The sequence below is a fragment of the Pelobates fuscus genome, chromosome 1 (genome assembly GCF_036172605.1).
Source record: "Pelobates fuscus isolate aPelFus1 chromosome 1, aPelFus1.pri, whole genome shotgun sequence".
NCBI classification, from domain to species: Eukaryota; Metazoa; Chordata; class Amphibia; order Anura; family Pelobatidae; genus Pelobates; species Pelobates fuscus.
The window spans coordinates 455,029,736-455,173,914 of NC_086317.1; the positions used below are offsets into that span (position 1 = coordinate 455,029,736).

General features: G+C 42.1%; 3 protein-coding genes across 3 annotated transcripts; 2 read left to right on the plus strand and 1 right to left on the minus strand.

The window, feature by feature from the left end:
- The first annotated feature begins 926 nt into the window (after window positions 1-926).
- Window positions 927-39,668, plus strand: MTMR2 (myotubularin related protein 2). The gene is made up of 14 exons (XM_063430546.1): window positions 927-1,000; window positions 9,967-10,031; window positions 14,753-14,847; window positions 19,277-19,387; window positions 20,947-21,048; window positions 23,002-23,085; window positions 26,170-26,319; window positions 28,313-28,501; window positions 30,543-30,728; window positions 32,550-32,756; window positions 34,161-34,253; window positions 35,000-35,113; window positions 36,381-36,557; window positions 37,349-39,668. Exons 2-14 carry the CDS (start codon window positions 9,986-9,988, stop codon window positions 37,505-37,507), a joined length of 1,713 nt encoding a protein of 570 aa, XP_063286616.1. The 5' UTR covers window positions 927-1,000; window positions 9,967-9,985; the 3' UTR covers window positions 37,508-39,668.
- Window positions 39,669-42,953: 3,285 nt separating this feature from the next.
- Window positions 42,954-73,220, minus strand: CEP57 (centrosomal protein 57). The gene is made up of 11 exons (XM_063430560.1): window positions 72,909-73,220; window positions 70,239-70,398; window positions 67,082-67,258; window positions 66,165-66,286; window positions 60,214-60,330; window positions 58,863-58,940; window positions 57,821-57,922; window positions 52,680-52,760; window positions 47,412-47,623; window positions 45,668-45,791; window positions 42,954-44,693 (listed from the first exon to the last, which is right to left on the minus strand). Exons 1-11 carry the CDS (start codon window positions 72,933-72,935, stop codon window positions 44,469-44,471), a joined length of 1,425 nt encoding a protein of 474 aa, XP_063286630.1. The 5' UTR covers window positions 72,936-73,220; the 3' UTR covers window positions 42,954-44,468.
- Window positions 73,221-73,578: 358 nt separating this feature from the next.
- FAM76B (family with sequence similarity 76 member B) lies at window positions 73,579-88,465 on the plus strand. Its single transcript, XM_063430572.1, has 10 exons — window positions 73,579-73,997; window positions 77,306-77,370; window positions 79,407-79,461; window positions 80,163-80,318; window positions 82,057-82,259; window positions 83,224-83,271; window positions 84,198-84,278; window positions 84,652-84,787; window positions 85,158-85,259; window positions 87,493-88,465. The coding sequence occupies exons 1-10, from the start codon at window positions 73,914-73,916 to the stop codon at window positions 87,580-87,582; spliced, it is 1,020 nt and encodes a 339-aa protein (XP_063286642.1). The 5' UTR covers window positions 73,579-73,913; the 3' UTR covers window positions 87,583-88,465.
- Window positions 88,466-144,179: the final 55,714 nt, after the last annotated feature.

The window sequence follows — 144,179 nt, forward strand, 5'->3', positions numbered from 1 at the left end:
CAGCCACTAGAGGCTGGATTAACCCATTTGTAAACATAGCAGTATCTCTGAAACTGCTATGTTTACAGCAGAAAGGGTTAATCCTAGATGGATCTGGCACCCAGACCACTTCATTAAGCTGAAGCAAATCAGGGGAGACGAGTTGCCTACATCTGGACTGCGAAGGTTGTCTACCCCCTGCTATAGTAAGCCGTGAAAGTATCATTATTTAATGACCGGAAGTAGAAATGTAATTCTATGTTTGTTTCAAATTATAACCAAAATCGTCAAAGTGAAAAGCAAAGCTCGTTTCAAGATATTTCTTCAATTTGTCTATTTTGGCCTGTAATGTAAAATGTACACTCCATTCGCTATTGATAACCGAAAATTCACACTTAACTTAGTGAGCCTGTGTGCATACCGAACAGTACTTCAAATGGTCAAAAAAAGGACAGTTTTTGTTTAACTGTGGTAGAACATTTTAGGTGACTTTATGACCTACTGATGTCCACTTAAGTACAGGAAAATGCCATTTAGAACAAGACAAAAGACAGATTTCTAAATGGATTTATTGTACTTTAAAGGCAGGGTTATATTTAGTTTTACTGCTGACAGTTAGTCATTCTCTGACACCAAAACTAGAGAGCTACTAGAAATAAAAGTTATTAGAGGAAGAGGGACAGCAGTGTTTGTGTCCAGAATAGGGACTGTCCCTCCTAAACAGGGTCACTTGGCTGGACTGCCATAACTACTGCCAGACTCTGAACTACACTCCCAGCATGCAACAGGCTGTCTAGGTGAGTCAGGTGTCCCACAGACACTGAGCAACCACTAGGCGGCGCGCTGCTCTTACCCGACCTCTCCATGCCCTGCCCACCTCCCCTCCACCTAGCTAGCTGTGCCCGCGCGTCACCCTGGTCAGCCTCCCGCGTGCGCGCGCCCCGTGCCCGCCGTCTCGCGAGGATTGGCGTAGAGGAACTCGGAGAGAAGCCGGTGGCCGCGTCCTCCTTGACCGAGCCGGGTGAGGTGGGGGTGGGTACTGCCAGGGGCTGGCTGTCAGTCTGTCGGTAGGGTCAGGGGAGCGGGGAGCAGAGCATCATGGGAGAAGTGTGCCACCCCTGCTGGAGTGCCATGGACATCACCCACTACAACAGCCAGCTGTATGGAGTTATCAGCAGTGTCCACCCCAGTGTGAGACAGGGGACACTGCACAAATTAATATAGGATTTATTATTATTATACACTGCTACCACACTGTATTATTATTATTATTATTATTATTATACACTGCTACCACACTGTATTATTATTATTATACACTGCTACCACACTGTATTATTATTATTATTATACACTGCTACCACACTGTATTATTATTATTATTATACACTGCTACCACACTGTATTATTATTATTATTATAATACACTGCCAGCACACTTTATTATTATTATTATACACTGCTACCACACTGTATTATTATTATTATTATACACTGCTACCACACTGTATTATTATTATTATTATTATTCACTGCCAGCACACTTTATTATTATTATTATTATTATTATTATTATTATACACTGCTACCACACTGTATTATTATTATTATTATACACTGCTACCACACTTTATTATTATTATTATTATTATTATACACTGCTACCACACTGTATTATTATTATTATTATACACTGCCAGCACACTTTATTATTATTATTATTATTATACACTGCTACCACACGGTATTATTATTATTATTATTATACACTGCTACCACACTGTATTATTACACTGCTACCACACTGTATTATTATTATTATTATTATACACTGCTAGCACACTTTATTATTGTTATTATTATTATACACTGCTAGCATACTTTATTATTATTATTATACACTGCCAGCACACTTTATTATTATTATTATTATTATTATTATACACTGCTAGCACACTTTATTATTGTTATTATTATTATTCTATACACTGCTAGCATACTTTATTATTATACACTGATGGCATACTGTATTATTATTATACACTGATAGCATACTGTATTATTATTATTATACACTGCCTGCATACTTAATCATCATCATTATTATTAATTCACTGCCAACATACTTTATCATCATCATCATCATCATCATTATCATCATTTATACACTGCCCGCAAACTTTAATGTTATTATGTAAGTATTTATACCTTTGGTCCCCTTGCATCGCTTTGAAAAGGTAATATTACTCACTTTTTCTCCCACGCCGTGCCCCTCTCACGGCGGCTGACTCCGCCTCCTTGGCTGAGAGTATCATACTTAATGATCTCAGCCTATCCAATGCTTTACCATAGAAAAGCATTGGGAGGCTATTGCACATGTGCGACAAAACACAGTGGTGCGCCAATCAGCATCTCCTCATAGAGAGGCATTGAATCCATGCATTTATATGCAGAGCGTGGAGATGCTGCACGTTGTGCAGCACTGACGCCAGAAGCACCTTTAGCGCCTGTCTGAGTGACTGTCACTAGAGGCGTTTCTATACAGTGTTACATTAAAAAGCATGCAGGGACAGGCTATATATACCAGAACCACCACATTAAGCTATAGTGGTTCTGGTAACTAAAGTGTCTCTGTAAATTACTGAAATAACATGTAGCCTCAACTCCCTGTTGAGAAAATGCATCATGTGGGAAATGTGAATATTTTTTTTTTCTAATATTTACTTTGTATGTGTTTGTATCCACCTGTCACTGGTGTGTTATTGACTTATTTGTATAGTAGTAGTTGTGGAATTTTCAGTTATGCTTGCCTATATTGTCTCTGTTCTGGGAAATTGCATTTACATTAATGAACTTAAAGCTGTGTTTTTTTGTTTTTTTTTAATAAGTTTTACAATTAGTAACTGCTTGAAAATATAAAGCTTTTTTTCTTAGGTACAGTAGACACTTAAAGGACCACTATAGTGCCAGGAAAACATACTTGTGCCCCCACCCTCAGGGACCCCCTCCCGCCGGGTTCTGGGGAGAGTAAAGGGTTAAAACTTACCTTTATTCCAGCGCCAGGCAGGGAGCTCTCCTTCTCCTCTCCGCCTCCGATCCTCCCTTTCGGCTGAATGCGCATGCGCGGCAAGAGCTGCGCGCGCATTCAGCCGGTCTTATAGGAAAGCATTTACAATGCTTTCCTATGGACGCTTGCGTGCTCTCACTGTGATTTTCACAGTGAGAATCACGCAAGCGCCTCTAGCGGCTGTCAGTGAGACAGCCACTAGAGGATTTGGAGGCTGGATTAACCCTATTATAAACATAGCAGTTTCTCTGAAACTGCTATGTTTATAAGAAAAAGGGTTAATCCTAGAGGGACCTGGCACCCAGACCACTTCATTAAGCTGAAGTGGTCTGGGTGCCTAGAGTGGTCCTTTTAAATTGCATCACAAATCATGAAACTTTCATTAACAGCATACCATGATTTCAGCTGTCAAGTCATCCATACAACCTCATCAGGGGAATCAGACTATAGCCAACCCAATATTAAAGGGACACTCCAGGCACCCAGACCACTTCTGCCCATTGGAGTGGTCTGGGTGCCAACTCCCACTACCCTTAACCCTGCAAGTGTAATTATTGCAGTTTTTATAAACTGCAATCATTATCTTGCAGGGTTAACTCCTCCTCTAGTGGCTGTCTACTAGACAACCACTAGAGGGCACTTCCTGGTCTATAGCACAGGTTTTCTGTGCTATAGCGTCGCTGGGCGTCCTCACGCTATGTGAGGACCTCCAGCGTCGCTAAAATCCCCATTGTAAAGCATGTTCAATGCTTTCCTATGGGGAAGTCTAATGGGTGTGCGCGGCATTGCCGCGAATAAGCATTAGGTCTCCCCCGCTGGCTGACGTCGTCGGGGGAGGAGCGTGGGCGGACCCTAAACCACCGCAGAGGGACATTAGGTAAGTCAGGCACTGGAGTGTCCCTTTAATATATATTTAGTTAAATTAAAACCTGTATCACACCTTTAACTTGATTCAGTTCTGGCCACAGGGCAGCAACACAGAAGATCAATGTGGACATTTTCTGTGTCAGTAGAGTGTTGATGGTCAGGGATTCAAAATGAATATAAATGTTTACGTCAATGTAACTGAACGAAAAGCATACCTGAATTTTATCAGTTCCATTATATTTGCCTAAAAATCACTTCAAGGTTATTCACTCTTTAGGTGATAATGTTGTTAGTGTTTCATACTTTGTGTTGATTTGTAACTCCACTTCTGTCATCAGCGTAACCAGATTATTATAATATAAGTGTGGTAGGGAAATGATTTATTATTTATTATTAAAAATTATTGTTTACTATGAGGTTATAGTGCAAGCATATTAAAGTCTAGCACGGGCCACATAAATAAGGTTTAGGTTTATGTGGCCCGCAAAAAAAACAACCTTAAATTTTCATAGAAACGTAGGTTTATTTTGAAAATTATAGTATATAAAAAAAAAAAAAACAGCATGCCCCTCTACTAAACCACATCACCCCCTCTACTAAATCCTAGTCCTCCTTCCCCATATACTAAATCCCAGTACTCCCCCATATAATAAATCCCAGTCCTCTCCACCCCCCTTACTAAATCCCAGCACCTTCCTCTAGCCAACAGGCAGACTCCACTCACATTGCTGCTGCCAGTATGTGACTCCGGAGTCCTGCTTCTGGTATACTCCAAATGGCGCCGTCTGCACTCTGTGCCAAATCCGATCCTCCCGCTTCTTCTTGAAACCCTGTGAAGGTGGAGAACGTTGATGTCACGTCGGAATGTGACAAGGCGCTGCGTGCCTCCATGCACCTCCAGGTACTCCACTGTCCAGTCGCAACCAATGCAACATTGACCGACACACATACACCCACTGACACACACTCACTCACAGACAGACACACACACTCACTGACACTCACTGACAGACACACACATACTCACTGACAGACACACTTACACATACTTTTCTTTATTGCTCCCTACCTTTGGGAGCCGATGTGGGGTCCAGTGGGGATCATCTATCTGCTCCCTCGCGTGGTTTAGTGATGCTGGTTGCCGGAATATGATGTCATATTCCGACTTCACTACAGACGGCGCGTGCGAGGGAGCAGTGTAGGCACCTGCAATGTGGGGAAAGCAGGTGCCTACTCTGCTTTAACAGTAAGCATGCACTCGTGGCTCGCCGGGCCGCAAAGATGTCCCTTGAGGGCCACGAGTTTAGCATGCTTGTTGTAGTGTATGTATGTTCACTACTGGTCCATTTGAGTAAACTCATTTACTGTATAATTTGTTATGCTGCACTGTTTTAAATAGCAAGAATTTATGTATTTATTTATTTTTTTCCAGAAGCATAAATGACAAGTGTGAGAAGTTTCCACAGATACACTCCGGAACATTTTGCCAGTTCCAGTAGTAAATAATTGTTACCTTCTTGGGTGTCTTCAGAAGAAAATGAAAGAATAGAAACCTTTAGGGCAATCACGTCCTCCCTGAATGGTCACAGTTTATTACATTTTCAAATAGCTTATAAACAAAAGTACATCACGTTCTGTAGGCTGACACGTACAATGCCCAAAGTTGGTATGCTAATACAGAAGTGTAAACCTCTCTATAAAGGAAAACATTGGTGTTAAGAATACAAAGATGTATTCCTAACACTAACATGTTTCTCAGCCCCCGTGGACCCCCTCCCCGCATTGTAAAGGGTTAAATAACCTCTATTCACGTATCCGATTCCAGCACCGAGATTGCTTGTCGCTGGATCGTGCTCCACTACTTCCGACGTTAATTGATGGGGGGACCTAATGCACATGCACAGTGAGTGCCCTAGGCCTTCCCCATAGGAAAGCATTGCCTCAATACTTTCCAATAGGGTTTTCTGTGACGCTGTTCGACGTCCTCATGCAGAGCTAGAGGAAGTCCAACATTATTTCACGGAGTCATACTTCAAGAAGTGTCTCTAGTGGCTGTCTGGTAGACAACCACTAGAGGCATTCTTGGTACTGCAATGCAGACATTACAGTTTCCCTAACGGGGACAGATACAATGAGCTGAAGTGGTCTGGCTGGCAATAGTGTCCCTCTAAGCGTATCAGTGCATATTGGAAGGACTGCAGTCACCAAACAGATTAATATAAATCCTATTGGTTTTAATGCTTTAACTATAGGACAGCCTTAGGACCCCTGGCTTCATTATCACTTCTCAGGCTGTAATTATGTTGCTTAGAGTATGCGTTATACCTTTAGACACATTCTCTGTTCCACTTCTGTTCCATTTCAAGTCATTTTCTCTCATTGTCGATGAGAAGATGTGTTAGTTACTAGGAGTCCAAAGGCCTTATCCCCTAGACTTGAGACATCTTATGCGTGTGCTTGCTTCCCCTTTTATGCATCCAAATGTTTATGTTGGTAAGTGTGATTTGGCAGTCCCAGATGTTGTTAATCCTTTTTTGTGTTGTAAGTTTGGGTGCTTGAGAAGTCTCTGTTTTATCAAAAGGAAAATCGTGTATTGAAAACAAAAAACGGAAACATTGATTTAATAGATCCTTTGCACCACAAACACTAAATAATCTTTGGTGATTACTGCGATCGGAGCATCTGTTGTAATATTTGTTTCGAACTATAATTTCACAATCTGAGATGGCAGAAACAATTACCAATTACAGTGGGAGGTTTCAAGTAAGGATGCACAAAACCAAAATCACTGAAAATAGTCAGACAAGATGGACCAGTTTTCCTTTATTTGTCATCCAATTATATGTTTTAATAGTTGGGGTTGAAGCAAATTGAGTTTTGTTTTTTCTTGCCAGCTGTATCTTTATTCCAAGCACCAGTCAACAGTTGCTTACTATGCTCAGTCAGGTAAAATTGACGTCAGTAACCATGTATAGTAAAACGTGATACACAATTTATTGTAGCTCAGATATTTTTCTTTTAAAAACAAAAACAATAGTTAACAGAAAATAAGAAGTGTGTTTTTAATTACTGAACATCACAGGACAGCTTTTTAAAAATAAATGTAGAAAATCCACACCGTACTTAGTGCGCTTAGAACTGTATGGCTCCATCTTGGTGCCCTGTAAATCATCATTAGAAATGTTTTCTTTTCTGCCATTGAACATATTGGAAGAGATGAAACAGAAACAGTTTCTGTTCTCATCTTGATTAGCATCTTGTGCCCTGGCTGTGCCTGGTCGGAATTGGATGATGTCGCTTGCAATGTATTTAATATTTAAATGAAAAGTGGAATCATATGAATTGAAGTTTAACATAAGTTACAAGTGATTGTGGATGCTTTATTCAGTGGTGTAGTTTCCACAGTAGCGACTGTTTCCCTTTAACCGTATCCTAAGAATGCATTAAATCAGGGCTTGACGAATTTGTTTGAAATCTAAGAGCCAGCTAAAAAAGTTAGGTGCCAGTGTTTTTTAAGGGACCCTATAGTCATCAGAACCACTGCAGAATAATGTAGTTGTTCTGGTGCCTATAGCCTGTCCCTGTAGCCTTTTCAATGTAAACGCTGCCATTTCAGAGAAATGGCAGTGTTTACATTGTCACTCAGACGGCCACTAGAGTACTGTGTCAGTGCTCTACATTGAGGCGCTGAATGTTACCCATAGAGAACATGCGTAATATCCTCCCAGATCTAAGCTATGAAGGCGGGACAAGCAACAGCGAAACCAGCATGGCGTAGGGAAAAAAGGTAAGTAAAAACACCAATCATGTGATTGGAGGGGGACAGGTACTTGAAACAGACACACACACAGCCATATATATATATACACACAGACATACACACACACACTGAGAGATATACAGACATACACACTCATTGACAGAGTCTTCCTGCAACTCCTCTCTGCTCCCTTGCACTCTCTGCAGTGATGCCGGGGCTGGAATGATGTCATATTTCGGCTCCCGGCATCATTGCACACCGTAAGGGAGCAGAGAGGAGCTGCAGGAAGACTACTCCCTTGCGCGCTGCCCCAGTTTGCCGCCTTAATTCTCCCAAGGGGGCGGCCAGCGGGCGGCCTACACTGCTTCCTGAGCTGGCCGCCTCCATATTGCCACTTGCAATGTCAAGTGGAGGTATTTGCAAATTATAACAATGTCGCTTTAAGGGAAGTGTAGCTCACTTCGTCTTGCCCCCAAGGTCACCACATACTGAGTAGGGATGTCCCCTTCTGGGACATTTGCAAAGCTTGCAGTGATCCCCAAAGGTGACAGTCAGTTTAAAGGGATACTGTATTGCCAGAAATACAAAGCTGTATTCCTGGCACTACCGAACCCAGTGCCTCCCCCCTCCATCGCAATTAGATGAAGTGGTCTGGGTGCCTACAGTGTCCCTTTAAGGTTTAAAATCTGGAAAGAAGAAGCTGAGTTTAAAAAAAATAAAATAATTTTTTTGTCTAAAATTTCCAGTGTCCTTGTAGATTGTCCACAATTCCTGGTCTAGTGAGCGATCTCGTGTATGTTGTATTAACAATATCGACAGCAAACATAAAGATTCAAACTTCTACTTATCTCAGCTTGGATCAGGGCCTGGTTATAAATTGAGCACTGATAATTGTTGTCTGCTATTTATTGCCATGCTTTGTATTGTGGCTTCTAGAGGCACATGAAGAGGTTTGGGAGACATTGTGCATCTCACATTGTACTGCTCATCCTTCCAACATCTGTTGTGTGAATAATAGTCAGTACTAAGAAGTATTTAAGAATGATTTCCCACCGATGGTACCAGTTGCAGAAGTATCTTCATATTTCCGTGCACAGCTTGATTTAGTTCAACATTGTGCTGTATAAAATGGCTCTCTGTCACTATATAATAGAGGTTGTTGGTACAGAATTTTAATTACTCTGGCATCACAGTAGGAATTACTATTATTGAAAAGAAAGCATGTAATATAGTCTCTATGCATATATTTTTTGCAATACCGATAAAGTTAAAGCCTATCTCAGATCGGCTTATCCGTGTTTTATAGGGGTGGCCATTTCTCAGTCCTCGTAGATCTGAAGTACAGTTTATCCTGCTGAGAACCATATGCATTTTGAGGTGTTTAGTTCTTGTCCATGTGTAATAAAGTGCTGTAGGCATCAATTATGGTTCCTGTTCCAGTCAAATGTGTTTCTTTTGCCAAAAATAAGCAGTTAGTCTCTAGTTTGTCATAAATATATATATATATATATATATATATATATATATATATATACACACAAAACATACATTTCAAAGAAATTCAAATGCTTTAACCCCTTAATGACACAACTTCTGGAATAAAAGGGAATCATGACGGAATATATCCGTCGTCTGTCCTTAAGGGGTTAAAAAGTTTCTTGACGATTCTATCTCTTTGATAAGCCACGATTTGCATTCAAAAGAGGTTTTTAACAGTGTACGCATTACAAAATAGTACACACAGATGGTATATTATAAGTACCGGTATGTTATCTTGTCTTTTTTTCCCAGTAATAATAATAATAATAATAGTAATAAAAATTAAAAAAAGTTTTCCTTTGAATGGATATTATCACATGCCTGTGTCCCTTTTAACTACTACGGATGCCATTGGCAACCAACAGAACAAAGCAGACAGCCTGGCTTTATTTTTCCTCTAACATCTAAAACGTAATTCTCTAGTATTTGTGGCACTTAGTCACTTTCCCAGAAGTTACAAATGCTTGCCAGTAAAAGAGGCTGAGTAACTTCGTCCTCTGGAGACCCCGTCACATATTAAGCCATATTTCTTTATCTTTCTGTGTTTGTTATTACCGGTAAGGGGATATTTGTAATGCAGTCACTTGTGGCTCGTGGAGATGAAATTTGTCATTGTAATTCTTTTATCTGGCTGTTCTTTCTTATTTGTACCGGATTAGTATTTCACAGGTTATTGATTTTAAGTGAAATGTGAACGGTCTTGCAAAGCAATCATGCATTGTACTTACACTGTAATATGGTTTATTTTTAATAGAATAAACTGATCCGCCAAGATGGAGGAATTGCTACTGCTACCGGGAGAAATTGTTAAAGACATGGGTACGCATATACTTCATATACAAAATGAATCATGGGACATTACAACCAATGCCAAAACCCAGGATTGAACCAGGGACCTTTAGATCTTCACTCTAACCCTCTCCCAACTGAGCTATTTTAGCTTGCGTCTTTCTTAAATGAATATGGAATGCAGAACACTTATAGACTATCTGTTTTACCTTAAAATAATAGTAGACAAACTAGCAATTAAATTATGTAAAATGGATAAATCTTTGTGAAATAATACATTGTTTCTCACTTTGTGTTAGAAGAGCTGTGTGGGTTCCTTTATCGCTATATCTCTCTGTTGTGGTTATGGTGCCTTGGTGCCATCTAACAGTAAGCAGTTGGCACAGTAAGTGCCTCTGGTCCCATCTGCTCTTCTTAAATAGATAATTTCATATCCACATGTGTTTGGACAGAATTTATTGGTTGAGAGCATAATCTCACGATCTGAGCCAATGAATTTTACCCAAATAAGGATAAAATTGAAATAACTACTACGGAAGAGGAATTTTTGCTATAGTTATATTGGAAATGGAAATAGCACTGGAGTTTCTTGGGAGACCCAGGTAAGTGTCAATCTGTTTGAAAACAGTTCAACTAATAACTGGGGGACCATCCTAGCACCATAAGCACTACAGAGGGCTGCCGTGGTTATGCTGTCTAGAGTGCCCTTTTAACATGGCATCCCTGGGTGGGATTTACCATAACATTTTTTTAAATCGTAAGAGAGTTAAATTGTATTATTCATTTTTAATCAATTCTTTTTTTATCTTACACATATTAATGTGTAAAAACTACTCAACTGTGAATGCCCCTGTATTGTAGAAAATTGCCAGAGCCCTAGCCTCTATCCATTGTAACACACACATCCATCATATTGAAGGGTTACTCCAAACATCAGAAGCGCTATAGCCCGCTGTAATGATTGTGAAGCCACAACTAATCTGGTGCTGTTCCTGGTAAGAAGGCAAACTGTTTTGCAATAGTTTGCCTAATACCTGGCAAAGAGCCTCCTGGAATGTCATCTGGCTTCTACAGAGTTGCAGAAAGGGAATACATATCCTGCTGTTCATAAATCATCTATCAGCCATGAATGAACCAAAGTGCAAGAGTTATGCACAGAATGAACACTGAATTCTCTTTCTGGGTGGCTCTCTTTCTGGGGTGGTAAGTTTTACCTCGGTCAGCATCATAAAATATTTAAGTATGTGCAGCATTTTATACTGAAACACTTCACATGCAGGGTTCTTGCGCTGCCACCACTTCGTCACTGAAGTGGTCATGGTGTTTGGGCCAACACTTTACTCAGTTGGCTGACATCTGTAAGGCAACCTTGGTTCTCTGTAAGCATTTTATGGCAGCACTGTATGTTGAGCCTTTGGAAACTTAGAGGAAAGCGTGATTACAGTGCTTGCTACAAAGTGATCCCATAGAACAGTGATGGCGAACCTATGGCACGCGTGCCACAGGTGGCACGCCGAGCCCTCTCTGTGGGCACGCGGCCACAGGTCCGCCATCACTGCAGAATAGGCGCCTGCCTGCCCGAAACGGCAGGCGCCTATTCTGCTTCCGGGTCGGGAGGCAGGGGGAGGGATCTGTGTAGCAGCTCCCCTGTCCTCCCGCGCGATGCTGTGTGGAGCGTTGCCGAGCGTTACCATGGCAACGCTCCACACAGCATCGCGCGGGAGGACAGGGGAGCTGCTACACAGATCCCTCCCCCTGCAGTACTTACCACCACCGGACCACCAGGGATGGCTGTGTCCCCCCCCCCCCCCCACACTTCATTGAAGGTAAGAAGGAGGGGGGTGGGATACTAACACACCACCCCTACCCCCCAGAAGTACCCTTACCCCCCCAGCACCTCCCCTACCCACCACAGCACCACCCCAGCACCACCCCTACCCACCACAGCACCCTACCCACCACAGCACCACCCCAGCACCACCCCTACCCACCACAGCACCCTACCCACCACAGCACCACCCCACCCCCCCAGCAGCACCCTACCCCCCACAGCACCACCCCTACCCTCCACAGCACCACCCCTACCCCCCACAGCACCACCCCTACCCGCCACAGCACCACCCCTACCCGCCACAGCACCACCCCTACCCGCCACAGCACCACCCCTACCCGCCACAGCACCACCCCTACCCGCCACAGCACCACCCCTACCCCCCACAGCACCACCCCTACCCACCACAGCACCCTACCCCCCCAGCACCACCCCTACCCACGACAGTACCCTACCCACCACAGCACCACCCCACCCCCCAGCAGCACCCCTACCCCCCAGAAGCACCCCTACCCCCCCAGAAGTACCCCTACCCCCCAGAAGTAACCCTACTCCCCCACACACAGTACCCCTACCCCCCAGAAGTAACCCTACTCCCCCACACACAGTACCCCTACCCACACACAGCACCCCTACCCCCCACACACAGCACCCCTACCCCCCACACACAGCACCCCTACCCCCCACACACAGCACCCCTACCCCCCACACACAGCACCCCTACCACCAAACACAGCACCCCTACCCCCACACACAGTACCCCTACCCCCCCACAGCACCCCTACCCCCACACACAGTATCCCTACCCCCCACACAGTACCCCTTACCCCCCACAGCACAGCACCCCTCTCACACACATACAGCACCCCTCTCACACACACAGCACCCCTACCCCACACACAGCACAACACCCGTCCCACACACACACACAGCACCCCCCCAAACACACACTGCACCCCCCCAAACACACACTGCACCCCCCCAAACACACACTGCACCCCCCCAAACACACACTGCACCCCCCCAAACACACACTGCACCCCCCCCAAACACACACAGCACCCCCCCAAACACACAGCACCCCCCAAACACACAGCACCCCCCCACACACACAGCACCCCCCCACACACAGCACCCCCCCACACACAGCACCCCCCCACACACAGCACCCCCCCACACACAGCACCCCCCCACACAGCACCCCCCCACACACACCCAGCACCCCCCCACACACACCCAGCACCCCCCCACACACCCAGCACCCCCCCACACACCCAGCACCCCCCCACACACCCAGCACCCCCCCACACACACCCAGCACCCCCCCACACACACCCAGCACCCCCCCACACACACCCAGCACCCCCCCCCACACACACCCAGCACCCCCCCACACACACCCAGCACCCCCCCACACACACCCAGCACCCCCCCACACACACCCAGCACCCCCCCACACACACCCAGCACCCCCCCCACACACAGCACCCCCCCCCACACACACACACACAGCACCCCCACACACACACACACAGCACCCCCCCACACACACACAGCACCCTCCCCCACACACACACAGCACCCTCCCCCACACACACGCACCCCCCCCCCACACACACACGCACCCCCCACACACACGCACACCCCCCCCATACACACGCAATTGCATGGCACTTTAAGGAAAAAAAAGTTGGCATGTATTGCGGTTTGGGCACTCGGGCTCAAAAAGGTTCGCCATCACTGCCATAGAATGTTCTGTGCTAAGTGCAATATGACTACCAAGTTACTGTTAAAAGGACACTATAGTCACCAAAACAACTACAGCTTAATGTATTTGTTCTGGTGAGTATAATCAGTCCCTTCAGGCTTTGTGCAGAAAAAATTGCCTTTTCAGAGAAAATGCAGTATTTACATTACAGCCTAGGCCACTGGCCACTCTTCAGATGGCTGCTAGAGGTGCTTCCTGGGGCAGTGCTGCACAGTGTGACTGCCATTCAGTGTCTCCACCCTCTGCATGCAGACACTGAACTTTCCTCATAGAGATGCATTGATTCAATGCATCTCTATGAGGAGATGCTGATTGGCCAGGGCTGTGTTTGGCTTGTGCTGGCTCTGCCCCTGATCTGCCTCCTGGGCATTCTCAGCCAATCCAACGGTTTCCTATGGGAAATCATTTTGATTGGCTGAGATCACAACTTCTGATGATGTTAGCCAAGGAAGCAGATCAGGGGTAGAGCAAACAGCAGCAGACTGCAATACAGATAAGATTTTACTATATTTAGGGAGGCCAGGGGGGCTAGATGGTGTTTTTAACACTACAGGGTCAGGAATACATGTTTGTGTTCCTGACCCTATAGTGTTCCTTTAAAATACTGAGAATATGAAAAATTGAGTAAATTAAATAAATCTTCATTAGTTTGCTCCTCAGTCATCATTTTTTAACAGGCAATTCACTGTATTTATTGGTGGTACATAATTATGGGGATGTAAAAAAGTAGCTATCAGAATACGCAGAGAAAAGGGCAATGATTTTCAGACTACTTTTAAAACACTTTTTAATAAATTGGAACATATTTTGACCAACTTTCAAATCGACATTTAGAGAACACTTCACTTTCACTACAATAGCACCATCAGATTTCTGTTTATGTTTTACTCCTAATATGTTACAATATAAGATATCCAAGGTTTGGTTTATTTTTAGGTTGCGAGTTGTCACATTTTAAGGCCCAATATTGGCTTTAATTAATTTTTTTTTTTACTGTTTTGTGGTGGTGTTTTTTTTTTTTTTTATTTATTTTTTTTTATTTTATTTTGGAATCCTCTGTGTTTGTGATCTATCCTTTTGTGCATTCATTTACGTTTAAATAGCGTGTACTTTTTATTTGCTGCATGCTAATATTGTATTTCTAACTTGTAGCCAAAGATGTTGCTTACATCTGTCCATTCACTGGAGCTATTCGGGGAAGTTTCACTGTCACAAACTACAGGCTATATTTCAAAAGCTTGGAAAGGGTAAGAAATAAATCTACTTTTTTCTTTGTCTACTAAACCTTTAATGGTTGTCATTGAAGCCATTATGCCTTACTTGATTTTAGTTATCTGTGTATCTTAACTGAGGCTTTCAAAAAGAAAAAGGGCATTTCTCTTCTTGTGACAAATGTATTTCTCCCACAATTGTGACAGCTCCTTGTTCTTAGGAACCTTTATCTCAGCAACTGAAATGCTACCAATGAAATGAATTGGTCACAAGCAGATGTGTTTTATTAGACACCTCCTGCAGACACGATCTTTCCTGATTCAGTTGGTGTCATTGTTGGAGCCGGACTATATTTTATCGTGTTTTAAAATGATACTATCAGTATTTATTTCCTCCAAGGTAACCAGCAAATTTACCAGTCATGCTAGAAATTCTCTTCTAATTTATAAACCGAAGTAGAATTGTTTATAAAAATGTTAAACGAAAAGCGGAAATACGCTGTCCTATGCTAGAGATAAATCATAAAACTTAACTTTTAATAGTGGTTAATAATAAAAGACACACACATACACTAAACCACGTGGACAAAAAAAATTTAGGGAACGTGAGTAAAATAATAAAGTCAGTAATCACTTATGGAACCTATATATTTAGGATACACTTGCAATGAGTATAGGCGGATAAGCTATTGAAGGATCCCAGGCTAAATTAACTCTGTGAAAAGGATATTGTTGCAATTGCATGTCTAAATTGTTATTACAAATAAAGAGTAAAATAGAGTCAGTATCCCAAACAGAGAAAAAAATAGCAACAATCAGAGATTTGTAACCATATGAGATAAAAGGGAATATCACCTAAACAGCTGTTTGTAGAACGCTACTAACTGCTGCAGCTATATATACACAAAATCTAGGTTGTAGTGAGTCTACTAGTGCTACCTAAATAGAAGGTGATGGAAAGAAATACTGAACTTAAATAATTAACGAAAAAACCTAAACGTAAACCATTCTAGGCAGTTAGACTAGCTATTTAATGTGACAGGTGCCCTTGAACGCGCAGATTTATCTTTCTTTCTTTATACACTGTGTGCAGAATTATTAGGCAAATGAGTATTTTGACCACATCATCCTCTTTATGCATGTTGTCTTACTCCAAGCTGTATAGGCTCGAAAGCCTACTACCAATTAAGCATATTAGGTGATGTGCATCTCTGTAATGAGAAGGGGTGTGGTCTAATGACATCAACACCCTATATCAGGTGTGCATAATTATTAGGCAACTTCCTTTCCTTTGGCAAAATGGGTCAAAAGAAGGACTTGACAGGCTCAGAAAAGTCAAAAATAGTGAGATATCTTGCAGAGGGATGCAGCACTCTTAAAATGGCAAAGCTTCTGAAGCGTGATCATCGAACAATCAAGCGTTTCATTCAAAATAGTCAACAGGGTCGCAAGAAGCGTGTGGAGAAACCAAGGCGCAAAATAACTGCCCATGAACTGAGAAAAGTCGAGCGTGCAGCTGCCAAGATGCCACTTGCCACCAGTTTGGCCATATTTCAGAGCTGCAACATCACTGGAATGCCCGAAAGCACAAGGTGTGCAATACTCAGAGACATGGCCAAGGTAAGAAAGGCTGAAAGACGACCACCACTGAACAAGACACACAAGCTGAACGTCAAGACTGGGCCAAGAAATATCTCAAGACTGATTTTTCTAAGGTTTTATGGACTGATGAAATGAGAGGGAGTCTTGATGGGCCAGATGGATGGATTGGTAAAGGGCAGAGAGCTCCAGTCCGACTCAGACGCCAGCAAGGTGGAGGTGGAGTACTGGTTTGGGCTGGTATCATCAAAGATGAGCTTGTGGGGCCTTTTCGGGTTGAGGATGGAGTCAAGCTCAACTCCCAGTTTCTGGAAGACACCGTCTTCAAGCAGTGGTACAGGAAGAAGTCTGCATCCTTCAAGAAAAACATGATTTTCATGCAGGACAATGCTCCATCACACGCGTCCAAGTACTCCACAGCGTGGCTGGCAAGAAAGGGTATAAAAGAAGAAAATCTAATGACATGGCTTCCTTGTTCACCTGATCTGAACCCCATTGAGATCCTGTGGTCCATCATCAAATGTGAGATTTACAAGGAGGGAAAACAGTACACCTCTCTGAACAGTGTCTGGGAGGCTGTGGTTGCTGCTGCTCGCAATGTTGATGGTGAACAGATCAAAACACTGACAGAATCCATGGATGGCAGGCTTTTGAGTGTCCTTGCAAAGAAAGGTGGCTATATTGGTCACTGATTTGTTTTTGTTATGTTTTTGAATGTCAGAAATTTATATTTGTGAATGCTCAGATGTTATATTGGTTTCACTGGTAAAAATAAATAATTGAAATGGGTATATATTTGTTTTTTGTTAAGTTGCCTAATAATTATGCACAGTAATAGTCACCTGCACACACAGATATCCCCCTAAAATAGCTATAACTAAAAACAAACTAAAAACTACTTCCAAAAATATTCAGCTTTGATATTAATGAGTTTTTTGGGTTCATTGAGAACATGGTTGTTGTTCAATAATAAAATTAATCCTCAAAAATACAACTTGCCTAATAATTCTGCACTCCCTGTACTAGTCTTTCTGTTAGCTGCAAGGTAGTTAGACTATTCATTTAATTTGATAGGTGCCCTCGAAGGCACAGAGTTTATCTTTCTACTCCTGACTAGTTTCTGCTTGCTCTTACGGTTTTACTCTTCATTTGTAATAACAATTTAGACATGCAATTGCAACAATATCCTTTTCACAGAGTTAATTTAACCTGGGATCCTTCAATGGCTTATTAGCCTATACACTACTCATTGCAAGTGTATCCTAAATTTATAGGTTCCATAAGTGATTACTGACTTTATTATTTTACTCGCGTTCCCTCACTTTATTTTTTTTGTCCATGTCGTTTAGTGTATGTGTGTCTTTTCTTATTAACTACTATTAAAAAAAATATGTTTTATGATTTATTTCTAGCATAGGACAGCGTATTTCCGCTTTCCGTTTACATTTCTAAATTAGGGTTAGCCCCATCACTGCCCTACGATTCCCTTTCAAAACAATTAGCTTCCAACGTAACTACTGTCCACTGATTTCCTATGGTTAGACTTCCTTTGTAATAACTTGTCTTTGGAAATATTGTAACTACAGCCAAAATATAAAATGTAATTCTTAGTTATGATGAAATGGCTAATGATGAATCTAGGGCATTAAGGAGGCACTCTGGGCATCAATACAACATTAATGCATTTGATAGATTTTGGCCTCATTAATATGCAGTATTCATTTGCATGCGTAAATCTTTATAGTTTTTGCACATAAAATATAAATGTTTTACAGAATGTTGCGCAATAAGCCTGCCTTCTTAACCATGCCCCCCATGCCATAAAGACTTTCTTATTAAAGGTATGAAAACTGTCTCAGCCCCAACGGAACTGAGTGAGCTGTTTTTAATTCACACCCTAGCTGCAGAGAGTCAGATAAACTGCAATCAGGGCGTGATATCCTTACTATATGTATCCCTGGGTGTCCTCTCCTTCTAACGCAGTTTGTTTTGTAGTTCAGATCATTAAGCACTTTCAGAGGTTGAGCTGTGTGCGTACGTTTGATAAGGAAGTATTTTTCTGGAGTGAGGGGGTGTGGCTAAAAAAGGCAGGCTTATAGTGGAGCACTCTCCAAGACATGTATTTATTTTATGCAAAAACTCTAAAGATTTGAGCATGCCAAAAAAATACATCATATTCCTAAAACCAAAACCAATCAAATGCATTAAAGTAGCATTGGTTCTGGAGTCTCCCTTTTAAGCTTTACTGGGAAGGACAAACATTTTGAATCAGTCCTAGACAAACTGATACAAACTGTTCTTGTTTCAGCCTCCTCTCTCTTTCCATATTACCATGATGTTATATATTTCATAAGAAACATTAGATACAGTTTAGATACTAATAGACAGAGATACAAACCAGGCGCTTCTAATCCCTTTGTTCAAGAAACCAAAAAAAAAGGTATTGTAAGATAGAAAATTACTTAAAATCAAATAATATTAAAGGGGCACTTGAGTCACCATAACAGGTTCATCTAAATTCATTTGTTATGGTGACAGGAGGCTCCCAGGTGCACTCTTACCTTAAGGGATTAAAGCATTCTCAAAAAGTTTAACCCCAAAATGCCCCAAGCGGCATCCTGCTTCTGAATCTTAGTTACCAGGAAGCGTGCACTGCTGATTGGCCGAAAGCAGTCAGCTTACACTCTCAGCCAATCAGTGACTCCCCATTCTTAAAACTGACTTGAAAAGAAACATACTTTTTCATTTAGATGAAGTTGTTATTGCGCCCCCTTTATTTACGTACTGGTTATCCTTCATATATAGTGTTCTTTCTTTGAGCTTATTACTGATCTTTGTGACTCACTATTTATTACTTTTTTCTAAGGATCATCGTTTAGTTTTAGATGCCCCTCTTGGAGTTATCAGCAGAATAGAAAAAATTGGTGGAGCCTCCAGTCGTGGAGAGAATTCCCATGGTGTCGAAATTGTGTGTAAGGTAAATCATATGGCAGCATTGCTATAGAGATGCCTCAAAATCAATATAATATAAGTTAAAGAGGATCTCTGAGCATCATAATCCTTACAGCTTCAAGCCTAGAGCTCCTTTTCCTTTTATAAATGTCAAACAGCGCAAATGTTGGCTGCCCTGATAACGCAGAATTAACACTTACGTATTATCGGAATTCATTTCATCCAACATTGGTGTAGACTGCTGATTGCAGACTAGCCCAGTACTCTCAGCCGTCAATGTGATCTAAGTTGGACAACAGTGACACTGATAATGCAGGTGTTTTAATTCTGCTGTTGGTACTTTACATCCTGCAGTGTTTCCTGACTTGCTACAAGAATGCTGTACATAACTTCGTGACTGAGGTCTGGGAGCTGTAGCTCAACTAATGGATTTGTTTCATAGAATGCTGACAAAAGACGTACAGCCCACAGAAACTTTTGCGGTGCCTATAGTATTGCTTATGAGGAAAATCAACAATTCTTTTAAAAGTATAGTAAGATATAGCTATTTCCTGTTTTCCAAAAGAATGCAGGAATTTCAAATGTGAGAATCTTTTTATTTTATTTTTTATTTTATGTTTTTACATATATCTTTAATGCACTTTCTATGTAATGCATTAAAATGTATCTCTAATCACTATAACCACTTCAGTTTGGTTGCAGACTGTATCAATGTTACACAAATTTTAGCATACAGCGTCTCCATGCTGCACGCACAACTAGATACAGGTGCCTCCTGGGGCAGTGCTGCATACTGTGACTGCCATTCAGTGTCTTCGCCCTCTGCATGGAGACACTGAACTTACCTCATTGTATAGATTCAATTCATCTCTATGAGGAGATGCTGGCTGGCCAGGGCTGTGTTTGGCTTGTGCTGGCTCTGGCACTGATCTGCCTCCTTGATGAACTCAGACAATCTAATGCTTTGCTATGGAAAAGCATTGTGATTGGCTCAGAGAATCACTTCTGATGTCAGCCAAGCAGGCAGATGATGGGCAGAGCCACAAGCTCTATAGGGTCAGGAATACATGTTTGTGTTCCTGACCCTATAGTGTTCGTTTCACATAGACCAGTTATTAAAACATTGAACTGGGCTAGATGCAAACTGATAGCAGCTGTTGTATGTTTGATGAATGGAAATACTGCTGTAGATCAACAATGTATCTGCTTTGTAAGCATTTAAGGGATACGAGTTTCTTCCTGTGTTCTGCCTGCAAATGCCGCTTAACAGTTCACTTAGGGAAATTTTAGAGTTGAGCAACTTTTAATGATTTTCCTCATTTTCATTATATGTGATTTTCTTTTAACGAACTGTGTGGCGAAACCAACTTCGCCACTGTGAACTGGAGAAGCCTGGTTGCTAGCCTCCTGCCCGCTGACTATGGCCCCTGGACATATTGCACTTTAAAAACTATATTTGGGCATGTAATAATTTATATTGCTGCTACTGGCCCTTTAAAATCAGCGATGGACATATTGGGACTTTTGGGACTAATGTCCCTTTAAGACTTTGTAACAAACTGTCTTTGTTTTTTCATTTTCTAGGATATGCGAAACATACGTTTTGCTTTCAAACCAGATGGACGTGTTCGCAAATCTGTCTTTGAGTCCCTCGTGAAATATGCCTTTCCATTAAATCATAGTTTGGTAAGAGATTAATTTACATTTGTCTAGTTACTGTGCACTGAATTCCAAGTACATACTTTATCAAGCTGTTTAATAAAGCATGATAGGATGACCATTCCTGAGCCTAAATATCAAGTTTGTGTTTTACCTAAAGCACTGATATGTTAAGATGTCATACCTTTGTTAAGATGTCTATGTTAAGATGTCATACCTTTTTCTATGTTAAGATGTCATACCTTTTTGGTACGGTTTGGCAACTTCCCTGGGTGCCTGCCACACATTCGATCTTCTCCAGCAGGAGAAGACATGGTGCTCTATTGAGCAAAGCAGGACAGTACAAGACTCCACTCACAGGTGGAACATACTCAGGTGACTCTCTCAGCCATTTGATTGCAGTCCTGCTTTACTTTATACAGAATGCTTGGATGTATAGGGAGAGGTATTAGCAGTAGAAAGAGGGAAGTGCTCATGCCATTGTACAGAACACTGGTGAGACCTCACTTGGAGTATTGTACGCAGTACTGGAGACCATATCTTCAGAAGGATATTGATACTTTGAAAAGGGTTCAGAGAAGGGCTCCAAAACTAGTTCATGGGTTGCAGAATAAAATTTACAAGAAAGGTTAACATGTTTAGCTTGGAGGAAAGATGAGACAGGGGAGATATGGCAGAAATCAACAAAAAAAGAAGTGTACTATATTTAAAATAAGAAAAACATCATGGGTACTGACCCTCTCCCCACAAGAGGAGCTGCATCCTTGGCTCAAACGTGACTGTGCATTACTCATGGAAGATATAGGATGAGTTGCACCATCTTACAGCAGTCACACAGAAGCCCTTCTATTATGCTTGTCTCTATTAGTTATACCTTTCTTGCTCATTTATTCTAGGCGCGCTGACAGCTCCTGGACTGCCACTAAACTTGAGGAGGGGCCCCCAGGTGGGCACAAGTATGACCAGGCTACCAGGCTACTCTGTTTTTATATATATATATATATATATATATATATATATATAATAATATGTGTGTGTGTGTTTTATGCTTGGGCATTCTTTTTACACTGTCCATGGCATTTAATAATTTTCTAAAAGTCTGATGTCTCTTACTCATCATGCCATCGGGCAAGTTATCTACCTTGTTTAATCTGCATGTCCACACAAAAATAGTGTGTTACCAGCAGGACATAGTTGAATAATCATTGTTACTCCCATTTTCTCTTGATATGTCTATTCCTATATTACTCTGTTTGTTCACCTTTTGCACTACAAAAATAAAGAATAAAAAAGGAAAAACTACCACAGCAAGAGGACATAGTCTTAAATTAGAGGGACAAAGGTTTAAAAATAATATCAGCAAGTCTAACTTTACTGCTGTGACATTCGATGTTTCTATACAGTGACATCTTAGTTCTCCTGCTACAAAGACCAGACGCAGTGTAGGCAACCCTGTACATTATCCAACTACTTATGCAACTATCATGACACACTCTGCACCATAACCAATACAGCTGGTGCTTGAAGTGTTCCTTTAAAAATGATCAAAATGATTTGATCTGCATTTTAGGTGCAAGAGAAATGTTCAAGGAAACTTGTTTAACCCATAAGTACTTTTGGAAGTTTTATCTTCAGAACTTATAGCAATCATTCCTTTTTTTTATCCGCATATTTTCATTATTTATACGAGTTGAAAGATATGTGTATATTCTGATGCATAGACAGCCCCTGCACCTTATATGTCTGTAAATATTTTGTTGTCTGTCATTTAATTGTAGTTATGTATCTCCGCTGTAAAGAACCGCAGAATATACTGTCGCTATAAAATTATAATATAATGGAAATATGACCAATATTGACAAAATATAAAAAACACTTTTTTCTGACATGTTGCAAAGTATGACATGTATTTATTTATGCAATGTTGCTAAAACAAACTTCCATAGTACAACTTTTGTGAAACTTTGATTTCTTCTACAGCCTCTCTTTGCTTTTGATTACAAAGAAGTATTCCCTGAGAATGGTTGGAAGGTTTATGATCCCATCATGGAATACAGACGGCAGGTACATCATCTTTGTATGTTTGTTTTTGTTACTTGCTGTTTCATAAATGGGTCAATAATTCAAAAAAGAAGTAAGGTGCATTTAATAGTATTTAAAGGAGCACTATATGGTCAGGAACACAAACATGTATTCCTGACCCTATAGAGTTAAAACCACAATCTAGCCACCCTGGTCCCCTTATGCCTCCTAAATCTTACTTGTATTTAAGTCTGCAGCTGCATGCTTTGCCACTGTTTCCTTTTGACCTGCCCACTGCTTGCTGACCTCATCAGAAGTGGTAGCCTGATCCAATCACAATGCTTCCCCCTAGGACTGGCTGAGACTGACAAAGAGGCAGATCAGGGGCAGAGCCAGCATGATTCAAACACAGTCCTGGCCAATCAGCATCTCCTCATAGAGATGAATTGAATCAATGAATCTCTATGAGGAAAGTTCAGTGTCTGGATGCAGAGGGAGGAGATACTGAATGTTTGGATGCATTTTAGGCAGCCAAGACCCAGGAAGGATCTCTAACAGCCATCTAAGGAGTGGCCAGCGAAGTTATCACTAGGCTGTAATGTAAACACTGCATTTTCACTGAAAAGACAGGGCTTACAGCAAAAAAGCCTGAAGGTAATGATTCTACTCACCAGAACAAATTCAATAAGCTGTAGTTCTGGTGACTATAGTGTCCCTTTAATAATGTTGTGTATAAAAATTCTTGTCTATTCATGCATGATATTTTCCATTGAGCCAGTATAAGTTGTATGATATACAGGATAGGAAATGCTATATATCAGTGTTCCCCAACCCCCGGGCCGCGGACCGGTACCGGTCCGTGGATCAAACGGTACCGGGCCGCCCAGGGGTGTGCGAGCCTGCCGGCTAATGCAGGGCTGGCATTGCCCAAGTGCCAGCCCTGCAATGTGCCTGCGGACCGGAGGGGAGATCAGAGATCTCCCTCCCCGGTCCGCAGGCACGGTGCTGGCAACCGGCAGGGGAGAGAGAGAGGACCCAGGAGCTCTTACCTGCAGCTCCTCCGGGTCCTCCTCTCGCGAGATTTGGAGCGTTGCCGCGGTAACCACGGCAACGCTCCAAATCTCGCGAGAGTGAACTCTAGCCCTGTAACTGGGCTAGAGTTCATCTCACCACCACCGGACCACCAGGGAATCCCCACCGGACCACCAGGGACTAAGAAATGTCCCCCCTCCTCCCAGTAAAGGTAAGAAGGGAGGGGGGACACCAATATATTATTTTTAATTAAATAAATAAAAAAAAGCCTCCCTACCCTCCTTACTCCCCATACACACACTGCCCCCATACACACACTGCCCCATACACACACTACACACACAGCCCTACACACACTGCCCCACAAACACTGCCCCATACACACACTACACACACTGCCCCATACACACACTACACACACTGCCCCATACACACACTACACACACAGCCCTACACACACTGCCCCACAAACACTGACCCATACACACACTACACACACTGCCCCATACACACACTACACACACTGCCCCATACACACACTACACACACTGCCCCACACACACAGCCCCACAAACACTGCCCCATACACACACTACACACACTGCCCCATACACACACTACACACACTGCCCCCATACACACACTGCCCCCAAACACTGCCCCATACACACACTACACACACTGCCCCACAAACACTGCCCCATACACACACTACACACACAGCCCCACAAACACTGCCCCATACACACACTACACACACTGCCCCACAAACACTGCCCCATACACACACAGCCCCACAAACACTGCCCCATACACACACTACACACACTGCCCCATACACACACTACACACACTGCCCCCATACACACACTACACACACTGCCCCCATACACACACTACACACTCAGCCCCACAAACACTGCCCCATACACACACTACACACACTGCCCCACAAACACTGCCCCATACACACACTACACACACTGCCCCACAAACACTGCCCCATACACACACTACACACACTGCCCCACAAACACTCCCCCATACACACACTACACACACTGCCCCCATACACACACTACACACACTGCCCCCATACACACTGCCCCCAAACACTGCCCCATACACACACTGCAAACACTGCCCCCATACACACACTACACACACTGCCCCACAAACACTGCCCCATACACACACTACACACACTGCCCCCAAACACTGCCCCATACACACACTACACACACTGCCCCGCAAACACTGCCCCCCATACACACACCGCCCCAAACACACACACACTGCAACTCTCACACACACTGCCACCCTCACATACACACTGCACCGCTCACACACACATACACACAATTTTGAGTCTATGTCTTTATGTGACTGTGTTTGTGATTTTCTGACTATGTATGTGTTTTTTTTTTTTGTCTTATTAAATCAAAACAAGCGGGCCACGGAAAAATTATCAAATGTTTACCGGTCCGCGGCGATAAAAAGGTTGGGGAGCACTGCTATATATGACTGAACTATGATTAAGTGCTTCCTGCATAAATCAGGTTTGTCATTATGCTGCTCATATCTAGTACCACTGGGATTTTATTATGCCACAATAAAAGTATTATGTGGTGACTATTTCTTACCATTTGAACTTGTTCAAGTTCGTACATACAGTAATGTCTCCGTACGATGCCTATTTATTTTTACACTACATGTAATCATTTATTCTACACAGGTTCAAACTCATTTGTTTTCCTTGACTGGACAGATTTATTATAAACATACATACTGTTCTTTTTCGTTTTACTTGGGGTTATCGTAAAGTCTGGCAGGGTGATACTCTGTGACAAAAATTGAAGCATGTGACGGAGGAAGCGGCTCTAGTTGCTGTCCGGTTTCAGGTAGATGTTAACATTGCCATTTTACAGAAATGGCAATATTATACGTTGTCAGAAAAAAGGGTCAATGGATTTTGGTGGTGTGGGTGCTTAGAGTTTTGTAAATCTTTTCTTTATATCATTTTGTTGGGTTTCTTTTTTCAGTTGCACATTGTAAATACTTCGTTTTTTTTTGTTTTGTTTTTTTTTAATTTAGGGCATTCCTAATGAAAGTTGGCGAATTTCAAAAATAAATGAGCGGTATGATCTGTGCGACACATATCCAGCTATTTTGGTTGTTCCTGTAAATATTTCTGATGAGGAACTAAGAAGGGTATCTGCATTCCGAGCCAGAGATCGAGTACCAGTAAGTGCATGTTATATTTTTATTTATTTATTTATTTTATATATTTTTTTTATATTTGTTAGGGTTTAATGCCATTTTGCTTATTAAGGCAAAATTGACATTTTCTTAAAATTAGCATAGGAGGCAGTGCTCAGTCTAATGATTGACATATGCTAAAGCAGCAGATCTTGATCTTCTCTCCATTTTATCAACTGTAATATACCGTAACATATTCCACCAGAGATTCTGAAAAATTATCATCTTCTGAGTGTTCTAAGGGCTGCTACAGTAAACAATATTAGGGTATTTGCCTTGAGTCTGATAAATATAGCATACTTTCCAAGCAGTTCTAAAGTAGTTTGACAAACAAAACAGGGTTCTTCTAACTACAGCCCAGCCCCTCACCTTTCGTTGAGTTAAGTCAACTACGGTAATGGGCTTGGCTGCAATGAGAGGTTTAGAGAACTGGGCTGGGTAGCAATGGATTTCACAGAAGTATCTTCGTTACAGGAAAACTTTTGATGTTAAATGAATATAGTTTTAAAATTATAGTGCTGAGATAATCTCCTCAGTGCAAACTGCTCTGCATCTGGTGATTATGCATCTCGTCTAATCACAAAGAATCTTTGGATGTATTCGATATCATAATGGTAGGCGTGCGGACAAAGTAAACGCTTCGATATTCAAAGGTCTTAAGTAGGAAGTGCCCTCTTGTGGCTGTCTGTGTGACAGACAGTAGAAATGTCTCTTCGAACAAATAGCAATGTTTTACAAAAAGGACAGCATATGTGCAACAAAACAACTTCATTATAGTGTTGCTTTAAGCTCCAACGTTTAGTTCTGCTTAAAGGGACACTAAGCACCAGAAACACAACAGCTTAATGTAATGTTCCCTGGGGCAGAGGGACTGTCCATGCAGTCTCAGCAGTGTTACTAACAAATGTTCTGGCCTCCTATGACCACCTCTATTGGCTATCATGCTGTGCTGACAGTCACTTGAGGCTCTTCCTGGTTGCCGTCCTGTAAGGAGATGCCGAACATTCCTCATTGAAATAAATTAAGTCAATGCTATGATGAGATGCAGTGATTGCCATGCATGCATGCATGCTAGTTTCCCATTCCCTCCCTATGAGGAATTATTGTAATGGTTAAGACCATCAGCACTACTGATCTCAGCCAGAAGAGGATTGATGGGCACATTGAGACAAGCACTACCGGGCACAGACAATAAGCAAAATGCATTATTTTCTGACTTTTTCAAAGGCTTGATATTCTAACTGGGCAGTACAACACTCTTACGTCAGGAATATTTGTATTTCCAACATTAGTGTTCCTTTAATGTAGGGGCAACTCTAAAAACTCTGTTTAAGTGTGAACATCATGGAGCAGCTCTAAAATATTTCTAGTTTACCCAAGTTGAGTCTACATTTAGTTCAGAAACTAATCTCAGGGATTAGGATTTTTATGCTTTGCTCCCTTTTGACTTTAAAATATTTTTTTTTTTAATTCTTTATTTTTTGCTGTGCCAAACATTGTTCGGCAGCTGCGATTTTCAGCGTAAATGACAGAATCCCTCAGGAGCCTCTCCTGCATGCGACCGGTCAGCATGACGGCCCGCCCTACCCTTCGTCCCCATTTGACTTTTTGTGGATAGACCTTGTAGTCTAACCAACACATCGGTTGTAGATCATGTTAAAACTTTAGGTTTTCAGTTTTCATTCTTGATAGTCACCTCACACCTTTAATTCTTCTTAGCTTGATAAAGTTGGGTAATATTAAATGTTTTAATTAGTTGCTGAATTATTTTATTTGAAAGTGCACTAAGCAGTTTAAATTCCCCGGGGGAGAATAGTATTATATAAATAGCATTATATAAAAAAAATAATTTATCTTATTATTGCTAACTTATGCAAATTCTCTACTGCAACAAAAAGTGTGGAGCTATAGTGTACCACTGTCTATTTTCTAATATAGCATGTAATATTTTCAATAATGGAGTTCATATTTAACACAGGTGCTCTCGTGGATTCACCCAGAAAGTCAGGCTGCTATAATTCGATGTAGCCAACCCATGGTTGGAGTCAATGGAAAAAGGAGCAAGGAAGATGAAAAGTACTTACAGTCAATCATGGATGCCAATGCTCACTCTCACAAAATATTTATATTTGATGCAAGGCCTAGTGTCAATGCTGTGGCGAATAAGGTATGTCCATTTAAATCAGTGATGTCCATCCACAGGGCACCTTGCACATTAGATGTTCTAGAAATGTATTATTAAGCAGTCTGTGTTAATTTTAGTAATGTGTTAAAAACCGTTCTGTTAAGTAGGTGTGATTAGGAGCAGCAGCCAGTGGAGTCGGCCGGCTTCTCCTGATGATGTTGTCCCAGACTCCCCAGTGGTCCTGGGAGAAGAGCAGTGAAAGTCACGCGCCCTCCTCCTGACATCATCAGGAGAGGCTGGCCGACTACACTGGCTGCAGGGAGAGTGAGGTAAGTTGAAAAACCAGAGGCAGGGATTTTTCCTTTTTTGGGATGCAGGCGGCCCTGGATTTAGGGCAGCCTGGGGGGCAATTGCACCCATTCCCAGCCTGCCCATGCCCTCCCCCCCTCCCCTGCCGCTGTCCTCACTACAGCTTGTCTCCCACAATTTTAACCCATATCACCAACACCATAGCCTCTTTCCCAAATTGTAGCCATCAACCTACTTCAGCCCATAACCCCCCCATTTACAGCCCTGTCCCCTTCCTCAGCCCCTGTCTACTTTAAAAGCGTAAAGTGTGTGCCAGTATGTGTGTGTGTGTGTGTGTGTGTGTGTGCCAGTATGTGTGTGTGTGCCAGTATGTGTGTGTGTGCCAGTATGTCTGTGTGTGTGTGCCAGTATGTCTGTGTGTGTGTGCCAGTATGTCTGTGTGTGTGTGTGCTAGTATGTCTGTGTGTGTGTGTGCCAGTATGTCTGTGTGTGTGTGTGCCAGTATGTCTGTGTGTGTTTGTGTCAGTATGTCTGTGTGTGTTTGTGTCAGTATGTCTGTATGTATGTATGTGTGTGTGTGTGTGTGTGTGTGTGTGTGTGTGTCAGTATGTCTGTGTGTGTGTGTGTGTGTGTCAGTATGTCTGTGTGTGTGTGTCAGTATGTCTGTGTGTGTGTGTAGTATGTTTGTAACTGTGTGTGTGCCTGTCAGTGATTGTGTGTTTGTTAGTGTGTGTCAAATCAGCAAGTGTGTCTGTTTAGATGATTGCCCCCCCCCTTTTCAATCAGGTGTTTTACTCTCCTCTTGGTGCAATGGGCTTCTTGACTGGATTTTCCCCCCAGGCCTAAGGCTGCCAGCCCTCCCCTGATTTGGCCCATCTAGTCTACCACATTTTCTAAATACTTTCATTAGTCCCTGACCTTATCTTATAGCTAGGATAGCCTTATGCCTATCTCACGCATGCTTAAACTCCTTCACTGTGGTAACCTCTACCACATGAGTTGGAAGGCTATTCCATGCATCCACATTGAATTGAATTCTCCCCCTCCCTGAGTCTTACCTTAGGGTAGGGAGGGGTGGGCAGGAGCAGCCAGCAGTCAGTGTAGTTGGCCGGCCACTCCTGATGATGTCAGGAGGAGGGGGCGTGACTTCCTCTGCTCTTCTTCCAGACTCCCCAGAGGTCCTGGGTGAAGAGCAGTGAAAGTCACGCCCCCTCCTCCTGACATCATCAGGAGAGGCTGGCCGACTACACTGGCTGCAGGGAGAGAGGTAAGTTGAAAACTCTGAGTCCCAAGCCAGAGGCGGGGCTGGAACCAGAGGCAGGGGATTCGGATTTTTCCTATTTTTGCTGGATGTTGGCGGCCCTGGGTTTAGGGCGGCTGGGGGGACAATTGCTCCCGTCCCAGCCTACCCCTGGGCCAAATGGTTCATATCTGCGTCACATTTATGTTTCTATGAAATGTAAGATCAATATAGCTGAGATTGAAAGTTCAACAATGTTTTTTTTTTTTTTTTTTGGCTAATCTGGCCTTAAATGTGAAGTACACTTTGAATTCTCACTTTAGTAAATAATTTAATAAAAACTTACATACTTATTTTTTTTCCTTATATCCCTTAATAGAGATCACCACAGTGTATTTAATATAATAGATGTAAATGTTAGGTAATTTGGGCCTAATTCTCAGGGTTGCTGTAGTGTTTCATTTTGTGTATTAAGATGTGTTTTTGTTGAGACTTGTACATACTAATCCTTTCTCCATTAATGTTAATATTTAGGCCAAAGGTGGAGGGTTTGAAAGTGAGGATGCATATCAGAATGCAGAGCTGGTCTTCCTGGACATCCACAATATCCATGTAATGAGGGAGTCTCAAAGGAAACTGAAAGAGATTTCTTACCCGATAATTCAGGAATCAAACTGGCTTTCCAACTTGGAGTCCACTCACTGGTTAGAACATATCAAGGTAGAACAAACATAGGTATTCCGTCATCAGAATTAAGTTCCTGGGCACTGGCTTACTCCATCGAGTTAAACCATTAACAAACGTTTTAACCTGAAATTCTTCAATCTTATGCCATGCCCCTGAACTTCCGTTGTACGTCCAAGGATTCAATCAAGAGGCCTCTGACGCTGAAAGCACACATTTTTCACTCAATTTGTGAGTGGGGGGGGCTTCTGATAGGCTGATATCAACTGACGCTCCCAGCCTATTAGTGGTGCCCAGTCTGAGGCTTTCTGATTGAAGCCTCAGAGATAGAGCAGAAGCTCAGGGATTAGATCAATCATTCCGATGGAATTGTTATGGTGCCTGAAGTGTACCTTTAAAAGACCTGTCACTCTCATATATTCTGTTAAACGAGGATTGTCTAACCTTAAAATCTCATCTTCTAATTATGATTCCCATGGCACTGAGTGGCACCGATTGACTGGGCATAGCATTTTACTAAATAAGGACAGTGTTGTGTTGGTGATTTGGAATTAGGGCCAAAGGAATTGGGCACACTAGTCCTATGGTGTGTGTGTGTGTGTGTGTTTGCGTTTAGTGAGCGGTGTTTAATGATTTTTCTGTGTCTGTCTGTGGGTGAGCTTCTGTGTTGTGATTTTTTTTTTTTTAGTAGTGAACTTGTGTGTCTGTGAGTGAGCTTGTGAATGTGTCAGTGAGCTTGTGAATGTGTCAGTGAGCTCATGTGAAGTGACATTGTGTGCATGTCAGTAAACTGTGTAATCTTGTGTTTATCGGGGAGCTTATGTATAGTGAGATGTGTGTAGTGAGCTTGTGTTTGTGCATGTATGTACGAGAACCAACATTTTGAATGAAACCCCCCCCCCCCCCCCCCCAAAAAAAAAAAACATTAGTACAAGCTGTGTACACAATGAAGTTAAATCTAATGCAAAACATTCTAGAAATAATTACATAAGTGTGACTATTTTTATTTAATTATTTTGGAGAGTAATTGGATGTCAATTGTACAAAACAAAACAGACAGCCAAAGAACAGAACAAATAAATATGCCAACATTTAAATAAATGAACAAATAAATGGACAAAGCTGAAATTACGAAAGTGAAAAACAATGAAGCAAAATTAACTAAACTGTAATTAGCCTATGGTGTTGTGGTTTCTATGGTTTCATATGAAGCCGTTTCACACCAGTCAGAAGCTGTGTATTCTATTAAGTGTTGGGAGTGCTGTTTCTACAAGCTTACTCTATAATATATCTCACATATTGACTCTCCAGAATGCGTTTTAAAAAAAAAAAATATATATATATTTATTTATTTATTTTTTGACAATTTTTATTTTCACACATATTGGGGGGTTACAGAAGGTAAGAAGGGAGGGGGAGGGGGTGACAGTCAACAATGCATTACAGTTGTAGTTTTCAGCTGCTTCTGTTGTTCTATTGATGAGGTGTGCCTTACAGTTACATATCATACATGTAATTACATTTGCATCCTGTACACGTGTGGCCTGGTTTGCTTTTCCAACACTACTAGAAAACACCATCAGAAAACAGAGGGATATAATGTGGACTTGTGGGGTACCTGTGTATCGTCTTCTGTCTGTGGATTTATAAATACCCTACTGAATGCCTATCAGGCTGCTAGCTTCCTCTGGGTTTTTTTTTTTTTTTTTTATATTAAATTTCATGAAACATTCACGTAATCTGTCACACTGCTATCTTTCCTGTACCATATATTTGAAATGTTAATATTAAGACATAATATACCTTTCTTTATATTTTCTAGATTTTTAAACCTTTCTTTCCTCTTTTTCTTTAAAGCTCATCCTTGCCGGTGCCTTGCGGATTGCTGACAAATTGGAGTCGGGTAAAACGTCTGTTGTTGTACACTGCAGTGATGGATGGGATCGCACTGCGCAGCTGACATCACTGGCCATGCTTATGCTCGATGGCTACTTTAGGACTATTAGGGGGTTTGAAGTCCTAGTGGAGAAGGAGTGGATTAGTTTTGGGCACCAGTTCCGTCTTGTGAGTAATTTTGTTTTAATGCAGACAACAGCCCTTTTCTGCCATTCCTATTATAGGCTATCCATTCACGTGTATGGGGTTTTATATCTCCAATGCAATTGTATTGTTTGTTTTTAATTTGATTGCAAATTACAAAGCCCACACCCTGTCAGTTAAAACCTCGCCCAAGCAAAGTTCAAGTTAATACCTAGTGCTCACTTACTGAAAAGCTTCATAATTTCTGCATGCCTTCTGTACTCCTCCAGGTGAACATAGAGAAACCAGATACCTTTAATTGTACGTTTAAATATGCAAATGTATGTAAAAAAAAAAAAAGCATATTATATAAAAACATAAGGTTTGAAACATAGACTGTGACGGCAGATAAGAGCCATTCGGCCCATCTAGTCTACTCTACTTTTATAAATCCTTCCATTAGTCCCTGGCCTTATCTATAGTTAGGATAGCCATATGCCTATCCCACGCATGCTTAAACTCCTTCACTGTGTTTGAAAAGTTGTATAAACATAACAGAAAATTGTGTGTGTCTGTGTGTGCATAAGTGTTTTCTAGAATGCATAAAAAATAAACCTCTATGAAGACTATATTTGGTTGGGAAGCAATTGAAAACCCTTTCATGGCATGCAGTGTGTGGGCAGTCCAATTGGCTGCATCCAGTGGCGGAAGTACTGTGGTCGCAGTGTTCGCTGCTGCGACCGGGCCCGTCACTCCAGGGGGCTGGGGTCGCACGTTAAGGGGCCCATCGGGTGGTCCATGCTGTTAGGGCCACCCCGATGGCAATGAATATCCAGAGAGGCCCGGTCAGCGCTGTGGCGCTTTAACAGCGCGACCCGGCCCCTGTGACGATATCAGAACGCAGGGAGGAAGTGACTGCCCCTGTCACTTCCTGCCAGCAACCACTGTGAGTCGCGCGGGAGGAAGAGAGGAGGGAGTCAGAGTGGGAACTCTGACTCACATCAGGCTGGGCCACCACTGGACCCAGGGAAGTCACCCTCCTGCATCTAAAAGGTAGGAAACAGGAGGGTGACTTAAACATTTTGCGTGTGTGTGTGTCTGTATGTATCTGTGTGTGTGTGTGCCTGTATGTATGTATGTATGTATGTATGTGTGTGTCTACATGTCTATGTATGTATGTATGTGTGTCTGTATGTATGTATGGGTCTCTGTGTGTGTGAGCGCGTCTGTATGTATGTGTGTTTGTATGTATGTATGTGTGTGTCTACATGACTGTGTGTCTGCATGTGGGGGGGGGGTCGGGGACGTATTGGGTGGGGGGTAGACTTATAGGGCCCAGGGCAGTTTTTGTTACTCAATGAATTATTTTTTTTTATAATATTGTATACATATTATACATGTGTACAGTGGTCATGAATATTAATAAAATATTTTTTCTCCCCAAACCAGAGAGTTGGTCACGGAGATAAAAACCACGCTGATGCAGACAAGTCCCCAGTATTCTTACAGTTTATCGACTGTGTCTGGCAGATGACTAGGCAGGTAAGCCCTGATCCACTGTTTACCTGATGCACGGCAGTACATGATTAAGAGCTGTGTTATTGTTTGATTTTTAGCAAGATATAGTTTCCACGTAATAAGGGAGATTTTATAGATAATGAAAGCATGACATCTAATAAGTCTCTCCTAAAGTGTTTTTTTTACCTTCGCTTTATCTGATCTCTTGTGGCTTTTTGATTTTCTTTAACAGAAGCATACAATGACACATTTGTTTTCAGACAGTACTAGACTGGTTACTGTGTTACTCTGCTTGCCTAATCAGAGATTTAATTAACCTATATGGGGGTCAGGACATTCCATGCAGTCCTCTTCTGAATGGGCTTTAACGCCGTTAGGAAGCCATAGAACATGCCATATGAACAGGGTTAAATCCCTACTTACACCAGGGAGTTCAAGGTATCAGTGAGTACCTCAGGCTCTCCTTTTGTCAGTTGGGGCTATTTTTACTGGCCTCAGACTGACAGATGAGCTGTATGCAGTGCTTAATGTGAATACTGTACATAACTGCTAGTGTTCGATAGGCAGTGCATTCCGTGCTGACACAGGGTCTATAAAGACCAGACTGGGATGTTAGCTAAAAATAACATTGGCCTTTAAATGGTTAAAGAATAAACAAAATGTAAGAAATATTTGGAAAAAACAAATCAACGTCTTTTTTTCTACTTATAAGTGGATTGTTTTACTTTAAAAAAAAAAAAAAAGAAAATACTTTTCGGTTTTGTCTTTAGTTCCCGAATGCCTTTGAATTCAATGAACATTTTCTTATAACGATTTTGGATCACCTCTACAGCTGTCTGTTTGGAACCTTTCTCTGTAACAGCGAACAGGAGAAGATAATAGAGGTAGGATCATGGAGCTTTAATGACTGTGAAGTTTGGCCAGTATATGTGCTCTCACATTATTATTATTATTTTCTTTTACTTAGAGTATTTCATTGTAGGTTATCCTGTGATATTGTTACCCCCAGCTGGTAAAAAAGGACACTGTGGTGAACTCGGTTATGTTTTATAAATTGTAAATATTAAATGGTAACACGTTTAATCAAGCACTTGGTAGGTTACTTTGTTTAGCAATGTTCAGACCTTGGTATATATTTATATGGGAGACTGATATGGCAATAAAACATGGTGCACAAATTAACAAAGCAAGCATATGGCAGTCCAAGAAAATCAGCATTGGCAAATGTCTCGAGTGTTGATTGTTTGTAATTTTGGAGCTATGGTGTCATGATGAATCTTACATCTTGAAAATTTGAGAAGTTTCAAAAGAAGGCATCTTAAGATATTGGTAATCTTCAAAAACATGCTGTTTAACAGCTTATGCTGATGGTCCTTGTGACTCTGATTTTCAGAGTAGCACCCCTTACTCATCTCTCATAGATTGCATAGCTATCCCATCCACTATGTTCACTGACTGGATTAATGATCGTGAACATCATAAGAATATGTAGTACAATACTGTCATAGGCCAAAGGTTTTTGACACTTACAATATTCTCCTGGTACCCCCTCTCTTTCTCTTTTTTTTTGGTTGAAGACTGTGTAGTCCTAATGGTTTATGTACCCACAAATGTTTCCCACTCTCTCTTTCATGATACCCTTCTTCTGTAATCCCCTTTCTGCCTGTGCATATCATATTCCCTCTTTTGTGGATTTCCATATTTTATTTTATTTTTGTTTGACTTGTTAAATGAATGTAATAATAGATACCTGATAAAGCAGCTATTTTTATTTCAGTACGAGAACCTTTCTTTTTTTTTTTCTTGATGTTTTATATTTTTATAATTTCTGCTTATGATCCAAACACTTTAAGAGATTTTTTTTTATTGGATAGTATATGTTTAATTTTATATCACAATAATTTTTTATGTGATATTTTTTGCCTACAGCAAACAGGCACAGCCATAGGGGCTAGGTTTACCCCCAGCTATGCCAACATATACATGAGAGATTGGGAAGCCAACTCCATGTGGAGGGGGCATGGCTGGGTTGCAAAGCTGGTCCTCTGGAAACATTTTATTGATGACATTTAAGCACTTTTACTGCGTGATATCGTGAAAGACACTGTTTTGGTGTGATTCAAGTTTTTTTTTTTTTTTTTTTTTATTAAGGGTCTCCAGCAAGAGTCAGCGTCCCTGTGGTCTTTCATTAACAGCCAACTTGAAGATTTTACCAATCCGCTGTATGTGAACTACTCTAATCATGTCTTGTACCCGGTGGCCAGCACAAGACACCTGGAGCTGTGGGCTGGATACTACATACGGTGGAACCCAGGAACAAAGCCACCGGTACTCTTTTATTATTATTATTATTATTATTACTGGCATTTATAAAGCGCCAACAAATTCCGCAGCGCTGTACAATTGGGAAAAAGGCAAACACAATAAGAACAGACTGATACAACAGCTAGATGACCCTGCCTGTGAGCTTACAATCTAAAGGTTAAACTGGGGAGATGAGTCAAGAGGTAGCAGAGGGATTTGTATGTGATAGCAGAGAGAGTTAATGGTAAAACTGCAGCAGCTGATAGCATGTGAAGGGAATGGGGAGGTGATTGGCTGTGGTTCCAAACAGCTGGAAGAGCATGCTATATAGTTAGAAGGAACCAGGGTGGGTGGGTAGAGCAGAGTAAAATTAAAATTTTAGAGCTTTTTATATCTGATAGAGCGACAATCATACAAAAATCACAGGGTACTTGGCAGACAATAGCATTTAAGTTATATTCGTGTGAGGTGGGTGCATGTGTACGTCTCATGCCTTGACATTAGCACTTCAGCTACAACGTATATCATTGTGTTATTTTTTAAACACTGTACATTTATTCTGTGATGTTTTATTTTGGATATGGGTTGAAGTTGTGCATTTTTTTTTAATGCACTTTCTATCGTGAGGACCACCTCGTCCTAAATATTGGGTGTGGGATCCCCAAATACCTTGCATTCACATGCTAGACATTGTGGGATTCGACACTTTGAGGGCAGTAGACATGTAGTGGAAGTTTGTACATTTTAGCAGTAGAGGCTATATAAAAATAATAGGAAGTAAACACATACAATAGATGTGTCTGTTATATTTTCAGGATGCCTTCAACAACCGCTGTAAAGATCTACTGGCAAAGCGTGCTGAGCTCCAGAAAAAATTGGAAGAACTTCAGAGAGAGATCAGCAATCGGTCTACCTCTTCATCAGACAGGGGTAGCTCTCCGCAGTCCATCGCCCCTGTGCAGACTGTTGTCTAAGTGTCCACAATGCCTTTACCTTTTCACAGTTCCACCGTGAAATCCTTTGTTGCTTTATTTCTAGGGAATAAAATAATACTTCATATATCTGTGTCCAACAAAGATACAGGCAGCCATTCTGGTGAAACTGACCAGAAATTGAGCTTCTTCAGTCACCAGTTTCCAGAATTAGTGCTGAGTGTATTGGGTAAACTTTGCCTGGATCAGATTAGTTATCGAGATGTAGCAATGCAAAATATTGTACATTGTTGTTTGTGTGTCTATTACTATGCAATTCTATAATTTATAGAAATTTAAAAAGCACTAATTATCAGAGCAGCACTAGTTATGACTGGATATCAAAGCAAACAGACTTTAAATTCAAAAACTTTCTTCTTTGTGCAATTGACTACTGGTGGCCTTTACTAAAACCAGGGTTTCTATGTGATGGGTAATATGTACCCTTCAGAGTGATTCTAGCCCCCACCTCCATCCTCAACTTGCTTCCTGAAGTTGAAATACTCAGTGCAATCACTTTGTAGTGCCAGCTAAATGTTTATGTACAGTTGTCAGAGCCCCCATGTGTTCCTGGACATACTTCACTTTAGGCTGGAGGGGCATACATGTAAACGTCTGCTGTGAAGTATAATTAATGTGAAAGTAAGCAGGAATCCCAATAAATTATATTGATTAAGCAGACACTCCACTGCCCAAATTGAAAAAAACAAATCTAACGATCACTGTTTAGTAGAAATAGCCTAATGAAGACATGCATGCATCTACGGTAATTATGCCTTTTTTCATTGGGGAATATCTGAAAAAAGCAGGCTAAAGCTGCAGAGCTCTTGGCTGCTGACTTTGCAAGCCCTCCCCTTCTAACCCTGCCCAGACTTTCTGTGGCTGTCCAATCAGACACTTCCCAATGCAGCTTAATGAAAAATCAAGGCTGCCACTTGAGTTTAGCTCCACTGAGATAAACAACAAGGAAGTAGCAGGACTAATAGTCTGATTGACAGCTAAGGGGGAGGGCACAAAGGTTAATGCATAAATCTGCCAATTTCTGCACCTTTTTGTACAATGAAAAAATATGACATAGTCCTCAAAGATGAAGCACTTCATGAAGCTAAAGAGCGTTAGGAGTGTGCCTTTAATAGATTATCATGCTGCAGCATTGAATGCTACATATTCCAGAGCAGCTCTTTTCATGTGCCATCCATCGGATGATATATATCTTGAAAGCTATTGTAGATATGGCAACCATATGCTGATGAACATCCTTCTAGATTAAACACTTCAGGGACTTTAACATTTGACATTTACTTGTAGTCATCTGAAGATAAGCTTTATAATGAAAAAGCAAGCAGCTTTTACATGACATTTCTTAATGATTTGAATGAGCTTACAGCATTCACATTTTTTTTGTTCCGCCTAGAGTCTCTTTTGATATGTATGGTTAGCAAAGATAGACACCAATTTAAAGCCAGGCTGATTGAATCTGTTGCTCTCATTTAAAATAAGTCAGATTCTAGCTTGTCATAAATATTTAAATTAAATCTCCTTTTAGAATTCCTCTCCCGCTAACATTATGAATGATACGGTTCAGAATTTCATCCAGCGCATCTATTCCTGAGTCGGATTACTTGAACGTGTTTTACATAATCACTGTACCAGCAGGAGCACTCCCATTAGACTATTATTTACTGAGCAAGTGGGACATTGTTTATTCATGTGCAATCCAAGCATCAAGTATTTTGGGTGAGTATCCTTGGCCAAAGAATATATTCACTTTGGATTTTAAGAAGCTGAGCTTTGTAAATTTAAAATGTTATTTATTTTTATATCGTAACCTATACTCAGGCTTCTATAATTAAATGAAGATAATTTCTAATACTTAATGATCCGTGGTGCCTTTATTGTTTAAACTATTTTTGTACTCATCCCTAGGCTACTAATTACATGTGCGTCCTCATGGAAATGAGAAGTATTACAGTGTAGAAATTTGTCAACAATAATGAAGTGGGACATATTTGCAGGCTAATGCAATGCTTTCCTTGAAACTGTGTCAAACAGTTGTCAAAACACTAATTTTTTGGCCAATGACAAAGTGTTAAAGGGAAAGCCTTGGCTCTGATTGGCTATGCTGAATGGTAAGCCGCACCTTACTGAGCCAATCATATTCTCCCCCCCCATATATATATATATATATATATATACATATACACATACACACATTGTCTGCTATTTTGCAAACAAAGTACATACTGAAAATGTTGTACATTGCAAATCAGACTCATTGCATGAGCTTGGCTGTGGCCTGCTTATAATATCTACACATGGCTATATATAATGTCTAGAAGGCTATATAGTCTATAAATACTGACTTGTTGATTCATTTGTTAAAGAGGGGATCCTCCTGCTTTTGTTTTGTTTTTGAAAGGAGGCACATACTCCCCCTGTCCGCTTTCTAGAGGAGTATTCAGACATACAATATAAGTATGGTACAACTGCTTTGCCTGTGATTCGGTTTTATTTTATTTTTTTACCCAATTTAGCATTGAAAAGGCAGATTGTGTTGGTAGCATCTTGAGTGCACTTTGTTCATGCTTGGGAGATTCACAATTCTCAGAGGTAGGGAAAGGCAACCATTGGCACTCAAGATGTTGTGGACTTCATCTACCATGATGCTTTGCCAGCATTTTGGCTGCAAGAGCATTATGGGCGATGCAGTCCACAATATCTGGAGTACCGAAGGTTGCCTACCCATGCAGTTTAAGCAATTCTGTTATCCAAACGTTATTTACCTACACAACAAAATCCTATGCATCGGATGGTGGACCAAAATAAATGGCATATAACAACACTAGTTTTAAAATTAACATTAAAAGGGGAACTGTCACTACCAAGATGTTGAATGTTATGTTTACCTATCCCTATATTTAACAAACATGTATTTTGTGATGTATGAAACATAAAATTAAATGTTGAAATTCCTTTATCCAGAGAAGAGGAAACAGGAGTAAATTTTCTAGTTATTCTCATTTGCACTGTTTGCCAGGATTTGCTTGATTTGAACTAGATTTTGATGTGATTTACTAAATCTTTAAAGACACCATAATCACTTCAACCAATTGAAATTGTTATGGTAGCTGGGGTCTGTTGGTGCAGTATCGCTGTTAAATAGTTTACTCACCATTTAGTAGAGATTCTCCGTCTCCTGCATGCCAGCCTCTGGTTAAAAATTGTAAAGGTGGAGCTGTGCTCTGCTTTGTCATACCAGGAGTAGTGGGCAGTGAAAGGCCAATCACTGCCACACTTCTGTTTGTTAAGTAGTCATGGTGGTAGGAGTATGTATGTGATATTTTTAAATGTGTGACCGGGGTAAGGGGATATATAGAATAATACCGTAAGGCATTATTCCATATCATACAAAAATGGGTTGGAGAAACCCTTTAACAGTTCATTGTTTGAGATCTTCAGCATTTGGTGTCAACATCCATTTATTATCGCTCAAAGGATTCTCCCATTTTCATAACCACTTGGGTAAATACATTTGTTTGTGTGATATATTTGCCAACTAAAATTTTATTAAAACACTATGACTATGCAATTAAATAAAAAGTCAAAGCACATATGAAAGGATTTTTTTCTGAATTGTTTTAATATTTAAAAAAAAAAATTAAGATGTTAATTCTTTAAAAAACATAATTTATTTAAATACTGTGTATGTATTTTGTATTGTATAACCTCTGAACTGTACTGTAAGTCAGCCTTAATTAAATAAAGACTAACCGGAGTTACGAGTAGTCTATTTTCATTTCATGGTGACTATATTGCAACCATAATGTTATTTTAATAAAAACACTAGAGGTACATGAGTCCAGACCTTCCATTATTGTTCTACATTTACCTTTTGGATTCAGACCTACCTGGATTCTCTCTACCTTTACAGAGTTCTGGTTGTGCGATACAGCATATATAACCTTTAAACAAATCTGCAATTTTTGCAATTAAACAGTGTCCCAATAATTAAAAGCACACACAAACCAAGCATTCCACGTAGAATAAAATAAATTAAAGTTTATTTAAGACAGGTTTTTAAACACTCAGACCCAAAAGGATCAATAAGTGGCTTATGTTTTGGGAGCCATGCTTGCTCATTAGGTAGAATCTTGAAAATCAGAAGGTTTCAATAGGATTTCATACCTCAAACACTAAGACAATGTTCCAGGCTCTTCTGCAGTTCTAAAGGGTGCTATACCTGGTCACAATTCATTCTTTATGTCGGTGAAGCAGAATCACTGACATGGTGCACTCCCAAGGCACATACATTACATTTTAAGGGATTTACATTCTTTGTAAGTTTTAACTTAAATCAATATGGACATGTCATACTTAAAATCCAAATAACATTACAAAGCGATAAAATAATATCACAAAGCACATTCGTACTGCATACAAACCTATTACTATAAATCAGATTTCACCATTAAATATTGTCAGCCACTTGCTTGTCTGTTCAGTATAAATAAATGTTCCTCATGGGATAAGCACCATCGTACAGGAGATTAAAATAATCATTTAAAGAAAAACTATATGGTCAGGAACACAAGCCTGTATTTCTGACCCTATAGTGTTAAAACACCATCTAGCCACCCTAAATAAAGCTAAATCTTACTTTTATTCCAGTCTGCTGCTGCTGGTTTTGCCTATGATCTGCCTGCTTAACTGACATCGGAAATGGTGTTCTGAGCCAATTACAATGCTTTCATAGGAAAGCATTGGATTGGCTGAGTTTATGAAGGAGGCAGATCGGGGCAGAGCCAGCACAAGCCAAACACATCACTGGCCAACCAGCATCTCCTCAGAGATTGACTCAATGCAAATCTATGAGGAAAGTTCAGTGTCTCCATGCAGAGGGTAGAGACACTGAATGTCAGTGCTACATACTGTGCAGCAATGCTCCAGGAAGCGCCTCTAATAGCCACCTGATGAGTGGCCAGTGGAGGTATCCATAGGCTGTAATGTAAACACTGCCTTTTCTCTATAAAAAACAGCTTTTACTTATATTTACACAAATGGTCCTCAAACTGACATAAGGTTGTGTTCCAGAAAAATACATTACATTATAGACATAATACAAAAAAGGATTTAATAACCTGATCTGTCCGATGCAAAACTTAAATGAAAATAAAACCAAAATAGACACACAACTCTTTTTATAGCATTAAGAACATACAGCAGTATGTAAGGCTTTCTACAGTGTAGTAGTTACATGTTTAAGTGGAGAACACTTTACTGAGAGCTCACAAAGTACACAAACAAGGTTATTCATCAAACTGGGAATTGACATCAAATGACCTGGGAAATTACATTTTAGGCTAAAAAAGTGCAACTAGACACAGTTTAAATATTTATAAATTATATTACCAGGAAAGATACATTGAAATTTCTCAATATTAGCCTTAGTCTGTTACCAGTTTAATGAATAACCATGTCAAAAGGAAACAGAATGAGGCAAAGTCAAATCTTTTCATAAAACAAGAGCACAATGCAAATTGGATCAAAGAGTCATTGTTCTTTGTACTGTGTGTCTGCATGCTCACGGTCACATTGACGTCCTGTCGTGAAAATACAGCTGACGCACTTTAAAGAACTCGGTATATGCTTAAAATAATTTTAGAGAGACTACAGTGGGGTGGGGATGTCCCTTGATATGCTGTGCATAAATGGGAGAGGAGAAAGCAAAGACAAAACATACTTTACAGTAAGTTGCATGAACTCGTACTGGGTGCTACAGCCTTCATGCTACCGTACAAATAATGTAAATTCTTATATCTGTACGTAATATTAGGATATATGACCACACTTGTACTTGTACGTGCACATAGAAGCTTAGCCTTATGATATTCCTTATTAAAGGGACACTGTAGGCACCCAGACCACTTCAGCTCATTGAAGTGGTCTGGGCGCTGTGACCATTTTGCACTTAGTGCTGCAATGTTTACATTATAGCTCTAAGTCTGCTGCCAGTGGCTGTCTACCAGCCAGCCACTGGGGGAGTTTCCGGAATCCAAATCAGACTTTTGGTCCGTTATCTGACGCTGGACGTCCTCACTGACCTCCAGCGTCAGATTTTCCCCATAGGCGGGGGAGGAGTGTGGGCGAAGCCTGGCCCAGCGCCGAGGGACATCTGCACTGGATTCAGGTAAATGGCTGAAGAGGTCAGCCCCCGGAATGGGGGCACGAGGGAGGTGGGGACCTATAAACGCTATAGTGCCAGGAAAGCGGGTTTGTTTTCTACAGGATCCCTTTAAGTTTTGCATTGCTGCAGTCAGAAGAAAGAGCCAAAGCTGTGGTCCATAGCATCATGGGAAATTACTGACATTTGTCTGCAAAATGCATATATGTTGAGGGAGTTTTACTTTATTTTTTTATTTACACACGGTTATTTAATAAAGTGCAAATTGTCAGTTATTCAAAGAAAATTATTTTTTTTAGCTAAACTAAAAGACTGATTTATTTTCCAATTCTGCTGTTGTAGACACAAATTCACAATCCAATATTCCGGTCATTGTTTCGGCCAAAGTACTGGCAATCCTTCATGTAGAGTACATTTTTATTTCTAAATGAAGATTTTATCTTAAACCTGTATAGTGCGGTTGCAGAAGTCTGTATAATATTAAGTCTGTGTATTTACTTATCATTTTTTTTACATTTTGTAGAATAGAATTTAATATACTTACCTGAACCGGTCCTGGTATGTCAAAGCTTTGGTTTTTTTTTTATTCTCTTATTGCAGACGGAGTCATTTTTGAGACAGCATGTGCAGCCTTGTATTCCAATTTATATTTAATGTAGAACAAAATAAAATTTTATTTTAAAAACACAAGAGTCAAGGCAACGTGTATAAAAAGAGTTGAGCAGTCAGTGGAGAGGAAGATGAATAAATAGTTTTCCCTGAGATTTGACGTTTGCGTCACGTTCAGCAGTCCCATTGGATGTCCTCTTTCCGAAGTGACGCCTGTAGCGTCTGCATATCCCTTAATAACTGGAGGCTTTTCCTGCTTTTTTCTCCAGGATTGATTTTTTGTGGTCCTGCCACTGTTGCATTAGTTTTCTTTCCTGTTTTTACAAGTTTTGAGTCTTTCTTTGAGGATTCATAGGTTACTTTCTTTCTGGCCCTTGATTCTCTTACCAACCTTTTAAGCTGTAACAGAAATAGACGGGACACAAATATTAAATATGGAATGTAGAAATAAAATTATTTTGTTTTTGTAATATGCACAATCGCACCATTACTTTTAAGTATATAAAGAATGTAAAATATGAAACCTTTTCTGATGTTGAAGGATTCTATCATATTGATAAACAAATTGCCTATTATTTCTACATTTGCATATCTCGGCTGTCACGTAATGTACAGATACCTCTCCAGATATAAGGATCTACCATGTACTTTGAGTACCAATTCATTAAACATTAAAGAAGTGCAAACCTAACTTACTGTACATTTATGTTATGAGACTGGAAAGGCCTGTGGAAGTGGTAACATCACCAAAAAAAGCCACATGCACAGGACAGCTGCTAGTACTTCCCTTGAATGCCTAAAGCAGGGGTAGGCACCCTTCGGTACTCTAGATGTGGTGGACTAGATCTTCCATAATGCTGGCAAAGCATCACGGCAGATGTATTCCACAACATCTGGAGTGCCGAAGGTTGCCTACCACTGGCCTAGAGCATTGCTACCCCAGATGTGCCTACTTTTCCCACGATGCACAAATAGTTTAAGAAATGCAGTTCAGAAACATTGGTTGTATTTTTACCTCTCTGCCAATGTCAGCGGTCATTTGTGAAAGAATAAAAACAGCATTTAACAAAAGGCAACATATACATTTATTACTTGTTTGGCTAAAGGTTAGAGAGGCACTTTTATAATGGAGCACATCCGTTTCCAACATGCCCTGCTGAATAATCATGGCAAAATAAAGCCAGTTTTACAACAAAAGTGAATAAGCTACAAGTGCTGCTACAACCTACAATAACCGGAGTTTGTTAACCTGGAATGGTGCAAGCCCTGTTTTGGGGTGATGCACACAGGATTATAAATCCCGGGAAGTGGCTGTTCACATTAATACTTTGCCAGGTTTCACCATGACCCACGCTTGTTTCAGGATTGCTTACTTTGGTTATTTGATCTGCCTTTGCTTCCATTTTCCTCACCAAGGCCTCTAGTTCAATTTCCAAGTCTTCCTTAAGTCGGTCAGATCGTGCCTCCTGGATCTGCTTCACCAGTTCTTGGTGGTCACTAGTCAAGACACAAAAGCCATCTATTTATTATATGAACCGAAATATGTTTCTCTGTCTATGGTTGGAACTAAAGGGTGCATTCAAATTCTTTTCCAGAAATGTCTATTTAACAATATGATTTTTTTTACATTTTTGCTTTATAGGGCAGCGCAATGTTGTTTTGGCACTCAATGTTTGAGAAAATAAAGTTTTGAAAGAGTGCAGTGGACAAAATAAATGAAACACCTAGCAATATATAAATATTAAAGGGCAGCTGTTACCAAATTTTCACCTCTCATTAAAAAAAATGTTAATTACATTTAGTGAATCTTAAAGGGCTACTGTAGGCACTGTAACTGCTTCATCTGATTGAAGTGGTTATAGTGCTGTAGTTCCCTGGTACCGTTCTTTCATTTAGCGTTAATCTATTTAAAGTTTTAATGTGGCCTGGGTTGCCCCTCTGGGCTAATGAAGAAGCATAAGCTTGAGTCGCAATGGGTGTCTTAATTGCTTTCAGCCTATCAAACCACCCATTGCGCATATGAAGAGGTAGGACAAGAAGAAAGTGTGCGATTTCTGCTTTAGCAACACCTCCGTGTGGCCAGAGACCAATATTCAGTGTTAAACTGCTCAAACAATATAGCTTCTGTCCATCTTGGAATCCCATCACATGTACTGAGGTACGTGTAGAGGAATCTTCATGAACAAAAGTCTCCATTTTTATTCTAAGAAATGGTAGAGGTGGAAATAGTCAGAACCTTTATGAGAAATTCTGGAGTGCAGAGTGTAATATGTGTGTATGGGGCATTATCTTGAAATATGGGAACCTTGGCCTCTATTTAAGATTGTTGGATAAGCTTTTGCTAATTATTTAATATTTTTGCGTTAACATTTTTTTTTTTTTTTTAACTGTTTTGGGGTATTTTCAAAACATGAAAATATCTAAAATATATTATATATATGAAAATATATCAATGTTTCAGAAAATCTAAATGTTTTTCAAAACCTAAAATAATTAGAAAACCGCATCCAAATATACTAAGTTGAGGCCATAATATGTGAATAAAGTCTACAGCACACAGCGCACAGCGCACACAGCACAAACTCCTGTAAAAGTCTCATAGCCAATCCTCAGACATAATGACTTCCATGAGATAGTTGCACATAGCATTATGTATCTTTCACTTGTGTTTAATAGCTAGCAACTGGCAACAGCTCCCTCTAAACGTGAAACGTATCTGGATCAGTGTTATTTTGGCAGCAAATCTCAATTTAGTTTTAGTCATAGTCTTTTGACTAAAAAGCCGTATTAGTCGTATTTTAGTCATCTGAATTAAGTTGACTAAATTTCAAAGCTTTTAGTCGACAAAATGAACACTGGTCTGGATAAGCAAGATGAGAGATTACCCAGGAACTATACTATTAAATGAAAATCCACTTATTAAGATTAACATTTGCTGCTGCAAACGTAACTAATTTGGTTAGTTCAAAGTTGAACTCTTTATCATGTGGTGTTTCTGTCATTTTGTCCTTTTTTTCAGCAACACATTTGTATGTTTTTCAAGAATGAGAGGTCTAGACGGATATTCTTGCTCTGGTCTAGATTACGAAGTACAGAGAAACAAATGTTTCAACTCACAAGCTCATCTGTCCAAATTCGTCTTCCAAAGTGAACAGAACTTCTGAAAGTTCCTGGTAAGAGTTTAAAGGTGAAACGGAATCAGTGGACCACCTTACACCGTCTGGCTGTTCACAGAGTACTCGTTCATTGCACAGGGCCTTATTGTGTTGCTTCATCAGTGATAAGACATGCTGGACATTGGCTCTCACAGAGTGGCTGCTTCCTGTAGACTGAAGGAAAACCAATAAAAATCTCTGACTATTAAGAAAAAAAAAAATCAATCATAAGTTTTAGCAGGATTCAGACTGTGCAAGTCAATATATTTGTACAAGTATGCATAATTGCAAATACTATAGCTTTTCCATAAAAAAAAAGGAGATATTGGCAAAGCTGTTGAAGGAAGTAGTAGCAAACATTAGCAGGAATTATTGCTTGCATGCCGACAGTAAGGCAGTATAATAATGGGTCTTATAAACGTGGTAGTAGTAATGCAATGTGATAATGGGTCTTGTTCGGGTAGCAATAGTAAGCCAATACAGTAATGGGTCTGATTAGCATGGTGGTAAAAGGGCAATATGGTAATGGTTCTTGCTGGGGTAGTGACAGTAAGGCAGTATAGTAATGGGTCTGGTTAGCATGGTGGTAAAAGGTCAATATGGTAATGGATCTTGCTGGGGTAGTGGGTCTGGTTAGCATGGTGATAAAAAGGTCAATATAGTATTGGATCTTGCTGGGGTAGTAATAGTAAGGCAGTATAGTATTGGATCTTGCTGGGGTAGTAATAGTAAGGCAGTATAGTAACGGATCTTGCTGGGGTAGTAATAGTAAGGCAGTATAGTAACGGATCTTGCTGGGGTAGTAATAGTAAGGCAGTATAGTAACGGATCTTGCTGGGGTAGTAATAGTAAGGCAGTATAGTAACGGATCTTGCTGGGGTAGTAATAGTAAGGCAGTATAGTAACGGATCTTGCTGGGGTAGTAATAGTAAGGCAGTATAGGAACGGATCTTGCTGGGGTAGTAATAGTAAGGCAGTATAGTAACGGATCTTGCTGGGGTAGTAATAGTAAGGCAGTATAGTAACGGATCTTGCTGGGGTAGTGATAGTAATGCAGTATAGTAACGGATCTTGCCGGGGTAGTGATAGTAACGGATCTTGCTGGGGTAGTAATAGTAAGGCAGTATAGTAATGGATCTTGCTGGGGTAGTGATAGTAAGGCAGTATAGTAAAGGATCTTGCTGGGGTAGTGATAGTAAGGCAGTATAGTAATGGATCTTGCTGGGGTAGGGATAGTAAGTCAGTATAGTAATGGTTCTTGCTGGGGTAGTGACAGTAAGGCAGTATAGTAATGGGTCTTGCTGGGGTAGGGATAGTAAGTCAGTATAGTAATGGGTCTTGCTGGGGTAGGGATAGTAAGTCAGTATAGTAATGGGTCTTGCTGGGGTTGGGATAGTAAGTCAGTATAGTAATGGGTCTTGCTGGGGTAGGGATAGTAAGTCAGTATAGTAATGGGTCTTGTTGGGATAGTATCTATTATACTATTATCTGCTTAGATTGGGTCTTAACTTTCTTTGTTCCGTTTACTCAAAGAGAAACAAATTCACATTTTTTCTCTGGATAAAGTACAGACAGGAACAAAATAAATAGTAGCGTGGAAAATGAGTATTATTAGTCATCGTCTAAAGCAGTATACTATCTGTATTATATTATAACGTACACTAATTATCCATATTAATATACACGTTCACTGTTCGATTGAGAATGAGCATCCACATAGTTTAGAATATTTCAGAATGGAAAAAAAACATAAGGTTCAAGGTTTACAAAATAAAACAAATGTTAAAAGGCTGCAATTTGTCAGAAATCTAAAAAGCACGCACTGGGCAGGCTACAATAAAAGACCTAAAATCAAGGAGCCATGGCTGATCAAAGCACAGGATGCTAAATGTAGATTTTAAATGGCATTAAACAGAACGTCTCGCTTTCTACTTCCTACCATGAACAGGTCATTTAGCCCAGTTTTAATGGATACGGCTGAAATTAGGAGACTCTCTTAATGTTAAAGTCAGAGTATCTATTTTACATCCTGTGCTTTGATCTTCAACTTTCCATTTCATGAACCACTCGGATTTATATTAAACAAAAAAACAGGAACCTTGAAGAAAAAGTATGAATGCCACATTGATCTATGGATTATTTGCTCACACAGTTACTACATTGATAATTCCTAATCACACAAACTGCAGGCACTGGGAATATCCTACTGAAAGGACTGTGAGCTAGGGGTAAACAAACTGCTGGATCCATAATAGTAAGGTGTCAGTGTTTGGAGAGTGGATACAATCATCTAGCACAATAAATAGCACAGTATACAACATATGTAATAAATAAGTGTAGTGCATGCCCTGGAGCCGGTTAATAAGGAAGCCAAGCTCTCCGGTGCTCCGTCACACTAAGTATAGTAGTAAATAACAAAACTGAGGTAGAGAAAAAAAAACAAACAAACAAGATTCTTTCCATTTCTACTATAAGACAGAAAGGAGTTACCAACTAAACACCATCCACAGCTCACAGGTAATGGATTAAACCCACTAAGATTGAAGTGGTCTGGGTGCCAATAGTGTCCCTCTTTTCTGGAAATTACACCATCAAAGGGTAAACCGTTACTTCCCAGGATTTTTAAGAATATGTTTATATGACCCTATAATTAATATGTATTTGTGAGGTGTGAAAAATAAAATTGTAATGTAGAAAAAGGTTTACACAACAAGTTTTAGGACAGAGAAGGGGGAGCTACCCTTTAAGTAAAACATTGGAAATAAAAAATAAAACACGAGTAAGATACCATACACAATAGTATAATAGTAATGCAAATAGATATGTATACAAAGGTACAGTGACACTAGTTTTTCAGAAAAGACCTGTGTCTTAATGTCGTTTCTTAAATCCAAGCTTAGTATGCAGAAACACTAGTAACATTGTATCAGCCGGAATGCATAGACTCCTGCAATTCAATAAACTGGAGTCAATATGAATAGGCTGTTGATAATCAAGTACTGCTCCCTGACTGAGACCGCACATTAGAACTTCCACGCCGGACAGTGCGTTCTCAGCAACTTATGCCGCTATGACTTATGTTCTCACTTCTGTTTTTTGCTATATACAAGTTGTTGCGGCCTTCCATGCCCAGTCCTGGCAAGCACCACTGCCGAGCGGGGTACTGGCTGCACGGAGCTACTTTAGTTTGGTGGAGCTACCTCCCCCCCGCTGCCACCTTGGTTAGGGGCACCCACAATCCTCGACTTAGCCAAGACCAGTTTTGAGCACAATGCTCACACTTTAAGACCCCATGAAACGGCTGAAGAGTAGAAGAGTGAAATGACGCGCTTAACGCAAAATAACCAGTGTACCAAATTCCAGTTACTAACATTTATATTTAAGGTTCCATAGTGCACCAGCCTACGGCGATCACATAGCTCAAGGGCATACGTATCAACCTACAATGTCCCACCTAATCCCGCCACGCGACCAACCGATGTCTTGGTAAATCCAGGCCCCCTGGGATTATGTAAACCCCTTGGGTGGTCCAACAGACGCAGCAATAACGTCTCAATAGGTATGCCCTTTGTTATTATCTCTTTGTTTTTCTCTACCTATACCCCACTCCATTTTAAAATACTGCAAATACACGGACACTAAGTCCCCACCTCACAGGCAGAATAGTCTAAACCATCACAGGGAAATAAGCAAAGCCGTATGCGCTGGCACTGACATCAGCTCTTGTAACAAAACTTGTTTTAAAAAAGCCGCTCAGGAACCACCTTAGAATATAAAGAGACCATTTCCCCCTTGTAACTGGACGATACACAGTTCTGGAGGTACAACACTGACTGAGATCTGTTTATTTTGTCACAAATGATTTTACATGCACAGACCCTTAAATGGGGTCTCCAAAACAACAAAGGGTTTCAATCCCATAGAAATAGACAGCGTTAAGCATTCATATTATGTAATATCATCGAAACTGGTTCATTAATAAAAAAATTAAAAAAAAGTTATTGACTCCTCAAACCCCAATCTGAAGATTGGCCCGCCCTGTATATTAATATTAAACTATGGGATGGCATCAGGGTACTCTAGGTGTCCTAACCACTACAAGCTAGCCTAAGTCAAGTCAAAAGCACAGGCATTTGAATTCACTTGAGGATGTGTAAAGGTTGTGCCAGGAAGAAAAGGGAAGAAAGGAGGGAAAAAACAAAACAAAAAACAACCACTTTCATCTAGAGATATTCTACTAACTGAATAATACAAAGCACCTTTGTCTTTGCTTTATAAAGAAGACATCAGTGCGTTAGAGGCGGATTTAAAGCAGCCAATTAAAGTCGCTTGTATCCATGTTAAAGGTTGCATTCTACAGTTGATAAGGGATTTAACTTAAACTACAATTGCAGGCAAATCGAGTCTATGCAAATCTCTCAGTGCATTACCATTTGTTACCAGTAGATGGAAGTGACAGACCAAAAGAATTATTGCAGAGTTAGAGCAGACACAAAATATACAGCCTCCATAACCACTACAGCTTCAGTTTGACAGCAGTGTGGGACTTACCAGCTCTCAAAGCCCACCCTCTTCTCAGCTTGGTAAGTCATACGAGGAAGATTCACTTTCCTGGTTGTGCATCCAAACTATAGTTCTGGGTTAGCAGGATCACAATCAAATCTCCATTACCACTTTTGGCATTCCCGATTGCCACAGGCATCTACGTCGCAGCGAGTCCACGTCGCAGCGAGTCCACGTCGCAGCGAGTCCACGTCGCAGCGAGTCCACGTCGCAGCGAGTCCACGTCCGCTTAGCCCACTGCTTGCAGGTTATCAATGCTGTCCAATCCTGAAAGGATTTGTACAGATAATGCAGAAACCTTCTGCATTATGGCAGTGACAGAAAAGCGGAGGGACTGTGTTTAGCTGCACTAAACTGCTCTGTAACCAGTACAATAAGCTGTAAAGCGTACCTCACAGCAAATTCTTTAAAGTATCGTATAGTTGTATAAATAGTAATTAAAGATCTGCATAAGGATGTGTGTGACTAGCAGTGTGTGTGGTCTGCAATACTCGTCACACAAATCTTTTGGGCCATGCTAAGAAGCAGCATTATAACGTCACAGTATGCACCTGGGATGCAGTCCTATTTAATAGAATATGTGCACAAACAAACCGGAAGACATTAACAATCTTAACAGAAAACATGGAGGTAACGTTCCCCATTTGTCAGAGGTGAGCTTCCTTACCGTGCCAGCAACGAATGGTACATCACCAAGGCTTAATCTGTAGTGTGGCTGTACAGAAGAACTGCTTAAATGGCTAGGCATCTGAAAACAGGATAAACATAAATGAATAGGCATTTAACTATAAGGCATCACTTTCACTCTATGGTGTTAACATTACAAACAATGTATATTATAAATTCACAGAACAGGAAACGTGAAATACAGATGGAAATCTCTAATCTCAGAAAATGAAAATTAAGTACCGTATATACTCGAGTATACGTCGACCCGAATATAAGTCGAGACCCCTAATTTTACCCCCCCAAAAATGGGAAAACTTATTGACTCGAGTATAAGACTAGGGTGGGAAATGCAGCAGCTACTGGTAAATTTCTAAATAAAATTAGATCCCCAAAATATTATATTAAATATTTATTTACAGTGTGTATGAGTGCAGTGCAGTGTGTGTAATGAGTGCAGTGTGTGTAATGAGTGCAGTGTGTGTAATGAGTGCAGTGTGTGTAATGAGTGCAGTGTGTGTAATGAGTGCAGTGTGTGTAATGAGTGCAGTGTGTGTAATGAGTGCAGTGTGTGTAATGAGTGCAGTGTGTGTATGAGTGCAGTGTGTGTATGAGTATGTGATGCAGAGCCTTGGTGCGGGGTGGGCATTTTTATATTATTATAATATTTTTTTATATTATTAATTTCAATTTTTTTTTTTATATTATTATTAATATTTTTTTTTATAATTATTATTGATGTTATTTTTTTCGTCCCCCCTCCCTGCTTGTTAGCTGGCCAGGGAGGGGGACTCTCATTCCCTGGTGGTCCAGTGGCATTGGCAGATCAGTGGAGGGGGGCTGGCAGGAAGCGTTTAATTACCTTTCCTGCAGCTCCTGTCAGCTCCCTTCTCTCTCCTGCATTCCGGTCAGCTCCCTCTGCAAGTCTCGCGGTGTTAGTGCCGCGCGGAGCTCTGACCCCGCGGCTCTCGCGAGACTTGCAGAGGGAGCTGACCGGAACACAGGAGAGAGAAGGGAGCTGGCAGGAAAGGTAAGTAAACGCTCTCTGCCAGCCCCCCTCCTACACGGCCCCTTGTCTGTATTATGGCAATGTAAGTTGCCATAATACAGACACTGACTCGAGTATAAGACGAGTGGGGGTTTTTCAGCACAAAAAATGTGCTAAAAAACTCGACCTGTACTCGAGTATATACGGTAAGTAGTTTGCTTGTTTTAACCAATTAAATATACAGAGTATTATTATCTAATGCTGAATGCACTCCGATCACTGCATTGTTAGAGGAGACAGGCTGGAATTTAAAGCAAATAAACCAATGATGGTTTTGTTAGATTTTGCATTGGACACAAATGGATATATATTTTAAAAGTAAACCATTCTCTATAGCAACCTGGGGTATGCTCACCACAAGAGGGAGTACACCAGGAGCTGGTTGGCAGGGAGCTAAGATGGAGTAGACACTTGCTTACATAGATGGCTGTTGCCTAATCTGCCTGAATGTGCGGTGTCTGGAGTGGAGAATGGAGGGGGAGAATTAAGGGGAATGTGAGGAAGCCCTGACGTCTGCGTTCTTTACAACACTGCTCCCTTGCACACCCTGTGGACATGCCAGGAGCCGATTATGACGACACTCTGGCTCCAACATTACTAAACATCATGCGTGGGAGCCGTGCTGGAAGAGCATGAGATGACAGCAGCCACACTAGATCCCAGGGAAAGTGTCCCCACTGGACCTTTAGATTAATAGCTTTTACACTCCTCTGAACATACACAATATTCACATTATGTCATATTTATTTAAAAAATATTCTTTACTACCTTTAAACTAGACTTGTTCTTCAATATGGAATTAACTACAGGTGCATTTAAAATTTTAATTAATAGAAATTCCTTTCTTGAGGCAGGGGTACTTAGGAATTCTTTTAAGAACTTCTCCGAAAAAGGTCGAGAAACACTGCTTTATAGAACATGTGAAAAACCTTACAACACAAGGAATGACTGCAGACGTAATGTATGTACATATCTAGGTTAATACCTCATGTCCCATTTTTCAGATTAAATATGTAGAATGTGAGGTCACTAGTTAATAAGGGCAACTTTTATTTTGTGTTCGAAGTGAATTCAGATCCCACCAGCCTTGTTAAACTCTGGAGAACGTTAAACCATAGTGGCTACATTTATTTTAATAGTTTTGGTTTACACAAACCGGTCCTAGCATTATCTTAAAAAGGAACACTCCAAACACCAAAACAACTTATGCTCTTTTCATTGGTTATGGAGCAACAACGTCCCCTCTCAACGTCCCTATAATAACTCAAACTTGTGTAGCTGCTAGCCCATCTTCCTGTTTAAATACACAACACGGGGGGAGCTACACATCCAACACTCACAGACCTATTTGCACAGTAAGCACGTCGTAAAGAACCCCATTATATGGCAGTCTTCATGTGCAGTAGTCATATTTCAAAGAACTTCACAGACACAAATGCAGCTATAGTCAGACTGTGCAGTAGTTTAATTATATTTTTACATCAACTGGACTGGATCCTTGGATTTAATGCAAATCTCGGTAATTTGCTGCAAAACAAATGAACCTTACGAGTGTCTAAATCTTTTGCATGTTTTTACATAAAGCATTACAATACGATTTAACTTCTGCAAGGAGTGAGATTTTAAAGTAGTTTTAATGAAATTAAATAAAGGGCTCATTTGTAATGATAATTTGCTGATATTATAATAAGCTATTTGTGTTAATGATATTATGAGACCTTTAAGATGGTAACGGGAGATGATGTCCAACAGCAAGTGGATAGTTAAAACTTGCCCACACTGTCTTTATAATTAATGCAAGACAATGCACCTTCTCAGACACGCCAATTGATTTTAAAGCACATTTACAGATTGCACACTGTGGAAAACTGGATTAATATCTTGTCCAAATGTTTCCACCACATCGTGAATTTTAGACTTCTCTGTCTGACCCATAAAGCAATTAGATTGAAAACGATTGCTTTTCACAGCCTTGAGATATGGAGCAGAGAGCGGTGATTTCATTTGGCTAACTCATTAGATACAAGATCTGCTCTATTAGATGCTATATAAGTCAAACTGCAGAGTGGGTGTGTTGGAACACTGGTGGCCTATATACTGAACAGTAGAATTGCGAAGACCTGATTAGGTAATTACCACTTCTACATAGCCGAGCCATGCTGGAGATATTTCCAGCTGATCTGGCCTAACATATAGAAGTAATGATAAATGAATAATTGTAAGATCATATTAAAGTCCCCTTTAAGTAAATAATCATATGGTGTTAGTAATGTCTAAACTCCGCACAGATTCAGAACTAGGAGACTGTATTGTTTGATTGATGGTGAAAAAGGAACTTACTCTTTGTAAACAAAGCACCTTCTGGTGTCTATCCATATTTTGAAAAGACCCATATATATATGCCTCCTTAAATATAGCAAAATCTTACTGTATTCAAGCCTGCAGCTGTAAATCTGCATGCCGTTTGTCTCAGAAAAATAAGCAGTGTGCTGACATCATATATATATATCATATAGTTATACAATTTACTAATTTATACTTTACCTACATATATTTTCTGAGATCCCTAGCCTACAGCGGTCTATAGACGAAGTCCGGTGTTTCAATAAGTATCTATTGCAGTTTTTCTGCAACATTGTATCAGGTTTCATTCACCTGTATTTTAGTCTATTCCTGTGTTGGGAGAATATTTAGCCATTGAACATAAAGGGACACTATAGTCACCCAGATCACTTCAGCTCAATGAAGTGGTCTGGGTGCCAGGTCCCTCAGGTTTAATACCCTTCAGATGCAAACATAGCAGTTTCAGAGAAACCGCTATGTTTACACTTGGGGTTAATCCAGCCTCTAGTGGCTGTCTTCCGGACAGCTGTAACTCTGCATGCTGTTTGTCTAAAAAAAATAAGCAGTGTGCTGACATCATCAGAAGTGGTCGCCTGATCCAAACACAATGCTTCCCCATAGGATTGGCTGAGACTGACAAGGAGGCAGATCAGGAGCAGAGCCAGCATGATTCAAACACAGCCCTGGCCACTCAGCATCTCCTCATAGAGATGAATTGAATCAATACATCTTTATGAGGAAAATTCAGTGTCTGCATGCAGAGGGAGGAGATACTAAATGTTTGGGTGCATTTTAGACAGCCATGACCCAGGAAGGATCTCTAAAAGCCATCTGAGGAGTGGCCAGTGAAGTTATCACTAGGCTGTAATGTAAACACTGCATTTTCTCTGAAAAGACAGTGTTTACAGCAAAAAGCCTGAAGGTAATGATTCTACTCACCAGAACAAATTCAATAAGCTGTAGTTGTTCTGGGGACTATATAGTGTCCCTTTAAGCCAGGGCTGTCCAACCTGCGGCCCCCCAGATGTTGCTTAACTTCAACTACCATGATTCTTTCAATGAAACAGATGGGTAGGGAATCATGGGAGTTGTAGTTCAGCAATATCTTCGGGGCCGCAGGTTGGAAAGCCCTGCTTTAAGCAATCTCAATTCTGGTTATATATGAGAACCAGAGGAATAAAATCAGTCCAATAACGTCTCTTAGATGTATGCTCTTATAAAAGATACCGTAGGTTAATATCCTTGCTATGAGGATAGCAGGGAAACTAGCCAATAGGAGCCAAAAATACTCTAGTAACAAACTAAATATCCTGAGTAAATATCCTCATCAATATTAGTATGGTACATAAAAAATAGAATAAAATAAAATTTGATTTTATTTTTTAAATGTTGGGTTATGCCCCAATTACCCTACAACCAACACAAGTTCAATGTTAGTTTATCGTCCACTGTGTTTGTTCTTTGTTGCAATATTTAATGTACGCAGTATGATAGCAATATTGCCAAACAATTTTTACATCAGTGAGGGAGATGCTAACAGAGTGTGTTTCAATTGTGATATTTAAAAACTGCAGTCATGTTACCAAGTCAAGGAAAATATATTTTAGGCTGTTTAAATCGTGTAGTCGCTTGCTGCTTCTGTAAATAAAACAAGCAATGCACCTGAGAGCTTCGCCAAAATAAAACTTATTTAAATACCTTTAACGTAAAACTACAAAAGGAGTAGAGCATAACTATTGAAAGACAAATACCTTGTCTAGCTGGGCAGTCTTAATTTTCTTCACTTTCATTTGCTTTGAAGGAGGGGTTAAGGAGCGAAGCAATATGCGATTCGTTTCCAAACCAGTCTGAAGCTTCAAGAGGTTAAAAAAAATATAAATGACAAACAATGGTTACAATCTCTCCCATACATTTCAATACAGGGTTCTTGAAATATTTTGGTCTAAAATTTGAAATTACTAACAATTCACGCTTTAGTGAAAATTCCTGATAGAGGCAGCATTGTCAGGTAACTTGGAATGAGATTTGTAAGAGCCAGAAAAGGGTTTATATATTTATAACAGACAATGCTTACCACATCCATTATTAGTTCATTAGCAAGAATTATTTAAAAATACATGCAAAGGAGATCACTTCTACATGCCTATCAAAGTTGAAGTGTCAAAGGGAGGAAGGGAAAAGGGAGGGGACAGGGAGGAAGGGAAAAGGGAGGGGACAGGGAGGAAGGGAAAAGGGAGGGGACAGGGAGGAAGGGAAAAGGGAGGGGACAGGGAGGAAGGGAAAGGGGAGGGGACAGGGAGGAAGGGAAAGGGGAGGGGACAGGGAGGAAGGGAAAGGGGAGGGGACAGGGAGGAAGGGAAAGGGGAGGGGACAGGGAGGAAGGGAAAGGGGAGGGGACAGGGAGGAAGGGAAAGGGGAGGGGACAGGGAGGAAGGGAAAGGGGAGGGGACAGGGAGGAAGGGAAAGGGGAGGGGACAGGGAGGAAGGGAAAGGGGAGGGGACAGGGAGGAAGGGAAAGGGGAGGGGACAGGGAGGAAGGGAAAGGGGAGGGGACAGGGAGGAAGGGAAAGGGGAGGGGACAGGGAGGAAGGGAAAGGGGAGGGGACAGGGAGGAAGGGAAAGGGGAGGGGACAGGGAGGAAGGGAAAGGGGAGGGGACAAGGAGGAAGGGAAAGGGGAGGGGAAAGGGGAGGGGACAAGGAGGAAGGGAAAGGGGAGGGGAAAGGGGGGGAGGAAGGGAGGGAACAAGGAAGGAAGGATCCGGTTTCTATTTCACAGTCAGAAATCTGAATACCTGAGCTGCTTTTTCTTGCACCAGTTTACGTTGATGCTCCTCTTCTCTAAGCCTCTGTTCAATTTCACGAATTTTGCTCTAAATAAAACACACAAACATTGTTTAAGCCGTCATTGTTGGGGAATTATTTGGAGAAATCTTTAGGGCTGATTAGATCTGAAATTCAGCAGCTTGTGACAAAATAAACCAGAAGCTGCCTTATCTGTCCCAGGACACTCACACTTTTCTCTTCTATAATTTAGCGGTTGTGATGTAACCATTGAAGTGTTATATGTGTGCCCATCGCACCCTTTAAATGCTTGATGTCATTAATGCTTCAGATGTTTACATTGCTCTTGATTCACACTGCTTACAGGCCCTTTTCTGATACTATTCAGCCAGGATTGTGTTGCAATGGGCACCCCCTTTACTTCCTCCTTACTTATTTACAGGATTACTTTATTCTTTTTAATTGTTTTGTTAAACATATACTGTTTTCACAAACATTTGCTTTTAAAGGGAATTGTTGTGTGATAAATTCATAAAGAGATTAAACTAAACCAATTGTATCAGAACTGTAGTCCCCATGGTAGTTAACAAAGACAGGTAGATAGATCTGAAAATCAATTACAAATATGTTAAAGCTCCCCGGCTCAAGTGTAAGTGTAGCGATCCATGGCTCATCAACTTGATCCAAGGATAAATCTGACTGCCATTCTGGGGTCAAGAAGGATTTTTTTCCCCCTAGTTTGTTGCAAAATTGGAAGCGCTTCAAACTGTTTTTTTTTTTTCCTTTTTTTGGATCAACAGCAAAAAAACAAATGTGAGGAAGGCTGAACTTGATGGACGCAAGTCTCTATTCAGCTACGTAACTTTAGAAAGGAAGGTATTCTGCTCAGATAAAAAGTGTGTAATGTTATTTCTAAAACACAACAAACCTTAAAAACAGCTTTGATTACTTGTTAAGTAATCATAAGCCATTACAATCCTGGTATTATAGTACAATATTTAATGGAACATTCACATAGGCCCATAACCACTACAGATAGCTGTAGTGATTATGTTACCCCCAATTGTAAAGAGTAATGGTAAGAATTCTTACTTTGGGTCCAGCTTTCTATCGGAGCTAGCTCAGGAGAGCTAATGGAAGAGTTTCTGTTAGAAGTTGAGCCAGGGAGCGCACCTCATGGACTTAAGGTAAGAAGTTAAACCATTCCAAAAAGGTTTGACTGCTTGCAATGGAGGGCGAAAGGGCACTCCTGGCACTGTCACCACAACCACCCCACAGCACGCTGCAGTGGTAATGGTGCTTGAAGTGTTCCTTTAAAAATAAAAGCGAGCTTAGCAAGGGAAAGCTGGTAGCTTCACTGACCTCTGCCAGGACTTGCATAGTGGTAAGTTTCAAGTATTCTTGTTCTAGGGTGTCTAGCTTTTCTAGTTTTGCTTTCAAATTGAAAGTCTCCGTGGATCGATCTCCTTCAAGCGATACCTTAAAGATAAGGAAAAATAGATCAGAAAATGTAGGAAATAAAAACAATTAAAAATAAAAAACACTACAATCAGGAGATTCAATTTTGACATTTGCACCTACAAAACATGGTATTTGTTTATTAAGCCCCTGCTATCATGCTCTTCTTTATTCTGAACATAGCAACAGGTGTTTAGACATTGTAGAACGGATCATATTGATGTGGTGTAGCGGTACTTACCCTCTCCAGGGGCCGGCCGGGGTCCTCCCTTCTCGCCGCGCGCGGCTCAGCCAACGATGGGATCAGTCAGGCGGGCAGTGACCGCGAGAAGCGGCCACATGTCCCGCCCGACACTAAGAGCGCGCCGCGCGTCTCGGGCGCGCTCTTAAAGGGACAGTGGGAGACTAAATTAGAATCAGTCTCCCATTGGCCCCTGTCAGGCCACATTCCCCATACACTCACGTTTTGGGGGCGTGGATATGACAGGGGCCAATCAAAGTGAACCTTTAGGGTATTTATACTCACCTGTTTCCCTTGCTCTTTGCCCTATCGTGGTTTCTGTCCAGTTCCCTTTAGTGCTTGTATCGTTCAGTTGGTTTTTTGGTGCTTGACCTTGGCTTTGTTCCTGACTCCGCTCTCTCCTTATCCTTGCTTGCTTATCCGCTGTTTTGTCCTCTGTGTACCAGTCCTCGGCTTGTTCTACGTTACGCTGTCTCTCAGTTCCCTTGACCTCGGCTTGTTCTGACTCTGTCTTTCTCTCGTCCTAGTCCGGCCATTCTAAGGTCCGGTAAGACGAACTCTGTTTCTTGTCTCTTGACTGTGAACTATTCCTGCGTGTTGGGGTATATTACCGTGACATTACGATAGGGCCATGGACCCCGCAGGTTTAGGTCAACAGATGGCCACTCATGAGGCTAGATTCGCAGAACAGGATCACCGTATGGATCAAATGGCTCAAGCCATCCAGACACTGTTATCCAGATCTGTTCCGGTACCTGTACCTACGCCTCCTGTAAACCCTATACCGGACACAGCTAATATGTCTAATGCTTCTGCACATCTAACCCCGCCACCTAGGTATGGAGGGGACGCTAAGACATGTAGGGGATTCCTTAATCAAGTGGAATTCCACTTCGAAATGTACCCACGTTCATTTCCCACTGACAGATCTAAGGTGGGTTTTCTTATGCACCAGCTTACGGATAAGGCACTAGAATGGGCAAATCCTATTTGGGAGGCTAATGGGCCTATGGTACACGACTTCAATAGCTTCCTCACAGCGTTCCGTAGAACATTTGACACGACTAAAAGGTCAAAAAATGCCGCCAGGGCATTAATGAGAATAAAGCAAGGATCTAAATCTGTAGCTGATTATGCTATTCAGTTCCGGACCCTTGCCTCACAGGTAGATTGGACTAATAATGGCCTTACTACTGCCTTTATGGAAGGTCTGTCTGATACTATCTTAGATGAGGTAGCAGCTAAGGACCTCCCTGTACCCCTGGAGGACCTGATTGACTATCTTATCGATATAGATAACAGGATCCGTGACAGGTTATATACCAGGTCCAGAAATAGACATTTTGTTCCCTTTAACTCCCCTAGAGCTGAGATTCCCGAGAGATCTAAGGGTTCTGAGGAGGAACCTATGCAGTTAGGGGTTGCTAAACTTACCGACGCTGAAAAGCTTTATAGGAGAAAGGAGGGACTTTGTCTTTATTGTGGTAGGAGGGGTCATATGAGACAAGAATGTTCCGTGCGTCCGGGAAACTATCGCACCTAAGACCGTATAGAGGACTGGCCTTGGGTGTGACATCACAGTCCTCACATTTGCCTCTTAATAAGTTACTTCTTCCTGTTTCCCTGCACTGTTCACGCTCCTCGCCTTGTGCGTTCTTTCCACGCTCGTTTTCCTGCCAGGCCTGCTCCTCCCCGCCCGGTGGGCGTGTCTTCAGGGGGGGGTACTGTAGCGGTACTTACCCTCTCCAGGGGCCGGCCGGGGTCCTCCCTTCTCGCCGCGCGCGGCTCAGCCAACGATGGGATCAGTCAGGCGGGCAGTGACCGCGAGAAGCGGCCACATGTCCCGCCCGACACTAAGAGCGCGCCGCGCGTCTCGGGCGCGCTCTTAAAGGGACAGTGGGAGACTAAATTAGAATCAGTCTCCCATTGGCCCCTGTCAGGCCACATTCCCCATACACTCACGTTTTGGGGGCGTGGATATGACAGGGGCCAATCAAAGTGAACCTTTAGGGTATTTATACTCACCTGTTTCCCTTGCTCTTTGCCCTATCGTGGTTTCTGTCCAGTTCCCTTTAGTGCTTGTATCGTTCAGTTGGTTTTTTGGTGCTTGACCTTGGCTTTGTTCCTGACTCCGCTCTCTCCTTATCCTTGCTTGCTTATCCGCTGTTTTGTCCTCTGTGTACCAGTCCTCGGCTTGTTCTACGTTACGCTGTCTCTCAGTTCCCTTGACCTCGGCTTGTTCTGACTCTGTCTTTCTCTCGTCCTAGTCCGGCCATTCTAAGGTCCGGTAAGACGAACTCTGTTTCTTGTCTCTTGACTGTGAACTATTCCTGCGTGTTGGGGTATATTACCGTGACATGTGGTTTAACAGACAAGTAGAAAAATAAAAAAGTATTATTTGTACTTCTGCTAATGTCCCATTATCTCCTCACATAACTAGCAAACCAGGCTCCGGCTGTCGCTGCAGCCAACAGCAAATGTCTGTGTTATGATGCATATTAACGGGTATTCCAAGCATATGTATTCCCAATCTTCTTGCATAGGTAATGGTGCTGAACTTCCCTCGCCCATGTCAGCCCTCAATCAAGTCAATTTGACACACCTGGCACTTGGAAGAGCAATGTGTAAGTTATCTCTAGATTGCCAGTATGCCCAGGTTACATGTTTCTCCACCCAGTGTATGAATGTTTGCTCCAAAAATACTACCTTCAGAAGGAGCCTAGAGGTCCTCAGTAGCAATTGTAGTAGTGCTGCCCACTTTGTTGTACTTAGCTAAAACTTCCTAGTCTCTATTACTTCAGTACTACTAAGCTTATACTGAGCTAACAAATTTAAAGGAACACAAAACATAATAACCATTCCAGCCTGCAAACAGTTTGGCAACTTACCTTGGGTACACTGAGTTAGGGATCGACCGATTATCGTTCTGGCTGATATTATCGACCGATATTCTGTATTTTCAGCAATATCGGTATCGGCCAATACCGATACCGCCGATAATGCAGACCAGGACCGCCATCAGGGTCCTGGGGGGTGCGCAGCAGTCCTGGGGGCCCAGCAAGCAGCTCCCCTGTCTAACTCTTGCGAGTCCCACGGCTGTCATTGGTTACCATGGCATCGCTCCGTGCGGCACACAAACCGCGAGAGTTAGACAGGGGAGCTGAAGGGAAGGTAAGTAAGAGTTTGCTGGGCCCCCTCTGCAGAGTCCATGCCACTGGAATGCCATACCCCCCCTCCCTGGCTAGGTAAGAAGCAGGGGGGGGGGGACTAAAAAACATTATTTAACCCCCCCTCCCCCCGTTTTACACACTTAACATACCTACACAAAACACACACACTCTGCATTCATTACATACACACACACTGCACAAATAAGCACACTACACAAACACTGCATTCATTACATACTCACACTGCACAAATACACACACGGCATTCATTATATACACACACACTACACAAACATATACACTATGTGCAGTGTGTGTATATAATGAATGCAGAGTGTGTGTGTTTGTGCGTATGTGTGTATATAATGAATGCAAATACACACACTCTGCATTCATTATACACACACACACTACACAAGGACATTGCACAAACACACACACTACACACTGCATTCACTATACACACACTACACAAACACTCATTGCAAAAACACACACTGCATTCATTATATACACACTACACAAACACACACTCTGTATCCACTACGCAAACATACACTGCATTCACTAATCAAATACTCTCACTGCATCCAGTACATAGACATATATTCTTAAAAAAAACATTAAATAAATCACACTGAAATGTATATGTTGTGCATTTACCTTAATAAAAAAAATAAACAAACATGTTCAGTTAACAGTAGATTTGTGTAGAAATAGTAAAAAAAAAAAATTGTAAATGTACAGAATATTGGTTATCAGCTCTAAATAAATCAATATCAGTCGATCCCTACACCGAGTGCCAGTTACCTCCTCCAGGAAAGCCGGACGTTCTCTGCACTAAACTCACCTAGCTGTGCAGGGCTTAGTTTAGGGGAGCTAAAGGATGTACTTAAATGGTTTGACATCTTGCAGTGGGAGGGCACCAGGACGCTCCTGGAACCATAACCACTGCAGTGCACAGTAGTGGTTATGGTGCTTTTACTGTTCCTTAAATATAACCTATTATTTCTCTCTGGGGTTAAGTATTCTTATCAATACAGGGAGGTTAAAAGTTCATGAAACATTGGCCGTGTTCATAGGTGTCCTCTTTTTTTTTTTTTTTGTTATTGATGTATGTGTTCTACCCTTAAGATAAACTTATGCGGGGCGGAGCCCGACTATCAAGCTGACAGGACATGCCCTGCATGAGCTCCTGCTACACAGGCTCAAAATGCGCTGTTCTCTCAGGCTGCAGTGCTACAACTTAGCTTACTGGACTGGGAAAGCCTGCACGAACCCAGCGATACTGCACTCGACACCCGGAATGACCGGGAACCGCAGCAGAAAGTTAGCACACGTCACAATCACACTCATCCACTGGCACGTTCCGAGTCATGATTCTTACACACACTCAGCCTAATCTCATGCTTTAATTTCTAAATTTGTGAAGCTTGTCTAGCATGTTCACTAATAGTCTACTTAAACGTGCTATAAGCTTATCAGACGATACAGCATACACTTCATGTGTATTCACTCTATGTTCTCCTCTGACTGTCACTCTTGTTTCCACTACTTTAACCCCTTAAGGACACATGACATATGTGACATGTCATGATTCCCTTTTATTCCAGAAGTTTGGTCCTTAAGAGGTTAAAAATGTGCATGATATACCTCTTACCCCAGTTATAATATGTGTTATTTAGCCTGAGGAGTGCCGTCGGGGTACCTCAAGCATTCCTTATGCACAAAAATAAAAACAATAGATAAACATATGACGGTTTTTGCTCACATACCGTGCTATAAACAATTCTCCACATGTTATGAGGTATGCCGAACTTGAGGATTTCCTTGGAAATTAGTGGAAGCTGTGCGAATACCCTGCTAATAAGGCTGTTGGCACAAAAGGAGGGAGTTTTTTTTAAGTGGTTTTTTTTTATGTGTTTGCACATCTATAATTGTATTATTGTATCCCTTATTTATATAATTTTTACTGAGGCTTCAAAAGGTGTTCATTTCATTCTGCAATTTCCAAACAGATGCAGATCTATACATCTGATGGGCTGACCGAAGATCAAGTTTTTGGGAAAAAACTATTCCATCCCATGTGTATGGGATGGGAACTATCTCGGTAGATTGGTCGGTTTGCCGTTTCCCATTATAGTGATGATTAAATAGAGTTTGCAGTTTTCAGGAAACCGATGTTGGAAGGCCTGACTGAGAAGGTGTTTAAGCGTCTATGTCAGGGATAGGCAACCTTTGGCTCTCCAGATGTTGTGGACTACATCCCCTATAATGCTCTTACACACATAATGCTGGCAAAGCATCATGGGAGGTGTAGTCCAAAACATCTGCAGAGCCGAAGGTTGCCTATCCCTGGTCTATGTAATTTCACAGAATTCAGAAATTGAGCCTGAAACCACAAAGGGCATATTAAGATGTATAGAGCCGGACTACAAATGTACCTGTTTTTCTAGCATGGACGTTCTCTCACTTTCTGCTTTCTGAACCATTTTTCTCATGTACTCCAGCTGCTTCTCCAAAACACTGCATCGAGTTTCTGCAGCGGTCAGTTGTCTTGACAGATCTGAAAAAGATTTCCATTTAGCATTAATCGTACGTGACCCGAGTATTGGAGATCATTACTGAACACATGCGCTTACTTTCCACTTGTTAATGGTGATTGAGTGAGGACATATTGAATTCTGTGTGATTGGACAGGACGAGGAAGTATGGGTGTAAGTGAGGTTAAAGACGTGACAGAGTGGATGGTTAGGGGTACAGCAGGAAATGTGCTAGGAGAGGTAGTGAGAGGCATACGCACTGATATATTTTCACAATTGAGCGAAGATTTAAAAGAGTTTTGCTGGGTTGTTTACCATGTGAATGACAATTTCTCGTTCAGGTATAAATAGATATAATTTTTACACTGCAGACCATCTATGCACAGCACACCTGCTGCCACCCCCTCTCCACAGTTACAAGTGTGCAGGTAAATACTAGGATTTGTAGAATGTGAACATGGTATTTGGAAGCACGGTGGGCACTTGCATTATGGCATGTAGCACCCTTAGATGCAGTCAAGGTGACACCAGCTAATGATTGGCATGACAGGCGCAATTTAGGTTGGCACAACATAACAGATTTTTTTATAATTCTGGCAGTGTATAGGCAGATGCGCTCAACCTGTTGTGTCCTGTTAAGTCTTGGACTCAAGCAGATGTGTGGGCAGTTCTGAACACCGCTAGACAGTTAACTGTTGGGTTTGTTAACGGTTTAAGATAAAAAAAAACAACAGTTTTGCCAGGGACCTCATGCCACAGTAAGAACTTCATTACGATAAAGTCCTTATAGTTCCCGGAGTTTAAAGATTAAAACACACCTTTATTCTGTCTGGACATATCCATGGCACCGTCTTTGGACTTGACGTGTTTATCGAGATGGGTTTTATAGTCCTGAGTTTCTTTCGACAGACGGTTAAGGTTCTCTTCCGCTTGTAGCCGCTCTGATTCCAATCTACTGATTTTTTCCTGAAGGTTTTTTAAAGCAGAGAATATAGCTGTGCAAAAAGATTGAAGAAAATAAATTTAAAAAATAAAATTATATATTTATATTAAAAACAAAAAGGAATTGGGGATACACTCGGAACATGCACCTTGCAGGAAAGTGCTGCCATAGTGACCAAAATTTATACATAATACAGATTAAGGTTGTGTACTCATAAAATACATTTCTAAAATTATAAGGCTAATTACATTGCCAATCCCAGCAAACAAACATGGGGATTCAGTTCCACCATATGGCCATATAGTGTTAAGCCCACCACTAATTCCCAGTTAGTGGGTCCTACACTAATTCCAACATTCCAGAGAAACTGCAATGTTTACATTACAGCACTAAGTCTGCCTCCAGTGTCTGTCTACCAAGCATCCACTGAAGGAGCTTCCTGGATCGAAACGGACCTTTAGTCTGGTATCTGACGCTGGACCTCCTCACGCTCTTCATGAGGGTATCCAGCGTCAGATTCTTCCCCATAGGAAAACATTGATTCAATACGTTCCTATGGGGCGTTCTAATGCGCGCACAACATTTGCCATGCGCTCGCCGCAGGATATCTACACAGTACCGAGGGACATCGGGGGGAGGAGCGCAAAGGAGGGGGGGAGCAATAGTGGCAGGAATAAAGCTTTGTATTCCTGGCACTATAGTATCCCTTTCAAGCAGATCTGTCACCATCAGGGGACTTTGCATGTGTGAGTACAACACGGAGACCACGGGATCCTCCACATAAAGAGCTAATTTCCCTGCAGCTGTCACGGTTAAAGGAATTTACAAGGCTTGGCAACAGTAGCGCCACCTAATCTCAAGCTGTGTCAAACAGTAAAAAAAATACTGAGACAAAGTCACAGAATATCTTTTGGCTGGGTTGGAAAATCAGTGAAACTTCAACAAAGTCAATCTAAGTATTTCAGAAAAATGCTTGCTTTATGAAATGATCATGTTCTATGGGGGGGTGTGGTGACAGTACCGCTTTAAAAGCCAGTCAAGCCCACACTATATGTACTCCCAGTAGATATAACAGATACCAGGACACATTCTTCCTTGGACTGTTTTACATGTAGCGAACTAGAGTTATAACTATTTTCACACAGCACCATTGACAAATGGTGGAATAGCATGGTCTCAGGCAGCCTTTTTACGTTTTTTTTTTTATAAGCCCCTTGAATATCCATAAAGCCGGCATAGTCGCGGAAAGTGAGCAGGTGGCTGTGCTAGCATCTCAGAACGCCCTCATTGCCCAGCACTGTAAGTGAGTTCTTAGATATGCCGAGCAGTAAAATCATATCACAGCATGAGGTCACCCTCTCATTGATAAAGTATGTTAACAGAATGGGGGGCTTATTACACAGCATTTCATTGGTGGATTAGTTTTTGGATGATTTTTCTTGGCTGAGACAAACAGCTGTAGCCACTTCCTATTCTATTAACTAGCATCCATGACAGCACAGCTGCTGCAAGAAGGAACTTGTATGAATAATTTAAGGGTGCTATCAGTATCCAGCAGTTTGTAATAATTTATAAGCATCAACAAAACACTACAGTAAAAAAAAAAAAAAAAAAAAAGTTATCAAGATGTTTTGTAAACAGATTAAACAAGATGATAAAACATTCTAAATAGCTCACTCTTCCCCAATAACCCTCGTTGACCAACCGTGCTCAAACCAGCAATGTCACATTTGGTGCACTGCTCCAGTCCATGCTGCTATGGCTCCAGCTAGTAAATTTAATATGCTACTTATTGAAATACATTAAGGCGTTAAAGGCTGCAAGAGTGTTGGAGAGGGTGTCTAGGCCTTCATCAAGTAAACCTCTACTGCCCAGGTCTAAAAGGTTCCACAGACAAACATGAGAGCAGGGGTCTATCTTTGGGAGTATGTGAGAATGTAGTAGTCCATCCCTGTTACATGGAAGGAAATAGAAACGAAAGCAGGGATGTCTTTATTGAACCCTTGGCATTGATGGATGAGAGTAACAGGAGTTACAACCAGGAAGTTGCTGGGTTATCCTTGCTAATCATGTATGTATGGTGTAAGTCACACATTGTAATTCCCTATACAAATCGAAGAATGGGGTTCACTGTTGAATCTCAGTCACTGGCAAGGTCCTATTCACGTGTAAAAGAAATTTTACATACAAGTATCTATCATTTACATGCACAAGTGACCGCCATTACTTTTTTCTAGCATACAGTGCCCATTGATTTGTATGGGGAAAAAGCCACACCTGTAGCAAAGAACCCAACCCTAGACATGTTTCTTGCTAGCTCATATTGGAAGGGCAGATAAGGGGTTATGGGGTAATGCTTTTAAATTACACCATAAAACATATCGTGATTCAACTGAACCGGATGATTATTGCTATGATTTTCTCTCTCATTTTTTTTTAAATCAGCCATACAAATGCAGTTTAGGTGCTTATTGAGACTTCTTTAAATAAAGTTTGCTGTTTAATAAAATAAGTCTATATGAATATTGTATTAGTTTCCATTGCTAAGACAGGCAGACCCAAGACGGGTAGATTTTTATGGTACTCATAAGGGAATATTGGGGGATATTTACCAAAGTGTTCCGAAAAGTGGCGGTACAATTGAGTTCATTAAAGTGATCTAAAAAGTGACGGCTCTCTTAATAGTAAATTCCACCAGTTTTTGCAAAAAAATGACAAAAAAACGGCACTTTTCCCTGTCAGAAAAAGTGGCGCATATATTCTATAAAACCATTGTGTTGACGAAAAATGGCTCATATTCAAAAACATTGGCAGTCTTTCAAAAGATTGTGTTGCCGAAAAATGGTGCAAATAAAAGTAAGGTGCGAAGAAAAACCAAAAAAACCACACCATACATTTGCCAGAAAAGTTAAAACGACACTGCTAAATCTCAACCATTATTTGCCTATATCAGAGCTGGTTACATGTAGATCTCCAGCTGGCAATAAGCTGCAATATTTATCGATGTATCACACATCAAGCATATAGATTACCTCTGCTATTACTTTCTGGGTAAGCAGGCACATGTTTGCCAAGAGGACACTGCACATCAGAATTAATAAAGGGTTTTCTTCTTGGATAGGTAGCATATGAACTTGCCGAGGGGGTGTCTTGACGGGATTCTTTAGTACTTCCACGAAAGGATGTGTGCGGCTGTACCAGAACAAAAAAAAAAAAAAAATCAAACATTTATGGAATACACTACAAATGTTATTTAACCACCTAAATAGTTACAAATATTGCTCTGCTTTATATAGTGAAGCCTTCTGTAACAAAGTTTCCTTTACCTATTTTATATCCTGCCCCCATTTGAGTTGTAGAATTGAAATAAATCGGTCAGTTAATAAGTGGCATCCTATTGGTAACATCACAAATGAGAAAACCAAGTGTATATTGTTGTTTGACAGATGCATTTTTTTTGTATTTTTGTATTATTTACATATTTTTTTAAAGTGTTTCCCATTTTCATGAATTGTTGTATTTTAAATACTTAGGGGGGAATCTCTGCCAGTCTGGTTTATTTCCAGTGTTTCTATGACAGAATTAGTGAGAATAAACTTGTATGATAGCACACAGTCGGCTCATTAATTTTAGGTCAAAGTAGCTAAAATGGAAAAAAATATAGATATATGCTATGTTGGCCTAAAATTGGCATCGCCTTGTGAATGATCCAGTAGGCTACTATCTGTGCCATATTTATTCTTCATATATTTTTTAAAATCAATTGATATGTGGGAGTGTATACATTGTAGATTGTTAGAGAAAAAAAAGAACAAAACTTCCCAAGCAGGAGCATTTATTGGTAACAGCAGAATCCTCTGCCATAGATCAGGGACAAGGTTTCTACTGGCAGTTATCGGTCACTTACTGTTCTTTAGTAACAGAAAGTGGACATCAGGTTTAACATTGTTAACAGGTTAGCCTGCTGTAGTGGTTATGGTGCCAGGGTACCTTGGCCTGGTTCCCGGAAATGGAGAAAACCATTTAGTTGTGGTTTGCCCTCTTACCTGGGTCCCACGGCTCCCTGCTGCTGTGGTGACATGCTTTCAGCTTCTGCAGAAACCGATGCAGTAGTCATTCACTGGCTAAAAGCGTTAGCTAACCACTCTCAGCCGAAGAATGGCACGTAATGCATGAGTTCCGGCTGGCTGAATCCACCCCATAACGCTGCTGAAGGTGGAGTTGCACCTTCACCAGCCAAGGGGCTAAACTTGATATGTGCAGCGTTTCAAAGTCCAGGCACCATGACCACTTCAAACCACTGAAGTGCTCGGAGTAATCAAATCTTCTGGAATAAAAGGGAATCATGACATGTCACACGTCATGTGTCCGTAAGGGGTTAAACAAGTGAGTCTTATTCAATATACTGATAAGAGACAAAAGGTATTTTTATAAGACGACCTAGAATGTGCTTGTTCTCTTACAACCACACAGCATTTTGCCACTGACAGGGTTATCTACTAAAGTGAAAACCGTGAGGAATTAAATTTAAGGTCAAAGTAGCTCAACTTGAAGCATAGTCGATTTGGAGTTTTGTTTTCAAGTTAAGCCATTACGACCCAAATTGTCTGCAGGCAGGTAAAAATATTCAACAACTGAAAAGGGAAACTCTAGCAATGTTATGCACTAAACTCTAAATTTGAATGAATTAAATCTTTAATTACAAAATGTACTGAAATTTCGCAAATTACATTAGAACTGCAAAATTCTGTCTCAAACAAAAAATGTGTCCGTATTTTTCACCAAAGTGTGAATTGTTGGGAATTAATTGTGAATTTCTATATAACTAAAAAAAAAAAAAAAACCTTTCCAAATGACCTGAAGAGTGTTTTACACTTTACTGAATAGCCCCGAAAGACTAGAGCGGACTTGGAAAACACTTCCAGAGCAGCTACTTTTGTGTAAGCTTTTCAATTTGGATTTAATTTGCTAAAATGTGGACATGAGGGACTGAATGTTGTGAATTGTGATCTACATTCTACATGACGCCCATCGTGTTATTGGACTCAGATGTCAAACACAGTCCAAACCTGATAGACAGAGACGGTTGTCAGGTCTCCTTTGTGTCGCCAATTAATTTTTCTCCCATTCTCCCCATCCTTGACTGGAAGATTTCATCTCAGACAGGCTGTGGGGTTTGGGTTTATTTATTAACCTCCGAATAGAAATACATACGGTAATTTTTGGAGAATTTCTTCTATTGGACTAATTTGGCCTGACAATTGTACCGAGATATTCACTAAAATGAGAATATAAAAAGTACATTTTAAAATTTAAGGTCAGAGCAACCGAAATGAAAGCACGGCGGAGTTAGAGGATATTTCCACTTCGTCTATTTTGACCTTAAATTTGAAATTCACTGTAAATCTTCCCTTTAGTGAATAATAATAATAGATGAAATTCACCATCACTTCCTGACAATTCACACTCCACAGCAGCCTGAATTCTGCCCATCTGGCTGCTGAGTGGATAATTATTTTTGCAGCAACAGCGTCATCCCTGCACTCGTGACGTCATGTTGGCTCATATGACGTCATGTGGATGCTGAGAGGACCCACCAGTGACGCCTAGACCAGAGTGTACACTAGCCTACAGCTGCCTCAATCCCCAGTATCCAGGGGCTGATGGAGGACATTGGGATCTCCCCCTCCCCAGGCTCTCACCGATTTGGACGGATATGCGGCCGCCATGTTGCTCCACCCGCTGTGTGTCTCGGATTCGGGTCACCCCGCTTCACCCATAGACGCCGTGGATCCTGACAGAGGGAGCCCCGTCAATCATCCCGGGGGAAGGGCGGGGCTTAGTGACGACACGCGCTGCCGTCCAATGACACTCCTGGAGGGCGTGGCTAGTCCACCTCCAATAGGAAGGCTAGGGGAACAATAACAAACCGTGTCCTCTGCCGTGACCTACACCCGGCGATCAGCCCGAATATCGGGCCGAATAGTGCGCGCCACACCCCCCCGCCCCGCCTGTCCTGAGCCCCGGGATAGCGAGCTACGCCGTGACTAACATTAACCCTCTGTGTGCGGGTAGGGGGCGGACGGCATTAACCGTCACGCAATTCGGCCGGAAGTTCGTCTCGCGGCGGCGCCCGGCCAATCGAAACACAGATAAAGGGTTGGTACCCGCCCTCACGGCCAGCGCGCTTCCTGATTGGCGAACGAAGCAAGAGGCGCCCTGTGATTGGTTGCTGGGATTCAAACGGCAGCTTCCCGCGTGACCGCCGGCGGTTGTGATTGGCTCCCGCAGCTCTGGCTTTGTCGTGATGTAGATTGTGTCGGTATCCGGTTACAATCAGGTTTTTTTTCTTTTGAGGGGGGGAATCTTTTTCTTTTTTTTCTCCTCTCCTTTTTTTTTAAACCAGCAAGAGAGTCCTGAGCAACAAGCAGCGTCAAACCTGCCTGGAATAGCGTTACTTCAGCGTCAGCCCCTCCGACAGCTTCTCAGAGACACTCAGTCAGACACAGGGCGGCAGCGGGGCTACACTGACTGACACCGAACCGGACTCCCAGAACCCCCCGCGCCACCGGACTCCCAGAACCCCCCGCGATCCCCCTCTATCCCGGTTACCGGACTCCCAGAACCCCCCGGGATCTCCCTCTATCCCGGTTACCGGACTCCCAGGATCCCTCTCTCTGCCCCGGTTCCCGGAGCTGCCGGCTGGGATGGCCTCAGCTCTGTATGCCTGCACCAAGTGTAACCAGCGGTACCCGTTCGAGGAGCTCTCCCAGGGCCAGCAGTTGTGCAAGGTGTGTATAGCGCGCTCCCAGGGGCCCCTCCAGCCGGGCCCCTGTCTGTGTATGGGGGGCCAAGCCTGGACAGCCCTCGGCCACATGCTCAGCAATACCTAATCCAATACTAATGTTGGTTACTGAGAATTAACCTAATAGGTCAACACCCCCGGTTTACATTATTATACTTTATATTATATGGTCACTGCCACGGTCTGTATATCTATATATCACTGACTGTAAGCTGTGCCACGGTCTGTATATCTATATATCACTGACTGTAAGCAGGGCCACGGTCTGTATATCTATATAGCCCTGACTGTAAGCAGTGCCACGGTCTGTATATCTATATAGCCCTGACTGTAAGCAGTGCCACGGTCTGTATATCTATATAGCCCTGACTGTAAGCAGTGCCACGGTCTGTATATCTATATATCACTGACTGTAAGCAGTGCCACGGTCTGTATATCTATATAGCCCTGACTGTAAGCAGTGCCATGGTCTGTATATCTATATAGCCCTGACTGTAAGCAGTGCCACGGTCTGTATATCTATATATCACTGACTGTAAGCAGTGCCACGGTCTGTATATCTATATATCACTGACTGTAAGCATTGCCACAGTCTGTATATCTATATATCACTGACTGTAAGCAGTGCCACGGTCTGTATATCTATATATCCCTGACTGTAAGCAGGGCCACGGTCTGTATATCTATATATCCCTGACTGTAAGCAGGGCCACGGTCTGTATATCTATATATCCCTGACTGTAAGCAGGGCCACGGTCTGTATATCTATATATCCCTGACTGTAAGCAGGGCCACGGTCTGTATATCTATATATCCCTGACTGTAAGCAGGGCCACGGTCTGTATATCTATATATCACTGACTGTAAGCAGTGCCATGGTCTGTATATCTATATATCACTGACTGTAAGCAGGGCCACGGTCTGTATATCTATATATCCCTGACTGTAAGCAGGGCCACGGTCTGTATATCTATATATCACTGACTGTAAGCAGGGCCACGGTCTGTATATCTATATATCACTGACTGTAAGCAGGGCCACGGTCTGTATATCTATATATCACTGACTGTAAGCAGGGCCACGGTCTGTATATCTATATATCACTGACTGTAAGCAGGGCCACGGTCTGTATATCTATATATCCCTGACTGTAAGCAGGGCCACGGTCTGTATATCTATATATCACTAACTGTAAGCAGGGCCACGGTCTGTATATCTCTATATCACTGGCTGTAAGCAGTGCCATGGTCTGTATAGCTATATATCCCTGACTGTAAGCAGTGCCACGGTCTGTATATCTATATATCACTGACTGTAAGCAGTGTCAGGGTCTGTGTATCTATATATCCCTGACTGTAAGCAGTGTCATGGTCTGTATATCTATATATCCCTGACTGTAAGCAGTGTCATGGTCTGTATATCTATATATCCCTGACTGTAAGCAGTGCCACAGTCTGTATCTATATATCCCTGACTGTAAGCAGTGCCACGGTCTGTATATCTATATATCACTGACTGTAAGCAATGCCACGGTCTGTATATCTATATATCCCTGACTGTAAGCAGGGCCACGGTCTATATATCACTGACTTTAAGACGGTCTGTGTATCTATATATCCCTGACTGTAAGCAGTGTCCTGGTCTGTATATCTATATATATCCCTGACTGTAAGCAATGCCACGGTCTGTATATCTATATATCCCTGACTGTAAGCAGGGCCATGGTCTGTATATCTATATAGCCCTGACTGTAAGCAGTGCCACGGTCTGTATATCTATATAGCCCTGACTGTAAGCAGTGCCACGGTCTGTATATCTATATATATATATATATATATATCCCTGACTGTAAGCAGTGCCACGGTCTGTATATCTATATATATCCCTGACTGTAAGCAGTGCCACGGTCTGTATATCTATATATCACTGACTGTAAGCAGTGTCATGGTCTGTATCTCTATATATCCCTGACTGTACTGTATTACGCCTTGGTACTGTGTATTTCCTCCCGTGGGAAAAAGAAGCCCTCTGAGAATGGTAAATGGGTCTTTAATTATATCAATAGTGGCTGCTAAGGATGTATTTATTGCTCACAGATTTATTTAGTGTCATATCTATGTCCAATTGGCTCACAATATAGATACAACCTCAGCACTTTATAAATCTCAAAATAGTAGATGATTGCATCAACTGGTAGATTATATTTTCAAACAATTACAGGTCTATTCACTAAATTTAAAGTTTTATAGTGCAGGTGCTGAACTGAACACCTAGTTTACTTGAAGATGTTCTTCCGATTTCACTATTGTGGTGTGGTGTAAAATGTGAAATTTCAGGAATTGAGTAAAGCCAAATTGCATAGATTAATCCAGCAATCCCAGTGTAGCAAAGGGACATACATGATAAGATCTTCGTGAGACTGATCTTGTGTGTGAATGCCACCATTAAATCTGCCTTTTTACCTTTTATATTATGTGAGGGGATGAAGAAAGACTCTCTCATTAACAAAACAACACATTCTTTGCTAGAGAAAGACCCACCAGAGATTATTAAAGGGACACTATAGTCACCAGAACAACTACAGTTTATTGCATTTGTTCTGGTGAGTAGAATCATTTGATTCAGGCTTTTTGATTTAAACACTGTCTTTTCAGAGAAAATGCAGTGTTTACATTAGAGCCTAGTGATAACTTCACTGGCCACTCCTCAGTTGGCTGCTAGAGCTACTTCCTATCCCAGTCTTGCTTAGTTTGAATCACAACATTCAGTATCTCCTCCCTATGCATGCAGACACTGAACTTTCCTCGTAGAGATTCATTGATTCAATTCATCTCTGAGAAGATGCGGATTGGCAAGGGCTGTGTTTGACTTGTGCTGGCTCTGCCCCTGATCTGCCTCATTCAGTCTCCGCCAATCCCATGGGGAAGCACTGTGATTGGCTCAGAGCAACACTTCTGAGGATGTCAGCAGGCAGCTTGCTGTTCTGAGGCAAACATGGACAAAGCCAGCAGCTTCAGGCTTGAATACAAGTAAGATATGTTACTATATTTAGGGAGGCATAAGGGGGTCAGGGGAACTAGATGGTGGTTTTAACACAAGGGTCAGAAACATGTTTGTGTTCCTGACTCTATAGTGTTCCTTTAACCACCTTTTACCTGAAACGCACCCAGACTTACACATGTACCCAGTTTCCCTGTTTTTGTACTGGAGTAGATGTGAATGTAATACAAAATTACATGTACTTATATTATTATGGTGAATTATATGCTAAGCCTAATCTTCTTGTCTCTTTAGGAATGCAGAATTGCTCACCCCATTGTGAAATGCACATACTGCAGATCAGAGTTTCAGCAAGAGAGGTGAGTGGCTTGCAATGTAGAATTTTATCCACATCAGAATGAAGTTGCTATAGTGCCGGCAGGTTTTTGGGGTTTAACCCCCAAAGTGAAGCCAGTGCCAGTTAGCACTGCCCCTGTCGTTCTACTTTTGTCTCAGGCTTGAATTGGGATGCATATGATAGGGGAGCTGATGACTGGCTGATTAGTAGCTCCCATTCACAAACTGACCTGCGAAAAAATATTCAGTTTCTTATGCTGTTTTGTGAATGGGGAGCTACTGATTGGCTGAGAGCATCCACTGATGCCCTGAGCAGCCAATCTGCGTCGCCCCTGTCCTAGACTTCCCGATTCAATCCTTGGACAAAAACAGAAGTAGAGGGACCCTTTATTGTTAGGAATACAGTTTTTTATTACGAACACTAAAGTTTTCCTTTAACTTTAGAGTTGTAAACAAAATCCCTACTTTATCTTATATTTAAGTGTTCTTGCATAGCAAGACCACTTAATGTTATCTCACATATATATTATTCTTATTATTGCCAAATTTACCACCCTAACTCCTCCCACAGTTTTTACACAACTCCACTTTAGCCAGCTCAAATTTGAAGGGCAATTTCTAAACTGCGACTGTGCCTTCATTTTTAATACTTCAGAGACATATTATGCATCAAAATGTAGGTCTGGGTCTTGTGATTCTCACAATATAAAGCTCTTCGCTGTAGGATGTACAGTTTTTAAAATACGACCGTTTGAAGATGGCAACCGCCAAACTACTCTGACCTGTGCCAGGCAGCAGCAGCAGCAAGTGATGTCATAGACAGGGCCTTTTGTACACCTGCTAATGTTTTATAAATGTATGTTTTAATGTAACTGTGAAGCACTTTGGGCAACAACGTTGCAGTTAAATGTGCTATATAAATAAATAAGTTACTCTGCCCACTACAGTTGTAGACTACTGGTGGAGGCAAGAACACTTCACACAATTTCCCCAGAAATTGTAGCTTTTTTAGTTGTTGGTTGCATTTCAATGAAATTACAATGCACTAAATTTAATTTTTTTTTTTTTTTTTTTAAATAATGATTTTATCTTTATCAAGTAGAGCTGCCACAACCTATTGTCCACCTGCATTAATGAATGTACTTTCTATTGTTTCGGATAATGGATGTTTTCTTTTTGCTAAATAAGATTGTTCATTCATAATTGCAGGTGAATGCAAAGCCAAAAAACTAATTTTTGTGTTCACAAACGAAAGTGCATTCAGTGCAAATCAAATGATAACCGAAAGAAACTTCCCTGTACCAGGAAAAGCTTCAAAAGATACCCGAGGACTTCCTCTGGTCTTCCACAACTTATGTATTTAAAATAGGGGCATATCTGCTAAACAAACAGACTGGAAAGCCATGCAGATCTAGTCACTAAAGTGAGAATTTCAAATTTAAGGTGAAAACAGCCAAACCGGGAAAAAGTCTCAACGTCAACTATGCTTTCATTTCAGGTCTTCTGGCTTCAAATTTGAATATTCACTTTAGTAAATAATCCTAATGTCATTATCGTGCTTGGTTGCTTCTCCAGAACTTAAAATGTATAGCCTTTGTGTGTATCTCGTGTACACTGATTAGAATTAATCTACTTGTATGTTGACTAGCTTGTCTGTTTCTTTCTGTTGGAGGTTTGTTGTGGTACAAGTATTTTTTTGAAATTTCTAAAAATTTATCACACAGTAGCTTGTGGTGGATGTTGTTTTTTTTTGTTGTTGTTTTTTTGTGCTTTAGTTGCCTCTGGGTGTTTCTTAAATCTCTCTAACAAAAAATATAATGGTGCAAATTTCACAATTATATGATGGTCCTCTTTTGCTCTTACACTTTACATTGATAAAAGCAATGTGTTATTTAATTATTTCACACAGCTGTAAAATGCAACCTGGTATTCTGTTATGACAAGCATCTGTGCTTCTTGAGATTTATAGAACAATAACAAAAAATGATTCTTATCCGCTAAATAACCAAATACTTTGTATGTAAACCATTCCTGTAATTCTCTTGTGTTCTCTTTCTAGTAAAACAAACACAATTTGCAAGAAGTGTGCACAAAATGTCAAGCAGTTTGGGACGGTAAGCTGTTATTTATCATACAAACACGTGTGTAGTTTCTACCTGAAAAGGCTATTCCAGGCACCATCATCACTTTGGTGATTTCAAAGTATTGTGGAGCTTGGGAGTCTACATGTGTACTTTGCTATTGAACTCTGCCCTTAAAAAGTTTTAACCAATTTAATGTCAGAGATGTAACTGGCTTGGGTATCATTTACCAGCACAGAACAAGGTTTCCTGGCTGGCCAGTGTCAGTTCTGTGCAAATTGGACATCTGTCATCAGCATGCTGGCAACAGGTGCCCAATGGACGTCTCCTGTCAGAACTGGGGGATGGTGCCCACAGCCTATCCCTTAACCGCTATGACCATCTGTAGTTATTGTGGTGCTTAACCCTTTAAGGACCGAACTTCTGGAATAAAAGGGAATCAGAAAATGTCACACATGTCATGTGTCCTTAAGGGGTTAAGCTCTCCCTTTAAAACTGTTGATTAGTCAAGCTTTAAAATCAAACATAGGTATTTCTTATTTTTAAGGTTTTGCATCTTTGAAACTTTATACTAAAAACATTCAAATGCAAACATTGCTTCTTTGGCAGTGTCTGTTTAGTGAAGCTGCAACATAACTGTATTGAAAGATATATGTTTTAATAATTGACAAAAATACAAATTTTGAGGCACAAGGTTGATTTTTTTTTTTTTCCCCCTCTTTGTATTTCGTTAGCCAAAGCCGTGTCAATACTGTAACATCATAGCAGCCTTTATTGGGACAAAGTGTCAACGCTGCACCAACTCAGAGAAAAAATATGGGCCCCCTCAAACTTGTGAGCAATGCAAGCAGCAGTGTGCTTTTGATCGTAAGGAAGAAGGCAGAAGGAAGGTAAGAATGCAATGGTCTGGTATGACAAGCAACATTTCTTTGTGAAAGGTCATCTGTCCATATTTAAATCTAGTGTTGCAGTACAAACCATACATCTACACCGTGTATCTTCTGGGGATAATTCAAAGGTGCAAGCAACTTGTTTGTAAAATTGCCTTCATTCTTAAAGCAATATAGAGTTGCAAATTAAGGTCGAATTAACCCAAATCTCTAATTTCTCTTCCCCCTCTATTAACAAGACAGAATAATACAATAATGGAATGTCTGCTATTGATTGAATATAGAGAATTTTTCAATTGTAATTAAGCTGTGTCACTTTCCCCAAGGAATATGAAAATGTGAGCTCAAATCACATTCCTATTTGTGCTAATGGCTCTGTACAGAATGAATCTTAGTATTGTGGAATTTTCTGGATGACAACACGGGGAAGGAAAAGCCCTGGCATGATTTTATTTAGTACGTGACTAAGTACATTTGGATGCCAAAAACATGATGTTCCCTCGGACTCCTATTACTCAGTGCTGGTGCTTAGCTTATTGCACAATGTGTATAGTACACATAACATTATTGACGTATGTTGCTAGAAAGGTGTGCATTTGATTCTTACAATGATCATGGATTAGATATTCTTTGTCTCTCGTGTACGTAAATTAAATGTTAGTTTTGACATTTTCTTATCCCCATATGTTTTGCACCAAGATGTGTTTTTTGTTTTTTTTTGTTTTGTTTATTTTAGTTGGCTTATGGTTAAATTTTTGCTTAATTTTTCATGCTGACACTATTTAAATATCTGAACACGTATTTCAATGTGCTGCTTGTTAGAGCATCCTGTACTCTAGCTGGGTACATCCACCAGCTACAGCTTCTTCCCCTATCACCTTGATCCAAAGTCTTCTACTTGGGTCCAAATGCAGTTGTATAGTCTGTAGCGCTTTTATACCCATACATCAGCCTGTAGCTTGATGCAGGGAAATGCAGTTCCAAGAATTGGTAGAGACGTGGTTAAGGGTGAAACTAGGACTGATTTTATTGTGGAAACGTATACATATTTATGTTCCGAAAACCCACTTAACATGCAATATTGTTAGTATGGCCACACAAAATCCCAATGGCTGACTTAGTCCTGGAGCTCTGCTTGGGCAGCCCAGGTTGGTATTCCATGTCACCATTTACCCCAGAAAGTTACAGGGTGACTTGAACATAGGAGGGAACAAATAAACCAGAAACTCTGTCTTCCCATACGGCTCCCCAGGCCAACACCCCCAAATAGATTGTGATTCCGGTGTGCAGTAGAGTAGCAGATCCATGGAAAAGGTTGGTGATGGCATCTGACCCAAGGGTTTCCCTTCACCCAGCCTTCCTAAAGGTTATCACACAAATACCAATCAGCACCTTCGTATTGAGTATAATTGTTCTTTTCTTGTGCCATAAAAATGAGTCCACATTTCAACACAAACATGGGTCTTTGTGTAAGTCAGGCTTGGACAAACAAAGTCCCTTTATGAGTTGGAATATTGCCTTTGTGATATTATAATAAAATCTCCTATTAGGCTAAAGGAGACTGGACGGTTTACTGAAATGTGTTTCTTAAAGATAAGACCTCCTTTCTTGTAGGAAAAAACTGGGCATGTTGCCTGCCTTGTAGCAAATGCTGAGGTTGTGTGTGAGTATACAGTTCTATTTATGATATAGTAATGTGTTCTTGACATTGCTTATATTTGGTTTTCTTGTATCCAAGGTTGATGGGAAGTTGCTGTGCTGGCTTTGCACGCTGTCCTACAAACGAGTACTTCAAAAGACTAAAGAGCAGCGGAAAAGTTTGGGCTCCTCCCATTCCAATTCTTCTTCCTCATCTCTTACGGAAAAAGACCAGCCTCACTCCAAACATCACCACCATCATCATCACCACCATCACCACAGACATGGCAGCAGCCACCACAAGTAAATATGTTTTAACAAAATGTTTTATAAATGTATTTTTTAATGTAACGGTGAAGCACTTTGGGCAACAACGTTGCAATTAAATGTGCTAAATAAATAATAAGTTACTCTGCCCACTACAGTTGTAGACTACTGGTGGAGGCAAGAACACTTCATACAATTTCCCCAGAAATTGTAGCTTTTCTAGTTATTACTGGTATTTATATAGCACCAGCATCTTCCGTTGTGCTTTACAATATTATCAAAGGGGGAGATTTAACTATAAATAGAACAATTACAAGAAAACTTACAGGAACAATAGGTTCAAGAGGGCCCTGCTCAAACTAGCTTAGTCTATAGGAGGTGAGCATAAATCCCAACAGGACAGGAGGTATTAAACGAGGTGGAGTGAAGCAGAGCTGGAGGAGAGAATAGTGTTTCTCTTTAGGAGAGAGCAAGTGGCAGGTATGTCAGGTAGAGGTTACTCTGGGAGGCCTTAAGCTTTCCTAAAGGGATGAGTTTTGAGGCACTTTTTAAACGATTGACGACTAGGGGAGAGCCTAATGGTTGTAGGCAAGCTATTCCGAAGGAAAGGAGCCACCCGCGAGAAGTCCTGCAAGTGTGAGTTGGCCGTATGGGTGCGAGCATACGCTGAGAACGTTGAGTATGAGTAAGATGTGAAAATTTGAACAGTTATTATTTATAATGACCTATTCATATATTGTTGGAATTAAAAAAAAAATATTTGTCGTTTGGTGTTCATAAATTTAACTAAAAGACCTCCTGCATATGGTCAGATGTTGCAATAATCAGACACAGAATCTGCAGAGAATTGGTACATGTTTACTCAATAGCTCCACGTTATGTCTGATTACTAAATGTGCATCACACCTTTTTGTGTCTTTCAGCTGCTATCACTGTGCATATATACATTGATTATCAAATGCATAACTCATTAAAATATAATTATTTCTCTTAATTATAGACTAGGCAGTCTAAGTCCAGAACCAGAGCAGGGAATTTGGAAACAAAGGTAAGTGTCCATGATTTGGCACAACACACATTAAATGCAGTGTCTACTGTGTTATGTACAGTCAAACATTACAGCTGTAAGTGTCTGTACATTATGTTAGCCAAGTGCAAAAAAGCTAATGACATCAGGAATTTGAGAACAGACAATGCAGTTGTCAGTAGTTTAAAGAAACACTATAGTCACCAGAAAGACTACTTCTTAATATAGTGGTCCTGGTGTCTATAGCCAGTCCCTGCACTTTACACAAAGAAGTCCATTTTACATTTCTGTTAATAACTATTTTTTATGGGTGCCAAATTTATAATAAATGTAAATGTTTAGTCCTAAAACTAGGATCCTAGGTTGCAAATAAAGTAAGGTTACTGGGTATAAAGGTACAATAGGCAAAAAGAGGGCTTAACGCTAGATATGCTAATTACAAAACTAGAGCAGAAGAGAAATGAATAAACGATAAGTAAACAAACACACGATGTAAAACACAATATATACATTTGACGTAATAGTGGAAGATTAAAATAAAGTATATACAATTTATACAAGATCTGCTCAATGCAGTGCTGGAAAGGAAGGGTCTGTAGTCACATCATATTTTTGTGTGTGCGTGTAGGTTCTGTAGGAGGAAACAGGTGCTCGACCCACTGTAATCAAGCATGATACTTCAGATATCTGAATCCATACATTGTATTTGCATACTAGCACAATCTAAAGGTGGAAATATCAGCACATGTCTGCAGCGAATCTTTTTTGTTTGGTGAATGACAGATTCACTGTGTGATATGACTAAGTCAAGGTATATGATCGCTGGACAAGGCAGGTGTTTTTGAAATGTTGTGTTAGAGGGCTGGAGGAGGCTGTCTATTTGAATCTGATTTTACTTGTGTGTGTTTGTTTATGCTTACAATCTATGAAAACATTCTTTTTTACAGTCATAAATCAACAACCACAATTCAGAATGAAACTCCAAAGAAAAAACCTAAACTGGAATCCAAGCCATCCAATGGAGACAGGTATATATTACACTTTGTAGCACATGTTTCTCGATCCTATTAACACACAGGTATTCACAGGCTAATCTTTATCACCGGGTACAATTTATAAAGGGTGCTTGCTGCACTACATTCACTGCAGTATGTCCAACAGAACTTTCAGGTTTTTTTTTTTTTTTTTTGTCTGACTTTATTCCATATCTATGACTCAAGTAGATTATGTATACTGTTTAAAAAGTCTACTTCTGGTTTGAACAAAATAATCTTATTTTTATTTGTTTTTAATTATGGGGTTTTACAAATTATAACCATCATTTGGAAGTGTCTTTTAAAGCTCAATGGGTATAATCTTGTTTCATAATAAAGTTGTTCTTGTTTGTTTTGTTTTTTTTAGTAGCTCAATCAATCAGTCAGCCGACAGTGGAGGTACAGACAACTTTGTCCTCATCAGCCAGCTGAAAGAGGAGGTGATGTCTCTGAAGCGTATGTTGCAGCAGAGGGATCAGACCATTCTAGAAAAGGATAAAAAGGTACTTGCATGTTTCCTCTCTTAATTTACAGTAAATCACTAGAAAATATTACATGTGAAGTGTCAAAAGTTGCTGGTGTATCTGTTTTTATAGGTCGTGATTTCTTGTGTTTTTGTTTTTTTTCCACCCCCAGACCCCTCTTCCTACCCATACATTATTTTAAATCCATAGATTTTTGTAACCTTATTGGCGGCATATGTGTAGCAAAAACATATCGCACTCAAATCCCATGTTTATATATATATATATATATATATATATATATATATATTTAAACTTTCCTTTTTAAATTTTATTTTCATATAAAATCGTAAAAAAAATGTTTATGGTGGTATTACTTGCCTTATGAAGTGTCTTGTCTTTTCATTAGCTAACAGAATTGAAAGCTGATTTCCAGTACCAAGAATCTAATTTGAGGACAAAAATGAATGGCATGGAAAAAGCTCACAAAGAATCTGTCGAGCAGTTACTGGTAGGTTAAAAGTAAATGGCTTTTGGCACATTCTATTTTCTGGCATGTGCAGTAATAAACCCACTAATCGAAGGTATGTGTATGGAAAATTAAATTTACAGTACAGGAAATGTACCTATGTAAGCAGTCTTGACTGACCATTTAATGGTCAGGCTTTTTTAACATACTTGGTTATAGAGCTGTAAGCACCAAAACAACTGCAATGTGTTGTAGTTATGGTGCCAGGAGAACCTGGAGCTGTCACTGAATAATGTATAAAGATGGCATGCTTCCGCTATAGCATATCTGTGCCGACCAGAAGTGTCATATAACCAATTTAACCGGTTACTGTGGGACAAAGTCAGGGATTCTTGGAATTGTAAAAAGTAAAGTGTACCGTACTGGTGATTATGCTTAGACTAAACATTTAAATCTGAGTAGTCTCTGAAGTTTGGCTAGTAAATGCCAAACAACGCTTTTTTTTTTTTTTTTTTTTTTTTTTTTATTAAAAAAATGAGAAATATCCAAGTTTGTTCTCACCGGTTGGTCTAAAATTACATTCATTATGATTTTTTTTTTTTTTAAACATTCACTATTGGTGATTAAAGCCATATTGTAACTCTTGGGCAGAGGGTGGTAGGACTTAAAAGCCATAATGATTTTGGGGTCCACTACTTACACAGGGATCTCTGTAATAGTACTTAAGTGCTACAACAAATTTCATTCACTTCAAATTTATTTATTTATGACTGCTATTTATAAAGCGCCAACAGATTCCGCAGCGCTGTAAAATAAGTGGAGAACGTACAATATACACAGACAAATACAAGAGGTAGAGAGAGCCCTGCCTGAAAGCTGATATCTAGCCATTGGAGCCGTTTTATACAAAGTGCTTAGCTAGATGGCCCGTGAGGTTACAATCTAAATGATACAATGCAGATTTGAGACCAGAGGTAGCAGGGGAAATTTGGAGGTGATGGCTAAAATAGTTAACAGAGAGAAGCAGCTGTTGGTAAAATTATGAAGGGAATGAAGAGGTAATTGAGTGAGAATCTCAAACAGGGGGGACCTGGGTGGGTGGAAAGTGGTGAGAAGAAAATGCAGAGTTTGAGTGTGAAGTGAGGCCTGAAGAACAGAGATGGAGATTGAACAGGTATATGAAGGTAGGGGGGGAGTTGACTAGCCATGTGTTGAGTATAATTGGAAAGTTTAGCAACCAAATTAACTGTGTACATGAAGTATTGGTCAGAAACGTTATGACAAATGACAATAATACAAACTGCATGCACAGAAAATTACAGTGGCAAACTCCAGGTATAAATGGTAAACATTCTATAGTAACATCCATATATAGTAGCAATCCAAGAATAAATGAGGATTAGTATCTTCGAAGATTCAGTCAGTACCTGATCGTGGTAAGATTTTCTGCAGGATGTTAAATGCAGAGCTTCACTGAGTATCTGTTTATATATCTTGGAGCGCTGCAGTTTTAACGAACTACAAAAAATATTTATATCTAAAAAGTGTATATTATTCATGAAAAGAAATCTGTAGTTTTAAAAGCAGATTCATCATCCTTTTTAAATGGGTACTATATGCACCCCTTAATGTAGTGGTTCTGGTGCAAATAGTCTGACTTTTTAAAGATTTGATCCAGAATAAAAACAGGGGATGTTACCCACCGAATCTTTGCACCACACCCGCTACACTGAGCTATAGCATTTATGGTGCAAAGAGTGCCAGTTTAATTTAGGGTTTGCAATATATTTCCCATCAGTTTTTAACCCCTTAAGAACCAAACTTCTGGAATAAAAGGGAATCATGACATGTCACACATGTCATGTGTCCTTAAGGGGTTAAGAGAGCACTACTTTATAATAACGTTATATCTCTATTGCAATTTTAATCCTTCATCTGCTCTGAAATTATCACAAGTTATTCTATAAAAGCTGTCCGGTTACCTATTTGCTATCTACTTCTCTGCTACTCAAGATATTCTGGTTTGGCTGAGTTTGAAAGGAGTTGTAGGTAAATCTAACCTTTTTGTAATCCCCCATCTTTAATTCCTAATCTGTATTCATTATGCCTAATCTTTTACCAGAAATTTGAAGACTGAGCTTGCTTTACACTTTCATTTATTTTAATGATGACAAAAAAAATTTAAATCCTCTCAACTATGTATGCGTTACAGACCTAACCTAGGTATTGTACCATCTGTTTACTAAATTTGTGTTTTTTTGTTTTTCTTTTGTAGGGCAAAAACAGAGAACTATTGAAACAAGTCGCCGCTCTATCAAAGGGTAAAAAGTTTGATAAAAGCGGCAGCATACTGACCTCTCCTTGAGGAAATGTTTCACAGGAAGGACACGGTGTAATTCTGTGAAGCCCTTAAAAATATTAAGTATGAAGGGAATCTATAGTATCCTTATAACTATTTTTATTTTGTTTGTAATCGTAATACTGGACTTTTTAACTGTTTAAACTCCTATGACAAAATCAACTTCAGCTGGCTTGAAGACACAAGTATTTCATTTCTGCAAGGGAAACTTATCTCAGCAACTGTGTTCCTTTTTTTAAAAAAAATACAAGGCAATAAACAAAACAGGCAAACATAAATATATCGGCAGGTGTTCTTGTGTCAATGACAAGTGTTTTTGTTTTTTTTAATGAGCGTCTTACATCTGTGCCGAATGTAGTCTTGGTTTTAGCGGGTAGGTTTTTTTTTTCAGACCTTGATGATATTTTTCCTTTGTGTTACAATATGGCAGGATAAATCTTGGTGCTTAACCTTGTCCATGCTGGAGAGACAGACATTGTGTTAAAAATAAATACAGTGTGGTTCCTTCCAGCATTGGTGCGGTTAAAAAAAACAAAAACTACTGTGTAAATAAATCTAGATTTCAGATATCTATTGAGTAATTTGTAGTTTCTTTAATATAATAATGGAAATCCTAATTTTATCATAATTGTACAGTGCCTGCTAGGATTAAAAAGGTATGTTTTTGTAAGATCTGTTTTATCACTTGCAAGTGCCTTTGTTGTAATTTTAATTTGTAAAAGTTGTCAGCATTGGGTGGTGTACATATTTTTTTTTTTTCTATGTATGTATCAAAAACCTGTTTGTGTACATATACCTAAGATGAGAAGAGTTTTTTAAATCCAAGGTTAACAATGCTCATTGATAAGGAACCCCTTATCTGTATTGATAAATCATGGAGTCTCAGATTGATTTAAAAAAAAAAAACACACACCAGTTTTAACTTCTTAAAGTGCAACAGGCCCTTAAATAGAGAAAAATGGGGGGAAAGCAAGACAAACAATTCTGTACATATGGAATTGTGGAATTGACAAAAAAAAAATGTATATTTTACTTGAGTTAATCTGGGTCCTGTGCAAGATATGTTTTAACAATTCATATACAATCTTGTTTTATTTTTTAGGATAGAAATCCTTTCAGTATACAATGTGTGGGCACGTTCACATTTTAAATCTTTTTTTATTATACACTCCCTTAGCCATGGCAAATATTTTGTCTAAACCTATTTGCAGTGTGATCAGATGTCTGCGGTTTTAATGTTAACAAGACTTTTTTTTTTTTTTTTTTTAATTTTTTTTTATGGGCAATCAGACCTATTTTGGCCATATTAAACACCTGCCATTGCACTCATTATATTAATTATTGTCTAGAAATTCCTCTTGCGGTTGTAGTAAAATAAGTCTTGGACAATGATGGTTAGTCCTGTCTTTCCAGAGAACTGTGAACAATATTTCCTGTGTTGCTTTGTAATATGAGAAATATCTTTCCTAGGCCTTCTGGCTACCTGGAGAGGGTAATGATGATGTCTGATTTTAATATAAGCATATTTGCACAGAATTCTGGAACTTTAAAAGTGAGTTTTGAAATGGCTGTTTTTTATTTAATAGGTCAATTATAGTCAGGTTTTTTTTTTTTTTTTTTTTAATTTTCCCTCCGTTTTTGGGGGGGTGTTTTTGACCGGTTTCTTGGTGAGAAGTGATCAAACCTTTCTATCAAGTTTAAGATTAATCAAGATTAAAAAGAACACTCCAAGCACCATAACAGTCTGCTCTAGTAATGCAAGGAGGAATGCCCTGTTGTCGTCATGGTGCCTGCAGAATATCAGCTGCATCCAGTTGAGCCAGATGTCGCTAGAGTAAAGGTCATCCATTGTGGAATCGTACTCATTGACTGACTGAAAGCTTTCAGTCAATGACTGCAGTATTGCTTTGCTCTACATAGCAATGCAGACTCTCCTGCTGGAGACAACCAGCTGCAGCTGATACAGGATTTGGGTAAGTTGTAAAACAGTGCTACAATGGTTTAGATGTCATTCTGTGGGATAGTGGATGGCATTCCAGACATCAATAGCACTACCGCAGGCTGCAGTGGTTATGGTACTCGGTGTTCCTTTAGAAAATGCCTGAATTATTCCATACTCCTTTATTTCAGTGGTCCTTCTAAGAAGACCTCTCTGCTTGGTGACCTTTTGTAGTATTGCTTAATTTTAAAATGGCTTTAGTTGAGCTTTGTTACCCCGTGACTGATAACGAGCATGAGTTTGTGTAATTATACCATAGGAGATTGGGGGAAAAATGTGAGTTGCATCACTGTTTTAGCAAATTAACGGGGAATGAAAAACAAAATGCGTTTCTCACTCAAAGCTCAATTTAGAAATCATGTATACCTCGAATAGGTTTTTATCAAATTCCTAATCTTTACATAAATCAAAACTAAGTCTCATTTGATTTGCAAGCAAGGCAACAATTAATTATATAATGAACACTGTATCCTCACACATGAATTAATCACTGCTGTACATTTTAAATTACATGTGACATAGACACCTGCTGTTTTTTATTGTATGTGTTTTGAGCTTTTTGTATTTACTCTTTGATCAGTGCATGTAATTTAAATAACATTTGACAGCAAAGTCTTGTTTAGTTGCACCCACACCTGATACTTCGAAAGAATACCTTGAGTATTAAACCTTTATTAGGTTGAAATATTTTAATAGTCTGTGGACCTTTTGCTGGGTCCTAATTTGGGCAATATGGGGGGATATGCATCATACGAGTGGTTGCTATGTGTTACGGTAATTTGATTTTCTATTTTTTTTCCATCTTTATTTTGTTTAATCTGTCATCATGTGTAGGTTTGGTTGCATTCTGTCTAATTTTTTCCCCTCTCTGTGTATTTAACTGAAAACGACCTTTCCTACAATGGAAGACTGGGTCGTCTTGATTTTATATTCTTCCCATGCATTATACAAAATAGCGTTTTTTGTTTTTTTTATATATATATACGTATTGGGTTTTTTCAAAAGGCTTTCTGAATTTTTTTTTTGTTTTGTTTTTTTAGGGGCTTCACAGTATTAAGTCCAGATTGAAATGTTTATAATCCATAACCTCGTCTTTTTAACTTGAATTTTAACGAATATTGTTTTAAAAAAAAAAAGAGAGAGAGAGAAATAAAGGCAAAAAGTATATTTGAATTCTATTGACTGTCATTGATCTGTAATGAAATTAATTGACTTGGATTTCCTTTTTAATGTGGATTGGATAAGATTGGATAAGATGTAATGTATTGTGCTTTCCAGCCTGTTTTGTTGAGTAACAGTACCTAGTTAAGAACTGTTTTTGTGCATATATGCTTGTGAATACGCGCAAAGTACATAATGTACATTTGTCCAGATATGCAGTCTGGAACATAAGCTTTTTAACATGTATAGACTGTTTGGGATCTGTACTTGCACACCTTTCTGTTGGCATTTTGTATATATATTTTTCTTTTTTTTTCTAAATCCAATCTTTCACAATAAAAACTTGTTTTAAAAACATGGGCTGTTCTGGGTTTTTTTTTGTTTTTGTTTTTTTTAAATTTGTTTTGGGTTATGCTCACCAATATTTTGAGACCTTTATAATAACTTAAAGGTAAACTATAGTCACCAAAATAACTTTAGCTCAATGGAACAGTTTTGGTGTATAGATCATGCCCACTGCTCAATTCTCTGCCATTTAGGAGTTAAATCAATTTGTTTCTGAAGCCTTAGGCACATCTCCCTGCAAGTGACTTAACCCCTTAAGGACTGAGACAAATGTACTCGCTGTGATCAAAACAAAACGTAAACAAAAACTAATTTGCGCTATATGTCTGTTCAGGCGTAATTCACATCTTTTATATTATGTGCACCCACACTTATTACTGTATCAGTTTATTCAGGGGGAACAGGGCTTTCATTTAACATCAAATATTTAGTTATGAGACATAATTTAGTATGAATAAAATATAAAAATCGGAGAAAAGAATAAAAAAAAAGTTCTGCATGACATTCTAACTGTGAATATCATAATACTGTTTGCTTTTACTGCAATAAAATACACATTTGTATTCAGCGATGTCTCACTTGTAAAACAGTACCTCCTATGTACAGGTTTTATGGTGTTTTGGGAAGTTACAGGGTCAAATATAGAATGTTACATTTTTCAGTTTTTTTCACATTGAAATTCGTCAGATTGGTTACTTTGCTTTTGAGACCGTATGGAAGCCCAGGAATGAGAATTACCCCCATGACAGCATACAGTTTGCAAAAGTAGACAACCCAAGGTATTGCAAATGGGGTATGTCCAGTCTTTTTTAGTAGCCACTTAGTCACAAATAAAATAAAAAAAATATACAGTATATATATATATATCTCATGCTTGCACTCCAGTTCAGCAATCTGTATATAGCCCGGTGCTTGTCGGCATAAATAATAAATATGAAGATATGAAAAGCACTCCAAGGACTTCGTATAAGGTGAAAAAACAAACTTAGCTTTATTCAGCAACTGCCAAAAGTGATCAACGTTTCAGTCCTTTGTCAGGACTTTCATCAGGAATGGCCCGCGGGGGCCGAAGAGGAAGGAGGGGGCTCCCAGGTAAGTCCCCATAACGCGATCGCCAGCGAGCGGGTAAGTACATAGGACGGCAGGGACGTGCTATGCCGCCCCCCCAGCGTTTAGAGCCAGTTCCCGAAGGACAGCATAGCACGCACGCCGTCCTTAAGGGGGTTAAACAGCCTTCCTAAACACTTCCTGCAAAGTGCATCTAAAGTTTACACTTCCTTTTTTGCAAATTCAGTTTAATCTAGAATTTATCTCCTGATCTTTTAGAGGCACTACAGTCCCTGTCTCCTTAGTACTGCAATGTTTACATTGCAGCTTTAAGATATCCTCAAGTGGCTGTCTACTGAGGATGTCTTAGAACTGCAATGTAAACATACTGGACTCTAGGCCGCCTAACTTACACTGTACTGTACTTTCTCACGCTTTGCATGAGGACGTCCAGCGTTGATAAAATACCCATAAGAAAGCATTGATTAAATTCTTTCCTATGGAGAGAGCCTAATGTGCATGTGTATTAATGACCCACGTCAGAGGCGGTGGTGTGCTAAATCCGGGTGATTGCAGTGTTTTTTAACCCCTTATCTAGGTGAGGGGGCGCAAGGCAGATGGGGTACTAGAGGGAACTATAGTGTTGGAAATAAAACCTTGTATTCCTAACACTAGAATCCTTTTAAAGTAAGATTGAAAATTTAAAGCTTTTATTTATTTTTATATTTTTAAATGCAGACTGCGTCCTTGGGCTGCATGGACAGAAGCAAAAGTGATTTAACTCCTAAATGGCGGAGAATTGAGCAGCGGTACTTGAGAGAAATGATCTATACAAAACAACTGCTTCATTAAGCTAAAGCTTGTTTTGGGGACTGGTCCATTTTAAAGTGTACACACACGTTATTTTAACCCCTTAAGGACCAGACTTCGGGAATAAAAGGGAATCATGACATGTCACACATGTCATGTGTCCTTAAGAGGTTAAATGGACAGTGAAGGCATCCAGACCAATTTTTCCCTATGAAGTAGTCTGGGTACAGTGCCTCTGTGCAACCCTGCAACTCTGTCCAACACTAGAGGCACCTCCTCTTCGTAGATATAAACGGTTATAGATTGGTGCAGTGCTGTGTTTTTACGCACGAGCCTCCTTGTATTAGATTAGGTGTGCCCAAAAGGTAGATCTCCAGATGTTGTTTAACTACAACTTCCATGATGCTTTGCATGCCTTTAGAATGGCAAAACATCATGGAAGCTGTAGTTTTAATGTTGAGGATTTCAGCCAGGAGAGCAGGTGCTGAAAGGTAAGTAATACTATATATATATATATATATATACACATATATATATATATATATATATATACACACACGCTTTAATTTAAAAGTTAAACTACAACTGTACATAGTGCTAACAGATTTGCTAGATAATGTATAGTTTGTGAGGAATAACGTACTTAAAAATATCAGTAATCCATTATGTGCCGTGCCAAATACAACAAAAAAGACTGGCGAAAGTCCTGAAAGATTCCCTCGTAAAACAAAAACGATCCCTCTATATTCACTCAAGCCTAGCCAACAAAATGAACAATTTCAAAATATGAAATATTCAATATATAAATAAAGGAAATATGTGACCGCACAAAGTACATCTGTTCTACATATTAGGCCGCAGTATGAGGAATCCAGTAAAACCGCTCAAAAAGGGCAGACAAATGTTATTTCTGAACGTACGGCCCGCAATTCATGTTCCAACTTGTGCTAAAGCTACCGGAAATCGTGCAGATTTTTTTAATGATCTGCCAAGAGAATGGAGGGTGTTTGTAAAAACAGAGGAACAATCTATGTGTACAGTCAGAGCTCCAGATAATTGCGACACTTTCTAATTCTGGCAATATGGACTGAACTTCTATTTTGTTGTACCGTGTGTATTCCCCTCTCCTTGTACTTTTCGTATGCTGTTAGGAATGAAAGGCCCTAATGTATGGCTTTAGAGGATGAACTATCTGAATGTTAGTGAAACCTATGTTCAAGTGTTTAAAAAGAAAGCCCTGAAGGGAGAAACACGTGGAAATTTTAATAAAGGTATTTTGGCTACTTTCTTTGTTGTGAGTTAGCCATTTTATCTTTTTTTTTTATTATTATTTTACTACCTGGCATCTGTGTTTTACTTGTTCCAGAGAGATTCTACTCCAAAGCATCCTTGGTGGAGATTATAGCACTTACACCCTGTCATTGAGCAGTGCATCTGCCCAATTAAATGTGAGTGACATTTGGTATTTTTTATACACTCTCCTGGTTTTATCACAGTGAGCACTATTTTAGTTTTTTATGTTACATATGGTCCCCATCTGATGAGGTATCTACTTACAACACTCCCTCATGTATCCCATAAGTGGGGATTATACCACTGTATGCGGTTTATACTAGAGCTAGTTTTTAGCTCTCAAAAACGTGAGTAGGACCATATAGACCTTATCTCTGTGGCGCCACTTTTTTATGCTTCCTTATACCTATAGGGCCTGTGAGGGAGCCCGATCCTTTAATTGTGCTGCCTTTATTTAAGTTTTTAAGCGCTGATCCTTCTGTACACTTTTCAATCAACGGGCTTGTGCTGGGAAATGTGCCTAGGGTCTGATGTTGGTTGCCATTTGGTAGAGCTTGATGGTATTAAGAGAGCGTTTTAAATTGAGGTGGCAAAAATAGATAAACGATACTGTGTATTCTAGTGAATGAGTGTTGCTAATGTGGTAATCAGAGGCAAAGTTGTGATAAGTTTACAAGTGATATGAAACTTTAGTGTAGCTGCCTAATGAGTCTCATGATAGTGAGGGATGAGGACCTGCCTTTGTTAATGATGTCACAGGCTGCTTTATTGACGTAAAAAATATTTACCTGCTTTCCACTGATGCCCCCAGGCCTTCGAGGCGGCCACAATAGGGTAGACTTTAGGGATGTGCATGGGCAAAAAATTTGGTTTTAGAGGAAGGTTGGTGTTGGGGGTTAGGGTTAGACTCCTGTCATCATTCCCTTAATTTTCCCTTCCTTTCCTGCTTTGCCACTTTTCAGAAATCCAAAGCACTTCGGCACTTCCGAAAATCTGTTCGGTTCGGCACTTCAAAGCGTTTAATTTAAATTTGGACCAAAACAAATTGTACATGTCTAGTAGACTTCAAACAAAGCTGAAGTTGTGTGGAACGAGGGTAGACCAAGGGTCTCGACTGGCCATGAGTCTCTGAATCAGGAGTCACCAAAGATCGCTGCCCTGTGTGGGCTGCAGCATCGGTCCAGACTATGGGGGAATGAACATTGCTTTCCCATTCCAATGGGATAAGAACCTGAGCCACGTGTGTAAATCTGCTTTGGCGTGCATATCCAAAGACGTGATACTATTGTCTGTATGAAGATGGGGAAGAAGGCTCAGCAATCGGGAAATACCCAACCCTGTGGAATTATTCTCCTAGCAAAGTTCAACGTGCCCAGTAAAGATTGTAGTTCTACCCTAGTACACGTGTTCTTGGCAAGAAATCATTCCAGTTTCCCTGATTTTCTGTACCTTCTCTATCGGTAAACTTGCTTGTAATTTTACCGAGTTTAGTTGAATACCCAGGCAGATAACTTTCGTAGAAGGACCTACAGTTTTTTCCTGTGAAAGTGGAACCTTTAAGGGATGAACAAAAGAAAAGCTTAAAGTCATTGAAAATGTCTTTTTTCCCCAACCAAGCACCAACCCCTGCCTTCAGTATGGCATAGTCCACTGTAGCATAGTGCAAGGAAAACTCTTCGGAGGGGATCAGTGAATTGAGGCTTGGAGTAGGCAATGAATGTGAATCTGATAAATCAATAATGAGACTTTTTTTTTGTTAGATTTCCCTGTGACTATACTGTAGCGGAGAGCCGATCTTGCACAGCTATTCTCCACTAGAGATTCCAGTGAGGCTCAGGAACAAGGTGATGTTAAGTCCATAGGCAAGGTTTCCAGCAGGTAAAGTAATACAGCAGTATCCCCATCGCAATCCCAATAACTGGACGACACACAGTTTCAGGAGTAGACTGACAAGCTTTATTCCACAGTTCCTTATAAAGCCCTCTCCCATGCAAGGGAGGAGGTTCTATCACTTAAGACATTATCCAATCTCTAAGTAGTAACCTCCCACAGATCTCCTCCCCTCCTCTAGCATCATAATCCCCTTATTGTGTACACAGTTTTCCCCGAGTTTTGGATGTACCCTAAATACTTGGGGTACATCCACAAATCCAACATCCCCAGATAGCTCTATTCTGGGGGACCAACATACTTAAAAAATTAGCCCATTCGGATGAATGGTTCGTGAGATATGGGGTTCCAAAGATTTGACCGACCGCATGGGTAAAGTATCCGAAAACAGTTCCATGCATTTTGGCCCTGCGGTCGGTCACAAACAAGGGAATGAAAACAGGCGAATTGCCTGTGTTATAGAGCCTGGAGAGGGTTTGAATGAATTCCCTTGTTTATGGGGCTCTTTCTACCGAACGGCGGGTCATTCGGTAGTTTCCATACGAATTTCTGGAAGTATGGAGGTCTCAGCGGTGTTTGCCTAGTCAAGTGTCCGATTTTAGTTCCAGACACTCGACGGCAAAACACCGCTGTTCGGTAGTTTAAGATGGCCGCCGCCACGTGTTTGTTTCCCGAATGGCGGCCACCCAGAGGACAAAGACCACACTGCACTGATTGCCAATTACCTGTTTGCAACATTGTTGCAAACAGTAATTGGAGGCACACTCATTCCTGGGTGGTCTGGTTGTTCGGTAGTTTCATTCCCTTGTTTTATTTGAATGATTCTACCGAACAACTAGAGGAATACAATTCTTTACATACATTTAACTGTCATTATACCCGGATACCATGCTTTCTATACATGTACATACACATTAAACCAGCCATATGACCAAATACACTTATTCTCATACATGTCGTGGGACAGCCCGGTACCAATCCGCTACACTGCTCCCCCTTGCCCACAAGCCGGCATACACAGTCTGATCCAACACGGATCGGCTTGGGGATGTCCGGGGGCTCACGGATCATTTCTCTAAGTCAGTTTGTCTTGACAACCCGTCAGCATTTCCATTCTGCTTACCCGGCCGGTACTGGATATTAAAGTCAAAAGGCTGTAGCGCCAAACTCCAGCGCAGCAGCCTGGCGTTGTCTCCAGCCACCCGGTTCAGCCAGACTAACGGGTTGTGATCCGTGAGCAAGGAAAAGGGCTGTCCATATAAATAGGGTTGTAGCTTCTTTAGGGCCCACACCACAGCCAGGCATTCCTTTTCGATGGCGGCGTAGCTTACTTCTCGAGGTAACAGTTTGCGACTGATGTAAGCCACTGGATGTTCCCCGCCATCGGCCCCGACTTGACTCAGTACTGCCCCCAATCCAAACATAGAAGCGTCTGTGTGAACAAGAAAACGTTTAGTTGGATTGGGAGCTGCCAAGACAGGGGCATTTATCAGTGCATTTTTCAATTGTTGGAATGCCTGCTCACACTCCGGGGTCCAGTTTACTTGGCGGGGAAGGTTCTTACGGGTCAGGTCAGTGAGGGGTTTGGCCAGGGCGCTATAATTGGGAACAAACTTCCGGTAATACCCTGCTGTCCCTAGAAACGCTAAAACCTGGGTCTTAGTCCTAGGGGTGGGCCACTGGGCTACAGCCTCTACTTTGGCGGGTTCGGGTTTTTGTTTACCGCACCCTACTCTATGTCCCAGGTATTGTACCTCAGCCATGCCGATACTACACTTGGCCGGCTTCAAGGTCAGACCTGCTTCCCTTATCCTATCTAGTACAGCTCCGATGTGAGCTAAGTGTTCCTGCCACGTATTGCTAAAAATAGCAATATCGTCCAGGTAGGCACATGTATAGTCCTGGAATCCATCTAGGAGTCGATCCACCATCCTTTGGAAGGTGGCTGGGGCGTTTTTCATCCCAAATGGCATGACCTTAAACTGGTACAAGCCAAATGGGGTGACAAAGGCCGACTTCGGGATGGCGTCTGGGGCCAGGGGGATTTGCCAATACCCTTTACACAAGTCAATAGTGGTGAGGTATTGGCCCCTGGCCATTCTGTCCAGTAACTCGTCTATCCGGGGCATCGGATAGGCGTCAGATACAGTCTTCTCGTTCAATCTCCTATAGTCCACGCAGAAGCGGGTCGTACCGTCTCGCTTTGGTACGAGGACTACAGGAGATGCCCAAGGACTGTCTGAGGGTTCAATCACCCCCAGTTGGAGCATTTCGTCGATCTCCTTACGCATGTTTGCCCGTACCGCTTCTGGAATGCGGTATGGCGTCTGGCGCATGGGTAGTTGCCCTGGGGTCTCGACCCGGTGAGTTGCCAGAGGCGTGTATCCAGGTACATTAGAGAACGTGTCGCGTTTCTCTTCCAATAGTTGCTGTACCTCGATCCGCTCCTGTGGGCTCAGCCGATCTCCCAGCGTAACCTCCCCTAAATCTCCGGACAGCTGCCCATCCCCCAGCAAATCGGGGAGGGGTAAGCTGTCAAACTCTTCCGTGTTAGGGGCACAGATGGCGGTTACCTCCTCAGTACGCTCGTGGTAGGGCTTCAGCATGTTCACATGGAGCATGCGTCGCCCCCCAGTCCCTGTGCAGGGGCCGATAATATAGGTGGTATCGCATCTTTGCTCCACCACCTTATATGGGCCCTGCCAGGCGGCCTGTAACTTATCATGTCGGACAGGTTTTAAAATTAGTACCTTCTGCCCGACCTGAAAGCTACGGTCCCTGGCTCCCCGATCATACCATGTACGCTGGCGGGTCTGGGCCTCCTGAAGGTTTTCCCGTACCGTCTTGGTCAACGCTTCTAGGCGGTCCCGAAAGGCCAACACATATGGTAGGATGGGAGTGCCATCTGTGCTCCGGTCTCCCTCCCAATGCTCTCTAATAAGATCCAATGGGCCTCGGACCCTCCTTCCAAACAATAATTCAAACGGGGAGAACCCTGTGGATTCCTGCGGCACCTCCCGGTATGCAAATAGGAGGTGCGGCAGGAATCGTTCCCAGTCCTTGTGGGTCTCTGCGAAGGTTCGGAGCATCTGCTTCAAGGTACCATTGAATCGTTCGCAGAGCCCGTTCGTCTGGGGGTGGTAAGGGGCGCTGATAATAGGCTTAATGCCACAGATCCTCCAGAGGTGTTGGGTGAATTCTGCGGTAAACTGGGTACCCTGATCCGAGATAATCTCCCTGGGTAATCCCATCCGGGAGAATATCCGCATGAGGGCATCCGCGACCGTCTCAGCGTGGATGTTGGTCAGAGCCACTGCTTCTGGATACCTGGTGGCATAATCTACGACCGTTAAAATATACCGTTTTCCTGACGGGCTAACTTTATTGAGGGGGCCTATCAGATCCACCGCTATTCGGCTAAAAGGTTCCTCTATTATGGGTAAGGGGTGAAGTTTAGCCTTCCTGCGATCCCCCCTTTTTCCCACTCTCTGGCAGGTATCGCAAGTCGTGCAATATCTGCGTACTTCCTGGCTAATCCCTGGCCAGAAGAAACTCTGGGTTAGTCTGTACCTGGTGCGACTAACCCCTAGATGTCCGGATAGCGGAATATCATGCGCTATCCGGAGTAATTCAGCCCGGTACCGCTGTGGTACCACTAATTGTCTCCTCGCTATCGGGTCTAACCCCGTAATCTGTTTGGTTGTTTCCCTGTATAAAAGTTGTTTATCCCAGATAAACTTCTCTCCCTCCGCCCCGGGGGAACCCGTGCCAACCTTGTCCCTATACACCTGAAGCGTGGGGTCTGTTGCGACTTCAGCTACAAATTCATTAGGTGGAGCCCAGGGGACACATTCTAGAGGGGGGGTAGGGTTGCTTACCTGGACCTCCGGCAGTGTGTTGTGGTCCTGGGTGCGGGCCTGTTGTCGGGTGACTACAGGGTTGACCTCTCCTGTGGTGGGTGACTGGGGCTCAAAAGCAGAAGTGAGCCTCCCCAGATCGTTCCCCAATAAAACCTCCGCCGGTAAATGTGGCATCAACCCCACCTCCACTTCCCCTGCCCCCACTCCCCAATGTAAATGTACCCTTGCTGTAGGTAGCCGGTACACTGCTCCCCCAGCTACCCGGACGGCAACAGTTTTGTTCAGTTTTGCCTGATCTGAAATCAGGTGGCTCTGTACCAAAGTGATGGTGGCTCCCGAATCTCGTAATCCCCGGACTGCTGTACCATTCAGATATACCGTCTGTCGATGGTGCCGTAGATTATCCACATTGGCCTGGACCGGATCTGCCTCGTGCAGTACCTCCCATTGTTCCACAGTAGTAATGGGGACTGCGGAACCATATGGGGTGGTGACTAGGTCCTGGTAGTGGTGGGCTGCGGCCGCCCTGGGTGGAGGTGGGCCTGGACGAATCCAGGTGGAACGGTCCCGTAGCTGTGGGCATTCCCTTTTATAATGTCCCCACTTCTGGCAGTGATGACAGGGGCCAGCGGTGGGTTGTCGGAACCGGGGCTGTGCAGCGGGTGGTGGAGGTGGTGGTAGCGGTCTCGGTGGAGCTGGGGTGTAGTTGTTTCCCCCGAATGTTTTAAAGGTTGCTTTTGGAGCTGCAGGTTTTTGTGACCTGCGTGCATCCAGGTAGTCATCCGCTTTCCTAGCCGCCTCGGTAAGGGAAGTAGGGTTTCTGTCCCTTACCCATTCCTGGACCTCATTGGTTACTCCCTCATAGAACTGCTCCATCAGCAACATTTGTATTACATCCTCCATAGAACGTGCCTTGCTAGCTTGCACCCACCCGAGCGCTGCCCCCTGTAATCGGCATGCCCACTCTGCGTGCGAGTCCTTCTCTGTTTTCTTTAGATCCCGGAACCTCCGCCGGTATGCCTCGGGTGTTATAGCATACCTGGCGAGTATAATTTCTTTCACTTTACTGTAATTCCTTATTTCGTCATTAGGTACAGTCCGATATGCCTCTGCTGCCCTCCCGGTTAACCTTCCGGCCAAAATAGGTACCCAGTCCTCTGCGTTAATTTTATGCAGTGCACACAGTCTTTCAAAGTCTTGCAGGAAAGCGTCTATATCTTCCTCTGCCTCCACATATGTTTTAAAAGCCTGGTATGGTATTTTAGGCTTACCTTCCTGTGGCACATTAATTGCAGAGCTTTGTTCTGGTGCCTGTGTCCTTAGGATGAATTCTTGTACCTCGGCCATTGTCCTGGTAACAATTTCTGTTGGGGGGTTTTCCCCATAAAAGGATAGCCTGAACTGAACCTGCCTCTGGAATTCCGATCCTTGTGGTGTTCCTCCCGGCTCCCTCTGTGCCGGAACTGAATCGCCCTCCATTCTGTACTCTGCCATGAGTTCTGTAACAAGTACTGCTTTCTTCTTATTGCTGGCTTGTATACCCCTTGCCTCTAGGAGGTCCTTTAGCGTGGAGCGTTTTAGCGCAGAAAAATCAATCTCCATCCGTACTCCATTTACGCTTGTTCCTCTGTGAGTTTGGATCCCAGCGCTGCCAACCAATGTAGCGGAGAGCCGATCTTGCACAGCTATTCTCCACTAGAGATTCCAGTGAGGCTCAGGAACAAGGTGATGTTAAGTCCATAGGCAAGGTTTCCAGCAGGTAAAGTAATACAGCAGTATCCCCATCGCAATCCCAATAACTGGACGACACACAGTTTCAGGAGTAGACTGACAAGCTTTATTCCACAGTTCCTTATAAAGCCCTCTCCCATGCAAGGGAGGAGGTTCTATCACTTAAGACATTATCCAATCTCTAAGTAGTAACCTCCCACAGATCTCCTCCCCTCCTCTAGCATCATAATCCCCTTATTGTGTACACAGTTTTCCCCGAGTTTTGGATGTACCCTAAATACTTGGGGTACATCCACAAATCCAACATCCCCAGATAGCTCTATTCTGGGGGACCAACATACTTAAAAATTAGCCCATTCGGATGAATGGTTCGTGAGATATGGGGTTCCAAAGATTTGACCGACCGCATGGGTAAAGTATCCGAAAACAGTTCCATGCATTTTGGCCCTGCGGTCGGTCACAAACAAGGGAATGAAAACAGGCGAATTGCCTGTGTTATAGAGCCTGGAGAGGGTTTGAATGAATTCCCTTGTTTATGGGGCTCTTTCTACCGAACGGCGGGTCATTCGGTAGTTTCCATACGAATTTCTGGAAGTATGGAGGTCTCAGCGGTGTTTGCCTAGTCAAGTGTCCGATTTTAGTTCCAGACACTCGACGGCAAAACACCGCTGTTCGGTAGTTTAAGATGGCCGCCGCCACGTGTTTGTTTCCCGAATGGCGGCCACCCAGAGGACAAAGACCACACTGCACTGATTGCCAATTACCTGTTTGCAACATTGTTGCAAACAGTAATTGGAGGCACACTCATTCCTGGGTGGTCTGGTTGTTCGGTAGTTTCATTCCCTTGTTTTATTTGAATGATTCTACCGAACAACTAGAGGAATACAATTCTTTACATACATTTAACTGTCATTATACCCGGATACCATGCTTTCTATACATGTACATACACATTAAACCAGCCATATGACCAAATACACTTATTCTCATACATGTCGTGGGACAGCCCGGTACCAATCCGCTACATATACCTAATAGGCTTGGTACACCAACACAGGAAAGGTGGATGTGACCAATAATGAATCCGTTGTCCAACTCTTTCTTGAGTAATACGTCAGTGTTGAGGGGGTCAAGTAGAGCGGACTGTAGGTTCTGACAGTCGTGAATACCAGTGGGGAGTGTTAATAGGCCAGTGTGGAAACTGTCTGTGAAACCTTGAACGAAAAAGTCAACTAAGTGACGGAATGGGTGTACTCAGATACGCCAAGTTGTCAATGCAAACTTTGGTCAGTAATTGTTTTGGGTACAGACAGTTAGGGCACATGGTTTTGGTGTGTGCCCTGTAACAAATAGAGCAAACATGCAGCAGTCTGCACGAGCTAAATCCGCAACTACATAAAAAGAAAGCACATTAAAAAGTGTAAATTGCTTCTTTGCCATAACCCTTTCTCCACAGATCCCTGCTTGTATGGGTAGGAGTATGAAGCAGTGGGATTGTAAGATATGTCTGAAGTCCTTTGAGGTTTCCACAGTTTGGCTTATCTTCCTTTCCCAAAGGGACCAATTAAGTGTCTTTTGTTTTATACGCACAGAAGTAAGTTAAGTGCTTGTTTGCTGCACATCTCTTCCCTAGAGTAATAGGTGTGTGTGTATGTGTGTCTTAATTTTATCATTTTGCTGTTTTATGAGTAGAAACACACACGAAAACATGCCACACCACTGACACATGCTCTGTCTTCCCTCCATTTACAAAGCTTCTGGTGTCTTGGTTGCCAGGAAATAGGGTAGATGGTAGAGGTTAGTCCAATGCGCACTGGGATAAATGTTTACCGCAAGCTGTTAAAGCCACGCCATGTATTTTTGAGAATCTGGCAAATGGAGGGATGGTATTGGTTCAAAGGGAAAGTATTCGCTTACTAACATTGTGGAAGGCTGTTGTAGGAAGTGTTCTATAGGGGAAAAAAAGTAAACACTGTGATGGGAATCCAGTATGGTCAAAATTTAGTAGGCCGAAATCTCCACATGGCATATGCTAATTAGTATCTGGTTACAAAGAGTTGGATGAGTCATCAGTATACTGAGCATGTGTGGAAGTGGATAGAAAATTCCTTTGTCTTCAACAAGCCATGTGGTCTGCCATATAAGGTGATCCAGAATATCCTGTGTGCTGATTGGTCTGAGGAATATAGGAGGGGTTATACTGTATGGGAGGGGATATGCTGTTAACAAAAGTCCTGTGAACAATGTATTTGTCTATCAGATATTTTTGGAACAGGAGTTCATCTGAGACCCGATCGGTACGTGAATAAAGGCCTTTTACTTCCTGAAGACCTGTGTCCATATCTCTGTGTGGCTTCTGCGGTTTTTATTCCCCTGTAACAACACTATATGTGATATATGTTTTAGAACAGTAAAATGTATAATACTGATGATATAATCAGTGAAAGGGCATTAATTCAATTCCAGGTTTTGTTTATGTTTTGTTTTTATCAGAACATGTACAATTACCTCCGTCCTTAACCCCTTAAGGACCGTCATGCTGGGGAAACACTGAGGTGTAGTGTGTTTAGGTGAGCTTCCCCTTCTGACCTGCCGCCATGTTTGGGCCTTCTGCACAGGGAGCCCTGATGGCTTCCGACCTGCATGTGGTGCTGGCTGGAGTTTTTGGGAGACCACTGTGCTGTAACCGGACATTCTGGCGCATTCTTCCTTCCAGCTTCTGCCAAAAAGCTTCAGAGTCTGTCCAGCCTGTGTTTAATATCGCTTGAGGTAGGGAAGCATGTGGCCTCCTCCACATTTGTTGAGTTTCCGTGGACACCGCCTGTGTGTAAGGTGTCACCCCACGCTTCTACTGGGTCTTGATTGCCTTCCTGGGGCGGACCGGGATCAGCCCCGCCGGTCCAAAGAGGGGGGTGAGGGGGTAACTGGGCTTGTGATCTGTGGTGGTTCCGTCCTTGCACTTCCAAGTTGGGAGAGAGGCCGCCTCTCCCGCTCGGTGTGCAGTTGGCCTCATGCATTCTGGAGGGTTATGTGAACCTCCAATGAGCCACATTCTGACTCCAGGAGTGTCGAGAAGATCAAGGAGTATAAATCTCTCCAAGGGTCGTTGTGGTATGAACCAGGAAGGTCACAGTAAGCTATGTATAGCAGGCTTATGGAGGAGCTCTGTAGAGATGCGACCTTCCACCATTATAGTCAGGCCCCGATCCCTAAATTAATTTATTTTTAATTACTTTCCTTAACCTGCACTAATTATGCACACATTATTATTGCAAAAACTGTAAAAAACAAAAAACATTATTTTCCTTTTTTTTTTTGCATCATTTTGTATTTTTTTTTATAATAAATAAGCATTTATATGTGTATATGTTGTCCTTTGAAAAACGGTATCTAATATGTGTTGGTGCAATAAATTAGTAAAATGCAAATTGCCGTTGAACACAAACAGCAAAAAATGCAAAAACTGCTTGTGTCATTAAGTGCAAGACAAGCTTTTAAAGCTGTGTCCTTAAGGGGTGAAGGGATTAAGTGTATTGAAAAACATTAGATCATTTAAAAATATTAATTTAAGGCCATAACCAGTTAAACCTTAGTGAAAGCTTGTGATCGCCAGTTAGCAAACAAATATTCTGAATCCATGTTTTTACGGATATTGTAAATTATGAAAAGAAAAGTACTGAGTCTTTCTCTTTACAACCACTAGATGCTGCTTAAACAGCGTGCGTGATACCAAGTGAAGAAAAAACAAAAACAAATGATGACTGAATAAAAGTCATTGTAGCCCTTAATCATACATAGTATCACACTGTAAAAATGGTACAGAGAATTAAAAACATCAAATAATTATCTACAAAGAAAATGCTTACTTTCCTAGTGGTACTATTTTAAGAAAATACCTATCTTTCTTTCTATTTTTTGAGCAGGGATCAAAAATGGCATTATAGACATTCCTTATTAAACCTGTAAAGATCATTGTTAGTCTCCGCCACCATAACAACTTTGAAATATAGTTTTCTAAAACTGAATATAACACTCATTTAGATAATTTCAACAAAATATATACAAAATCCTGGTATGTAATAATTTGCGTAACACACTGTAACACCTGTGTGGTGTCCTCTAAACCCACACCAAAATAGAACACAAAATACGTACAGTAGGTGGTGCGTGTTGTTTCAAAGCAATATATCAATAACAGTTGCACTGTACAGAAAGGCATGCGTATTCGTAACTGAAGTACAAACATAACCATATCATGGTGCAATATTGTAAATCTTTGCAAATAATAGCAGATGGATCTTTTGTGAATATACTCACAAATATAGAGCCAATAATATTAGGCTCAATTTGCAGACGTGTGGAAATGTTTGCAGGGATCCAACTCTCTTCTCTGTGTATCGGTAACCATTCCTTTGCCTCCCCGTATAAATCCACAGGATATCAGGTGCAGTAAAAGTTACGCTTTATTTGTACAAAAACAAACAAATTGAATTAAAAAGTTTGTACAGTTGTGCAAAACGCGTTTCGCCTCCTTAAGAGGCTTCTTCAGTTGCTGTGTGTCAAGTCCCATGTATTCCTTAGTCTTTTTATACGGCTTTGATTGCTTTCACCTGGCTTCTCTTCGCTTCTGTCTCCTTCCTGTGACTTCAGAGAGTTGCGCTGCGTCGGTGGTGGTACCGTTACATTGAATTCCTGCATTCCAGATACTAGCTGGAACGCATCCCTGCGTTCCAACTTGTACTGTGCAATCCAGTTGGAACGCATCCTTGCGTTCCATTTCAGATCTTTCTTAAAAAAAAACACTAAAAGGAAAATATATAACTGCTAGTGCATTTGTGAACTATAAAATGGGGAAGAGGGGAGTCAACACCCCAATAAAAAATACTAATAATAGACGCTTTTTTAAGGGTTTGTATAAAGGACTTGGATCCTGTTCCCCATTCATATAGATTGGGTATACCAGTGAGTGTGTCAAAATTCTATTTTATGTTAAAAAAATGGCAGATCTCGAAATTAAAAATGAACTTCATTTATTTTTTCCCTAATTTCTTTATATAATTCCCTCCTCTTTAATACTTATTTACTAATTTCAAGGTGCAAAAAAATAAACCCTCTGGGTTTTGGTTGTGTGCTATCTTGAAATGTTGTGAGACTGTGTGGGTGTCTAGACCCTTCTTAATGTTTCTAATGTGCTCTGCAATTCTCACATTTAATGGTCTGATGGTTCTACCTACATACAAAAGATTGCATGGGGATTTCAAGATATATATCACGCCTTTGGAGTGGCATGTCAAATGATCTTTCATTTTATACTGCTTCCCAATGATATGGCTTCTATCTGTTAAATGTCTCTTACTGCTTCTGGTTTCTCTACATGGAAGGCAATTCCCACATTCATAAAAAAACATCAAAGATGATGCTTGGTTTCTCTGTCTCCAGGCAACTTTTCACTAAAATGTTCTTAAGATTCTTCGTTCCTCTATAAATAATCTTTGGTTCAGGTGGTATAATTTTGTTTAAAATCGGGTCATCCTTTAGAATGTGCCAATGCTTTTTCAGGGCTCTTTGTATTTTTTTTGTATTGCCATTATTTTTTTTTTTAATTCTTTATTTTTATTGTGCAGGTGGGTACATGGTGTCAACGAACGCCACAACAGCGTATAACAAGATCAATACATGTTAGACAGTGGCATGAGAATATGCACATTTTTCTGTATTTTTTTATCCAGCTTAACTAAACCGTTATAGTATCTAAGTTAAAGTAGAGGAGACAAATAATAATAAAGACAATCGACAATTAGAGCTTAACAATGCTAAATTAGCCGTATTAATGCAGCTAGCACCTTATATAAGGTTACATACCCGCTAAATCATTTCAATGGTCGCTCATATAGCTGCTATATGCTTACAAGTTAGGTTTTTTATCTTGGCTTGTTTTGCCGTATATTGTGGCATGGTTTGTCGGCAGGGTTATGTGAAGCATAAAACTATTAACTACTAACATGCCGGGCTAAACAATGCAATAAGAGTTTAGTTGTTCGCTTTTCAATATGGTCACCTACTGCAGGGTGTGTGTTCAAAGGTTATTGCTAGCGGTGACCATGGCCTGCGAGGTGCTTAGAGAAGTGGCCAGAATGTTAGATGGAGATAAATGTAGGTTAAACACAACATGTCTAAATTAACGATTAAAAGAGAGGTACTTTACTATACATACTCATAGACATAGTGAGAAATGATATGGTTAACATGCTTTGTTGACGCTTAAGGTATAATGTGTAGGTTGCGTGAGGAGAGATCATAACAGTAGACATAAAAGAAAATATAACATTTGCACGTCATTAAGCATTACTGTTTGCTTGTAAGGCACTGTGGTTCGGAGTTGTGTGTGTGCTTATGCTTTCTGCTCTCCATGGTTGTCAGTCCTGGACACCTAGTTTAAACTGAGGGATTATTGGCCTGGCGCTGACCTGTCCGGAGACTTTGTGTAGAGAGTTTCTATTAGCCGATGCCGTCTCTTGTGAAACAGTGAGCATTGGTTGGTGTGGTGTTGAAGGCTGCAGCAGCGGTGGGCAGTGTGAATATATCCTTCCAGCCCCCCAGGCTGTTATGTAGGCCTGCATCTCGGTGCCACAAACTCTGAAACTACTGGAGCCTGAGTTTCTTCCCCTCACGGGGGCAATGGAGGGTCTGGTGGACTTTGGCCGCTTGCGGCGATAAAGCCTCCTTGCGTGTGGGCGATGCGTCCGGGTCTTCGCCCTTTTGGCCTTTAGCCCGGGTGGGCTCTGTGGTTTGGGGGTGTGTGGGTCGCCTGTCGCTGTGCCCAAGGGTACACTTCCCTGTCCCCGCCGCCAGCTGCCTCTCTTACCTGCCATCCGTGTAGGTTTCTGATTGGTTTGTGCTGCTCTCATGCGGTGTCTGAGTTGTGCCGAGAAGCGGCTGAATATTGCATTCAGGCGCTGTGCGGTGTCTTGTCGCATCATCGTTAGCTGTAGCTGATTCAGTGCAGGCAGCGTGTTGACGGGCGCCATCATGGGGGAGCCGTGTGGGCGCCAGCACTGCTTTATCTTCGTTTTGCATCTCAGTGTAGCTGGTGGCTCCGAACACACTGTGCGGACCGGGATGACCCCCGCTGGTCCAGAGGGGGGGGGGGAGGTAGGAGGTGAGTAGCGTGGAGGTTTTATGTGTAGGGTTGCCCGCGAGGAGAGAGGCCGCCTCTCCCCTACAGAGTCTCGAGTAGGCCTCTTGGGGCTGGTGCCGGTTCCCGATAAGTAGTGGGTTAATGACTGGTATCAATCGTTTTGCCCGGGTGTCCCCCACTTTGCCGTCACCCTCCAGGTGCTGTGCGTGCAGTTTTATTGGGGTCTTTGCCCCAAATCGTGCCATTGTGCTCAGGAGCTCTGTTTCAGCACGCCCATGCAGCCTGGAAGCCAGGCTCCGCCCCTCTTTGTATTGCCATTATAATTGCAAATGAAGAGGGCTTCATTTTTTTCCCTAAGGAGTTACTCTTATCTTCCAGGAACGTTCTTCTTGGTCGAAGTCTCACTTCCTTTAGATTTTTCTTAAGGTCTTTGTCTTCATAGCCTTTTTCCAGGAATAGTTTTTCTAAGTGTGTTGCTTGTTCCACATAGTCTGAGTCTTCTGTGCAATTCCTTCAAATTCTCAGGAACTGTCCCCTCGGTGAGTTTGTAAGCCAGGGATGTCTCTGTAGCTATTTGCATTAGACATGATGCTGCCTAATTGCTGAATTTCAAAAGTGCCGAATTTTGGAATGCAGAACGGAACCGAATTGCTGAATTTCCGAAGTGCCGCATTTCAGAATGCCGAACCGAACCGAATTGCCGAAGTGCCGAATTTCGGAAGTGCTGAAGTGCTTTGGATTTCTGAAAAGTGGCAAAACAGAAGAGGGTTAGGGTAGGGTTAGTGGTTGGAGTAGGGTTAGGGTTAGGGTACCCTAACCCTAAACTTACCCCTAACCCTACCCCTAACCCTACCCTTTACCCTAACCTAATCCTAACCCTGCACTTTTCCTAAGTCCCGAAGTGTCGAAGTGCTGAAGTCCTGAATTTCAGAATGCCGAACCAAATTTTTTTCCCATGCACAACCCTAATTCGCATCAAGTGGTTTGAAATAATGCTTGTTTTTGAGTCATGTATCCTGGATGTAGATGGTTAAATCTAAAAAATTGATGTCTGTAAGGATTTTAATACATATCCGGTTGATCCCCCAATCACTGTTTTAAGTACTGTATAAAAAGATCCAGTTCTGTTGTACTGCCTGTCCAGCCAAAAAAGTCGTCTATGACGACAGGACACCAGGTTCGTCCCCCCAGCCATGGCTTTGGGAGACAAAAGTTTCCTCCCAATATGCCATAAACAAGTTTGCATAGCTGGGGGCAAACTTGGTGCCCATTGTTGTTCCACATACCTGAAGATAAAACGTATCTTGAAACCAGAAAAAATTATTTCTTAAAATCAATAAAATCCCCTCTAAAATAAAATTGATTCTTCTTTGAAATGAGATTTCTCTAAAAATGTTTAACTGATTTGATCCCTTTATCATGTGGGATTATACTGTACAGAGAACTGACGTTGCAAGTAACTAGTATGTAGCCTTCTTTTCATTGGGTTTGATCTAAAATTTGCAGCATATGAATGGTGTCTTTTAAATAGAAGTTTTTTGTTTTTTTTACCAACAAGTGGAATAGTACATCAATATATTCCGAGACACTGGCTGATATCAAGTCTATACCCGACATAATGGGTCTTCCCAGGGGATTCGTAGCATTTTTATGCACCTTAGGAAGTTGGTAGAAGACAAGTATTCGTGGATTAGTTGTAAATAAATATTCTGCCTCGTTGTCTTTTAATAATTAATTTGTGATTCACTTCCTTTTTCTACATAGAGTATAAAAAAATGTTATGTCTTCCATAGGGTTGCATGTTAATTTTTTATAGGTGGCAGAATCTGTGAGGAGTCTCTCTGCTTCTTTTATATATCTGTCACTATCAAAAATGACAATACCACCCCCTTTGTCCGCAGGTTTTATTATTACATTTTTTGTTTTTTTAATTTTTTTTGGAGGTCCAAATCGATTCTGAGTTTATTGGTATAACTCTTCAGATTATATAGGTATCTGATCATGTCACATTACAATATGCAGAATCAGCAATTATTTCGGACAGCTGTCAAAGATTACTCCTAGTCTAAAGACATGGTTCATTTATAGTTCATTGCCTAATTCAGACTTAGAAAAATCAGCAAAAAGGTCAGGAAGAGTGCGGTTCCTAATTCTTTAAAGTATTAATATTCTTAAGGAAACATCAGGTTATACATGTTTTATATGAATAATATTTCTCATACATGGATAATATTTTTTTTATTTTTGTGCGTGCATGAATTAACAGTCTGGCTTTCCACGCCACAATAGCTGTAGATAACCGTTCAATAGTATAATATAACATGGCATGACAAAATACTGTGCACGTTTTTAAATGTTAGATGAAAATAAACGAGATTAGTGGGTATTCCATATACGAGACATTGTCAAAAACATATGCTAGGGTACAAGCTTTTCCCAATCGTCTATGACAGTAGTATATGTTGCAGTTCACATTTAAATTACATGCTAGGCTAAGTAATAATTAACGTGGTACATGAACAAGCTTAGGTATAGTTTTATTATTACATTTTTATCTTTTTGTATACTCTCAAGGACTTTTCTCTTTGTTTTGGATAAATTCTGTTGATACTGGTTGACTTTCTTTATTTTGTCTACTTCCTTCATAACCATAATTTCAAAAGCTCTAATTTGATCCAAAATCATATGTTTCGGGAAGAAGGTGGATTTTTCCTTGAGATGTGTATGTTGGAAATCATCACTGGGTTATTCTACAATTAGTTTATATTTGTTATAAAAAAAATTCTTTAGGGACAAATGTCTAATAAAATCAAAATAAAATTCAGAAAAAGAACTGTAGTCAGCCTACTATAGTACGCTAGGAAAAGGGGGGTAACCCTTAGGTAGAATGGATCAAAAAAGCTAGAAGTAGTGTACCTAAAGTGGATACTGGGAGAATTAACGGATATAACCCAGGATAACCAGAGCTAAAATCTAAAAGACCAAATGGTCAAAATAACAAATTATTTATTGGAGATTGTAATAGTAACCCAAAGTGCTAACACACACAAAAAAAGGTACACAAAAAAAACTGAAAAAACTAATATAATAATAAAATAATAAATCGATTTTATATATATATATATATATATATATATATATATATATATATATATAAACAGGCCCTGTCCTGCCTGTCTTTTTTTCCAGAGAGGCCTGTCCTGCCTTTCCTGTCCTGTATCCAGAGGTCTGCCCTGCCTGTCCTGTTTCCAGAGGGGCCTGCTCTGCCCTGCCTGTCCTGTTTCCAGTAAGGCACACCCTATCTACCCTTACCCCTACCTCTCCTCCTGTGGGCATGTTGGGTGATATGTGCTGTGTGTTTCCCATGCTGCTCCAGGATCTCCTCAGGGTGACATGGAGAGGTGTGGAACCTAGTCCACTTATATGCTCACTTCCTGTCAGTCTGGCCAGGTACAGGAAACAAACGCTCCTGTACCGCGGACCGGAGTGGACCTCGGCCATGCTACACTAGAGGTAGGAGGCACACCTGGGAGGGAAGGGGGGGAGGAGAAGAGAGACCACCTAGGGAGGGGGGGAAGAGAGAGGAGAGACCACCAGGGATGGGGTGGAGAGGAGTGACAAATGGAGGGATGGTATTGGTTCAATGGGAAAGTATTTGTTTACTAACATTGTGGAAGGCTGTTGTAGGAAGTGTTCTATAGGGGAAAAAAGTAAACACTATATGTGATATATGTTTTAGAACAGTAAAATGTATAACACTGATGATATAATCAGTGAAAGGGTATTAATTAAATTCCAGGTTTTGTTTATGTTTTGTTCAATTACCTCCGTCCTTAACCCCTTAAGGATGCACGACGTATCCCGTCCGTCATGCTGGGGAAACACTGAGGTGTAGTGTGTTTAGGTGAGCTTCCCCTTCTGACCTGCCGCCATGTTTGGGCCTTCTGCACAGGGAGCCCTAATGGCTGCCGACCTTCATGTGGTGCTGGCTGGAGTTGTGGGAGACCACTGTGCTGTAGCCGGACATTCTGGCGCATTGTTCCTTCCAGCTTCTACCAAAAAGCTTCAGAGTCTGTCCAGCCTGTGTTTAATATTGCTTGAGGTAGGGAAGCATGTGGCCTCCGCCATATTTGGTGAGTTGCCGTGGACACCGCCAGTGTGTAAGGTGTCACCCCACGCTCCTACTGGGTCTTGATTGCTCTCCTGAGGCGGACCAGGATCAGCACCACCGGTCGAAAGGGAGAGGGGGGTTAAGGGGCTCGTGATCTGTGGTGGTTCCGTCCTTGCACTTCCAAGCCGGGAGCGCGGCCGCTTCTCCCCCTCGGTGTGCAGTAGGTCTCATGCATTGTGGACGGTTGTGTGAGCCTCCAATGAGACCACCAGGGATGGGGTGGAGAGGATAGACCACTAGAGGAAGGGTGGAGAGGAGAGACCACTACGGGAGGAGGGAAGAGGAGAGACCACGAGGGGGAGAGGAGAGACCACGAGGGGAGGAGGGGGAGAGGAGAGCAGAGACCACTAGCGGAAGGGGACGGGAGAGGAGAGACCAGTAGGGGAGGGGTGAGGAGAGACCAGCAGGGGAAGGGAGTAGAGAGGAGAGACCACCAAGGGGAGGGGGGAGGGGGGGGCAGAAGAGAGCAGAGACCACTAAGGAGGGGAGAGGAGAGACCACTAATGGGGTTGGGGGTGGAGAGACCACTAAGGGGCAGTAGGGAGCTCTAAAGGACAATGCATCCCTTGCACACATACACAGAAACACACAATGCATCCCTTACACACACACACACACACACACACACACACACACACACACACTGCTTCTCTTATTCATCCCTTAGACACAATCAATGCACCCCTTACAGACACACACACTGCATCCCTTACGTACACAGAAACGCACCTTGCATCCCTTACACATACAAACACATATTCACACAATGCATCCCTTACACACACAATGCATCCCTTACACACAAACACACACTGCTTCCACTACACACACACTGCATCAGAAAAATAAGAAAAGGGTCAGCGCTAATAAAATTGAAGTAAGGTCTACCTGGAGGGAAATTTATGTTTTTGTGTATCCTAAAAATCAAGCCAGCGGATAAAGGAGGGGGCTAGTTATACAATCCAGTACCATGTATATAGAGGAAGCCAATAGACAACTGAATGATGCTATGAAAAATTATCAGCAAAGCCAACTCTCAAGATCCAAGAGAAATTGTCCATATTTAAAAAAAAAAAAAAAAAAAAAAGGATTAGAACTAAATATTTTAAACAAACATGAATTTAACTATTTAAATATTAAAGATCCTAACATTCCCGTCATATACTTTTTATCTAAGATACACAAAAACATAAATTTCCCTCCAGGTAGACCAATTGTGTCTGGAATTAATTCTCCTCTATGCAATCTTTCCCAATACATCAACACTTTACTCCAACCATCTGTAAAACTAATGAGATCTTATCTAAAAGACTCCATGTCACTATTAAGATATTTAAATAATTGTAATTGGCATCCAGACTTTATACTAGTGACATGTGATGTCACTTCTCTATACACTATAATCCCTCACCACATAGGCTGTCAAGCTATTAAGACTATTTTATCTCTTGATAAAAGAATTCCTGATATCCAAATAGATTTTATCCTGGAATAAATATTGTTTTAAAAAATAACTATTTTTGGTATTTAATTCATTTTACCTTCAAAAGAGGGGTACTACTATGGGGACCAGGTTTGCCCCAGCTATGCCAACCTCTTTATGGCAGACTGGGAATTCAGCGCCATTTGGGGCGGGCATGCCTGGGTGGCAAACCTGTTCTCCTATTTTAGATATATCGACGATTTGTTTTTCAAATGGAGGGGTTCTGAGGATTCCCTCAACTCTTTTATTACACATTTAAACACCAATAACAGAGTTATTATTTTATCTTGTGAGCATAGCAAGGAGTCTATTAATTTTTTAGATCTACATATTGTTATAAAAAATGGCACCAGCCAAACTAAAACATTTTTATAAAAAGTATGCACGAATACAGCCATTGACCAAACAAGCTGTCACTAGAAAACCGTGGCTTGAAAGTGCCCCCATAAGTCAATTCCTACGTATGCGTAGGAATTGTTCGCACATAGAAGATTTTAACGACCAAGCTCTTTTAAAAAAAAACAACTATTTATTGAAAGAAATTACTCTTCTACTAAATTTAACAATACCATAGAGAGTATTAGAAACCAACAAAGAGACAAACTTTTAATCTATAAAGAGAAAAAAATCTTCAGATTCCCCTTTTCTCTCCATTATTTTTAACTACAACAACAAAAATGGTTTTATAAAAAAGATAGTAAAAAAAAAACATTGGCACCTTTTTGTTGTTGTAATTTTTTTATTTTTGTGTGCTGCGAACTTGCAATAGTTTTATCATGTGCATCACAGTTTGTGTTAACAGTTTTCAACAGCGTTTATTCAATACATGCGTCATATCTTATCTCAAAATTTTTGTTTTAGTGATAACAAGCGGGTAATCCCAGGTGGTGAGTGGAGTTTAGAATGCTTGTGGAATCTTAGTTGATTGTGGTTTTGTTACCTAGGTCATGGGCCGGATGTAGGGTTGTGACCTGGTGAAGTGTTATCAGTGGGCTGGTCAGCAGGGGTTTGGTAGTAGTTGCTATGATGGTTGGCGAGTCATGCGAGTAAGTCTAAGGCACGCTCTACCTCTTGGTAGTGATGTTGTGGGCTTGCACTTAGTGATGACTACTCATGGGGAGTAGTAGCCCTAACCTAGGGGCTGTCGGGGGGGTGAGTTCTATAGTGCATGGTCTACGGACACGGTAGTGTGGGCCAGCGCCATCTCTAGCAGGCTCTCGTAGGAAGTTTTAAGCTAGTGACGTAACTTGTGTAACATGAGCAAATATGCGTGAACAGTAAATGGAGTATAGGCATTATGTAACATTAACATTTTGTGTCGCCTTTGAACAGGCAGGGATAGGAGACTTCTCCCCCCCCAACCCATCAAGTGCCCTGAGTGTCCATTCTCTGCCTTCTTGGCATTGGCACCTTTTAATGCAAGATGATCTCTTAAAAGAAATATTATCTCAAAAACCGAATATCGTTTTTAGAGATGCACCCAATTTTAGAACTATCTTAACTATCTTAACTGAAAATTACACTAAAGAAAATAAACCAATTACTAACTGCACATTTTTAGAAGGAGTGAAAGGATTTTATAAATGTGAAAAGTGTGTATTGTATGCAAGAGCACTGATTCCTCTACTCAGTCCAAAGTCACCCATTTTAAATCAAACAGAACTAATAAAAGTTATAATATCAAAGATTTTATTGGGTGCAATACCAAAATGTAATTTACCTACTGGAGTGCCCATGTGGCCTCCAATATGTAGGTATGACTACAAGATGCCTGAAAACGAGATTAAAAATGGATATCTAAACCACTCGGTATCAAAGCACTTTATTAATCATAACAAATATCCTAAACTTCTTAATTGTATAGGAATCAAAAAATGTAAGATACCATGGAGAGGTGGAAATATTAAAAATAATTTAGGCAGGTTGGGAATGGAGTGGGTTTTTAATTTGCAGACCCTAGCCCCCCATGGCCTAAATGTAAATTTTGACTTGCATAACTTTTTGTGATCTCTATTATGTTTTGATTTAAATACAATGTTATGGTTCCTTTTTAAGTTTTAAATACATAATTGTGTCTCTCAGTATTTTAATCTTTATATTTTACTGCCATTTAAATGCTTTCTTATTCATTTTTGTAATTTTAATCTTATATGCATTTATATTTGTTTAAATTATATTCCTGTGAGACTTATTTCTAGATAGTATATATGCCTTTAACATCCTTATTTCTTCTGTTTAGTAAAATAGAATGAAGGAAAAAAAACTTTTTTTTTAAGAGTGACCTGCTATACTAAAGTCATACTTGGTCCAAAACCTTTGTTTTTCTATTTTTTACAATTATTTAAGATTCGGCTACACTTATAAATAATTTATTATTTCTGTATGTGTTTATATTCTTTAAATTGTATTGACTGCTAATCTATGATATTTTTTTTTTGTGCCAATTTTAATTGCTCAGTTACCTATATATACTCAGAGCAGCCAGGTTTTAATCTCTAACCCATTTGATAAAGCCCTTGTGGTGAAACGCGTTATGGTTATTTTGATTGTGTAATTTTTTTAAATAAAAGGCTTTTTGGTTACAATTTTGTGCCAATCATCTTTTTAATACACTTTGTTTTTTTATAAGAATTTTTTTTACCTGGCTTCCTTTTATCTTCTTGTGACTCCAAGTATATCCGAGGTGGGCATCATACCACCAACACTGACATCACAGTGCAGTTTACCTGCACTTTACTTGTGAATACATTTTTAGTTATGTTTATTGCATATTTTATTCTACTGAGAGCACTATTAGCTTTTTTATTTTTTAACCCCTCTCCTGAGTGCTGGATACCATCCCTCTGGAGGACTCCCATCACATATCCTTTAAAGCGGGGATTATACGGCTGTACGCCCTTTACACCAGAGCTGGCTATAGCTCTTTTAAATGTGAGTTGATTGCACATATTGTTTATTTTACCCATATTGGCTTTTATATACTGCACCATTGGGTCTCCTCATTTTTTTTGTCTTGCATATAAGCGGGACCACTAGGGACATTGAGGACTCTACACCCAAAAACAGGCACCTTATAAAGATGCTTATTTCTGAGTGACACCTCAATATTATAGGACTTTACCGTCAGTTACTCCATCAGAACTTTAGTCCCACGATATCAGTGAGACCAACTACATTATATTGCCCTACCTATTCAAACAAACTATTGTACCTTTTAACTGTTGGCGCAGCCATTTTCCTGTATTTCTTTGTGTTACACACTGCATCGCCTGCACAAACTGGTATCCCTATACACTACATTCCATAAGCACACACATTAGATCCTCTACAACAGACATAGGCAACCTTTGGTACTCCAGATGTTGTGGGCTACATTCTCCATAATTCTCTTACACCCATAATGCTGGCAAAGAATCATGGGAGGTATAGTCCAAAACATCGGGAGTACCGAAGGTTGCCTATGCCTGCTCTACAATAACACATCCCCTACACACTCCACTCCCTGTGAGCGAACTCATGGGTGGAACATGTAGTTTGACTAATGGGTGGGCCTTATGGGCCTTTTGTGACCACAGTTACAAACAGCCTCGAGAGAGCCTGTTATACACCAGACCAGTGGAGCCAAACTGCAGCCAGAGCCCATCACCATCCTCATCTGGTTGTAAGTAGGCAATCTAGTATATTATTAGTGACCCTAATCTCTAATTTACCTCACATTAAAGGGACACTATAGTCCCCAGAACCACTGCAGCTTAATGAAGTGGTTCCGGTGTCTATAGCCAGTCCCTGCAGGATTTTTGATGTAAACACATACTAAGTGCAGTACTGGCGTTAGTTAACATGGCAGATCATATGGGGCATTGTGATGTCACATGGTGGGCAGCGCATATGGGGAGGGGCTGCAAATATTTATTTTGCATAGGGCCGCAAAAATCCTTGCACCGGCTCTGCCTGCAGTGCTGTTACAACTTTAAATAACCCCTGCAATGCTGATTTAACTTTGAATAATTCCTGCAACCCTGTACCAGCTTTGATTTATTTTCTGCAATTCAACTACAGCTTCAATCAAGTTTCTTTTCATTTACCAAGTGCTGGAACCCTGGTAAAAAGGACTTTATTTTCCTTAAAGAGTTATTGTATTACTGAAGGCATTGCTTTGTTTACTATTGGGACTTGCATCATATTCATTTACTTTTCTAAAATAAAAACCTTTAAATTCAGTGACTGTGCCAGTATTAATCTCTGCATACTGAGCCCATTCACCCCAAATCCGACACATCAGCACAGCAGGACACTCTCGTCCGTGCTCTACTGATACCGGAGAAACTGACGGAAGCCAAGCACAGAGAGATGGACACAGGTTTCTTCAGGAAGGAAGAGATTCTTTATTGGATCACCGATCGGGACTCAGAGGGACTAATGTCACCAAAATACAGCAAGTTCTGAGCCCCGGACAATAGTGCAGGCTCCTTATATAGGCACATAACTCCTCCCATATTAAGCTCCACCCGCACATTCTCTTGACCAATCAATACAAATAAGAATTACCTTCCTGCTTGACCGCATGGCCTGTCCAGCACAATGGAGGAGGGGAATACTACATCCTGTATTCTTGCACATGCTCCGTACACTACTGATCGTATCTTGCCTCGTGCAACCAACTGATCGATACGTCAGCATATGCACGTACACATGCCACGTGGTAATCTCGGCCTACTAAATTTATTTTTACCGAGATTCCACCACATTCCCCCCTTTGATGCCTCTTGATATTTCACAATTACTTGAGGCATCACTTAACCTTAGTTTGCATACACCGCAAGTTACCTTGAACCAGACCAGACTTATCTTATGATGTGAATCTTCAACACTCATCTTCCTGCATTGGTTCTCCCTGATCTAGAGCCTTATATTTATAAATTGCCATTATCTGTGCAGCAGCCTTCCTCTCTGCTATATTTTCTATCAGGCTTTGCACAGACCTAACTACTAAGGGTATAAGACATGGCAGGAGTAGACACAACATTAAAATCAGTATGACTCCGCCTACCACTGCCTTAAGCCCTCCAAACCACTCATACCAGCTACCAAACCAACTACTTGGATTATACCCTTTCCATACCTGAGTAGGCACATGCGCTAGTTTAACCATATGGCTAGTAAGCTCAGCTATTGCTTGCCCTTCGTCATCTATTTGAAGACAGCAATTGCTCAGGTTAAACTTCCCACATACACCTCCCTCTACTGCCAAAAGGTAATCCAAGGCTAATCTATTTTGATATACTGCTGTCCTCATCCTGGTATTATGCTTCGCTAGAAGATTGAGCGCTTGTGATGTCTCATTAGTAATGATCTCAACCACCCCCTGTAATCTTATAATACGGTTGAGCATATAAATTGGGGTTCTATAACCAAAGGTACCGTCCTCTGCCCACGTGGCTGGCCCATAGTAATCTATAATACGCTGGGGAGGCCATTCATTATCTTCCCAGGCGCCTATCTCTATGGGTCCCCTTTTCTTCCTATGATTCACATCATACACTTTAACACCTAAAGTCTCACCTGTTTCAATAGGTAACAATAAGAAGGATGGTTTGAGCATACCCAACACACATGCCCCTTCCCAGTCCTGTGGCAACTCCGAATAGGCTTTCTTACCACAGATCCAGTACAAATTTGCTGGGGCTCTCCAGGTAGATGTGATGGATAGGTCAAACCACACATCCTTTAAATTGGCGTATCTAGCAAACGGGTTAGATGGTTCTGAGACATTTGAAGCCGACCACCAAGTTGTATTCTTCGTATCATCATCATAAGCTTTTTGCCCTAGACAAGTTAATTCTCCTACAGAAGTATTATACATCATTCCTTTCCTTGCTATGCAAACATAACCTATGATGGAGGTCTTTAATCTCCACTCAGATTTACCTCTAACACTCATATGATAATCGGCTTGTGTAGATATTAATTGGTCAACTGCCTCAGAACCGGACATTACCTCCTTTGCTTCCCAAGGCCATTGGTCTCCCATGTTAGTACCTCCACACACATAGCAGTTGGTAACATTAAGACTACCGGCAATACTTTCGGCTAAATCAATAAACAGGTTTTTAGCATTATGGGGGATCTTATTATCTATGCTCATCTCTTCATAAAAGGAATGGTATACTTGATGAGTCTGGGAGGATACCATATCAGTCTCTATCCCTATAAACAATACTGTCCCAGGATCTAAACCCGTCCCATATATTTGAAACCCAAATAAATTACCATATTTATCTAAGAACTTGTCGGGGTTATTTATAAGTATATGGACTGGATTGCATTCCATAGACTTACAATATGGGCTGGTAGGCAACTTAGTCACAATCATGTCCTTGTCTACTGTCTGTCCCCAAGTTGCCCACCCCACACAAGACCAATATGGGCAAAAGTTATAATCTCTATTTGGGCATCTAGGACTCACATATTTATTTTTACTACTGGGACAAATATATTTATCGTTAGACCCATACGTTCTCTCCCATCTAAGATCCCCACATACATTCCACGGCTTTCTACCACTTGATATCGCCTTACACGCATCAAATAGCAGAACACCCGAAGAATGTACGGATTCTAATACCGTCTTATTAATTAGGGTCCCCTGAGGATCTCCATTCCTGAGAGTCAGCCAAATTGTACGGGGTTGATACTCTGGACTGAAGCACTTAGGTTCTCCTACTCCTAAATGGCACACACTATATTCTATATTTAGGTATCTACATCTTGATACATCTCCTTTACACTCATATTGCGAATGCCAAATTAGGGTTTGGGAAATATGGTTACCTGTTCTTGTAATCTTAATGCATACCTCACAGCTAGGAGTGTCGGTACCTCTACCTTCCTGAATATAAAAATACACATAAATAAACATTATCATGAATACATCTTTCGTCGTCATCCTCAGTCTTCGTCCGTGCAAAGGCACCTCAGCTTCCAGGATGTAAGGGCTGCAGGGAATGGAGTTCTGCTCGTCTTCACAGGGGTCCCTTCGAGACTTTTCCTGGCTTATACACTATACGTCGGTGAGCGGACAGGCTTTATTATGGCCTTCTCACTCACTTACCAAATCTCTGAAACAATAAAATTTGTAATCCACAAAGTTCCTCGTCACTCCGACTGAGTCGTGCGTTTTAACCGGATCTTGCAGGGATTCTCTGGATCTGCTGTAACTTGCCAAGAATCGACTGCTGCTGGTTTAACCCTGGAGTGATGTATCCACGGAGTCACTTCGGCTACTTTTATCGCTGTAGGGGTAGACAAAAGAACAACATAAGGACCTCTCCACTTGGGCCCTAACGGTACATTATTCCACTCTTTAATCCACACTTGGTCTCCTGGGTGGTAACTATGAACTGGGGGATAAATATTCACAGGTAATCTATCTTGTACCCATTTCTGTACCTCCTCCATAGTCTTACCCAACTCTACAACCTGCTGCCGGCTAATTCCTTCTCCCAACTGACTCAAATCCCCCCTTAAGTTACCAAGTACGGGAGGTGGTCGCCCATACATGATTTCAAAAGGAGAGAGGCCCATCCTTCTGGTAGGTGTACTGCGGATTCGCAATAGAGCTATGGGCAAGAGAACGTTCCACTTAAGTTGGGTTTCCTGACACATTTTAGCCAACTGATTCTTAATAGTTCTATTCATTCTCTCTACCTTACCAGAACTCTGGGGTCTATATGCCGTATGAAGCCTCCACTTTATACCAAGCATATGAGTCAGTTGTTGTAGGCACTGATGAACAAAAGCTGGACCATTGTCCGATCCTATAGAGCAGGGTAGTCCATATCGGGGTATTATTTCTCGTAACAGGAATCTCACAACTTCTCCTGCTTTCTCCGTACGAGTAGGACATGCTTCTACCCAGCCTGAATAGGTACACACAACCACCAGCAGGTAGCGATGTCCACCAGATTTAGGCATCACTGTATAGTCAATTTGTAAATCGGACATGGGGAGTCCCCCCATAAACTGGACTCCTGGTGGCTTTACTGGTCCTTGCCTTGCATTATTTTTAGCACACGTTACACATCTTCGTACAATGGCCTGAGTCAAGTTGGACAATCTTGGTATGTAGAAATGTTTTCTGAGAGATTCTTCTGTGCTGTCTCTCCCAGAATGTGTCCCGTTGTGATAGTTCTGGACAATTTCTACCGCTAGTGATGCTGGAATGACTATTCTTCCATCTTCTAACTGATACCATTTGTTCTCCAAATACTTTCCAGGTTCAGTCTTTAACCACTCCTCTTCTTGAGCTGTATAAACTGGAGTCCATTGAGACAGTGGAGTTGGTATAAGAGCAGCTATATGCCCCACATACTCCTGTCTTCCCGATTCAGCGGCACGCTTAGCTGTACTGTCTGCCATCCGATTTCCTTTGGTTACATCACCATCTCCTCTCAGATGCGCTCGACAATGTATAATACCGACTTCTTTCGGCTCCCACACTGCTTCCAATAGTTGTAGGATTTCAGCTGCGTACTTGATTTCTTTGCCTTCTGAATTCAATAGTCCTCTTTCTTTATACAAAGCTCCGTGGGCATGAGTGGTTAAAAACGCATACTTGGAGTCCGTGTAGATGTTCACTCTTAAACCTTCAGCCAATTGTAACGCTCGTGTCAGTGCTATCAATTCTGCCTTTTGTGCTGATGTTCCTTTTGCCAGTGGCCGAGCTTCTATCACTTTGTCTATTGTTGTTACTGCATATCCTGCATAGCGGACCCCTTCTTTCACATAACTACTGCCGTCGGTGTAATATTGAACATCAGGGTTCTGGATGGGAAAATCACGAAGATCTGGTCTACTTGAAAATACTTCATCCATTACTTCCAAACATCATGTTGACTTTCAGTAGGTTGTGGCAAAAGGGTAGCTGGATTTAAGGTGTTTACAGTCTCTAAATGCACTCTTGGGTTTTCACACAACATTGCTTGATACTTGGTCATACGGCTGTTACTAAACCAATGATTTCCTTTGTAATCCAACAGCGTCTGTACTGCATGTGGGACTCGTACATAAAGTTCTTGACCCAGAGTGAGTTTATCGGCTTCAGCTACTAGCAGGGCGGCTGCAGCTACGGCTCTTAGACAAGGTGGAAGTCCGCTGGCCACTGCATCCAGTTGCTTAGACATGTAGGCAACAGGTCTTTGCCATGATCCCAAGTACTGTGTCAATACTCCCACAGCCATTCTTCTTTGCTCATGTACATACAAGTAGAATGGTCGTGTGTGATCAGGTAGACCTAATGCTGGGGCACTCATCAAAGCCTTCTTCACATCTTCAAATGCAGTTTGCTGTTCTTGAGTCCATAAGAAGGGGTTGTGCTCTGTACCTTTGATAGCTGCATACAGAGGTTTTGCCAGTATCGCGTAGCTGGGAATCCATATCCTACAGAAGCCTGCAGCCCCCAAGAATTCTCGCACTTGTCTTCTATTCTTGGGTATCGGTATCTGGCACACAGCTTCTTTTCTCTCTGGCCCCATAATTCTTTGACCTTCAGAGATATGGAATCCCAGATATTTGACAGTTGGCAAACACAACTGAGCCTTCTTTCTAGACACCTTGTATCCTGCCTTCCAGAGAATGTGTAGTAGATCGTGCGTTGCTTGCTGACATATTTCCTTTGTAACTGCTGCTATCAACAAGTCATCTACATATTGTAACAATACACACTCTCCTGGGATGGACTCGAAATCCAATAGATCTTGACTTAGAGCTGAACCAAATAGGGTAGGTGAATTTTTAAACCCTTGGGGCAGTCTTGTCCAGGTCATTTGGCGTTTTGAGCCCATTACAGCGTTTTCCCATTGGAAAGCGAAGATACATTGACTTTCTGCGGCAATTCGGAGGCAAAAGAAGGCATCTTTGAGGTCTAAGACTGTAAAGTAAGTAGCCCCGCCCTGAATTAAAGCAAGCAGGTTATATGGATTGGGCACAACTGGATGTATACTAACAACCGCATCATTGACTGCTCTCAAGTCCTGCACAGGTCGATACTCATCTGTACCGGGCTTTTGAACAGGCAGCAATGGGGTATTCCAGGGGGAAGTACAGAATTTTAGGATACCATACCGTATGAACTTATCCAGATAAGATTGGATGTTCTTCTTAGCCTTCTGCGGGATGTGATATTGTCTTAGGCTCACTGGATAAACCCCAAGTTTTAGTTCGATTTTAATAGGTGGATGTGAAGAAATGACTATATTATTCGATATTTTGTTGCATAGTTCTTGCTTTTTTGTGTATTTTTCATTCGGCAGATGGGACTGCCGAACAGCGACCACCCCTGGCTCACTTAACTTCAAAGCAGGCATCTCTTTCACCCTCTATGTGTGCGGTCAGCGTTCGTACTGTCGAACGCCACGTGGCGGAGAAAACCGCGGCCATCTTTTTTTTCGTCAAACAAAGGCAGCGGGACTTGGTCGTCGAGTGTCTGGAACTAAAATCGGACACTCGACTTCCCAAACACCGGTCTCCATCATACGAACGCTGGAACTAGTGATACCGATTAGCTAGGAGAGCGCTATTCGGTACAAATGTGCACACGAATGAGGGGAACAATCGCTGCTAAGAGCCAGGGGAATTCATTCGGTACTTTTATGCATTTTTTCCCTTTTTCTGAAGTGACCGGCAAAACCACACGAACCTCTGGAACTATTTTGGGCAGTCCGCCCACAGTGAACCGGTCACAAAGGACTTCCATACTTTTTGCGAACCCCTGAACCGATCCGGGTGAAATTTGGATATGTTGGTCACCCGGATCGGGGCTATCAGGGGATATAGTATTTGTGGGGATACCCCAGGTATAAAGGGGTGTTCCAGAAATTGGGGAAAATAGTGAATTTTCAGCCTGGAGATAATTAGGTTGTTACTATATCAGACCTGATTATCTCCAGGACTAGGGGAGGGAACTGCCTGTTTGTATTGGGTGTGTTTTATATTTTTACTGTTCGGGATTGGATAAATGTTACTCCTCCCTGTGGGATGTCCCCTTGCATGGGGACCTGCATAAAAAGCCATGTGTGTGAATAAACGTTAGTTCTACTTGTATCCTGAACCTGGACTCTGACTGTTATTTGGAATTCGTATGCTGTAACAAGGGAATTATCTTATGCAGCTGTTTTATTTCATATGGATTTCGTTTCCTGTAACTATCGAACCAAGCTCGCACTACCTTAGACTCTGACCTTTCGGGAGGAAACTACCGAACGCGGTTTGGCTAAACTTGGTTTCCTTACAACTGGTGGCAAGCGGAGGGATTCGAATCCCGAATGGACGTTTCAAACCAAGCAAGGGAATGAATGGCTCAGCAGTACCAGCTACTTAAAAGAACCACACTAAAGGATTTACTGGAAGCTCGAGGCAGAGTGGCAAGTAACAAGACAAAAGCCACGTTAATTGCGGAATTAATACAGAGCGATAATACCAGTAATACAGAGATGGATCAAGAGGAAGAAACCGTGATGCAAAAGGACATCCGATGGATGGTCAGTCTATTGGGACCCAACCCAACTACAGAGGCGCTTTTGCAGGTCATGGCACAAGCCAGACAAGCGCAAAAAGAGCGAGAGGACCGGGACAGGCCGGCACAAGGAGATTTACTGCACTCCCCGGGAAGTACTGGGGAGATACCAATGAAGGTAAATTATGCAGCTTTTAAATCGTTTAATGACAATGAGATGGAAATTGACAGTTACTTGCAAGACTTTGAACGTCAATGTGCGCTGGAGGGATTAGACTCCACGAAATGGGCTGCAGTCATTAGCAGTAAATTGTCAGGTAGAGCAGCCGAGGCGCTGCGAGCAGTACCTGAGGGGGACATACATAATTATGAAAAAGTAAAAGACATTTTGTTGGCCAGATATGCTGTAACTCCGGAGGCATACCGAAAAAAATTTAGAGAGCTGAGGAAGACTGGGAGAGATTCCCATACGGAATGGGCTTTTCGGCTACAACGGGCGGCCCGCAATTGGATGAAGGGCTGCCAAGCAACCACTCTGGAGGATGCTTTGCAACTTATGTTACTGGAGCAATTTTTTAATCACTCTGCAGAGGACATAAAAGACTGGGTTAAAGATAGAAAACCAAAAACTGTGGAGGAAGCCGCCAGGCTAGCGGATGAGTATCAGGATAATAGGAGGAAGGAGCAAGGGGTGAGCAGACCACCTTTTTTTTTTTTTTTTTTTTAAATTCTTTATTTTTATTGTGCGGAAGTGAACAAGTCGTCCCGCACCGTCACAATAACGAGTGCAAGAACAGGCATAAAACACAGTGAAACAGATTACATAGGGTATTGAACATCATGAGTTTTCGCTGGTTTCATTTCGCTTCTTCAGCACATTTTTATATTTAGGTGTACAGCTGCTTAGCTTGTATAGATTGACATTTATACTAGATATGTTTACAAAACGCAAAACAGAGAGCTTATTTCGCCTTGTAGACAGACGCTAGGGTCCTATTGATGCTTAAAACAAATATTAAAACATAGTTTAAACAAGATGGTAGCTAGTAAGCTGTTAAGTAGCATTTAGGAGGCATGCACATGTATACATATAGTGAGAGTAACTAAATCAAGCTGGGTACATGCTGATTGGTCATAAGGGGTTCTTCAGTCGTTTATCAACAATAGCGTTAGGTTAGTGAGTGTGTTATATGTCGTCGCTTTAGCCTCAGGTCCTAGGATTAGTCGCGCTTTATCATGCTCGAGTGTGGCATAAGTACTCCAAGTACTCCGAGCATTAACAGGCTGTCTAACCAGTCATGTGTCAAGCATTGTGTCTGTCGCTAGTTAAGTCACATTGGTACGAGAGATTAAGTGAGTTTATGTAAATCCTGCGTTTGTCGGGTTAATCTACCATACTTTAGGTATCCAGTAAATAACAGTTATCTAAAGAAACAAAAACACATATATAAAAAAAAAAACACATCAGAAAAAAAAATGACTGGTTAGGTTAACAAGCTGTGTGCCCGTGTGTACAGTGTGGACCATAGGTGAGTATGTTGATGGAGGATATCTCCAGGCATCGGATCTCATGTGGTGGTGGTACATAGTTCCAGTGGAAAAGATGGAGGCAAGATAGTGTCAGATTTAAAAAGTCCTGCTTTAGATGAATAAGCGGTGTCCCCTGCAGCTGCTGATCTTTGGTGTCAGGGAGCATGGTCTGTGGCTGGTTGCTGAGTGCTTGTCAAGCCCTCTGCTATGCCCCTTCCGCCTGTGAGCTTTTCTCCGACAACAGGGGTGTGGATGATCGATTTTAGCTTCTCCACTTGTCAGGTAAGCCCCTTAGTGCAGCGGTGGTTGTGGGGCACAGAAGTCCCTGTGGGGCGATTCGGTTCTCTGTAATGAGGGTATACAGGGATCTTGTGGGGGCTGTCTGAGGGTCCTGTCTCAGTGAGGGTGGGAGGCTTCCCAGGGTTCAAGGGAGTTTGCAGTTGGATGGTTGCTGTATGGGTCTGTACCTGCGATGTATGCTTTCCGCTCTATATACTGCTGCAGTGGTTAAGCAGCTCAGCGCCATCCCGCATGGCCTCCGCCATTTTGGAGTCACTGCCTGGAGCGTGGGTCCTAGCGGTCCTGCTGCTTCGCCTGAAGTACTTGTAGGCGATCAGGTCTCGAGGGCGTAGACCGGGATCACCCCCCCGGTCCAGAGGGGGGGGAACGGGACCGGTATCCCAGCGGGCCCGACTTTGAGCCCCGAACAGCAAGCGGCAAGGCAGCGGCCGTCCGCCCCGCCCGCCTCCGGAGTAGGCCTGTAGAACGTCGGGTAGGATTCCTCCTCCAGGGGACTGTAGCCTGTTGGGCCAGCCTCACCCTGGATCCTAGGGCTCTCTGCCCGGCGAGGGCCACCGGTGCCGGTAGGTTTTGTGCCCAAATTAGTGGTTATAAATCTGCGTTTAAGCTTATGCTGCAGGAGCTGGTCCTGCATGCGACCAGCCAGCTCGGCGGTCCGGCCCCGCCCCCCCGAGCAGACCACCTTTTAAGCCTAACTACCAGGCTCCAACAACCCCTACCCCTCCTAGACCCTCCATGAGCAACCCTTCACCGAACCCAGCAAACACACCACGTCCCCCTGCAGTGTGTCATTATTGCAAACAACCAGGGCATTATAAGAATCAGTGCCCTCGCTTAAACCGGGGAAGCTGGGAAAGGCAACCCCCACAACAACCCAGGGCAGCTGCCCATTGTGTGCAACAGGAAGGCACAACCGGTGTTCCTAACCAAGAAGAACAGTGGAGTGTGTTACACGAGGTCAACCCAGTTCAAGCTGGGGGTGACAACCGGGACCACCACCGCCAATGGATTACCGTAGATGGCGTGGGGGCCCGGGCTCTGAGAGACTCTGGGGCTACTTTGACTGTGGTGCAACCTCACACGATCAGAGCGCAAGCTCGCACCGGACGCACAGTCGCTGTGAGGGTGGCTGGGGGCGCTATCCACAAACTGCCCACCGCTAATATCCTTGTTGATTGGGGTTCCGGGTCCAAACAGCTGGAGGTGGGGATTATGCAAGAACTACCCGCCGAGGTTTTGTTGGGAAATGATGTAGGATGCTTGACCTCCCAACTGGCCCGAGACCCCCCTGCCGAGGCATACCCAGTTACCACCCGAGCTCAAGCCAGACTGGAAGCTCCGCTGCACTCTGGGGAAAACCAGGTAAGAGTCGAAATACCCCCCTTACCCGATCCTCCCTGTCCTTTCTGGGATACCCCCCAGGGGTTTGAACAAGAGCAGCGTACCGACCCCACATTAGAGGGTTATAGGAAGGCAGCGGCCGTTACCCCAGGGAACAACCCGCACGAAAAGTTTGAGTGGTATAAGGGATTGCTGTATAGAGTGACCGAGGGGGTGGGACAGGGGGCCACCCAGGTCATCAAGAGACAGTTAATTGTACCCCGTAAATTCCGGGCTGAGTTGTTAAAACTCAGTCATGACATTCCCCTAGCAGGACATTTAGGGGTTAAAAAGACAAGAGACAGGTTAACCCAAACCTTCTTCTGGCCCAGGGTCACCCAGGACCTCAAGTATTACTGCAGGACGTGCGACGTCTGCCAAAGGGTGGGAAAAAGGGGAGACCTTCGGAAGGCCAAACTTCACCCATTGCCCATTATAGAGCAGCCCTTTCACCGAGTAGCGGTAGATTTAATAGGACCCCTCAGCCGACCCAGCCAGTCGGGCAAAAAGTTCATACTAACCGTGGTCGACTACGCCACTAGATACCCGGAGGCAGTCGCCCTCACCAATATAGAGGCAGAGACCGTGGCCGAAGCCCTTATTCAGATTTTCACCCGAGTAGGTTTCCCACAAGAGATCCTATCCGATCGGGGAACTCAGTTCACGGCTACCCTGACACAACAATTGTGGCAGAGCTGTGGAGTGAAACCCCTGTTCAGCGCCCCGTACCATCCCCAGACTAACGGGCTCTGTGAACGTTTCAATGGCACTCTAAAACAGATGCTAAAAACCTTTACGGAGTCCCACAAGAACTGGGAAAAATTCCTCCCCCACCTTCTGTTTGCCTACCGTGAGGCCTCCACTGGGTTTTCCCCCTTCGAACTCCTGTACGGGAGAAAAGTTCGGGGCCCACTGGAGCTCGTACGGGAGCACTGGGAGGGCAATACAGACGAGGGGGGAGTCCCTATCGTCCAGTATGTCCTGGAGTTCCGGGACCGTCTGCGGGCGCTCACCGCATCGGTTCGGGAGAACCTGCAGACGGCCCAGGAGGACCAGAGGAAATGGTACGATAGGGGAGCCCAAGATAGAGTACTGGACTTAGGGCAGAAGGTGTTAGCTTTGAGGCCAGTTAAAAAGGATAAGCTACAAGCCGCATGGCAGGGACCATTTAAGGTAGTAGAACGGGTTAGCGAGACCACCTACATCGTGAGCAAATGCTCAGATGAAAGGCTGACCAAAGCCTTCCATGTGAACATGCTCAAACCATACTTTGAGAGAACAGAGGATGTGGGCGCCGTGTGTGCCCCCGCCACAGAAGATAGTGAGGGACTACCCCTCCCAGATTTACTAGACACCGCTCCCTGTACTATTGACCAAGTAAGCTTGGGTCAAAATTTAAACCCCCTAGAGAAGGGTGAGGCCACGCAACTGCTGCAGAGATACCAAGAAATGTTTTCAGCCACCCCAGGCTATACCTCCGCTGCGGTACACCGCGTGGAAACCCAGGGAGAGACGCCACTGCGGCAACAACCATATCGGATCCCGGAAGCAGTGCGGGAGAGTATGCTCGCCGAGTTAAGGGATATGTTACAGTTAGGGGTAATAGAACCCTCGCAAAGTCCTTGGGCCTCCCCGGTAGTACTAGTACCGAAGCGCGACGGCACCACGCGCTTCTGTGTAGACTATCGGAGGCTTAACGATCGTACCATAACCGACGCCTACCCCATGCCCAGAATAGATGAGCTCTTAGACCGTATGGCGGGGGGGAACTACTTGACTACCCTGGACCTGTGCAAAGGTTATTGGCAGATCCCCTTGGAGCCTGCGGCCATCCCCAAGTCGGCATTCGTCACCCCTTTCGGGCTATACCAATTCAAGGTTATGCCCTTTGGGATGAAGAATGCCCCGGCTACCTTTCAGAGGATGGCCGATCGGCTCCTGGAGGGATTTCAGGACTTCGCATGCGCGTATCTAGACGATATTGCCGTCTACAGCCGCACATGGGGAGACCATCTGGGCCATGTGTCCAGGGTACTCCAACGAATCCACCTCGCAGGGCTCACGTTAAAACCCGACAAATGTCACGTAGGTCTGGCCGAGGTACAGTATCTCGGCCACAGGGTGGGCTCCGGTAGACAGCGTCCAGAGCCCGCTAAGGTAGAGGCCATAGCGAACTGGCCCCAACCTCGGACCAAAACCCAGGTACTAGCTTTCTTAGGGACGGCCGGTTATTATAGAAAGTTTGTCCCAGAGTACAGCGCCCTGGCAAAACCCCTCACCGACCTTACCAAAAAGGCCCTCCCCGAACAGGTTTCCTGGACCCCAGAGTGCACGGACGCTTTCCAGAAGCTTAAAGCGGCATTGAGTGAGGCTCCTGTGTTGGCAGCACCCGACTACACTAAACAATTTCTTGTACACACAGATGCCTCCATGTTCGGACTGGGAGCCGTGCTAAGCCAAGTGGGCACAGACGGCATGGAACACCCGGTGGCATACCTCAGCCGTAAACTGTTACCCCGAGAAGTCAGCTATGCCACCGTAGAAAAAGAATGCTTGGCCCTCGTGTGGGCACTCAAGAAACTACAGCCCTATTTGTATGGGCGGGCATTTACCCTTATGACGGACCACAACCCCCTGGTATGGCTTAACCGGTTAGCTGGAGACAATCCCAGGCTATTACGGTGGAGCCTAGCCCTTCAACCTTATAATTTCACTATGCAGTACCGGCCCGGAAAACAAAATGGTAATGCGGATGGCCTGTCACGCCAGACCGAACTGGACCCCTAAACCACTACTTTTCTCGGACATCCCCAAGCCAACCCGACAGGGTCTAGGCGGGTATGCCGACCTATGGACTTATAGGGGAGCAGTGTGAAGAAATGACTATATTATTCGATATTTTGTTGCATAGTTCTTGCTTTTTTGTGTATTTTTCATTCGGCAGATGGGACTGCCGAACAGAGACCACCCCTGGCTCACTTAACTTCAAAGCAGGCATCTCTTTCACCCTCTATGTGTGCGGTCAGCGTTCGTACTGTCGAACGCCACGTGGCGGAGAAAACCGCGGCCATCTTTTTTTTCGTCAAACAAAGGCAGCGGGACTTGGTCGTCGAGTGTCTGGAACTAAAATCGGACACTCGACTTCCCAAACACCGGTCTCCATCATACGAACGCTGGAACTAGTGATACCGATTAGCTAGGAGAGCGCTATTCGGTACAAATGTGCACACGAATGAGGGGAACAATCGCTGCTAAGAGCCAGGGGAATTCATTCGGTACTTTTATGCATTTTTTCCCTTTTTCTGAAGTGACCGGCAAAACCACACGAACCTCTGGAACTATTTTGGGCAGTCCGCCCACAGTGAACCGGTCACAAAGGACTTCCATACTTTTTGCGAACCCCTGAACCGATCCGGGTGAAATTTGGATATGTTGGTCACCCGGATCGGGGCTATCAGGGGATATAGTATTTGTGGGGATACCCCAGGTATAAAGGGGTGTTCCAGAAATTGGGGAAAATAGTGAATTTTCAGCCTGGAGATAATTAGGTTGTTACTATATCAGACCTGATTATCTCCAGGACTAGGGGAGGGAACTGCCTGTTTGTATTGGGTGTGTTTTATATTTTTACTGTTCGGGATTGGATAAATGTTACTCCTCCCTGTGGGATGTCCCCTTGCATGGGGACCTGCATAAAAAGCCATGTGTGTGAATAAACGTTAGTTCTACTTGTATCCTGAACCTGGACTCTGACTGTTATTCGGAATTCGTATGCTGTAACAAGGGAATTATCTTATGCAGCTGTTTTATTTCATATGGATTTCGTTTCCTGTAACTATCGAACCAAGCTCGCACTACCTTAGACTCTGACCTTTCGGTTTGGCTAAACTTGGTTTCCTTACAGTGGAATATTGCGGGCCAGTCCTGGTGGGTTGTTCTCTGCCCAAACTCCTGGTATGTTGAATAAGGATTCATCACTCCTAGGGTTTTGGCTAGTCAACGCTGTATAAAGTCGCCACTCTTCTTCCTTTGGTACGGATAATGTCATAATACCTGAAGGTCCATTAAACTTTAAGGATGTTGTTCCATTTGGTAGGAACGTAATCTGCGCTTGTAACTTAGATAGCATATCACGTCCCAGCAATTGGACTGGACATTCAGGCATATAAAGGAATTGATGTTTTACTACGTGGCCTCCCAATGTACAGAGTCGACTTTTAAGAACCGGTTTTGCAGCACTTCTTCCAGTTGCTCCTATTACAGTAATAGTTCTTCCAGATGGAGGAGCAACTAGATCAGTCACCACCGAATGTTCAGCACCAGTGTCGATCATGAACGCACTCCTTTTTCCCCCTATTGATACATCGACCATAGGCTCCGCTCGACCAAGGGGGATGGAGCCCGGTCGGTATCAATAGTCCTCCATGACCGTGTCAGCCAATCCTACAAAGTCCCTACCTTCTCTATCGCGGGACCTTTGCGCTGCTGGATAGTACCTATCTTCCCTTACACTTCCTCTGTTCCCATTACTCCCTCTATTACCATTGCTCCCTCCGGGGCCTCCTCTACCTCTCGCTCTGCCTCTAAAGTTTCCATAACCTGTCCTAGGTCTGTCTCTCTCATACTGTTCTCTTCGCGGACACTCATTTCTCCAATGCCCTTCTTCCCTACAGTATGCGCACTGATTTCTACTCAGAGGTTCCTCATTCCACTTACTATCGCCTCTATCTGGGCCCCGTCTATCTACGCCTGCGATCGCTACCGCTAGCATATCTGCCTTTCTACGCATCTTGCGCTCTTCCTCTTTCTTTGTCTCTGTTTCCCTGTTCATATATACTTTATTCGCTACCTCCATTAGTTGGGTAATAGACATACCTGCGAACCCTTCTAACTTTTGTAGCTTGCGCTTAATATCTCCGTAAGCTTGGCTGACAAAGGCGGAGTTCACCATTCGGGAATTATCTGCGTCTTCCGGATTAAAGGGGGTATACAAGCGGTATGCCTCCAATAATCAGTCATAAAAGACACTGGGCACTTCATCACTTTTCTGAATCACCTCAACTGTCTTCGACATATTAATGGCTTTCTTCCCTCCGGCTTTCATGCCAGCAATTATAGCGTCTCTATAGGCTTTAAGTTGGACCATATCTGCGCCATTAACATTCCAGTCGGGATCGGTGTTAGGATAATGTGTTGCGGCCCATGCTGCCGGATTGGCTTGATTCAAAGCACGGGCTCTATCCTCTAGCGCTTTAATGGCCGCTTGATTAATCCTTGTCCTTTCCTCATTATTGAACAATGTCATTAATAACTGCTGGCAATCAGCCCATGTCGGGTTATGTGTCTGAACTATCGAGGTGAACAGATCGGTCATAGCTTGTGGTTTCTCAGTGTATGAGGAATTGTGGGTCTTCCAATTCAAGAGATCGGTAGTAGTGAACGGGACATATACGAAGACTGGGTCAGCATGTGCCATTTGACCTGCGGCATCGAGATAGGCTGACCCGGGATTCAGACGAAGAGGCATCTGATAATGTCTAAGTTGTTGGGTACCGGTCAGTTGTTGGGTTAGTATAGGGCTACGTGGAGGGGCGTCAATTATGGGTTCCAGTCGGGGGGTAATAGGGCATGAGGATGTGGGAGCTTGATTTTGGGAGAAGTTGGTAAATAGAATACTCCCAGCCGAGCTAGAAGAAGCTTGACCGGAAGTTTGAAGTGGCGCCAAATCAGGATATTTAGATCTAACGGGGGTTGGTTCTGGTTCCGGAAGGGGAGGTTTAATACGAGGGGGGGTGGATTCTGTACTGGAGGAGGAAGCGGAAGTGGATGAGGGCAATGAGGGGAGGGGTATAGAACTTCCTGCATTCGCGTCATTTCCTCTTAAAGGGAAGTAAGGGGGCGGCAAAGGGATCTCGGACTCAGGGGGCGTGTCCAAAATGGGCCTAACCACAGTCCTAGTGGACAAACAAGTCCTGGCCACCATGAGGCGACATTGCTCCTCGTGGCATATCTGAATCCATTTTGGCGAGTCGTTTACGGCCTGTCTCCAACAATCAATATATGGAAACTGTCCGTAAAGTTCAGGCCTACCTGACACAGCCACGTGTACACGCTGTATCAGGGTTGGATCCAAACTACCACGTGGCGGCCATGCCGCAACCAAAGTAGGCCACTCCCTAGTGCACAAAGTGACCAAACGTACAGGAGACATTTTAACCCCAAAATCACATGTTTTAAATCCCTTTTTAAAATTCTTTACCATACAACCTAAGGGATCCGGAATCGTTGACTCCGACGCGCCCATACTTATCAATGGAACGTCGTTGACAACAAATACTATGCACGCGTACTATTCAACAGTCACACCCGTTTCCTCTGGCAACAGCACCACGTGGTACGGTTACCAAGTGAAACGTACACAATAACACAATAAACACTCAGGGAATTCCCGTACACACACAGCTGTTACACCAGTCACTAAATAATCAATATTATGCCCTTTGGCGAAACTATACAGTCACCCACGCTATAATTCTCTATATATGAATTACCCGTCTATAACACACCCCAGTAACATCGTCTTTTACAAATAGCGGTTACAGTACGGTTAGCATAGGTCAAAGCACAATTTAAGGTCACAATACAATTATTAGTGGTTATGGTGTTAAACATGCAATAGACGACAATGATTAGTACTTATATACAGTGTCAGTAAATATACAGGGTTATGGTACCGTGCACTATGATACAGCAACACACTATTAACACTCTCGCTAGACGGCTGAGCTCGCGCTATCTAACAAGATATACACTTTACTAACAATCTTTAACACATTTACAATTCCCAACTAAACTATTGGCCAGTACCTTGAATGGACTACCTAAAACTATCTACATCCGTTTTGGTTAGCCACACTGCCCAAGCACCACATATAGCGAACTAGAGGACCGAATTTACACAGACGCCTCTTAGTCGATTACTCTATCAAAAATCTAGTGGGTTCCAAATTTACACGCCTTCCCACTTAGCCAAGATAGGTTGAGAGCTAGCGAACCGAATTTACACAGACGCCGCTTAGTCTCCCAGTCCCTCCGACCTAGCGAACAAAATATACACCCTAGAACGCTAGTCTAGACAAGACACCGGTGTCCGGCTAGGGCTATTTACACCAGAACCCCGCCTGACTAACCAAATCAAACGGTCTTACTAAAGAGCGTTCGATTGAGCGGTGCGCCTTCGCTCCTTCCCTCCGACAGAGGGGGCAGATTCCATACACAATTCAAACCCCTTATGGGCCTACCGCACAATCGGTATACCCCTAGTGGGTCTACCGTCTAAAACAGCAGTTGTCTTACCTCCTCTTTCCTGAACCTGAGTTCACACTCATCGACGGGGACACCCCAGCACTTCTTACGTAGAGGCCGATGATCTCCTGGACAACAGACCAGTGGCGCCGAGACGAAGGGAGGTCCACGCAGAAGTTCAGGGGTGCAGCCGTAGAGAACGTGGGCAAAGATAGACCGTCTCACGCCTCTGCCTCTCAGCTACCGTTGAACGATGAGCTTCCCGGCCAATGCACCAAATGATACCGGAGAAACTGACGGAAGCCAAGCACAGAGAGATGGACACAGGTTTCTTCAGGAAGGAAGAGATTCTTTATTGGATCACCGATCGGGACTCAGAGGGACTAATGTCACCAAAATACAGCAAGTTCTGAGCCCCGGACAATAGTGCAGGCTCCTTATATAGGCACATAACTCCTCCCATATTAAGCTCCACTCGCACATTCTCTTGACCAATCAATACAAATAAGAATTAACTTCCTGCTTGACCGCATGGCCTGTCCAGCACAATGGAGGAGGGGAATACTACATCCTGTATTCTTGCACATGCTCCGTACACTACTGATCGTATCTTGCCTCGTGCAACCAACTGATCGATACGTCAGCATATGCACGTACACATGCCACGTGGTAATCTCGGCCTACTAAATTTATTTTTACCGAGATTCCACCACACTACCTTCTCCTCTACTCCAGTATTTAGACATTTAACTGTCTCGTGCATATTTCATAGTTCGGGAAGCTGTACTGTTGTTTATGGCCCACTCCACGGTTCTCTAAACTCTGGCCTTTTAGATGTTGCAGAACTTCAACTCTCATGATTCTTTAAATGAAACAGATAGCCAGAGTCATGGGAGTTGTAGTTACGCAACATCTGGAGGGCCAGAGATGGAGAACTCTACTCCATTCTGTCTTTTTTTTTTTCTGTCTTAATTTTTCGATTTTATTTGTAGAATCCCTCTGCAATAAGATCTCTCTCAGAGGGCTTTTTTTTTTTTTTTTTAATTCTTTATTTTGGTTGTGCAGGAAAGAACAATAGAAGCATACATTGCCACAACAGCGTATGCAGGCTTCACAATCACATATTTGTATACATACGTGACATTATAAGCATTGCACATTTTTATGTTAACAGAAAGTTAGTGTCAGAAAAGGCATAACATTGGTGGTGATGCAAATCGCTATGAGAACTAATAGGTGCCACCACCTATGGGGTCACCCTCTCTTTCCTGTTGGGGTAGGATTAGGGGGCTCAAGAGTCCCTGTGGGTTATGATAAGTGAGAGGTGGGGGGGGGGGGTAATTCAGTAGATTATGTGTCATGTTAGACAGAGTATCAGCGTGTTAGGGGCCAGTTTGGTCCGTGTTCCGAGCTGGATAAGCAGCCTTATAAGGCAAAAAGAAGCTCTCCCCGGTATGTGACTATGTGTCGTAGTTATCGTATGCGTGTACCTATGACAGAGTATAGCAAGTGCACGGTACTTTAAACAAAAAGGAAATAGAATACATTAAAATGAAAGACCATACGGTGGTAATAAAACTGAGTGGAAAAAAAACATTTGGATGTCATCTTTCGGCTAGTCCCGATATTTAAGGGGCTGTAAAGCCCTAGTATGCTGCTGTTGGGACGGTCTCAGATTCTGCAGTGAGGTCGCAGGTCCGGGTTTTGGGGAGACCCGTGCAGCGCGGGGCACGAACTCCCGGATTTCAGCCGGGTCAATACGAGCCAGTCCAGACCCAGAAGCAGTCGGGGAGGGAAAGCCCAGCTTGTGCAGTTGTTCTTTGAGGTCTTGCAGGGTGCTCACTCGGTATGCTTCCCCCTGTACCTGGAAAAGGAGAGTCCTCGGCATGCCCCAGCGGTAGGTAATGTCCTTTGCCCGCATAAGCTGCAGGTGAGGGCGCAGGGAGCGGCGCCAGGCTAGTGTGTTTCTGGTGAGGTCCGGGAAGATCTGCAGCGTGGCGTCTTCAAATATTATTTGATTCTTCCCCCTCACTGCTGCGAGGAGCAGGGCCCTGTCCTGTAGCGACTGGAAACGAACTATGAGGTCTGGAGTTGTAGAAGGTGGAGCAGTTTTTGGTACCGGGATCCGAAACATACCATCGAGTTTGACTGCCTTCGCTTGTTTAGGCGGCATGTAGGCCGCAATGAACCTTCGAAGAAAGTGAGGTAAGTCGGAGACCCCCACAGATTCCGGCACCCCTCTGAACTTGAGGTTGTACCTTCTCCTCACATCTTCCAGCGTGTCCAGTCTGCCCGTTGTATTAGCGTGTAGCTTTTCCAGCTCTTCCAACCTCTTCTCCACTACAGATAGTCTGGAGTCGTGGGTGCTGTGCGCTGCCTCCAGTTGGGCAATTTTGGTTGTCGCGGAGTCCACCGCCTTTTGGAAGTGGGCCATGTCTCCCGCAATGTTGGCGCGCAGTTCAGCAAGCATCGCCCTCAGCATAGTTGCCGTAACAGGCTCTCCGTCGTCCCGCTTCTTGTGCCCGGGGCCAGCACTTAGGTTAGCGGCAGCTCCTTCCTCCGGGTCGACGGAGTATTCCTCCGAGGAACAGGAGAAATCCTCTCCCAGGGCGGCCATCTTGTCCCACGCGGCCTGCTGCTTATTGCGGAACAGTTCGCCGATATCTCGACTTGGGAAGTCCTTATCGGCTTTCGGCTTTTTATTTTTCCGGCCCATGTCGGTTGCTGTATCGTAAATATGTTTTGTGGACCGTCTATGTGCCCGTTATCAGCCGCAAAACTTGCGATTTTCATGGATTATTGCGGAGCTCGGAGAAAGCGTGTCTGCTCCGGTACTCTGCCAGCCTCTCAGAGGGCTTTTAACGTAACCTAATTTGGTTATGGAGCCAAGTGAGACAGAATGTTAGATACAAGTTAAGCAGCGCCAGACAGAACAAGTTGCATTCCGGGAGGGCGGCTAAGGAAGAGGGTTTCATGACTTTACAAATAAAATTGAAAAGTGCAAGAAACAGAACGGACCAGATTGTAAACGACAGTACAGCTGCTTGAAATGTAAAATTCGGGCAAGAGATTGTTAAAATCCCAGCAAACAAAGAGAGAGGAGATCACAAATAAGCCTGCCCTGCTGTGTAGTGTATGCAGGGCGATGACTGATGACATCATCACCTTGAGGATACGCAACAACAGGGCAAGAAAGAGTGACTGTGCCTTGGACAATAGATGATTTTGACCAAAGGTCACGCAAGATGGCAGGCTTGCAAGAGAGATGGGGAACGGTGAGCAAGTCATTTAAACGGAAAAAAAACTAATATAATTTAAAAAAATATTACATTAAAGAAAATTACATATACTTCCAAAAAACGGATTGTAAAAAAAAGTGTCAGTTTTCCTTTAACTGAAAGAATCAAAGTAATACTGTTTGTTTTTAATTCTGTACAGAGAGCGACTGTAGAGTGTATGACTTATGCAAAGTTGAGTTTATTGGACAGATTAAATAATAAAAAAAAATGACATTTAAAAACGAATGTCTGTTAACTTTATAAATGTGTGAATCATTTAAGCTTCCTCGTGTGACCCTAAGCTTCTGTCTATGTAGATATTTACATGTGTTAAATGAAGCTTATTTTTCTAAGAAATGCTGTAAAACCATTGTGCAAACTCTCGTCTTTTCCATTCTCTATTGATTACCCAGGATACTATCAGTATTCCGGCTAAGCGCTGGTTTCTGGAATAATCAAAACAGATACAAAAAAAGAAAGTTATCTTTATAACAACGAAAACCTTCCATCTGTGTAGATATAAAATATAATCACTGAATACTGGTTGCGGATGTAATTAATATTCCTTTCCTGACTATTTTAAGTGTAGAATTGCTTTAAAAAAAATATTACATTGTTTCCATGTTCCCTGTAATTATCTTTTCCTAATTAAGCCATGGCAGCATTGAGTTATGGGTTAGCTTTTCCCCGCAGAAAGGACAGGAGACAGAACTGTGAAATTGGTATAAATAATGCCTTATAGGTAGTCCATGTTACTAACTCACAACCCCCGTACAAAAAGGGTGGGAACATAATGATGCCATGGCTTAATCAGGAAAAGAAAATTGTGTTGAGTATGGAAACCATGGCAACATTGACTTATGGGAAATACCCAAGCAACGCATTTAATGGAAGGGACCGATAATATAAATGAGTTCACAGATCAGCTAAAATGTACAATACACATGACTGATGACTAGGTTGAAGGTCCCCAACCCGTTGCCCCAATAACACACATGAGACCTTGTTACATTGGGTAAGGGCAATGGCCACAGCTTTTATTGATTACACATGCCAGCAAGTCTTTACTGTCGGCTGTTGGGGTGGTTCCCCCATTTTACCCCATTAAACCATGAGTCCAGAGCAGCCTGCCTCCGCCATCAGCTCCCAGCAGGCTGTGACTCCCCAAGCATCCTCGGCACCTTCTTCCACTTCTGCCTGCGCTGGCCAGGACTCCCGTGTGCTGTGACAAAACAAGAAAACAGAAACCAAAAACCAACACCAGAAACAGACCAACAATGTCATATGTACTAGAAAAATCTTAGGGAGGGAGGGAGGGAAAGTCAAGATCACTGCACTTTCTCAACGCTGACTGGTAAGTCCCCTACCCTCACTGTCCTTATATCCTGCAGGCCATTGTGTAACAGTGTATCACTATATTCCCTACCCCTTAGCTTGGTATCAGTCATGTCCCCCTTCCTTGTCAGTCCAGGGAGGGTCTTTACTGGCCTGCGTGGACATCAAACGTCATCATTTCAATGTTCAAAATTCCTAAAAAAGAAAGTTTAATGTATAGGACCGCTTCCACTATATCTGCTCAGACAGATAAATGTACTCCAGGGGCTTTTCGGCAACCCCATGGTATTCAATCACTGTGGATATCCTGGATAACTCATAGAGTTTCTGGGATTAAAGAAGATCAAAGGACAGAATCTTAATATAATAAATCTCAGAAAATCACAAACCAATAAATTGGGAGGAGGTGACCTACTACTTCTATGATTACTAGTGTTACTTTTATTAATTAACAATTTTAGTCAAATTTTTTAGATTTAGTCGACTAAAACAAAAACAATTCAGATGACTAAAACTAAAATGGCTTTTTAGTCAAAAGACTATGACTGATACTAAATTGAAATTTGCCACCAAAATTAACACTGCACAGAGAGGTTGTAGAAGGGGCAACAGAGACAGACCAGGGCTTGGAGAGAGACACTTAGATGGGCTGCAAGGACACAAATAGACCCAGAGTGGCTGGGGAAGGGGCAAAAGTGACAGAGAGGCTTTAATTAAACGCATTAGGTTTTAGTTGTGTTGACTAAAATTTACTGGAGATTTGGTCGACTAAAACTAAAACAATTCAGATGACTAAAATGAGGTTTTAGTCAAAATACTTTTTTTTTTCCAGTTCTGTCACCTCAAAAACTAAATTCACCAACAATTCTCACTTCACTGAACAACCCTTACCTGTATCAGGGTTGTATAGAATTAGAGTTACCATAACCATTTTTTATTTTTTAAAAGTCTAGTGCCCTTTTGATTGGGCATTATTAATCATGTCCATATGCCTCCCCCCCCTTTTTTCCCAAGTGATCTTGAAAAAGACCTAGTTAAGTCAAAATGTAGATATTTCTTATATTTCAGTTAGCCTCTTCAGTGCATGCCATTGTTTATTGGATATATTATACATAATATATAATAAAGGCACTGTGGCGAAACCGACCTCGCCACGTGTCCTTGGAGGGGGCTGATTGCCCGCCTCTTGCCTTTGGACTATGGACCAGACTTTATGGGAATGTGATACCCCAGATAGCCATACCATGGAGCCTATTCATATAATCAAAGACTATGGGAAAGATTTTAGCTCCATGGCAATTGTACTGTGTGAGTAGGATCTGCGAGCTATTCGGTAGTTTTGTGCGTGCAGATCCCAGCTATCTGGGGATAGGTGAAATGTCTGTGTGTTATGTGTAAATGTGACTTTATGTATTTTAAAGTGTTTTATGGAGTCTGCCTTTAGTCCTGGGTAATTGGATTACTTCTCCAATTAACTCCAGGGCAGAAGGGAGGAAACCAGGGTGCATTGTGGGGATGTTTTTCTGCCAGCCAGAAAGGAACAAAAGATACTTTTAGTAACTTTTGAACCCCTGGTCGGATTCATGCCATTTTTTAATATGTTGTTCCCCTGAATGGATTGATTGTGGATATGTATTTTTATGTGAATGTGATGTATGGTTTTAAAGTTATGAAAGTTGTGTAAAAGTATATTTTACACTGTATGTATAATGGGATTATGTGTCACACTAAGGGGAGGGGATGTGTGGGAGGTAACATCTATGTCATTGGTTCTTTTATGCCTCCCCCTGGGTGTGGCCTGTATGTGTGAGTTGGAAATAAAAGCCAGGCTGGATGAGCCAGTCCAGAGTTCCTGTTTTACCCTCAAAGTGATGTGTCGTCTCATTATTGGGGGAAGGATTTATTGCATGCTGTTCCAGTTGACTGCTAGGAGTACAAGCCTATTCGTATGGTTCCTATTCAATGGTCTACAGCATTCATATGCTTGGGAGAATTTAAAGGTTTCTCGGATTCGGTGATTGTGGTGTCTGCCAGAGTGCTTGGAGTCCTCAGGAAACGCTCGGAGCATCCATTAACGGAGGTACCAAGTCGGGGTGCCAGGTGATCCGTTACATTGGTGGCAAGCGGTGGGATGGCGTCCTAGTGCGAGGTAAAGCAGCTCGGAGACACAGTACGTTTGGATTTACAAATTGAGGGCGACGCTAGTGTGCCTACAGCGTCCCTGTCTACACAAAGATTTGGGAAAATGGGGTTCGTAGACCCCTGGGCAACACACACACCTGAGGAAGAGAGTGAATTAGAATGGAGAGATAATGCCCGGAAAGAATTATGGTACGATGCCCTGGAGGAAGTCCAGTATCAACGGCAGCAGCGCCTTCCTGGTGTCGCATACCAGTTGGAGGAACAAATGGCCTGGCGGATGCCACTTCTGGGAGATCAACCTGGAGGGCAGCGGGTAAGACAACTCGAGTACCTCGTGGAAAGGGAACTGAGCCTGGACGCCTCATACCGGGCACTGTGGTGGTGCACTGTCCAGCCAGAGACGTGGAGGGCAGAGGGCATCCAGCCAGAGGGGGAGAACTACACAAGCCCTGGCCTGTTGTGGAAAGCCTTAGTGGAGGATGTCGACTTCGGCAGTCCAGCAGAGTCACGGTACTGGGCTATCTTTCATTACCGAGGTGAGATGATACAGGGCCCGAGATCTATTGGACTGGGAGAAGACCTCCGCCGTTTCGCTGCCATGGAACGAGAGCTGGAGATGGACTATGTAGAACTATTAAATTCCTGCCAGCCGCAGAGCAGGGACGCAGACCGGGAAAACTGGGTGGCAGACCCAGACCTGCTAGCCTATAGCTGGGAAAACACGGCAGAGGTACCCCCTGCTTCACTACCAGTTGCAGAAGTAGGGGACCTCATAGACTGGTCCTGGAGAGACCCACAGATGGCAGGTGGAGATGGGATCGAGGTCTCTCTACCGGCCCTACAGGGATGCTGGGCAGTTGGCCCAGATCCCCAGCGGCAGGTTACAGTTCAGA

Coding starts and splice junctions, on each gene's coding strand:
- MTMR2 (XM_063430546.1), top strand. CDS start 9,986: ATGGAGGAATTGCTACTGCTACCGGGAGAAATTGTTAAAGACATGG. Junction 23,086..26,169: donor TCATGGAATACAGACGGCAG/GTACATCATCTT, acceptor TTTTTAATTTAG/GGCATTCCTAATGAAAGTTG. Junction 32,757..34,160: donor TTGGGCACCAGTTCCGTCTT/GTGAGTAATTTT, acceptor TCCCCAAACCAG/AGAGTTGGTCACGGAGATAA.
- CEP57 (XM_063430560.1), bottom strand. CDS start 72,935: ATGGCGGCCGCATATCCGTCCAAATCG. Junction 52,761..57,820: donor AGACTGCCCAGCTAGACAAG/GTATTTGTCTTT, acceptor TCCTGTTTTCAG/ATGCCTAGCCATTTAAGCAG. Junction 45,792..47,411: donor GAATTTGGACAGATGAGCTT/GTGAGTTGAAAC, acceptor TGTCTTGACTAG/TGACCACCAAGAACTGGTGA.
- FAM76B (XM_063430572.1), top strand. CDS start 73,914: ATGGCCTCAGCTCTGTATGCCTGCACCAAGTGTAACCAGCGGTACCCG. Junction 84,279..84,651: donor AAGCCATCCAATGGAGACAG/GTATATATTACA, acceptor TGTTTTTTTTAG/TAGCTCAATCAATCAGTCAG. Junction 85,260..87,492: donor AATCTGTCGAGCAGTTACTG/GTAGGTTAAAAG, acceptor TTTCTTTTGTAG/GGCAAAAACAGAGAACTATT.